The sequence below is a fragment of the Ranitomeya variabilis genome, chromosome 2 (genome assembly GCF_051348905.1).
Source record: "Ranitomeya variabilis isolate aRanVar5 chromosome 2, aRanVar5.hap1, whole genome shotgun sequence".
Lineage (NCBI taxonomy): Eukaryota > Metazoa > Chordata > Amphibia > Anura > Dendrobatidae > Ranitomeya > Ranitomeya variabilis.
The window spans coordinates 625285414-625404484 of NC_135233.1; the positions used below are offsets into that span (position 1 = coordinate 625285414).

The 119071-nt window shown below is 48.5% G+C and overlaps 1 protein-coding gene across 1 annotated transcript; it reads right to left on the reverse strand.

Moving 5' to 3' along the window:
- Window positions 1–976: 976 nt before the first annotated feature.
- DRC7 (dynein regulatory complex subunit 7) lies at window positions 977–90452 on the reverse strand. Its single transcript, XM_077288995.1, has 18 exons — window positions 90147–90452; window positions 85659–85719; window positions 85397–85568; window positions 81030–81155; window positions 80155–80349; window positions 79856–80014; window positions 20780–20998; window positions 18866–18985; window positions 18634–18694; window positions 18276–18404; window positions 18075–18203; window positions 17782–18008; window positions 15204–15419; window positions 14872–14982; window positions 14685–14795; window positions 14422–14616; window positions 3508–3647; window positions 977–3420 (listed from the first exon to the last, which is right to left on the reverse strand). The coding sequence occupies exons 1-18, from the start codon at window positions 90235–90237 to the stop codon at window positions 3330–3332; spliced, it is 2553 nt and encodes an 850-aa protein (XP_077145110.1). The 5' UTR covers window positions 90238–90452; the 3' UTR covers window positions 977–3329.
- Between the last annotated feature and the right edge of the window lie 28619 nt (window positions 90453–119071).

The window sequence follows — 119071 nt, forward strand, 5'->3', positions numbered from 1 at the left end:
CCTAATCCCAACCCTAATCTTAACCCTAATCCCAAACCTAACCCTACTCCCAAACGTAACCCTAATGCCAACCCTAATCCAATCCCTAATCCCAACCCTAGCCCTAACTTTAGCCGCAACCCTAGCCCTAACTTTAGCCCCAACCCTAACCCTAGCCCTAACTTTAGCCCTAACCCTAAATTTACCCTAACCCTAAATTTAGCCCCAACCCTAACCCTAAATTTAGCCCCAACCCTAACCCTAAATTTAGCCCTAACTCTAACTTTAGCCCCAACCCTAACCCTAATTTTAGCCCCAACTCCTCTAGCTGCATGCGACCGCTTTTTTCTTTACGGAGGAAGAAGCCGGCGGCCAGGAGAGGACACAGGAGGACCCAGGGACACCGGTAAGTATAACAGGGTCCCCGAATCCCCCTATTTCTCTGTCCTCTGATGTGCGATCACATCAGAGGACAGAGAATTACACATCGCTTTTTTTTTTTTTGCGGTCACCAGTAAACAGTTAATTACCGGCTATCGCAAAACAGGGGTCGGTAAAAACTGACCCCGATCATCTTCTTTGGGGTCTCGGCTACCCCCGGCAGCCGAGACCCCAAAGATCTTCCAGGTGCCGGCCGGCGGGCGCACCGCGCCCGCCATTTTTTGGCCGGAACAAGATGGCGGCACACATCGGGAGCCACGAGGAGCACCGGGGGAGACAGGTGAGGATCGGGGACCCCATTTCTCTGTCCTCTGATGTGCGATCACATCGGAGAACAGAGAAATTAAATGGGAAATCGCGTTGTTTTTTTTGTGACCGCCGGTAAACGGTTAATTACCGGCGATCGCAACCCGGGGGTCGGTAAAAAAACCCCGAATCATGTTCTTTGGGGTCTCGGCTACCCCCGGTAACCGAGACCCCAGAGAAAATCCGACTCTGGGGGGCGCTATTCACTTTTTCCACAGTGGTTTAAGTACCCTTAACTGCTGCCGTTAAAAGGTGTATCGGCGGTCGTTAAGGGGTTAAATCTCTCCCTATGATGTCATATAGGAGGGGAAGGAATTTGGGTGACAAATTGGTGAGATCAGATATTGGTACATCAAAAGTTTCATGTCAACAGACCTTGAGCGCGCCATGAAATGGGAATTTTCCATGTCTTGGTTGTGCCTGTTGCAATAACATGTTGAAAGGAGAATTTTTTTGTCATCCCCATACCGGGAAGAAGATTTATTTGAAGGAGAGATATACCTGTACATAGAGTTATGTTATCTACATGATCACCTGCCCTTGTGGTCTAACATATGTAGGGGAGACCACTATGGAAGTGAGGGCCCGTATCAGTAAACACAAAAGCACCATCAGGACGGGACTTACTGAATTGCCGATCCCCAAGCATTTCATAGAGAGTAAACATTCGGTAAACCAATTGAGATTTAGAGTTATAGACAGTGTTCCAACCTATTCGCTGTCTGCTGACGTCTCCCGGGTAACCGGTCTGAGTTGCGATCACATGGGACCGCTGCTGTGTGACGTCTGGGCGTGTCTCCATCGCGATCATGTGATGGGGCGCGGCTGGTACGTGGTGCGCCTGCGCCCTGATGCTGTGGTCTCTATGATGATCTGCGACGCAGTGGTGATACCGAAATATGGGCGCATAGCGATGATGCAGACATACTAAATATAGAAAGGTATGCCGGATTGGCTGTTTAAGAGGCATTAAGATATATGGGATAGATGGATAGGTTGCTTGTCTTTTTGGCGCCGCCATTCTCTATTCAATCCGATTGACCAGGAAGTTTATAATGGAAATGGATCCACTGGGTGAAGATCTCTATGGAAACGAGGATGCATCGAGAAGATTTGCTGGTCATAAGATAAACAAAGCATGGATGTGCATTTGTATATGGATTATTTGACTGATTTCTATGGTGGTTATATGTCTATTGGGGACTTGTTGTTACACATATGTCTGATGTCTGTTATGCGTTATATTTGTGTATAGTATTTTAATATGGGCTGTGACTTGATGGTGATTGGTGCCCTGCGTGGTATCCACACTATTTAAGCCAGCCTGTTGCACCATTTTGTATGCTTGAAAAAGACCGATTTGTGGTCGAAACGTCGCATTATCATGGCTGAATAAATACTTTTTCTACGATACTACTACACCCAGCTGGAGCGCTGTTCATTTGATTTGGATTACCTTGAATATCCAGGAAGGTTCCCTGGACATGGAACAGGCGCCCCAATGAGTGAGTGCTGTCAGCCATTTTTCTGTTGTCTACAGGAAGGGGGTTAATGGTGGAGACATCACCGGTCACACAGGAAGGGGTTAATATCGGAGACCTCACCGGTCACACAGGAAGGGGTTAATGGCGGAGACATCACCGGTCACACAGGAAGGGGTTAATGGCAGAGACATCACCGGTCACACAGGAAGGGGTTAATGGCGGAGACATCACCGGTCACACAGGAAGGGGTTAATGGCGCAGACATCACCAGACACACAGGAAGGGGTTAATGGCGCAGACATCACCGGACACACAGGAAGGGGTTAATGGGCTGGAAAGCTGTGATGTCACTGCTGTATAATATAACTGATATCTGGGGAGCGGTGATGTCACTGCTGTATAATATAACAAATCTGGGGAGCGGTCATGTCACTGCTGTATAATATAACTGGTATCTGGAGAGCTGTGATGTCACTGCTGTATAATATAACTGATATCTGGGGAGCGGTCATGTCACTGCTGTATAATATAACTGGTATCTGGAGAGCTGTGATGTCACTGCTGTATAATATAACTGAGATCTGGGGAGCGGTCATGTCACTGCTGTATAATATAACTGGTATCTGGAGAGCTGTGATGTCACTGCTGTATAATATAACTGAGATCTGGGGAGCGGTCATGTCACTGCTGTATAATATAACTGGTATCTGGAGAGCTGTGATGTCACTGCTGTATAATATAACTGAGATCTGGGGAGCGGTGATGTCGCTGCTGTATAATATAACTGATATCTGGGGAGCGGTCATGTCACTGCTGTATAATATAACAGATCTGGAGAGCGGTGATGTCACTGCTGTATAATATAACTGATATCTGGGGAACGGTGACGTCACTGCTGTATAATATAACTGAAATCTGGGGAGCGGTGATGTCACTGCTGTATAATATAACTGAGATCTGGGGAGCGGTCATGTCACTGCTGCATAATATAAGCATCGGTGTTTGCAGCTCTATCGGAGTTGTGTGTTTCTTTTATTTCATCTTTTTCAGTTTATTACATCTTATTTCTTGTTGTTACCGCAGTGTTGGTCACATTACTGCGGTCTCATTCCAGGATGACTATGGAGGGAGCAGCTGCTCGTTCAGACGTGGGTCCTTGTTGAGCCGATCCTCCAGAGCCAGGAACTTCTGAAGAGCCAATCGTTTGTGTCTAAGAGAACAGAGATGAGGATATTGGGGTGAGCTGCGCCATTATAGTGGTCATCACATAACCTGAAGCAGCGCTGTGACGTCCTACCTGTTGAGTCTGGTCTCCAGGATCTGGATCTGGACCATGGCCTCAGAGCAGAACTCCAGGTATGCCTCCTCATCCTCCCTCGTCATGGATGGCTGGTTCTGGTGGTACCACTGCTGCTTTTTTTGTAGCTCTTGTGTCTCCTTATATGGGTCAGATATGGAGGTGTAAACCGTTAGATCCAGAAATATTTGGACGGTGGTCACAAGGTTTGACATTTTACCCATTTACCAGAACATATTTCAGATTGAGTCCTGTCGCCATTATGGACGTAAAGGGACAACTTTCAGCTTTAATTTGAAGCGATTCCCATCCTGAGTGGAGGACGGGGTTAGGAATTACAGCCCTGTCATAATATGGAACTGCCTCTTATTAAAGGGACCAGAATTAATTTAACATTTATCTCAGATGCTCTTCAATGAGCTTCATGGGCGTTCCCCTCATTATTCTATTATCGATTAAGCAGGTAAAAGGTCTGGAGCTGATTCTAGGAGCAGAATTTGCATTTGGAAGCTCTTGCTGTGAACCCACAACATGCAGAATCAAGGAGAAACAGACCATCATTAGGCTGAAAAAAAACAGAGATCCATCAGAGAGAGCAGTGTGTGTGTGAAGAATTTTTATTGCACCTGCAAATAGCAGTCGCTGCGAAGGCTGCTCCTTTCTCCCTCCTCCCATCTAGTACTAGTTGAAACTGGTATAGTCTCTCAAAAGGAATGGATTTTTTTGTTCGATTAAAGTTATATATCGCGGCACCGATTTGGGCTAGAAATATACGAATTACATATTCCAGATGTCCATCGGTAGACCGATTACCCACTGAAAACGCATGCAGCTAGGCGCAATGAGTGCAAAGTGCGGATTTCTCCTGAACAGAGTGGAATAGTTAGTCAGAGTTTGGAATCATTAGAAAGTTAATTTCAATATAAGATGAGTGATGTGTGTGCCATTATTCTGCTAGGTTCTCAAGCCTAGTTATGAGTATTATAAGTTTTCTTACCAAAATGTGCACCCTGGCAGCTAGGGAAGGGTGCATGTAAACCAGCCGCTTTAGTGATGTCACAAGCCCAGAAGTATGTTACTGCACTCAGCCCAGCCTGCATTCTTACATGGGAAGCTGCTGCAACAAGACCCTCAATGCACTGTGACGTCTGGCTCCTCCCACCAGCATGGTTCGCCTGGAATGACCTAAGCAATATGTGAGTGTTCATTTCTGTTTTAATCCTTTTTATTTATAATCGCTTTGTACATACTTTGATTGTCTCATAGTGTAAAATCTTTTTATACCTTTTATTAACACTGCCTAACTTTTTTGGAGTAAAATATAAAATGTATTGGTCTCGTCTTCTCCATGCTCTATAGCGAATTTACAGTTGCCTGAAGTTAATTACACTACTAATTTGTGTTGGCTCCGGACCAGTTAATCCTTGTGAAAATTGGAGCTGGTGGCAGCGACTTTGTCCTGTGCGATTGGGCTTCTTTGCAGCGACCGGCGGCATTGATAATTATTGTTCCCACCTGTGTGGGAATAGTTATTTCGCCCTCGCTGTAGCGTGCCCAATAGCCAGTACATAGCAGGCAGCCTTTCTGGCGACTAATTACCCTAGGTACAGTACCTAACCTGACCTGTGGGTAAAGGGGGGCACCAGAGAGCTGCAAGTTCCGAAGCATAACTGGAAAGCGGGATATACATAAATCCCTGCAGTTTGTGACATATTGTAGCAGCAGCAGTGGGATATCTAAAATAAGCCCCTGCTGTAAATTGATAGGTCAATAGCCTTGTTTGTGTTTTCATCACATTGTTAGCAGCGGAGGGATAACTAACATAAGTCCCCTGCACATGTGATAGCCGTGCGCCGGCCAAAGGCAACCCCCCTTTGGTGGCAGAGCGATGAGATCATAGAGGATTAGTGATGTGGCTTGAGCAATCATTCACTAAAACTTGCACGGTTTTTCCAAGGACCCTGCAGCAATAGTTTGGAGAACGAACTCAGTGTTTACTAGTCTTGAGACAATTGTGTGTACTTGCACTTACCCCCTACCCTTCTCTTCGTTTTTCTGTCCTATCCTATCCTATCTTTTATTTGGCAACCATGGTTGTGCTGGGACAAACCTTTTATAAGAAGCAGACCAGAGACACCCATATTTCCTTGTGCAGGTCACAGCACATTGACTTTGCAGGCAAAAACAAAGAACAACTGGTCGCGGATCTGGTGCGATGGGAAGCTGCTCTGTACCACTCTCAGAGCACAGTGGCCGCAGAAGCCAGCACAAGCGAAAATGGTGCTGCAGCAGAGGTTCGACCACTGAATGCTGGCCCTACTAGCAATCAGGTCGTATTGGACCCAAATCTGCTGGCGGTCTTGGAACTACTCCCCGCTGACGACCGTGATGGACGTCTGCAGCTGATCCAGCAATATCGGCAGGAAGCCCAAGCTGAGACAGAGAGAGCCGAGCAGCAAGCAGAGTTGGAGTACCAGCTGCAGTTAGCCCGACTCCAGGTGCAGAGGTCATCCCAGTCCAGCGGCGAACCCAACAGCGTTCAGACTCCTAAACCCCGGCCAGAGCCCTTTCCTGTGATGGAAAAGGACGGGGACTTGGATACTTTTCTGTGGGCCTTTGAGAAAGCTTGCAGACAGTACGGGCTGCCTGGGGACCAATGGGCCCCATACCTGACCCCAGGGCTAAGAGGCAAAGCTCTGGAGGCATTTGCGGCTCTCCCTCAAGAGCAAGATGGTGACTGAGACCATCAAGCAGGCCATGATAGCCAAGTACCAGCTTACACCTGAGGTTTACCATAGAAAGTTCCGGAACCTCCAACGTGGCCCATACGACAGTTACAGCGATGTGGCATAGGGACTCGGGACCCACTTTGACCAGTGGATCCAAGGAATGTCAATGACCACTTTTGCACAGCTGCGAGACCTGATGATCAAAGACCAGTTCTTCCATCTTTGCCCAGCTGAGGTGCGACATTTTGTGATGGACAGAGAGCCTGAAGACGTGACGAAAGCAGCGCAGATTGCCAATGCCTATGAGGCCAACTGTAAATCAGCGGGAGTCACCGCAAGCTGGAGAGGGGGTAAGCCTGCAACCAATGCCAGTACCCCTGCCAGCCAAAACAACAGAGTCCCTGTCCTCGTTGCCAACAGCATCAGACCTACCACCGACCCTCGCCAGTGTTTTTCTTGCAAGCGGATGGGTCACATCAGCGCCCTGTGTCCAGAGAAGCAAAAGAACCCCCCAGCCAAGGCCCCAGGGCCTAATGCAGTAGTTCTGTTGGTGGGTGGGGCGGTTGGGAGGGTGTGTGACAATGTGCAGCACATCACCATGGGAGGCCATGTCGCTACAGGCCTTAAGGACACCGGGGCTGAACGAACCCTCATCTGACCCGAACCGGCGGCCCCTGAAGAGATTATTCCGGGGAAAACCCAGACTGTCATCGGGATTGGGGGCATCCGCTGTCCCCTGCCAATGGCCCGGGTGTATATAGATTGGGGTGCTGGGAGCGGGGTGAAGGAAGTGGGGCTGTCCGATAATTTGCCCACTGATGTTTTTATTGGGGACTGATTTGGGGAGGATGGTTGCATACTATGTCCCTGACTCCCCTCCCCGATCAAATGCTGATGATAGCAATGGGAAATTGCATGTGTTACCTGACAATGCTTTACCAGTTAATGATGTACTTGATGATCATTTTTCTTAAAATGCTGAGGGTAATACTGATGATGCTAATGATGAAAATTGGCATTTCACCTGATAAACATTTGTTTCCTAGGAATTGATGTGTTCACAGGTGCAGGAGTGCTCAGCCACCTCACTCCGTGGGGTGGGATGGCTGAGGAACCCCTAACAGGAGCAAGCGATGGTGCTCAGGGAAATGGGGAGATGCATGGGAACTGTGAGAAAGGTGATGCCTTGCAACTGATCAGTGCCACAGAGGAAAGTAAGGCTAGGTTCACATTGCGTTAACAGCAGCCCGTTCAACACATGTGTTAACAGGCTGCTGTTAACACAAGTGCCGATATGTCATATCACTAACCCAGATAGAGCTAGCAGATGCTCTACCTGCGCTAGCAGTGACGGACCCGGAAACGCTGCAGCACGCATCCCAGGGTCCGTCACTCATTGACGGCACATCGCTAGCGCACGCCCATTATGGGCGTGCGCTAGCGATGCACCCAAAATAGGGGATAATGGCAGCGTTAACTGACTGCGTTATGCCGCGGTGTAACGCAGTCCGTCTAACGGACTGCCAGAACGTAATGTGAACCTGGCCTAACTGCCCCATAAGTAGCACTGCTTCTGGAATGTTGGGGGTGGATGGGGGAGGTAGTACCCATAGCAGCGCCGGCTGATGGGTCTGTGGAAATCCCCGGGGAGACAGCCTATGTAGCTGCTGTCACCCGCAGTCAGAGTACCCGGAATGCAGATAACGTTCTGCTTTCTGGACCCTGCTCAGTCACAGACATGACTGAACCAGAGATGGACCCAGAGCAGGTCCCAGAGGGTTCCCGTTGGGAAGGGACCCTCACGTCATTTCTGGCTGCCCCTAGCTAGGAGTTCCAGGCTGCTCTGCACTCAGATGCGATCCTGGAGAATTTGAGACACCTTGCCAAAACGCCCACCTCCGTGACTGATAAGGAGAGGGTGTTTTAGGAACGAGGAAGGTTGTACCGGGAGACAGTACCAGGAAAATCGCAAAAGGAGTGGTTGAGGGAAAGACAGCTGGTTGTCCCATAGCAATTCCGGAGTGAGTTGTTGTGGATTGCCAATGAGATCCTGGACACTTGGGGATCAGCAAAACTAAGGCCCGGCCGTCTCAACACTATTGGCCCAAGATGGGGACAGATGTGTCAAACTACTGCCGCTTCTATATCACCTGTCAAAGAGTGGGGAAGGCAGGGCGTGCTCTTAAGGCTCCCCTGATCCCTTTGCGAGTGATAGAGGAGCCTTTCCACAGGATCGCGGTGGACATTGTGGGCCCGCTGGCCGTCCCCAGCAGCTCTGGAAAGCAATACATCCTCACTGTGGTAGACTACGGTACCCAGAGGCAGTGGCTCTGTCCTCAACTAGGGCAGATAAAGTGGCGGATGCACCGTTGGCTATCTTTTCACGTGTAGGATTTCCCAGGGAGATGCTTATCAAGGGACCCAATTCATGTCCCGCCTAATGGAGGCTCTCTGTAAGAAAATGCAGGTGAAGCGTCTGGTATCGAGTGCGTATCACCCACAAACCAATGGCTTGTGTGAGCTCTTCAATGGTACCCTCAAACAGATGCTATGCATGCTGGTTGAGACCCAAGGACGTGACTGGGAGCAGTACCTCCCACACCTGCTATTCGCTTACCGAGAGGTTCCGCAGGCCTCAACTAGGTTCTCCCCCTTCGAGCTCCTGTACGGCAGGCGAGTCCGGGGACCCCTTGGGTTGGTAAGGGAATCCTGGGAAGAGGAGCTGAACCCTTCTGAAGTGTCCATAGTGGAGTATGTCATGCATTTCCGTGACAAGATGCAGACCTTGACACAGTTGGTGCATGACAACATGACTCAGGCTGATCAGAAGCACTGGTACGACCAGAATGCCCGGGAGCGGACCTACCACATGGGACAAAAGGTGTGGGTGCTGGTCCCCGTACCAAAAGATAAGCTTCAGGAAGCCTGGGAACCCCGTTTGTCATCCACCAACAGCTCAATCCGGTCACCTACATTGTCACGCTTGACCACGCTCGGGGTAGGCGAAAGGCCTTTCACGTCAACATGATGAAGGCTCATCACGAACGTGAACCTTACATCCTACCAGTCTGCAGCCTGCCCAAAGACGGGGAAGAAGACCCCCCTCCTGGACATACTGGCCCAAGCCAAGGCCGGTGGGTCCATCGAGGACGTCGTGGAGGTAAGCGCCTTGCTAACCAAACCCCAGCGGTCGCAGTTGGGGACCAAGCTGGAACCCTTCTGGGCCGTGTTCTCCAACCGACCTGGAAGGACTGAGTTAGCGGTCCACGAGGTGGACACCAGGAATCATGCCCCACTACGGTGAACACCTTATCGGATCTCCGACGAGGTGCAGCAGGTTATGCGCCAGGAGATCGATGAGATGTTACAGCTGGGGGTGATTCAATGGTCAAAGAGTGCATGGGCCTCACCTGTGGTTCTCGTGCCAAAAAAGGATTGGACCACCCAGTTCTGTGTGGACTACAGGGAGCTCAGCACCATGACAGCCTCCTACGCGCACCCATTGCTGCGCATTGAGGAGCTGCTTGAGAGGTTAGCTGGCACAGAATATCTGACCATAATGGATCGGAGTCCAGGATACTGGCAGATTCCCCAGAGGCGCAGGAGAAGTCCGCCTTTATCACACCCTTCGGACTTTACGAGTCCACGGTCATGCCCTTCAGCATGAAGAATGCCCCTGCCACTTTCTAGCGGATGGTCAACCACCTGCTTCAGGGACTGGACAAGTACGCGGTTGCGTACCTGGATGACATTGCCATCTTCAGTTCCTTCTGGGACGAACACCTGCAGCATCTTGAGGAGGTGCTCAGGTGACATCACCGAGCCGGTCTGACCATCAAGCCCGGAAAGTGCCAGATGGGCATGAGAGAGGTCCACTACCTGGGGCTTCGGGTAGGTCGGAAGTCCATAAAGCCAGAGTCTGGGAAAGTGAACGTGATTGTGTCCTGGCCCACCCCCAGGACGAAGAAACAGGTGATGTCCTTCCTGGGCACTTCTGGGTACTATAGGTGCTTCGTACAGAACTATAGTAGCTCAACTGGACCGACAGCTGTGAGGGGGCTTTCCAGGCTTTGAAAACAGCCCTGTGCAATGCTCCTGTATTGAAAGCAGTCGACCGTTCTTGGTGCAGACCGACGCCAGCGAGTTTGGCCTTGGTGCTGTGCAAAGCCAGCTGGACTCGGGGAACCACGAGCACCCCGTGTTGAACCTGAGCCGGAAACTTCTGCCGAGGGAAGTGGCCTATTCCACCATCGAGAAGGAGTGCCTAGCCATAGTCTGGGCCATTCACCGTGGTGACCGACAACAACCCTCTGCGCTGGCTACAAGCCATATACGAAACCAACGGAAGGTTTCTACGCTGGAGCCTTGCCCTCCAGCAGTATGACTTCCATCGAACACAAAACGGGCAGGGAGCATGGCAATGCAGATGGGTTATCCTGCTGGGGTGAACCTGCTGAGGTGCGCATGGAGGAGTACCGAGAGGTTCTGCCTCTGTAGCTAAGTCCAAAAGGCGGAGGTGTCACGATAATATGAATATGCCATGTTTGAGTGTCTGCCTAGATTTACAAGACACGCTGCTGGCTATTTCAATCCCCCTCTTTTCTCTCTGCTGGCTGCCTGTGTGTGTGAAAAATAATTTTTATTTCCCCTGCAAATAGCAGTCTCTGTGAAGGCTGCTCATTTCTCCCTCCTCCCATCTAGTACTAGTTGAAACTGGTATAGTCTCTCAAAGGCATAGATTTCTTTGTTCGATTAAAGTTATATATTGCGGCACTGATTTGGGCTAGAAATATGCGAATTACATATTCCGGATGTCCATTGGTAGACCTATCACCCACTGAAAGCGCATGCAGCTAGGCACAATGAGTGCAAAGTGCGGATTTCTCCTGAACAGAGTGGAATAGTTAGTCTGAGTTTGGAATCATTAGAAAGCTAATTTCAATATTAATGGGATGCATTAAAAGAGGCATAGATGCTCATGAGGAGAACATAATTTTACCTCTATACAAGTCACTAGTGCGACCACACTTAGAATACTGTGCACAGTTCTGGTCTCCGGTGTATAAGAAAGACATAGCTGAACTGGAGCGGGTGCAGAGAAGAGCAACCAAGGTTATTAGAGGACTGGGGGGTCTGCCATACCAAGATAGGTTATTACACTTGGGGCTATTTAGTTTGGAAAAACGAAGACTAAGGGGTGATCTTATGTTAATGTATAAATATATGAGGGGACAGTACAAAGACCTTTCTGCTGATCTTTTTAATCATAGACCGGTGACAGGGACAAGGGGGCATTCTCTACGTCTGGAGGAAAAAAGGTTTAAGCATAATAACAGACGCGGATTCTTTACTGTAAGAGCAGTGAGACTATGGAACTCTCTGCCGTATGATGTTGTAATGAGTGACTCATTGCTTCAATTTAAGAGGGGACTGGATACCTTTCTGGAAAAGTATAATATTACAGGGTATATATATTAGATTCCTTGATAAGGCGTTGATCCAGGGAACTAGTCTGATTGCCGTATGTGGGGTCGGGAAGGAATTTTTTTCCTCATGATGGAGCTTACTCTTACCACATGGTTTTTTTTTGCCTTCCCCTGGATCAACATGTTAGGGCATGCTAGGCTATGGGTTGAACTAGATGGACTTAAAGTCTTCCTTCAACCTTAATAACTATGTAACTAATATAAGATCAGTGATGTGTGTGCCATTATTTTGCTAGGTTCTCAAGTCCAGTTATGATTATTATAAGTTTTCTTACCAAAATGTGCACCCTGGCAGCTAGGGGAGGGTGCAGGTAAACCAGCCCATTTAGTGATGTCACAAGCCTAGAAGAATAAGTTACTGCACTCAGCCCAGCCTTCATTCTTATCTGGGAAGCTGCTGCAACAAGACCCTCAATGCACTGTGACGTCTGGCTCCTCCCACCAGAATGGTTAGCCTGGAATGACCTAAGCAATATGTGAGTGTTCATTTCTGTTTTAATCCTTTTTATTTATAATCGCTTTGTACATACTTTGATTGTCTCATAGTCTAAAATCTTTTTATAGCTTTTGTAAACACTGCCTAACTTTTTTGGAGTAAAATATAAAATTTATTATTCTCGTCTTCTCCATGCTCTATAGCGAATGTACACGTGCCTGAAGTTAATTAAGCTACTAATTTGGGTTGGCTCTGGACCCGTTAATCCTTGTGAAAATTGGAGCTTGTGGCAGTGACTTTGTCCTGTGCGATTGGGCTTCTTTGCAGCGACCGGCGGCGTTGATAATTATTGTTTTGCCTGTGTGGGAGTAGTTGTATCGCCCTTGCTGTAGCGTGCCCAATAGCCAGTACATAGCAGGCAGCCTTTCTGGTAACTAACTACCCTAGGTACAGTACCTAACCTGACCTGAGGGTAAAGGGGGGGCACCAGAGAGCTGCGAGTTCCGAAGCGGAACTGGAAAGCGGGATATACATAAATCCTTGCAGTTTGTGACATATTATAGCAGCAGTGGGATATCTAAAATAAGCCCCTGCGATAAATTGATAGGTCAATAGCCTTGCTTGTGTTTTCATCACATTGTTAGCAACGGAGGGATAACTAAGATAAGCCCCCTGCACATGTGATAGCCGTGCGCTGGCCAAAGGTCACCCCCCTTTTTCGAGACACTCGGTATCTAAGACTACCATATACAGAGGAATTCACGAGAGCCAATATAGAGAGTTGACCACAAGGTGAAAACCATTAATCAGCAGGAAAATTGGCCAGATTAGACTTTGCCAAAAAAACATCTAAATAAGCCACCCGGATCTGGAAAAACAAAACTAAGATCAACCCGTACCAGAATGATGGGAAGAAGACAGTCTGCAGAAGGGTTGGAGCGGCACCGTATCCGCGGCACATCCTGCGTAACACATGGTGGAGGCGGTGGGATGGCGCGAGCATGCATGGTGGCCAATGCCACTGGGTCACTAGTGGTTATTGGTGATGTGACTGAGGACAGAAGAGGCCGGATGAATCCTATTTGTACAGGGTGAGACTTTCTGCTCAGATCCACCAAATGCAGCAAGGATGATTCGATGACGCTTCACAGGACAGATGGACAATGACCCAAAACATTCTGCGAAAGCAAAGAAGTGGAATATTCTGCAGTGGCCGAGTCCTCACCAGATCTTATCGAGCCCCATTTCACCGGCTGAAGACAAAACTGAAGGCAGAAAGAGCCGCAAACAAGATGGAACTGAAGTCACAGCAGGAAAGGCGGCAAAACCTTACACCGGAGACCAGCGATGGTGCCGTCCATGGCCTCCAGACATCAGGCCATCATTGCTGCAAAGCCTCACACTGGAGACCAGCGATGGTGCCGTCCATGGCCTCGAGACATCAGGCCGTCATTGCTGCAAAGCCTCACACCGGAGGAGTCCAGCGATGGTGACGTCCATGGCCTCGAGACATCAGGCCGTCATTGCTGCAAAGCCTCACACCGGAGGAGTCCAGCGATGGTGACGTCCATGGCCTCCAGACATCAGGCCGTCATTGCTGCAAAGCCTCACACAGGAGACCAGTGATGGTGACATCCATAGCCTCCACACATCATGCCATCATTGCTGCAAAGCCTCACACTGGAGGAGACCAGCCATGGTGATGTCCATGGCCTCCAGACATGAGGCCATCATTGCTGCAAGACTTCACCGCGGAGGAGACCAGTGATGGTGACGTCCATGGCCTCCAGACATCAGGCCATCATTGCTGCAAAGGATTCTCTAGAAAAAGTTATCAAACATGGACATTTTATTTGAGAAGATGAATTTGTCCAATTACTTCCGAGCCCCTGAAATGAGGATTTGTACAAAAATCGCTGTAATTCCTAAACGTTTAACAGGAGATTTCTGTTAAACTCCTTTAATTAAACCTGAAAGTATCCACTTTAAATCTCAAAATTTCGGCCTGCAGAGCTGAAATCATGAGGATTCATTACTAGACAAAGATTTCTGTATATGCAATACACAGTGCCCATATATACAGAATGGAAAACTCATTTGTCCGCAAGATGTCAGAGGATCTCCTGTGATGGCTGCGGTCGGTATGCAGCGACACTGGGGAGGCTGCTGCGGGAATGCATTCACACTGGGGACACTCGGCATTCCGATGACACATGTAGGTGTCAGATGTCCCGATCATGTGACCCCCCCCCCCCCCCGTTACCTTTTCGAAGCGCGCCTGGATGAGGTTGGCCTGCTGCACCAGCCTGTTCTTGAGGTCACGCAGGCAGTCATCCTTCACCTGCTGGGCCTGCAGCCTTGTCAGCTTCTCGGGGTCTCCCACAGGTGCCAGGTACGGAGCCAAATAATCCCGGCAGAGCTCGGCACGGCGCTCCTGTTCCTGCTGGGCAGCGCGTTGCTGAGATGAGATAGCGACACATTAGCCCTGTGACCCCAGGAGTCAGACACCCACACTGCACCACTCACCTGCGTCGCGCGCTGCTCTTGGCTACGTCTATTTCTCTCGGTGTCATAGATGGAAATGATCAGCTGCGGCCCTGCCTCCTCCTGAGCCCTCCGGTACAGGATCTCCAGCAGCTGCGGTGCAGAGTACCCCCATTATCCTGACCCTCCATGTATTCATGCGATCACTATGACAGGTGCTGTCTCGTACCTCGGCCTCGGCCCTGCGCACCGCCTCCTGTGCCCACTGCTCCCCCTGCTGGAGATGTACTAGAGTCTCGTAGACGTAGAGTTGTTTGGTGAATTCCTCTATTGGCTCCACCTGGTGGACAACAGAGCAGAGAGCGAGAATCATCAGCGGTCTTTACTGATCCACCCTCTAAATCGTGACTCTTTGTGCCGTCTCCAAGAACTGAGCCCATGGCTCCCGTCTTCTTCTGATCAAGGTGTCAAAATCCCTCCTTAAAGTGAGCAGATCCACAGAGCCCTTCACCCCTGAATGCCCCAAGTGGCAGGCAGCGCCCCTCCTAACATCTGTGGTACCTGGTAGGAGACGCAGGTCTCGGGACTCAGCACCACGTGTGCCCCCTTCTCCCCAAGGTTGGCCGGCTTCAAGAAATCCCAGGTGGAGGTGGTGATGTGGTCTTCCTGCCTGTGGCAGCGGACATGGATGCGATCCTCAGCTATCAGGAAGATCCGTTCCGCCACATCCTCATTGGCTGCCTTGCTGGAATTCCTATGGAAACGTTCTAGAATTTTCTGGAAATGAAAAAATGGAGGAAATTTCCAAATATAAAGAATCCACAATAAATGGCTGAAATATTTCACCAGAGAGCCTGTATTACCCTACGTTCACATTTGCGGTGTGCGCCGCAGCGTCGGTCGCCGCATGCGTCATGCGCCCCTATATTTAACATGGGGGCGCATGGACATGCGTCGCACTTGCGTTTTGCGCCGCATGCGTCCCGGCGGCGCCCGCGTCTGGGCGCAGAGGACGCAGCAAGTTGCATTTTTGCTGCGTCAAAAATCAATGAAAAAAAGGACGCATGCGGCGCAAAACGCAGCGTTGTGCATGCGTTTTGCTGCGTTTTGGTTTGCGTTGTGCGTTGCGGCGCCGACGCTGCGGCGCACAACGCAAATGTGAACGTACCATAACATGTGATATCCTCCCAGAGCGCCTGAATTACACGTAATATCCTCCCAGAGAGCCTGAATTACACGTGATATCCTCCCGGAGAGCCTATATTACATGTGATATCCTCCCAAAGATCCTATATTGCACGTGATATCCTCCCAGAGAGCCTGTATTACACGTGATATCCTCCCAAAGATCCTATATTGCACATGATATCCTCCCATATATCATATATTGCACGTAATATCCTCCCAGAGCACCTGTATTACACATGATATCCTCCGAAGCACCTATATTACATGTGATATCCTCCCAGTGCGCCTGTATTACACGTGATATCCTCCCAGTGCGCCTGTATTATACGTGATATCCTCCCAGTGCCCCTGTATTACACGTGATATCCTCCCAGAGAGCCTGTATTATACGTGATATCCTCCCAGTGCGCCTGTATTACACGTGATATCCTCCCAGAGAGCCTGTATTACACGTGCTATCCTCCCAGTGCGCCTGTATTACACGTGCTATCCTCCCAGTGCGCCTGTATTACACGTGATATCCTCCCAGTGCGCCTGTATTATACGTGATATCCTCCCAGTGCGCCTGTATTACACGTGATATCCTCCCAGTGCGCCTGTATTATACGTGATATCCTCCCAGTGCGCCTGTATTACACGTGATATCCTCCCAGAGAGCCTGTATTACACGTGCTATCCTCCCAGTGCGCCTGTATTACACGTGATATCCTCCCAGAGCACCTGTATAACACGTGATATCCTCCCAAAGAGCCTGTATTACACGTGATATCCTCCCAAAGATCCTATATTGCACGTGATATCCTCCCAGAACGCCTGAATTACACGTGATATCCTCCCAAAGATCCTATATTGCACATTATATCCTCCCAGAGCGCCTGTATTACATGTGATATCCTCCCAGTGCGCCTGTATTACACGTGATATCCTCCCAGTGCGCCTGCATTACACGTGATATCCTCCCAGAGCGCCTGTATAACACGTGATATCCTCCCAGAGCGCCTGTATAACATGTGATATCCTCCCAGAGAGCCTGTATTACACGTGCTATCCTCCCGGTGCACCTGTATTACACGTGATATCCTCCCAGAGCGCCTGTATTACACGTGATATCCTCCCAAAGATCCTATATTGCATGTGATATCCTCCCAGAACGCCTGAATTACACGTGATATCCTCCCAGAGCACCTGTATTACACGTGATATCCTCCCAGGGCGCCTATATTACATGTGATATCCTCCCAGGCAGCCTGTATTACACGTGATATCCTCCCAGGGAGCCTGTATTACACGTGATATCCTCCCAGGGAGCCTGTATTACACGTGATATCCTCCCAGGGAGCCTGTATTACACGTGATATCCTCCCAGGGAGCCTGTATTACACGTGATATCCTCCCAGGGAGCCTGTATTACACGTGATATCCTCCCAGGGAGCCTGTATTACACGTGATATCCTCCCAGGGAGCCTGTATTACACGTGATATCCTCCCAGGGAGCCTGTATTACACGTGATATCCTCCCAGAGAGCCTGTATTACACGTGATATCCTCCCAGAGCGCCTGTATTACACGTGATATCCTCCCAGATAGCCTGTATTACATGCGATATCCTCCCAGAGCGCCTGTATTACACGTGATATCCTCCCAGAGAGCATGTATTACACGTGATATCCTCCCAGAGAGCCTGTATTACACGTGATATCCTCCCAGAGCCCCTGAATTACATGATATAATGTATGGCAGGTTTCTCATTAGTGGGAGACATAGTGGATAGTGGGTTTTCACATTAGCGGGGGGGGACTCTGAGTACTGACAGCAGGTGAGCTGTCGATATATCTGTAGCACTGTTACTATTGAGTGTGAGATGTGAGTAGACCAGGGGTACTGTGCGCTTCTACTGGTGGTGCATGTATGTATTCCTGTCTTGTGTGTATGAGGGGTCATGGAGCCATACCAGGATCGGTCGGGGGTTGACCTCTGTTGGTCCTCCGGCAATGGACACTTTCTTTGCCCGTTTTCCATAGGTCGTGTGCCTATAGTAAAGGAGATCCTCTCTGTTGTGGAAGTTCTCCAGCATTTCCTTTGGTCGCTCCTCACGTCTCTGCAGTCCATCGAGACGAGCCTCGCTATAAAATACCATGGTGCGCTCAGTCTCTGGGGTCAGAGATCGGAAGGTGTGAGCTAGAAGAGAGAGCGGTTAGCAACGCAGTGTCGGAGCCTCCACACCTCCTCATAACCTCATATTACCCTTCAGTGCATCCTTGCGGCCTGGAGAGAAGTACTCGCTGCTGACTACGTCCAGTCGCTTCACCTGTCTCATGTCTAGCTTGTCCTTCCGGTTCTGAAACCAGTCCTGGACTTCCAGCTCTATAGTGGCTGAGAAGATTAGGTCCGGGGTGAGCATTTGATTGGTGACCCCATTCCTCATGGAAAGTATCAGAAACTTACATGCAGTGTCCTGGTAGAGCGTGAGACGAGACACCCGGCCATCATCGTGGAGGTAGGGCGCCCATTTCTCTAGCCTGGCCTTCTTGTATTGTAGAAGCTTCATTCCTTCAGGACATCGCATCTCGAACTCTGTTAGGAAGGATGAGCAGATTAACCTAATAATTCTGTGAAGGAGTGTCGGTGTCTGGAGTGGACACTGCCAAAATGACATAACGCAGCCAGTGAAAGAACGACAGGGACCTCCTAACTCAATTGCCGTCCCTGTACGGCTCCAAAAATCTGGGGACCACGGCCGCTCAGGCCTTTAACATTGAGTTACATAATGGCGCTACTTTGCAACGGCAGTATTATTGCTCACCTTCTGGTGTCACCACAATGGGCAGCACCCAGGACACCGGCACCTGGCTCATCACCTGGTCCTGGAGGAGAAGACAAGTGACGAGACAAAAAGTAAAGCTCAACCACCACAACTCATCATCTTCAGCTGTAATCCGCATGCAGTACATAGACAGGTGCAGACGTGCAGTATGTTCTGCTACAATCTGTGCGCTCCCCCGGTCTCTGTCCTCCACTACAATCTGAGCGCTCACCTGGTCTCCTTCCTCCTCCTCATCTTCCTCCTTCATGTTAGGAATGAGCAGCACAGGCTTTGCAGTGCTCAACAGCATGAACTCCCAGCACAAGAGGTCCCCCAGGTCAAAAGTTATATCCTATACAGTAAGAAAAGGTGGACTTCATCATGTATTGCCTTCCAAAGTGTCCAGCATGCCACTCGTCTTCATGGGACAAACTGCAGCATCAACGTCCCCCTCTGTTGCCGATCCTCTCCCACACACGACACACGCTGTGTCCTCCCCTCCGCTGCTGTGTCCCTCCCCTGTACTCGCTGTACTATCTCCTCTTCTGTTTGCACCCACTGGGCTGTCCACTCCTCTGCAACTATGGTGGCATCCCCTCCCCTGCGTCCACCCCGCACACGCTGCACTGTCCCCTCCACCCTGCACATGCTGTGCTGTCTCCTCCCCTGCCTCCACCCCGCACACGCTGCTCTATCCCCTCCCCTGCCTCCACCCCGCACACACTGCGCTGTCCCCTCCCCTGCCTCCACCCCTCACACACTGGTCTGTCCCCTCCCCTGTCTCCACCCTTCAACGGCTGTGCTGTCTCCTCCCCTGCCTCCACCCCGCACACGCTGCTCTATCCCCTCCCCTGCCTCCACCCCGCACACGCTGCTGTCCCCTCCCCTGCCTCCACCCCGCACACGCTGCTCTGTCCCCTCCCCTGCCTCCACCCCGCACACGCTGCTCTGTCCCCTCCCCTGCCTCCACCCCGCACACGCTGCTCTGTCCCCTCCCCTGTCTCCACCCCGCACACGCTGCTGTCTCCTCCCCTGCCTCCACCCCGCACACGCTGCTCTGTCCCCTGCCTCCACCCCGCACACGCTGCTGTCCCCTCCCCTGCCTCCACCCCGCACACGCTGCTCTGTCCCCTCCCCTGCCTCCACCCCACACACGCTGCTCCACCCCGCACACGCTGCTCTGTCCCCTGCCTCCACCCCGCACACGCTGCTCTGTCCCCTCCCCTGCCTCCACCCCGCACACGCTGCTCTGTCCCCTCCCCTGCCTCCACCCCGCACACGCTGCTCTGTCCCCTCCCCTGCCTCCACCCCGCACACGCTGCTCTGTCCCCTCCCCTGCCTCCACCCCGCACACGCTGCTCTGTCCCCTCCCCTGCCTCCACCCCGCACACGCTGCTCTGTCCCCTCCCCTGCCTCCACCCCGCACACGCTGCTCTGTCCCCTCCCCTGCCTCCACCCCGCACACGCTGCTCTGTCCCCTCCCCTGCCTCCACCCCGCACACGCTGCTCCGTCCCCTCCCCAGCCTCCACCCCGCACACGCTTTGTCCCCGTCCCCTCTTCGCTGTTCCTCACCTGCACATGCTACAGTCCCCTCTGCTGCCATCCCTCCCCTGCACCATCCCTTCCTATATCATCCATCCCCTCTACTGCTGTCCCTCCCCTACATGCTCTGCACTGTCACCCTGCTGCCGTCCCTCCCCTGCATAAGCTACGCCATCCCCTCCTCTACCGTTTCTCCCCTGCACACGTTGTGCCTTCCCCTCTGCGGCACCATCTCCTATGCTGTCCCTCCCCTGCACACGATGCGCCGTCCCCTCCTCTGTACACAAGGCGCCATCCCCTCCTCTGCATTTCCTCCTCTGCACATGCTGCGCCATACCCTCCACTGCTGTCCCTCCCTTGCACACGCTGTGCTATCCCCCCGTTGCTGTCCATTCCCTGCACATGCTGCGCAGTCTGCTACTTGGCCATCCCTCCCCTGCATGCACTGCACTGTCCCCTCCTCTGCACATGCTAAGCCATCCCCTCTACCTTTCCTCCCCTGCACATGCCACGCCGTCCCCTCAGCTGCCATCCCACTCCCTGAACATGCTGTGCTGTCCCCTTCACTGTCATATATCTGCTTTGTTTCTCTGACCCTGGTACCTTGCAGCCGTTACGGCAGTCCTGCATGTTCACCCAGTAGTTCTCATGATTCCACAGACTTTCGATGCCCAGGAAATGCGGGTCCTTGGTCTGGAACGAGCGGCCTGTCAGAGCATCGATGTAGAAATTGTCTGGAACTTCTCTCTTACTAGCTAGGACCAAAACCCAGCAGTGAACTCTGCAACCGTACAGAGGGTCCGGGCCTGGGTTCTCTGCTTCCTGTAGACACATAACATACTCATGGATGATAGGGACTTATGAAAAAGAATGGAATGAAGTGGAATCTCATTACCATTCAGTACAGCCTTCTCCTGTCTCCTGTAATGGTGCCCTCTGGATCTCCCGGTCGGCGTGTAACAAAGAACCCCAACATCCATTACTTTTTCCTTTAAAATTCCTTTAACCTTCTGGCTCTTAGTGAACCTTGAATCCAGCAGTTGGACACCATGGCTGCTGCTCTCTTGTATGGTGGGCTACAATTCTCACATACCCCCAGACCAGAGATCAGACTAGGTGGAGGCGTTGGTCTGCTCCTTTCATCACAACGTGCTTTCCAGGTGATTCCCCCTGTTCCCTCACTTGTCTACCATTCCTTTGAGATTCACACTGTCACTTTTCAAACCCTTCTCCCTGCAGGTGGCGGTTATGCATCACCCTCCGGGCTCCTCCAATCAGTTTCTAGATCACTTTGCCTCCCAACTTCCACACTTTGAATCCTGTCCATCCCCACTCTCCTCATGGGGGACTTTAACATCCCCACTGATAATCCACGCTCCTCATCAGCTGCTCTTCATCAGCTGCTATTCTTCTGTCTGTAACCTCCTTCGACCTTTAGCAGCTACTAAATCTCTGAACATGAGTACGGGAATATACTAGACCTTGTGTTCTGACTCTGCTCAGTGTACGACTTTACTGACTACCCCTCTCCCATCGTCTGACCATAATATTCTTTCTTTCGTTGCTAGTAGCAGTCGTCTGCTCAGGACACGCCTACTTAGCGCCCAGAGATGCACATCAATGCACAACAATACCCAGCAGCTTATGAACACTCTACGGTCATCTTTACCTCTAATGCAACATATAATATGCACGTTTCACTGCCCCACATCTCCTCTGTGTTCCACCTACCCGTCCTCTCCACAGTGCTGCACTGCCCTCGATCTCCTCATTATCTGTCTACCACCTACCCGTCTTCTCCTCAGTGCTGCACCTCCCTACATCTCCTCTGTCTACCACCTAATCATCCTCTCCACAGTGCTGTACCACCCTACGTTTCCTCCTTATCTGTCTTCCACTGACCTGTCCTCTCCACAGTGCTGCACCACCCTACATCTGACTACCACCTACCTTTCCTCTCCACAGTGCTGCATTGCCCAACATCTCCTAATTTGTTTGTTTTTGTGGAGGAAAAAGGGACATTTTATTGGGGCCAGTCCTTTGATGCCTAAGCAAAAGGAGACTTGTTTGTTTAACACTTGGTAGTCTAGAGTTTAATAAGCAAGGGGTGCATATATCATCAACCTGCAGTTCCCAGTTTGTCCTGACAGCAGAGGTGGTGCTGGAGAGAAAAACCGAGGAGATTTCTGTGTTTGTTGACAGTGGAGCTGGAGTCAGCATGGTTGATGTGGAGTTTGCTAGAACTCGTGTGCTTGCTGTAATTTAGTTAAGCCCATTCCCATCTTCCCCATTGGCTCAGCGCCACTTGCACAGAAACCTCTGACTCAGATTGTATATAATGTAAGACTGAGGGTTGGATCGACTCATTATGAGATAATTCCTTGCTATATCCTGGACGGTCTTCCCACCTCAATTGTATTAGGTCTTCCCTGGTTGGCGAAACATAAACCGTTGGTGGATTGGCAGCCAGGGAGATCATTGAGTGGGGAGATTACTGCCAGGAGAACTGTCTAAATGTTTCCCTTTCTACAGTCTCTACAGAAACCGTACCTGCATTTTTGTCTGGTTTTGACGACGTATTTTCTGAGAAGGTGTGTCAGGATTTGCGTCCCCATCGTGCATATGACTGTCCTATTAACCTGACTCCCGGAGCTAAACTACCCAAATCCAGACTGTACAATCTTTCTGGTCCTGGGAGACAAGCCATGAATGATTTAATTGCAGAACGTCTGGAGAAGGGACATATCCGACCCTCATCTTCACCCATGGCGGCAGAGTTCTTCTTCATGAAGAAAAAGATGCCGGTCTACGTCCCTGTTTATATTTCTGGAAATAAAATCAGATTACAATCCGAGATCCATACTCTCTTCCTCTGATTCCGGATCTGTTCAGCCAGGTGGTGGGAGCTAAGGTTTTCTCCAAGTTGGATTTAAGGGGGGCCTACAACCTGGTTAGAATCAGGGAAGGGGATGAATGGAAGACGGCGTTTAATACCCCTGAGGGACATTTCCTGAGTCTGGTTAGGCCTTTCGGCCTGGCCAACGCACCTGCAGTATTCCAGCATTTCATTAATGATATTTTCCATCATTTGGTGGGCAGGTTTGTGGTGGGCTATCTAGATGGTATTTTAGTTTACTCTTCTGATTTGGAGACACTGGGGGGGTGTCACCTTTCCTCCGCTCAGTGAATGATTGCTATGCCGATCTATGGAAACGGTCTTGCTGAGCTGTCTGTGTCTTGATTAACATCTTGGCTGTCCAATACTGTGATGGGCTTGCTGGGCTGTTAGTGCCTTGGTTGACAGCTTGGCTGTCCAATCTGTGACTGGGACGTGCGGGACTTTCTGCAGGTGTTCAGTGTTGTGGTGATTGCCAAGCTACTTAACCGAGCTGTCTGCCCCTGATCCCTGCCAGACTTAGTTTGTGCTTCTTGGTGAGTGTTAGCCTGATTCTGTTGCTCTGAGTTCTGATCTTCTGCTGCCTGACCCTTCGGACCGTGACTATCCCTTTGTCTTGTCCTTCGGCTTTTGAGCCACTATCTCATTATTGACCCTGGACTGTGACCCGACTTACGCTTTCGTCTTTTCTCTTGGTTATCTACGTACTCTCTTGGCATTGACCTCGGAACGTCTGACTCTTCTGCCTCACAGCCTGTCCGTGAGTAGTGACTAGCGTCAAAAGGGGCATGTTAAACAGGTGCTGTAAATATTAAGAGATATCAAATGATATGCCTGTCACGATAATGTAAAAATGTCATATTGTGAGTTTAGTTCCAGAAGGTTCCATGGCAGACACATGCTATGGGCCATTCCGACCCCCCCTCTTCTCACTCTACCTGCTGCCTGTGTGTGTGTGTGAATCCACAACCCCTAATTTCACCTCTCCCACAAGAATTTTATATGGTTCTATGCTGCGGGCAGACCAGTCTCCCTAAACTACTCATTCCCTCCGCCCGCATAATACTGGCCAAAACTAGTATAGAAAGCCTAAGATTCTTTGTTCTATTAAAGTGATATATATGGGCACCGATCCAGGCTAGAGATATAAGAATTATATCTTCTGGATTTCCATCGATAGTGTCAGGACTCTGAACATTTTTTACCTTTTGTGCATTACTGCCCTCTTCCAAGATGGCGTCTTTGGTCTCATGTGCACTGTGTCTTCCTTCTATAAAACTCCACCCCAGCCGTCAGTCTGTGCTAGAGTATTCTGCCTTGCATCCAGCTCCTGACCTCTGATTACTCCTTGCCTATACATCTGCTCCTGTGAACCTGTGTGGTGATCCTGCTACTCTGCTCTGAGTTCCTGCTGCATACACAAGTTTCCAGTAATCCTCCTTCATCTGCTGCTCGTGTTTACTTCCATCTGCATTTGCTGGACATGTAAGCTGCTGCTGCTTTGCAATAACCTGAGACTATTAACCAGGCCTCCCTGGTTGAGCTAAGATATGATTTGAACTGCCTATAAGCATATCTATCTGTGTCTGGACTAAGACAAAGATTTATTCGTGTCAAGTATCCTCAGGAATAACTGTGCTTCATAAACTTTCTGCTTGTTTGCATTTTTCTATAAAGACTGCTAAGCTGCGTTTATTATTTGCACCAAGTGTTGTGGACTTGAGTTTCTCTCTGCACCTGTTTGAATCACCGTGTGATAATATAGACTTTACCACTTATAAAACTGTGTCCTGTAGTTGTCTTGTTCCACGCAAAGAGTCTCCTGAGTTATCCCCTATAACTATTACAGGATACTTTAGCCTAAAAAAAAAAAAAAAGGAGACTGCTGGAACAATGACTGCAGAAAGCAGATTAGAGCAGATGTTTTCCTTAATTAGATCACTGCAGAAAGATGTGGAAGGTCTGCAAAAGAAGTTTGGAAGCTTTGAACTCAATCAACAAGTGTTTGGACAGACTTTGCAGGACTTGAGCAACCGCATGGCAGCCCAGAAAAACAACCTTGCTGGCATAGAGTCCCAGTATGGACGGGCTTTTCAGGACATAAGCACGCAAATAGCTGCACAAGTGACTTTACCCTCTGGGCAACCGCCACCAGCTAGCCCACCTAAGTTGCCCCCATTCAGATTTAATGGTGATCGCGACAAATTTCGTGGCTTTGTGAATCAATGTATGCTATATTTTGATGTGCATGCTGACCTTTTTCCTACTGATAGATCCAAGTATTGTGTGTAATAATGCTACTGACCTCACGAGTGCTCGCCTGGGCGAATCCGATGATTGAGTCTCGTGACCCACAGTTAAATGACTTGGATGATTTCTTGGCCGCTATGGCATTAATGTTTGATGACCCTAATCGCTGTGCAACCACTGAATCTGCTTTGTTGTCTTTACGCCAGGCTAAACGTTCTGTTATTGAGTATTCCACTGAATTCAGGAGATTGGCGGTAGATACCAATTGGGACAGTTATGCACAATTGCCCATTTTTAAAAGGGGTCTGTCTAGTTTTGTAAAAGATGAACTAGCCCGCTCTGAGTCACCACAAGAGCTAGACACATTTATACAGCATTGTGTGCGCATAGACATTCGCCTTACTGAGCGTAGGCAGGAGAAATTTGCTGCATATAACCGTGTTTCTAACTTTTCCCTTCCTTCCAAAGAGCCTGCAGGTAAAACCTCTCGGGAGGTGGAGGAGGTGCCCATGCAAATTGATTCCGTTCAGAGGCGTGAGATCAATGAGCGCCGGGAGCATTGCCTTCGTGAAAGTCTATGTTTCTACTGCGGCCAGTCTGACCACTTCTTGATCAATTGTCCTAAGTGTCCTAGACGGCCTAACAAGGTGCTAGCAGCAATAGGGGAGTATGACAACTGTGATGATGAATCTGACATCTCTGAATGTAGCCTGCCTTTAAACGCTGTATTCCATTCACTTTCTATGACTTCAACCCCAAGGAGCTGAAGGAAAAGAACTCTCACTGTTCTCTCCCTATTAAGATCCTGTGTTCAGGACAGTGGATTTCCAGTTCAGCTATGATTGACTCTGGTACAGGTGGCAATTTCATGGATATCGCATTTGCCAAGGAACATGGTATTAAAATTCAGCAAAGAGCCTCTCCAATTACCATGGAAACAGTGGATGGGTCACCGTTAATCTCTGGGCCTGTGGATCAGGAGACCGTACCCCTTGAAATTTTGTTGGAGCCTAATCATCAGGAGCAACTTTCTTTCTTGCTAATTTCTTCTCCTCATTTTCCTGTGATTTTAGGCATTCCTTGGTTGCGTTCTCAGAACCCAATTATCAACTGGGAGACCAAGGAGATTATCTTCCCAACAAGGAGCAACTCAGTGTTAACAGAAGCTGTCCTTGAGTCCACGACTACGGAACCACATGTACAGGTATTCTCTTTACCTCCAGCTTATAAAGAGTTCTCTGACATCTGTGACAAGAAAAATGCAGATCAGCTTCCTCCACACAGGCATTATGACTGTCCCATTGCGCTGCTTCCCGGGGCAGCCATTCCTTTTGGTAATGTATACCCTTTGGCAGCACCTGAGCTTCAAGCCTTAAAAGAGTATATTGATGAAAATCTGGCCAAAGGCTTCATATGTCCTTCTTCCTCTCCAGCAGGGGCACCTATATTTTTTGTAAAGAAGAAGGATGGGACCCTGAGACCCTGTATTGACTATCGAGAACTCAATAAGGTAACTGTACAAAACCGTTACCCTTTGCCTCTGATTCCCGAATTACTGGAAAGAGTCCGCCATGCTAAGGTGTTCTCTAAACTGGATCTTTGTGGGGCTTATAATTTGGTGCGTATTCGTCCAGGGGATGAGTGGAAGACAGCATTCAGATGCCGGTATGGACACTTTGAATCTCTTGTGATGCCCTTCGGGCTTTGTAACGCCCCTGCAACATTTCAACACCTTGCTAATGACATTTTCAGAGATTTGTTGGACCAGTTTGTAGTAATCTATTTGGACGATATACTAATCTTTTCTGACTCTCTACAGGAACATGAAGAACATGTCAAAACTGTTTTAAGACGTCTGAAAGAGAACCATCTGTCTATTAAGCCGGAGAAATGCGAGTTCCATTGTTCTGAGATACAGTTCTTAAGTTATATCATCTCTCCCCAGGGGCTGAACATGGAATCTGGTAAGATTCAGGCTATCCTTGACTGGCCGGTACCCAAGAACGTTAAGGAGGTCCAACGTTTTATTGGTTTTGCAAATTTCTACAGACGCTTCATTCGAAATTTTTCTGATATTGTCCGTCCCATTACTTCCTTGACAAAGAAGGAAAAGCCCTTTAAGTGGTCATCACAGGCTCAAGAAGCTTTTGATCGGCTTAAGATCTGTTTCACATCAGCACCACTGTTGAATTGATACACCCAGATCCAACACAACCTTTCATTGTGGAGGAGGACGCTTCTGATAATGCTTTGGGGGCTATTCTCTCCCAAAGAACTGGAGAGAAGGATCTGCTACATCCTTGTGCTTTCTTTTCCCGTAGACTAACCTCAGCAGAGAAGAATTACGACGTGGGAGACAAGGAATTGCTGGCTATTATTGCAGCTTTCAAAGAATGGAGGCATCATCTGCAAGGAGCTGCACAACAGATCATAGTACTAACTGACCATCGCAATTTAGAGTTCCTTAGATCCGCTAGATGTCTTTCTCCTTGTCAGGCTCGTTGGAACTTATTTTTAAATTAATTTAACTTTGTTATCTCGTACCGTCCAGGTTCTCGTAATGGGAAGGCTGATGCATTATCCCGAATCCATGCTGCGGATTCCGTACCTGGAGCCCCGTCCAAGACCATTCTATCTGATGCCAATTTCATCGGAGTTATCCATGATCAGGACTTGTGGAAGGAGTGCAGGGAGGCTGTTATGACCCCAATGGCGAGGGTCTCAGAGGAACGTGGAAGTCTGCAGAATACAAAAATCCAGCTCATAGGGCAGTGGTAACTGGGTTGACCATATATCTACTCCTAACGCCAACACTAGAAGTAGCCGGGGATCATTCCTACGTTGATTCTAGATGACACGCGCCAGCCGGAGAATCTAGCTACCCCTAGTAGAGGAAAACAAAGACCTTTCTTGCCTCCAGAGAAGGGGACCCCAAAGCTGGATAGAAGCCCCCCACAAATAATGACGGTGAGGTAAGAGGAAATGACAAACACAGAAATGAACCAGGTTTAGCACAGAGAGGCCCGCTTACTGATAGCAGAATAAAGAAAGGTAACTTATATGGTCAACAAAAACCCTATCAAAATCCACACTGGAAATTCAAGAACCCCCGAACCGTCTAACGGTCCGGGGGGAGAACACCAGCCCCCTAGAGCTTCCAGCAAAGGTCAGGATATAGATTTGGAACAAGCTGGACAAAAATACAAAACCAAAACAAATAGCAAAAAGCAAAAGGCAGACTTAGCTGATATAACTGGAACCAGGATCAGTAGACAAGAGCACAGCAGACTAGCTCTGATAACTACGTTGCCAGGCATTGAACTGAAGGTCCAGGGAGCTTATATAGCAACACCCCTAACTAACGACCCAGGTGCGGATAAAAGGAATGACAGAAAAACCAGAGTCAAAAAACTAGTAACCACTAGAGGGAGCAAAAAGCAAATTCACAACAGTACCCCCCCCTTAGTGAGGGGTCACCGAACCCTCACCACGACCACCAGGGCGATCAGGATGAGCGGCATGAAAGGCACGAACTAAATCGGCCGCATGAACATCAGAGGCGACCACCCAGGAATTATCCTCCTGACCATAGCCCTTCCACTTGACCAGGTACTGAAGCCTCCGCCTGGAGAGGCGAGAATCCAAGATCTTCTCCACCACGTACTCCAACTCGCCCTCAACCAACACCGGAGCAGGAGGCTCAGCAGAAGGAACTACAGGCACAATGTACCGCCGCAACAAGGACCTATGAAATACATTGTGAATAGCAAACGACACAGGAAGATCCAGACGAAAAGATACAGGATTAAGGATTTCCAATATCTTGTAAGGCCCAATAAAACGAGGTTTAAATTTGGGAGAGGAGACCTTCATAGGAACAAAGCGGGAAGAAAGCCATACCAAATCCCCAACGCGTAGTCGGGGACCCACACCGCGGCGGCGGTTGGCAAAGCGCTGAGCCTTCTCCTGTGACAACTTCAAGTTGTCCACCACATGATTCCAGATCTGCTGCAACCTATCCACCACAGAATCCACCCCAGGACAGTCAGAAGGCTCCACATGACCCGAAGAAAAGCGAGGATGGAAACCAGAGTTGCAGAAAATAGGCGAAACCAAGGTGGCGGAACTAGCCCGATTATTAAGGGCAAACTCAGCCAACGGCAAGAATGTCACCCAATCGTCCTGATCAGCAGAGACAAAACACCTCAAATAAGCCTCCAAAGTCTGATTGGTTCGCTCCGTCTGTCCATTAGTCTGAGGATGGAAAGCAGACGAAAACGACAAATCAATGCCCATCCTACTACAAAAGGATCGCCAGAACCTGGAAACGAACTGGGATCCTCTGTCTGATACAATATTCTCAGGGATGCCGTGCAAACGAACCACGTTCTGGAAAAACACAGGAACCAGATCGGAAGAGGAAGGCAGCTTAGGCAAGGGAACCAAATGGACCATCTTGGAGAAGCGATCACATATCACCCAGATAACGGACATGCCCTGAGATAGCGGAAGATCAGAAATGAAATCCATGGAGATATGTGTCCAAGGTCTCTTCGGGACAGGCAAGGGCAAGAGCAAACCGCTGGCACGAGAACAGCAAGGCTTAGCTCGAGCACAAGTCCCACAGGACTGCACAAATGACCGCACATCCCTTGACAAGGAAGGCCACCAAAAGGACCTGGCCACCAGATCTCTGGTGCCAAAAATTCCCGGGTGACCTGCCAACACCGAGGAATGAACCTCGGAAATGACTCTGCTGGTCCACTTATCCGGAACAAACAGTCTGTCAGGTGGACAAGACTCAGGCCTATCAGCCTGAAATCTCTGCAACACACGTCGCAGATCCGGAGAAATAGCTGACAAGATAACTCCATCTTAAGAATACCAACAGGATCAGCGACTCCAGGAGCATCAGGCACAAAGCTCCTAGAAAGAGCATCGGCCTTCACATTCTTTGAACCTGGTAAATACGAGACAACAAAATCAAAGCGGGAGAAAAACAATGACCAGCGGGCCTGTCTCGGATTAAGGCGTTTAGCAGACTCGAGATACATCAGATTTTTGTGATCAGTCAAGACCACCACACGATGCTTAGCACCCTCGAGCCAATGACGCCACTCCTCAAATGCCCATTTCATGGCCAACAACTCCCGATTGCCCACATCATAATTTCGCTCGGCAGGCGAAAACTTCCTAGAGAAAAAGGCACAAGGTTTCATAACAGAGCAACCAGGGCCTCTCTGCGACAAAACGGCCCCTGCCCCAATCTCCGAAGCATCCACCTCAACCTGAAAGGGAAGTGAGACGTCAGGCTGGCACAAAACAGGCGCCGAAGTAAACCGGCGTTTCAACTCCTGGAAAGCCTCCACGGCAGCAGGAGCCCAGTTAGCTACATCGGAGCCCTTCTTGGTCATATCCGTCAAAGGTTTCACAATGCTAGAAAAATTAGCGATAAAACGACGGTAGAAGTTAGCGAAGCCCAAGAACTTCTGAAGACTCTTAACTGACGAGGGCTGAGTCCAATCAAGAATAGCTCGGACCTTGACTGGGTCCATCTCCACAGCAAAATTTTAAAGACCAACCTGACCTGCTCCACATGCGAATCCCAATTATCAGAAAAAACCAAAATATCATCCAGATAAACAATCAAAAATTTATCCAGATACTTCCGGAAAATGTCATGCATAAAGGACTGAAAAACTGAAGGCGCATTGGAGAGCCCAAAAGGCATCACCAAGTACTCAAAATGACCTTCGGGCGTATTGAATGCGGTTTTCCATTCATCACCTTGCTTAATGCGCACAAGGTTGTACGCACCACGAAGGTCTATCTTGGTGAACCACTTGGCACCCTTAATCCGGGCAAACAAGTCAGACAACAGCGGTAAAGGATACTGAAATTTGACAGTGATCTTATTTAAAAGCCGATAATCAATACAAGGTCTCAAAGATCCGTCCTTTTTTGCCACAAAAAAGAATCCCGCACCAAGAGGGGAAGAAGACGGACGAATATGTCCCTTCTCCAGAGACTCCTTGATATATGAACGCATAGCGGTATGTTCAGGTACCGACAGATTAAACAGTCTTCCCTTAGGAAATTTACTGCCTGGGATCAAATCTATAGCACAGTCACAGTCCCTATGAGGAGGCAGTGCACTGGACTCAGACTCACTGAAGACATCCTGATAATCAGACAAATACTCCGGAACTTCCGAAGGCGTAGAAGAAGCAATAGACACAGGCGGGGAATCCCCATGAATACCACGACAGCCCCAACTTGAGACTGACATAGCCTTCCAGTCCAGGACTGGATTATGGGTCTGTAACCATGGCAGCCCTAAAACAACCAAATCATGCATTTTATGTAAAACCAGGAAACGTATCACCTCGCGGTGTTCAGGAGTCATGCACATGGTAACCTGTGTCCAATACTGCGGTTTATTTGCTGCCAATGGTGTAGCATCAATACCCCTAAGAGGAATAGGATTTTCTAATGGTTCAAGAGTAAAACCACAGCGCTTAGCAAATGAGAGATCCATGAGACTCAGGGCAGCACCTGAATCTACAAACGCCATGACAGGATAAGATGACAGTGAGCAAATCAAAGTTACAGACAGAATAAATTTAGGTTGCAAATTACCAACGGTGACAGGACTAACAACCTTAGCTATACGTTTAGAGCATGCTGAGATAACATGTGTAGAATCACCACAGTAGTAGCACAAGCCATTCCGGCATCTATGAATTTTCCGCTCATTTCTAGTCAGGATTCTATCACATTGCATTAAATCAGGTGTCTGTTCAGACAACACCATGAGGGAATTTGCGGTTTTTCTATCACATTGCACTGAATTAGGTGTCTGTTCAGACAACACCATGAGGGAATTTGTGGTTTTGCGCTCCCGCAACCGCCGGTCAATTTGAATAGCCAGTGCCATAGTATCATTCAGACCTGTGGGAATGGGAAAACCCACCATAACATTCTTAATGGCTTCAGAAAGGCCATTTCTAAAATTAGCGGCCAGTGCACACTCGTTCCAATGTGTCAGCACGGACCATTTCCGAAATTTTTGGCAATACACTTCAGCCTCGTCCTGCCCCTGAGACATAGCCAGCAAGGCCTTTTCTGCCTGAATCTCAAGATTGGGTTCCTCATAAAGTAAACCGAGCGCCAGAAAAAACGCATCAAGATCAGCCAATGCCGGATCTCCTGGCGCCAGCGAAAAAGCCCAATCCTGAGGGTCGCCCCGTAAGAACGAAATAACAATTTTTACTTGCTGAGCAGAATCTCCAGATGAACAGGGTCTCAGGGACAAAAACAATTTACAATTATTCACGAAATTCCTAAACTTAAACCTGTCTCCGGAAAACAGTTCAGGAATCGGTATTTTAGGTTCTGACCTAGGATTTCTGATAACATAGTCTTGTATGCCCTGCACACGAGTAGCCAGCTGGTCCACACTTGTAATCAAGGTCTGGACATTCATGTCTGCAGCAAGCATAGCCACTCTGAGGTAAAGGGGAAGAAGAAAAAAAAAAAAAACTCAGAATCTTCTTTCTTATAATCCCTCTTCTGCAATGCATTAAACATTTAATACTGGCCTGGCAAACTGTTATGACCCCAATGGCGAGGGTCTCAGAGGAACGTGGAAGTCTGCAGAATACAAAAATCCAGCTCATAGGGCAGTGGTAACTGGGTTGACCATATATCTACTCCTAACGCCAACACTAGAAGTAGCCGGGGATCATTCCTACGTTGATTCTAGATGACACGCGCCAGCCGGAGAATCTAGCTACCCCTAGTAGAGGAAAACAAAGACCTTTCTTGCCTCCAGAGAAGGGGACCCCAAAGCTGGATAGAAGCCCCCCACAAATAATGACGGTGAGGTAAGAGGAAATGACAAACACAGAAATGAACCAGGTTTAGCACAGAGAGGCCCGCTTACTGATAGCAGAATAAAGAAAGGTAACTTATATGGTCAACAAAAACCCTATCAAAATCCACACTGGAAATTCAAGAACCCCCGAACCGTCTAACGGTCCGGGGGGAGAACACCAGCCCCCTAGAGCTTCCAGCAAAGGTCAGGATATAGATTTGGAACAAGCTGGACAAAAATACAAAACCAAAACAAATAGCAAAAAGCAAAAGGCAGACTTAGCTGATATAACTGGAACCAGGATCAGTAGACAAGAGCACAGCAGACTAGCTCTGATAACTACGTTGCCAGGCATTGAACTGAAGGTCCAGGGAGCTTATATAGCAACACCCCTAACTAACGACCCAGGTGCGGATAAAAGGAATGACAGAAAAACCAGAGTCAAAAAACTAGTAACCACTAGAGGGAGCAAAAAGCAAATTCACAACAGGAGGCCTATGAAGGTGATGTATTTCTGGCCAACCCACCTGTGGATATTAATCTTGTTTTTAAGGGTGGCATGTGGTTCAGAGATCGACGTATCTACGTCCCGGAGGTCATCCGTCTGCAGATCCTCAAGTTGGTACATGACTCCAAGTTGGCTGGTCACAGGGGGGTACAGAAGACACAAGAGTTCCTAAGCCGATTCTTCTGGTGGCAAACTTGCCTGAAGGATACCAAGGACTATGTTCTCTCTTGCGAGGTATGTGCCCGTTACAAGACTCCTCATGTGGCACCTACGGGTCTTCTACAACCATTACCGGTTCCGTCCCGCCCTTGGGGGTCTATATCAATGGACTTTATTGTGGAGCTGCCTACATCAGGGGGCATGAATACAATCATGGTGGTAGTTGATCGCCTGACTAAAGCTGCTCATTTTGTTCCGTGCACCGGCCTCCCCTCAGCTAAAGATACAGTGAACTTGGTTATACAGAATGTCTTTCGGTTGCACGGGGTTCCGGATGAGATCATCTCTGACCGTGGAGTACAGTTCACTTCAAGATTCTGGAAGGGGTTTTGCTCTGCACTCAATATTAATGTCTGTCTCTCTTCTGCTTACCATCCCCAGACAAATGGTCAGACTGAGCGTACCAACCAGACGCTGGAACAATATCTAAGATGCTATGTCAGCCATCTCCAGGATGATTGGTTGGAGTTGTTGCCGTTAGCCGAATTTTCATTTAATAATTCTCAGAGCGCCTCCACTAAATTTACACCTTTCTTTGCCAATCTGGGTTATCATCCGTGTATTTTACCTAGGTCTCCAATTAATTCTCCGGTTCTGGCAGTGGAGGAAAGGCTGACTGCGATGAGACAAAATCTGGAGGTTCTGAAGGAATCCCTGACCACAGCTCAAGAACGTTATAAGAGATCGGCTGATAGATTTCGTAAACCTGCACCCATGTTCAAGGTAGGAAATTCCGTGTGCTTAGCAACTAAGAATCTGAAGTTAAACGTTCCTTCACAAAAACTTGGACAGAAATTCATTGGCCCTTTCAAGATCAACGGTATTGTGAGCTCTGTGGCCTGCCGGCTGAAGCTGCCTAGGACAATGAAGGTACACCCAGTTTTTCATGTATCTTTACTAAAACCTGTATCTCCTAATACCTTCCAGGGATGTGTTGTGCCACCTCCGCAGCCTGTGGTGATTGATGGGCAAGAACAATTTGTGGTGGAGGAAATTATTAATTCGAGGATTCGCAGGAATCGGCTCCAATATCTGATAAGATGGCAGGGATATCCCCCTGAGGAAGACTCTTGGGAACCTGTGGAAAACATCAATGCCCAACAGAAGATTTCTCATTTTCATCAGAGATTCCCTGAGAAACCAGGTCCAGGATCGTCCTGAGGCCGCTTCTAAGGAGGGAGTAATGTCAGGACTCTGAACATTTTTTACCTTTTGTGCATTACTGCCCTCTTCCAAGATGGTGTCTTTGGTCTCATGTGCACTGTGTCTTCCTGCTTTATAAAACTCCACCCCAGCCTTCAGTCTGTGCTAGAGTATTCTGCCTTGCATCCAGCTCCTGACCTCTGATTACTCCCTGGCTATACACTTGCTCATGTGAACCTGTGTGGTGATCCTGCTACTCTGCTCTGAGTTCCTGCTGCATACACAAGTTTCCAGTAATCCTCCTTCATCTGCTGCTCGTGTTTACTTCCATCTGCATTTGCTGGACATGTAAGCTGCTGCTGCTTTGCAATAACCTGAGACTATTAACCAGGCCTCCCTGGTTGAGCTAAGATATGATTTGAACTGCCTATAAGCATATCTATCTGTGTCTGGACTAAGACAAGGATTTATTAGTGTCAAGTATCCTCAAGAATAACTGTGCTTCAGAAACTTTCTGCTTGTTTGCATTTTTCTCTGAAGACCGCTAAGCTGCGTTTATTATTTGCACCAAGTGTTGTGGACTTGAGTTTCTCTCTGCACCTGTTTGAATCACCGTGTGATAATATAGACTTTACCACTTATAAAACTGTGTCCTGTAGTTGTCTTGTTCCACGCAAAGAGTCTCCTGAGTTATCCCCTATAATTATTACAGATAGATTTATGGCTCACTGAAACCTCTAGCAGCTAAACGCAACGAGTGCAAAGAGTGGATTTCTCCGTAAGCGGTTCATGTAATTACTCCGTGTTTACACTTAAAAGAATCCCCATGATGTGGGGCACATCCTGATCATTGTGACTTTTTTATACGAGGTTCATACAGCGAGATATGCGTAAAAATGGCATTTCATACCTCTAAGTAAAGGGAGGTTTCAGCCTCTAGTGAGGTCACCACAGGGGGAGTGCCTGGGTTTTAGGCTAGGGAATAAGTAGTGAAGCAAGCAGTCTTCACGTGTCTTTTGTCCAGGGTGTAGCTGCTATACAGATGTGATATACATCTTGATGTGTCTCCTGAGCACACGGCCAGCCATGATGATGCAATGACATAACGACCTATTAGTGTTCTTTTCAATTTTAATCCATTTTTTATTTGTAATGGTATTGTACATATGATTTGTCTTCCTTCATAATAACTTTTTATACTTTGTAAACACTGCCTACCTTTTTTGGAGTAAAATATAAAACTACTAGCTTGTCTCTCCATGCTCCATAATGAACTGTCGCGTCCTCTGAAGTGAATTACGCTACTGATTTGGGTTGGCTCTGGACCCGTTAATAATCATGAAATCGGAGCTGGTGGCAGCGGATTTGTCCTGTGCGTTGGGAGGCTTTGTAGCGACTGTGGCGTTGATAATTATTGATCCTGCCTGAGTGGGAGTAGTTATATCGCCCTCGCTGCACCGTGCCCAATAGCCAGTCCATAGCAGGCAGCCTTTCTGGCGACTAATTACCCTAGGTGCAGTACCCTGACTGACCTGAGGGTAAGGGGGCGCCAGAGAGCTGCAAGTTCCAAACCGGAACTGGGAAGTGGGATACAGATAAACCCCCTTCAGAAAGAACCAGGGGCAACCAAACAACCCCAGTTCATGACAAATTGGTGTGAGTGGTGGGGATGATAAAGGTATCCTCCCTGTGAACTATACCAGATTGGTGGGATCCCTGACATATACGGGGGGATCCGTGACAATGCCAAACTAAAAAAATGTGTTTTTGCCGTCCAGGAGGTGCAGTTTTTGGGGTACCTGTTGTTATCTTTAGGTTTTCGGATGGATCTGGAGAAGGTCCATGAGTGGGGCCGTCCTGAGAAACCCTACAACGTTTTCTGGGCTTTAATTCTGTATGAATTTCCAGTAAAAATTAGTATTCAGTAATTGTGAAACCCCTTACTGAGATGACAAGAAAGAGGTCTGACTTTTCCATATGGTCGGACAATGCCCTGCGGGCTTTTTCCTCCCTAAAGAACTGTTTTGCCATGGCCCCTATACTCAACCTGATGTTTCCCAACCCTTTGTTGTGGAGGTTGATGCGTCAGAGGTGAGGATTGTGGCTGTGTTGTCTCAGGGTCTGTCCCCTGGTAAATGGCGTCCATGCGCTTTTTTTTTTTTTTTTCTAAAAAATTATCTTCGGCTGAGAGAAGTTATGACTTGATTATTAGCGAACTTTGGGGGATTAAATTGGCATTTGAAGAATGGTGACATTGGTTGGAGGGGGCTGTCCATGCCATTACTGTTATGACTGACTATAAGAATCTCTAATATCTTCAATCGGCTAAATGTCTCAACCTTAGGCAAGCTAGATTGTCCCTGTTTTTTACTAGCTTCAATTTTGTGGTCAATTTCCGTCCAGGGGTCAAAAATGTCAAGGCTGATGTTTTGTCCCAGAGCTTCCCAGGTGGTGGTGACCATGTGAACCGTGCCCTGATTTTGCAGAAGGGGTAGTCATTTCTGCATTGTACCCTGAGCTGGAGGGTGAGATGTTGGGAGGTCCAGGGGGATGCCCCGGCCTCCTGCCCTCCAAGAAGGATATTTGTGCCACCAAATCTGTGCCACAAAGTGTCAGGAAATATGAAGAATTTCTTATTATTCACCGTGTCTGCGAATTGAGATACTGATTTGGCTTTTATTCTAAGTCATATTCCACGACTCGTTAAAGGGTTGATTGTGACTTGTAGGATCGCTACTTCCAACAGGTGGCGCTATAGAGTTAAGTCCTCTTTTTCTCAGAAGAGGCAATTTGCATTATTATTTCAATTACACATACAGTGCTCTCAGCTGCAGTTTCTCTGCCTGCATGTTCAAAGTAAAAGAAAAAGTAACACGGCACCACCGTACCCACATAACCAATGTACCCGCAGCTGTGTGCCGCTGCTTATGCCATATATGCCAAAGGAACGGACCCTCGGGTGCACCAAATCCAGCAGTATATAAATAGTCCAAGTAAGAAAAAATGAAAGTGCACTCACCGGTCCTGAAAAACAACGATCCTTTATTAGAACATGTGCAGAGTACAGCAGGGAGAATGTGGACAGAAAAGGACGACGGCCATTTCGCGCTACCGCACTTCCACGGGTCCTGATAACGAAAGGAAGTGGGAAGGCACCTTTTACCTGCTGGAATCATGGAAGCCTCCCACCTCCTGACGAAATGATGGTACAATATACCCACCTACCAGAATGTGCATAAACAAACAATTAAAGTATTATACAAACAAATATAAAAACGAATAAAGAAACCCATTACTGGAGCACAAACACCTGGAACACCAAGCACAGAGTTCATGAAAGAGATAATTACAAAAACGCTTCCATATCGATCTTTTCATTTAAAGAAGTTGTCCACAACTATAACCTTTTTTTTTCATAAATCTTGCTATTACGTGCCACTGAAAACATCTACTGTGTTTATTTTAGCAATATTACCTTTTATCATGCTGTAGCAGCACATCTTTAGTGCTGGATCCAGCTCTCATGGGGTTAATCGACAACTTCCTTTCTCCTGACTTACTGTGCTCTAATACTACAAGTTCCATGATGCATTGCACTCGCCTGTAACTCTGCACCTGGCACACCCACTCCAAAACACACCCCAACCCCTCCCTCCTCTATCTTCAAAAAGATTTGTGATGTCATTTCTGTCCAACCTCCTCTTTTACATTTGTCCAACCCACGCTCCATTACACACAGATAGATGGATGGATAGATAGATATGGGATAGATAGATAGATACATACATACAGATATATCTATATATCTATGTCTATTTCCATAGATATGTCCATATCCATGTTTCTAAACCCCTTCACCCCTGGAGCTTTTTTGTTTTCGTTTATCGCTCCCCTTCTATCCAGCGCCATAATTTTTCCGTCAATATGGCCATGTGGGGGCTTATCTTTTGCGGGACAAGTTCTACTTTTGAACGACATCATTGGTTTTACCATGTCGTGTAACAGAAAATGTGAAAAAAATTCAAAGTGCAATGAAATTGCAAAAAAAGTGCAATCCCACACTTGTTTTTTGCTTGGCTTTTTTGCTAGGTTCACTAAATGCTAAGGCTGTGTACACACATTGCGGATCTGATTGCAGATCCGCAGCGTTTTTTGCAGCACTGAATTGCATCAAATCCGCAGTGTAGTGCACAACCATGCTGCGGAAAAAGCCGCACCGAAACGCAGCTTTTTTTTCTCGCAGCATGTCACTTCTTTTGTGCTGAACTGCAGCGTTTCTGCACCTTTAGACTTTCATTGAGTTGGGCACATCCGCAGCAAAGCCGCAGATGTAAAAAAAGATCTGCAGTTTTGCTGCGGATGTGGGTCCGAGAAACGCTGCAGCTCAGGAGGATGGAAGTGTGTGGGCGGTGACGGTGTGCGTGTATGTGTGTGCGGGTGGGGTCTGCGGGCTGTTCGGATGTGTGCGGCGCTGTGCGGGACTGTTCAGGTGTGTGCGGGGTCTGCGGGCTGTTCGGATGTGTGCAGGACTGTTTAGATGTGTACAGCCCTGTGCGGGACTGTTCGTGTGTGTGCGGGACTGTTCGTGTGTGTGCGGGGCTGTTCGGGTGTGTGCGGGACTGTTCAGGTGTGTGCGGGGCTGTGCAGGGGGTCTTTTGGGGTGTGTGTGCAGGCATCATCCGATGGGACTACAAGTACGCAGCATCCAATCTGCAGCTCATTCGGATGTAATCTGGACAGTGGACACACACCCGACGCTATCCATACATCTATCAATAGATATATCTATCCAGACACATCTACAGATAGATATATGAATAGATAGATGTATGCATCTATAGATCTATCTATATGTAGATCTGTCTATCCATTTCATCTATCATCTATCTGCCTATCTGTGTGTTTAATGGAGTGTGGGTTGGACAAATGTAAAAGAGGAGGTTGGACAATAATGACATCACAAATCTTTTTCTTTTGTTCAATAATACATCTTTATTTAGCTTTCAAAAACGCACCAAAACGCCTAAAAACCGTGCAAAAACCGCACCAAAAGCAAATAAAAAAAATGCATCAAAACCGTGCAAAAAACTGCATAAAAAACGCATCACGACTGAAAAAAAAAACCGCATCAAAACCGCACCAAAATTGCATCAAAACTACGCCAAAACCGCACCAAAAACTGCATCAAAACCGCACCAAAACCACACCAAGAACTGCATCAAAACCGCACCAAGAACTGCATCAAAACCGCACCAAGAACTGCATCAAAACCGCACCAAGAACTGCATCAAAACCGCACCAAAACTGCACCAGGTTTTGATGCAGTTTTTGATGTAGTTTTGATGCAGTTTTTGGTGCAGTTTTGATGCTTTTTTTGGTGCGGTTTATGAGTGGTTTTAATGCCGTTTTTGGAAATAAGTAAATAAACGGAAAATGTGCATGATTTGAATGGAAACATGCATGAAAAAACGGATTCCAAGGCCGGATTCATCATTTCACAGCTCAGTTTCATACGTTTTTTTGCCGGATCCGTCGCTGTGCGTTTTTTCGCCGGACAGAAAAAACGTTCCTCTGTATGTGTTTTCCATCCGGCGGAAACAGCTTTTTTGACGGATCCGGCAAAAAAACGGATGAAACATGTGGCCATCAGGCGCAATCCGGCGCTAATACAACTCTATGAGAAAAAAATGGATCCGGCAGAAAAAAATGGATCCGTTTTTTTCAAAACTCGCCGGATTGTGCCTCACGGCAAAAACCTGATGTGTGAACGCAGCCAAATATATGGATAGATACATCTATGTATCTATAGATATATCTATCTATAAATATATCTACAGATAGATATATCCATAGATATATAATAGAAAGGCCGATGTTTCTAAGGCCTCTTTCACACTAGCGTCGTGCACTGCACGTCGCAATGCGTCGTTGTGGAGAAAAAACGCGTCCTGCAAAGTTGTCTGCAGGATGCATTTTTTCTCCATAGACTTTTATTAGCGATGCAGCGCGACGGCCCCTTACCGATGCTAGTGTAAAAGCAGCCTAAGGCTACTTTCACACTTGCGTTTTTAGCAATCCGTCTTTTTGGGAAAAAAACGGATCCTGCAAATGTGCTCGCAGGATGCGTTTTTAACCATAGACTTGTATTAGTGACGGATCGCGACGGATGGCCACACGTCGCGTCCGTCGTGCAACGGATGCGTCATGTTTTGGCGGACCGTTGGCACGAAAAAACATTAAAGTGAACGTTTTTTTGTCCGTCGCGTCCGCCATTTTCTACCGCGCATGTGCAGCCAAAACTCCGCCCCCTCCTCCCCGGACTTCAGAATGGGCAGTGGATGTGTTGAAAAACTGCATCCGCTGCCCACGACGTGCACAAATTTCACAACGTGCGTCAGTACGTAGGCCCGATGCATAGCGATGGACCCGTACCGACGCAAGTGTGAAAGAGGCCTTAATGAGCGTTTAATTTAATAAAAAAACAGAAAAAAAACGGCATGGGCTCCCGCGTAATTTTCTGCGCCAGAGGGGGAAAGCCGACGGCCGGGGGCCAATATTTGTAGACTGCTATGAATATCAGCCCGCAGCTGTCTGCGTAGCCTTTACTGGCTATTAAAATAGGGGGACCCCCCCAAAAAAATGACGTGGGGCCCCCTATATTTTATAGCCAGAAAGGCTACGCAGACAGCTGCGGGCTGATATTCATAGCCTAGAGAGGGGCCATGGATATTGGTCACCCCCGGCTACAAATACCAGTCCGCAGCCGCCCCAGAAATGGCGCATCTGTAAGATGCGCCAATTCCGGCACTTAGCCCCTCTCTTCCCACTCCCGTGTAGCGGTGGGATATGGGGTAATAAGGGGTTAATGTCACCTTGCTATTGTAAGGTGACATTAAGCCGGGTTAATAACGGAGAGGCGTCAATAAGACGCCTATCCATTATTAATCCAATAGTAATAAAGGGTTAATAAAACACACACACATTAGGAAAAATGTATTTTAATATTCTTAATTTTCTAATTTCTGCAGTATAGTATAGAGGGTGGCAGCTCTTTTTGTAGCACTGAAGCACCTTTTCTCCCATGCAAGCTAGTCCCCTGTTGTGGATTCTGTTTGTGGGCTCCCTCTGGTGGTTACTGCTGGTACTGGGTGACTTTGGTGGGTTGCGGCCTTTGGTTTCCACCTGTCCATCAGAGGCTGGGTGTTTCCTATTTTACCTGGCCTTTCTGTCATTTCCCTTGCCGGCTATCAATGTGTTCAGATGTGCTCTGTTTGGTTCCTGCCTACCTGCTCCCAGATCTTTCAGGATAAGCTAAGTGCTGATTTTCAGTTGTTTGGTTTTTGGTCCAGCTTGCTTAGAATGTCTCTATGCTAGCTGGTTGCTCTAGTGGACTGAGGTTCTCCCCATGTGCCATGAGTTGGCACATGGGTTCTTGTAATCTCAGGATGGTTTTTTTGATTAGGGATTTTTGCTGACCGCTCAGTCCCCTTTTGTATCATTCTGCTTTCTAGTTTTCAGCGGGCCTCTATTTGCTAAAGCTATATACATCATCTCTATGTGTGTGCCTTCCTCTCATTTCACCGTCAATACATGTGGGGGGCAACTATACCTTTTGGGGTTAATTCCTCTGGAGGCAAGTGAGGTCTTTGTTTTCTCTGCAGTACTAGTTAGCTCTTAGGCTGGTGCGTGGCGTCTAGAACCAACGTAGGCACGCTCCCTGGCTATCTCTAGTTGCGTTTGTCAGGCGTAGGGCAGCGGTCAGCCAAGGTTCCATCACCCTAGAGCTCGTCCGATATTTGTTATACTTTGCTTGTCCTGTGCTATCCCTAGCCATTGGGGATTCATGACAGTATAGCCGGCCCACAAAGTGTTAATTGTTTGGGCTGAAGCAGGAGAAAAAGAAGTGTTCAAGGGAAATTTTTTTTTTTTTTTTTTTTCCTTCAGAGTTTTGCTGCCTAGCCCTTAATTGCTGTCTAGCTGCTTCTTACCTCCTCTTAACCCTTGAATGGCTCTGATCTTAGCTGTTTATCATGGATGTCCAGAGTTTGGCTTCCAGCCTGAGTAATCTCGCGGCAAAAGTTCAAAACATACAAGATTTCATTGTTCACTGTTATGGTTCTCAATGGCAAGAGAACATAGCCCAGCAAACATAAGAACTAGCTCTTGGAAGGATGGAAACTAAACTGACCATGAACTAAACCTGCCGCACAACTAACAGTAGCCGGGTAGCGTAGCCTGCGTTTTATCCCTAGACGCCCAGCGCCGGCCGGAGGACTAACTAATCCTGGCAGAGGAAAATATAGTCCTGGCTCACCTCTAGAGAAATTTCCCCGAAAGGCAGACAGAGGCCCCCACATATATTGGCGGTGATTATAGATGAAATAACAAACGTAGTATGAAAATAGGTTTAGCAAAATTGAGGTCCGCTTACTAGATAGCAGGAAGACAGAAAGGACACTTTCATGGTCAGCTGAAAACCCTATCAAAATACCATCCTGAAATTACTTTAAGACTCTAGTATTAACTCATAACATCAGAGTGGCAATTTCAGATCACAAGAGCTTTCCAGACACAGAAACGAAACTACAGCTGTGAACTGGAACAAAATGCAAAAACAAACAAGGACTAAAGTCCAACTTAGCTGGAAGTTGTCTAGCAGCAGGAACATGCACAGAAAGGCTTCTGATTACTATGTTGACCGGCATGGAAGTGACAGAGGAGCAAGGCTAAATAGCGACTCCCACATCCTGATGGGAACAGGTGAACAGAGGGGATGATGCACACCAGTTCAATTCCACCAGTGGCCACCGGGGGAGCCCAAAATCCAATTTCACAACAGTACCCCCCCCTCAAGGAGGGGGCACCGAACCCTCACCAGAACCACCAGGGCGATCAGGATGAGCCCTATGAAAGGCACGGACCAGATCGGAGGCATGAACATCAGAGGCAGTCACCCAAGAATTATCCTCCTGACCGTATCCCTTCCATTTGACCAGATACTGGAGTTTCCGTCTGGAAACACGGGAGTCCAAGATTTTTTCCACAACGTACTCCAACTCACCCTCAACCAACACCGGAGCAGGAGGCTCAACGGAAGGCACAACCGGTACCTCATACCTGCGCAATAATGACCGATGAAAAACATTATGAATAGAAAAAGATGCAGGGAGGTCCAAACGGAAGGACACAGGGTAAAGAATCTCCAATATCTTGTACGGGCCGATGAACCGAGGCTTAAACTTGGGAGAAGAAACCCTCATAGGGACAAAACGAGAAGACAACCACACCAAGTCCCCAACACAAAGCCGAGGACCAACCCGACGCCGGCGGTTGGCAAAAAGCTGAGTCTTCTCCTGGGACAACTTCAAATTGTCCACTACCTGCCCCCAAATCTGATGCAACCTCTGCACCACAGCATCCACTCCAGGACAATCCGAAGATTCCACCTGACCAGAAGAAAATCGAGGATGAAACCCCGAATTACAGAAAAAGGGAGACACCAAGGTGGCAGAGCTGGCCCGATTATTGAGGGCAAACTCCGCTAAAGGCAAAAAAGCAACCCAATCATCCTGATCTGCAGACACAAAACACCTCAAATATGTCTCCAAGGTCTGATTCGTCCGCTCGGTCTGGCCATTAGTCTGAGGATGGAAAGCAGACGAGAAAGACAAATCTATGCCCATCCTAGCACAGAATGCTCGCCAAAATCTAGACACGAATTGGGTACCTCTGTCAGAAACGATATTCTCCGGAATACCATGCAAACGGACCACATTTTGAAAAAACAGAGGAACCAACTCGGAAGAAGAAGGTAACTTAGGCAGGGGAACCAAATGGACCATCTTAGAGAAACGATCACACACCACCCAAATGACAGACATCTTCTGAGAAACAGGAAGATCCGAAATAAAATCCATCGAGATGTGCGTCCAGGGCCTCTTCGGGATAGGCAAGGGCAACAACAATCCACTAGCCCGAGAACAACAAGGCTTGGCCCGAGCACAAACGTCACAAGACTGCACGAAGCCTCGCACATCTCGAGACAGGGAAGGCCACCAGAAGGACCTTGCCACCAAATCCCTAGTACCAAAGATTCCAGGATGACCTGCCAACGCAGAAGAATGAACCTCAGAAATGACTTTACTGGTCCAATCATCAGGAACAAACAGTCTACCAGGTGGGCAAAGATCAGGTCTATCCGCCTGAAACTCCTGCAAGGCCCGCCGCAGGTCTGGAGAAACGGCAGACAATATCACTCCATCCTTAAGGATACCTGTAGGTTCAGAATTACCAGGGGAGTCAGGCTCAAAACTCCTAGAAAGGGCATCCGCCTTAACATTCTTAGAACCCGGCAGGTAGGACACCACAAAATTAAACCGAGAGAAAAACAACGACCAGCGCGCCTGTCTAGGATTCAGGCGTCTGGCGGACTCAAGATAAATTAGATTTTTGTGGTCAGTCAATACCACCACCTGATGTCTAGCCCCCTCAAGCCAATGACGCCACTCCTCAAAAGCCCACTTCATGGCCAAAAGCTCCCGATTCCCAACATCATAATTCCGCTCGGCGGGCGAAAATTTACGCGAGAAAAAAGCACAAGGTCTCATCACGGAGCAATCGGAACTTCTCTGCGACAAAACCGCCCCAGCTCCGATTTCAGAAGCGTCGACCTCAACCTGAAAAGGAAGAGCAACATCAGGCTGACGCAACACAGGGGCGGAAGAAAAGCGGCGCTTAAGCTCCCGAAAGGCCTCCACAGCAGCAGGGGACCAATCAGCAACATCAGCACCCTTCTTAGTCAAATCAGTCAATGGTTTAACAACATCAGAAAAACCAGCAATAAATCGACGATAAAAGTTAGCAAAGCCCAAAAATTTCTGAAGACTCTTAAGAGAAGAGGGTTGCGTCCAATCACAAATAGCCTGAACCTTGACAGGATCCATCTCGATGGAAGAGGGGGAAAAAATATATCCCAAAAAGGAAATCTTTTGAACCCCAAAAACGCACTTAGAACCCTTCACACACAAGGAATTAGACCGCAAAACCTGAAAAACCCTCCTGACCTGCTGGACATGAGAGTCCCAGTCATCCGAAAAAATCAAAATATCATCCAGATACACAATCATAAATTTATCCAAATAATCACGGAAAATGTCATGCATAAAGGACTGAAAGACCGAAGGTGCATTAGAAAGACCAAAAGGCATCACCAAATACTCAAAGTGGCCCTCGGGCGTATTAAATGCGGTTTTCCACTCATCCCCCTGCTTAATTCGCACCAAATTATACGCCCCACGGAGATCTATCTTAGAGAACCACTTGGCCCCCTTTATGCGAGCAAACAAATCAGTCAGCAGTGGCAACGGATATTGATATTTAACCGTGATTTTATTCAAAAGCCGATAATCAATACACGGCCTCAAAGAGCCATCTTTCTTAGCCACAAAGAAAAAGCCGGCTCCTAAGGGAGATGACGAAGGACGAATATGTCCCTTTTCCAAGGACTCCTTTATATATTCTCGCATAGCAGCATGTTCAGGCACAGACAGATTAAATAAACGACCCTTAGGGTATTTACTACCCGGAATCAAATCTATGGCACAATCGCACTCCCGGTGCGGAGGTAATGAACCAAGCTTAGGTTCTTCAAAAACGTCACGATATTCAGTCAAGAATTCAGGAATCTCAGAGGGAATAGATGAAGAAATGGAAACCACAGGTACGTCCCCATGCGTCCCCTTACATCCCCAGCTTAACACAGACATAGCTTTCCAGTCAAGGACTGGGTTATGAGATTGCAGCCATGGCAATCCAAGCACCAACACATCATGTAGGTTATACAGCACAAGAAAGCGAATAATCTCCTGATGATCCGGATTAATCCGCATAGTTACTTGTGTCCAGTATTGTGGTTTATTGCTAGCCAATGGGGTGGAGTCAATCCCCTTCAGGGGTATAGGAGTTTCAAGAGGCTCCAAATCATACCCACAGCGTTTGGCAAAGGACCAATCCATAAGACTCAAAGCGGCGCCAGAGTCGACATAGGCATCCGCGGTAATAGATGATAAAGAACAAATCAGGGTCACAGATAGAATAAACTTAGACTGTAAAGTGCCAATTGAAACAGACTTATCAAGCTTCTTAGTACGCTTAGAGCATGCTGATATAACATGAGTTGAATCACCGCAATAGAAACACAACCCATTTTTCCGTCTAAAATTCTGCCGTTCACTTCTGGACAGAATTCTATCACATTGCATATTCTCTGGCGTCTTCTCAGTAGACACCGCCAAATGGTGCACAGGTTTGCGCTCCCGCAGACGCCTATCGATCTGGATAGCCATTGTCATGGACTCATTCAGACCCGCAGGCACGGGGAACCCCACCATAACATCCTTAATGGCGTCAGAGAGACCCTCTCTGAAATTCGCCGCCAGGGCGCACTCATTCCACTGAGTAAGCACAGCCCATTTACGAAATTTCTGGCAGTATATTTCAGCTTCGTCTTGCCCCTGAGATAGGGACATCAAGGCCTTTTCCGCCTGAAGTTCTAACTGGGGTTCCTCATAAAGCAACCCCAAGGCCAGAAAAAACGCATCCACATTGAGCAACGCAGGATCCCCTGGAGCCAATGCAAAAGCCCAATCCTGAGGGTCGCCCCGGAGCAAGGAAATCACAATCCTGACCTGCTGAGCAGGATCTCCAGCAGAGCGAGATTTCAGGGACAAAAACAACTTGCAATTATTTTTGAAATTTTGAAAGCAAGATCTATTCCCCGAGAAAAATTCAGGCAAAGGAATTCTAGGTTCAGATATAGGAACCTGAACAACAAAATCTTGTAAATTTTGAACTTTCGTGGTGAGATTATTCAAACCTGCAGCTAAACTCTGAAAATCCATTTTAAACAGGTGAACACAGAGCCATTCCAGGATTAGAAGGAGAGAGAGAGAGAGGAAGGCTGCAATATAGGCAGACTTGCAAGAGATTCAATTACAAGCACACTCAGAACTGAAGAGAAGAAAAAAAAAAAATCTTCAGCAGACTTCTCTTTTCTCTCCTTTCTCTGTCAATTAATTTAACCCTTTTGAGGCCGGTCAAACTGTTATGGTTCTCAATGGCAAGAGAACATAGCCCAGCAAACATAAGAACTAGCTCTTGGAAGGATGGAAACTAAACTGACCATGAACTAAACCTGCCGCACAACTAACAGTAGCCGGGTAGCGTAGCCTGCGTTTTATCCCTAGACGCCCAGCGCCGGCCGGAGGACTAACTAATCCTGGCAGAGGAAAATATAGTCCTGGCTCACCTCTAGAGAAATTTCTTTTTCCCTATGCTTGCTCCATAGTTGGATCAGTTGTATTTCAGCTCTAATTACTGCCTTTGCCTTTCTCTCCTTATAATCCTTGAATGGCTCTGAGCTCACCTGTTTAATGATGGATCCTCAGAGTTTGGCTGCAGGTTTAAATAATCTTGCTACGAAGGTTCAAAATTTACAAGATTTTGTTATGCATACTCCTATTTCTGAACCTAAAATCCCTACACCAGAGGTGTTTTCCGGAGATAGATCTCGGTTTCTGAATTTCAAATATAATTGTAAATTGTTCCTTTCTCTCAGACCTCACTCCTCAGGAGATCCTGTCCAGCAGGTTAAGATTGTAATTTCTTTGCTGCGAGGTGACCCTCAAAATTGGGCATTTTCATTGGCACCAGGGGATCCTGCGTTGCTCAATGTGGATGCGTTTTTCCTGGCTTTAGGGTTGCTTTATGAGGAACCTAATTTGGAGATTCAAGCTGAAAAAGCTTTGATAGCCCTATCTCAAGGGCAAGATGAAGCTGAGATATACTGCCAAAAATTTCGTAAATGGTCTGTGCTTACTCAGTGGAATGAGTGCGCCTTAGCGGCAAAATTCAGAGAGGGCCTTTCTGATGCCGTTAAAGATGTTATGGTCGGGTTCCCTGCGCCTACAGGTCTGAATGAGTCCATGACAATGGCAATTCAGATTGATCGGCGTTTGCGGGAGCGCAAACCCGTGCACCATTTGGCGGTATCTTCTGAAGAGACACCAGAGAAAATGCAATGTGACAGAATTATGTCCAGAAGCGAGAGGCAGAATTATAGGCGTAAAAATGGGTTATGCTTCTATTGTGGTGATTCTGCTCATGTTATATCAGCATGCTCTAAACGTACTAGGAAGGTTGACAAGTCTATTTCAATTGGCACTTTACAGTCCAAATTTATTTTGTCTGTAACCTTGATTTGTTCATTATCAGTTATTACCGTGGATGCCTATGTGGACTCTGGCGCCGCTCTGAGTCTTATAGACTGGTCCTTTGCCAGGCGCTGTGGGTTTGATTTAGAGCCTCTGGAAGTCCCTATACCTCTGAAGGGTATTGATTCTACACCTTTGGCTTGTAATAAACCACAGTTCTGGACGCAAGTGACTATGCGTATGACTCCAGACCATCAGGAGGTGATTCGCTTCCTTGTGTTGTACAATTTACATGATGTTTTGGTGCTTGGATTACCATGGTTACAGTCTCATAACCCAGTCCTTGACTGGAAAGCTATGTCTGTGTTAAGCTGGGGATGTCGGGGGGCTCATGGGGACACTCCTTTGGTGTCCATTTCGTCATCTATTCCATCTGAGATTCCGGCATTTTTGTCTGATTATCGTGATATTTTTGAAGAGCCTAAAATTGGTTTACTCCCTCCTCACAGGGATTGTGATTGCGCCATAGATCTGATTCCTGGCAGTAAATTTCCAAAGGGTCGTTTGTTTAACCTATCTGTACCTGAACATGCTGCTATGCGCGAGTATATTAAGGAGTCCCTGGAAAAGGGACATATTCGTCCTTCTTCATCACCTTTAGGAGCCGGTTTTTTCTTTGTCTCTAAAAAGGATGGCTCTCTGAGGCCTTGTATTGATTATCGACTCCTGAATAAAATTACAGTCAAATATCAGTATCCGTTGCCTTTGCTGACTGATTTGTTTGCTCGCGTAAGGGGGGCTAAGTGGTTCTCTAAGATTGATCTTCGTGGGGCGTATAATTTGGTGCGAATTAAGCAGGGGGATGAGTGGAAAACCGCATTTAATACGCCTGAGGGCCATTTTGAGTATTTGGTAATGCCTTTCGGCCTTTCTAATGCACCTTCTGTCTTTCAGTCCTTAATGCATGATATTTTCCGTGAATATTTGGATAAATTTATGATAGTGTACTTGGATGATATTTTGATTTTTTCTGATGACTGGGAGTCTCATGTTCAGCAGGTCAGGAAGGTTTTTCAGGTTTTGCGGGAGAATTCTTTGTGTGTAAAGGGTTCAAAGTGTGTTTTTGGGGTTCAAAAAATTTCCTTTTTGGGGTACATTTTTTCCCCTTCTTCTATTGAGATGGACCCTGTCAAGGTTCGGGCTATTTACGACTGGACGCAGCCTACTTCTCTGAAGAGTCTCCAGAAATTCTTGGGCTTTGCTAATTTTTATCGTTGATTTATAGCTGGTTTTTCTGGCGTTGCTTAACCTTTGACGGATTTGACTAAAAAGGGTGCTGATGTTGCCAATTGGTCCCCTGCTGCCGTGGAGGCCTTTCGGGAGCTTAAGCGCCGCTTTTTGTCTGCCCCTGTGTTGCGCCAGCCTGATGTTTCTCTTCCCTTTCAGGTTGAGGTCGATGCTTCCGAGATCGGAGCGGGGGCGGTTTTGTCGCAGAAAAGTTCCGACTGCTCAGTGATGAGACCTTGTGCGTTCTTTTCGCGAAAATTTTCGGCCGCCGAGCGAAACTATGATGTTGGTAATCGGGAGCTTTTGGCCATGAAGTGGGCATTTGAGGAGTGGCTTGAGGGTGCCAAACATCAGGTGGTAGTTTTGACTGATCACAAGAATTTAATTTATTTGGAGTCTGCCAGGCGCCTGAATCCTAGACAGGCACGTTGGTCGTTGTTCTTTTCCCGGTTTAATTTTGTGGTCTCGTACTTACCGGGTTCTAGGAATGTGAAGGCAGATGCTCTTTCTAGGAGTTTTGAGCCTGACTCTCCTGGGAATTCTGAACCTGCTGGTGTCCTTAAGGATGGAGTGGTTTTGTCTGCTGTCTCTCCAGATTTGCGACGTGCTTTGCAAGAATTTCAGGCGGATAGACCTGATCGTTGTCCGTCTGGTAGACTGTTTGTTCCTGACGAGTGGACCACTAGAGTCATCTCGGAAGTTCATTCTTCTACTCTGGCAGGTCATCCGGGAATTTTTGGCACCAGAGATTTGGTGGCTAGATCCTTCTGGTGGCCTTCCCTGTCTCGAGATGTGCGTGTTTTTGTGCAGTCTTGTGATGTGTGTGCTCGGGCCAAGCCTTGTTGTTCTAGGGCTAGTGGGTTGTTGTTGCCCTTGCCTATTCCGAAGAGGCCTTGGACGCACATCTCTATGGACTTTATCTCGGACCTCCCTGTTTCTCAGAAGATGTCTGTCATCTGGGTGGTGTGTGACCGTTTTTCTAAAATGGTTCATTTGGTGCCATTGCCTAAGTTGCCTTCCTCATCTGAGTTGGTCCCTCTGTTTTTTCAAAATGTGGTTCGCTTGCATGGTATTCCGGAAAACATCGTTTCTGACAGGGGTACCCAGTTCGTGTCTAGATTTTGGCGGGCAGTCTGTGCCAGGTTGGGCATTGATTTGTCTTTTTCGTCTGCATTCCATCCTCAGACCAATGGCCAGACGGAATGAACTAATCAAACTTTGGAGACTTATTTGAGGTGTTTTGTGTCTGCGGATCAGGATGATTGGGTTGCCTTTCTGCCGTTGGCGGAGTTTGCTCTTAATAATCGGGCTAGTTCTGCCACTTTGGTTTCTCCTTTCTTTTGCAATTCAGGGTTTCATCCGCGTTTTTCATCTGGTCAGGTTGAATCTTCGGATTGTCCTGGAGTGGATGCGGTAGTGGATCGGTTGCATCAGATTTGGGGACAAGTGGTGGATAATTTGGAATTGTCCCAGGAGAGGACTCAGCAGTTTGCTAACCGCCGTCGTCGTGTTGGCCCCCACCTTCGTGTTGGGGACTTGGTGTGGTTGTCTTCCCGTTTTGTCCCTATGAGGGTTTCTTCTCCTAAATTTAAGCCTCGGTTCATTGGTCCTTATAGGATTTTGGAGATTCTTAACCCTGTCTCCTTTCGTTTGGACCTCCCGGCATCTTTCGCTATCCATAATGTGTTCCATTGGTCGCTGTTGCGGAGATATGAGGTACCGGTGGTTCCTTCTACTGAACCTCCTGCTCCTGTGCTGGTGGAGGGTGAATTGGAATACGTGGTAGAAAAGATCTTGGACTCCCGTATTTACAGACGGAGACTTCAATATCTGGTTAAATGGAAGGGCTATGGTCAGGAAGATAATTCTTGGGTAACTGCCTCAGATGTTCATGCCTCGGATTTGGTTCGTGCCTTTCATAGGGTTCATCCAGATCGCCCTGGCGGTTCTTGTGAGGGTTCGGTGCCCCCTCCTTAAGGGGAGGGTACTGTTGTGTATCCGCTTTTTGGGCTCCCCTGGTGGTTGCTGGTGGTATTGGTGACTTGTTTGCACTTTGCTGCTTCTGTTCACCTGCTTCCATCAGCGTTTGGGAGTTTCCTATTTAGCCTTGCTCTCCAGTCATTTCCTTGCCGGTCATCATTGTAACCAGAGCCTTCGGTTGCATGTTCCTGCTACTAGTCTGCTGATCAGCTAAGTGGACTTTGTCCTTTTGTTTTGTATCTTTTGTCCAGTTTGCAGTTTTTGTAATTCTCTGTAGCTGGAAGCTCTTGCAGGCTGAAATTGCCACTCCTGTGTCATGAGTTGACACAGGAGTCTTAAAGTAATTTCAGGATGGTTTTTGAAAGGGTTTTCAGTTGACCGTGAAGTCCTCTTTTGTATCCTTCTGCTATCTAGTAAGTGGACCTCTCTTTGCTAAATCTACTTTCATACTGTGTATGTATTTTCCTCTTAATTCACCGTTATTACATGTGGGGGGCTGCTATCATCTTTTGGGGTATTTCCCTAGAGGTAAGCCAGGTCTGTTTCTTCCTCTACCAGACGTAGTTAGTCCTCCAGCTGGCGCGTGGCATTTAGGAAGCCGTAGGTATGCTCCCTGGCTACTATTAGTTGTGTGGTAGATTTAGCTCACTGTCAACTCGAGTTTCCATCACCCGAGAGCTCGTTCGTTATTTATACGTTTCTTACGTTCCCTTGCCATTGGGAACCATGACAGTTGTCCCTGGGTTGCAGTCCTGGTCAGGTGTGTCTGCTGATTGCAGTTCTGACTGGGGTATTTAGGTGTGCAGGATTCATTAGTCCTTGCCAGTTGTCAATTGTTGTTGGAAGGTGTAGGACCTCTGCCTGGTTCCTCCTGCCTTTCTGCCAAATCAGCAAAGATAAGTGTCTGGTTTTTTTTTCCTGTGGCACACATGCTGTGTGCTTCACGATTCAGTGCTATTCTTTGTGTTTTCTTGTACAGGTTAGATTGTGTCAGTATTTTCTCAGTCTTGTTGGATTCTCTGGAGTGGCAGATATACATTCCATGTCTTTAGTTAGATTGTGGAACTTTTTGTATTATCTGTTGTGGATATTTTTGGAAGGGTTTTAATACTGACCGCCTAGTAATCTGTCATATCCTTTCCTATTTAGCTAGAGTGGCCTCTTTTGCTAAATCCTGTTTTCTACCTGCGTATGTCTATTCTTCTCCTACTCACAGTCATTATTCGTGGGGGGCTGCCTATCCTTTGGGGGTCTGCTCTGAGGCAAGATAGCATTCCTATTTCCATCTATAGGGGTATTTAGTCCTCCGGCTGTGTCGAGGTGTCTAGGGTTTGTTAGGCACACCCCACGGCTACTTCTAGTTGCGGTGTTAGTTCAGGATTTGCGGTCAGTACAGGTTCCACCAACTCCAGAGAAAGTTTTCATGCGGCTCCAAGGTCACCAGATCATAACATATTACACCACATGAAGAAAAAAAGGCGACATAGTGTCACTCTGCAAAGTAACAGGACCGCCCCCCCATTTAAAACAATATACTCAAAATAAAGTAAATACATCACTGCAGTAATAATATCCCTTAATTAGCCCCTATGATAATAATATTTCCCATCCTGGCCCCGTGTGTCTCATTCCTGGCTCCAGCCATATGTTCTCGCATCCTGCCCTCATGAGTATCCATTCTACCCCATATGATCTCCCCATCCTGCCCCATCTGTCCCCATCGTATCCATCCTGACCCATGATCCTATCCTGCCCCATGTCTTTCATTCTGCCCCGTGTCTCCAATCATGCCCCATATCTACATTCTGCCCATGCATCCAGTCCTGCCCCCAGTGTCTCCAGCATACTGCCCCCAGTGTGTCCAGCATACTGCCCCCAGTGTGTCCAGCATACTGCCCCCAGTGTGTCCAGCATACTGCCCCAGTGTGTCCAGCATACTGCCCCCAGTGTGTCCAGCATACTGCCCCCAGTGTGTCCAGCATACTGCCCCCAGTGTGTCCAGCAATCTGCCCCAGTGTGTCCAATATTGCCCCCAATCTGTCCAGCAATATGCCCGAGTGTGTCCAGCATTCTGCCCCAGTGTCTCCAGCATATTGCCCTCAGTGTGTCCAGCATTCTGCCCCAGTGTGTCCAGCATTCTGCCCCCAGTGTGTCCAGCAATCTGCCCCAGTGTGTCCAGCAATCTGCCCCAGTGTGTCCAGCATATTGCCCCCAGTGTGTCCAGCATATTGCCCCCAGTGTGTACAGCATATTCCCCCCAGTGTGTCCAGCATATTGCCCCCAGTGTGTCCAGCAATCTGCCCCAGTGTGTCCAGCATATTGCCCCCAGTGTGTCCAGCAAATTGCCCCCAGTGTGTCCAGCAAATTGCCCCCATTGTGTCCAGCATATTGCCCCCAGTGTGTCCAGCATATTGCCCCCAGTGTGTCCAGCATATTGCCCCCAGTCTGTCCAGCATTCTACCCCAGTCTGTCCAGCATATTGCCCCCAGTGTGTCCAGCAATCTGCCCCAGTGTGTCCAGCAATCTGCCCCAGTATGTCCAGCAATCTGCCCCAGTGTGTCCAGCAATCTGCCCCCAGTTTGTCCAGCAATCTGCCCCCAGTGTGTCCAGCAATCTGCCCCCAGTGTGTCCAGCAATCTGCCCCCAGTGTGTCCAGCAATCTGCCCCCAGTGTGTCCAGCATATTGCCCCCAGTGTGTCCAGCATATTGCCCCAGTGTGTCCAGCAATCTGCCCCCAGTGTGTCCAGCATATTGCCCCCAGTGTGTCCAGCATATTGCCCCCAGTGTGTCCAGCATATTGCCCCCAGTGTGTCCAGCAATCTGCCCCAGTGTGTCCAGCAATCTGCCCCAGTGTGTCCAGCAATCTGCCCAGTGTGTCCAGCAATCTGCCCCAGTGTCTCCAGCAATCTGCCCCAGTGTCTCCAGCATATTGCCCCCAGTGTCTCCAGCATATTGCCCCCAGTGTCTCCAGCATATTGCCCCCAGTGTCTCCAGCAATCTGCCCCCAGTGTCTCCAGCAATCTGCCCCCAGTGTCTCCAGCAATCTGCCCCCAGTGTGTCCAGCAATCTGCCCCAGTGTGTCCAGCATATTGCCCCCAGTGTGTCCAGCAATCTGCCCCCAGTGTGTCCAGCAATCTGCCCCCAGTGTGTCCAGCATATTGCCCCCAGTGTGTCCAGCATATTGCCCCCAGTGTGTCCAGCAATCTGCCCCAGTGTGTCCAGCAATCTGCCCAGTGTGTCCAGCAATCTGCCCCAGTGTCTCCAGCAATCTGCCCCATTGTCGCCAGCATATTGCCCCCAGTGTCTCCAGCATATTGCCCCCAGTGTCTCCAGCATATTGCCCCCAGTGTCTCCAGTATATTGCCCCCAGTGTCTCCAGCAATCTGCCCCCAGTGTCTCCAGCAATCTGCCCCCAGTGTCTCCAGCAATCTGCCCCAGTGTCTCCAGCAATCTGCCCCCAGTGTGTCCAGCAATCTGCCCCAGTGTGTCCAGCATATTGCCCCAGTGTGTCCAGCATATTGCCCCCAGCGTGTCCAGCAATCTGCCCCCAGTGTGTCCAGCATATTGCCCCCAGTGTGTCCAGCATATTGCCCCCAGTGTGTCCAGCATATTGCCCCCAGTGTGTCCAGCATATTGCCCCCAGTGTCTCCAGCATATTGCCCCCAGTGTGTCCAGCATATTGCCCCCAGTGTGTCCAGCAATCTGCCCCAGTGTGTCCAGCATATTGCCCCCAGTGTGTCCAGCATATTGCCCCCAGTGTGTCCAGCAATCTGCCACCAGTGTGTCCAGCAATCTGCCACCAGTGTGTCCAGCAATCTGCCACCAGTGTGTCCAGCATATTGTCCCCAGTGTGTCCAGCATATTGCCCCCAGTGTGTCCAGCATATTGCCCCCAGTGTCTCCATCATATTGCCCCCAGTGTCTCCAGCATATTGCCCCCAGTGTCTCCAGCATATTGCCCCCAGTGTCTCCAGCAATCTGCCCCCAGTGTCTCCAGCAATCTGCCCTCAGTGTGTCCAGCAATCTGCCCCCAGTCTGTCCAGCATTCTGCCCCAGTCAGTGTCTCCAATCTGCCCCAGTGTCTTCTCTCCAGCATCCCCAGTGTGTCCAGCAATATGGCCGTTCGCAAAGAAAAAAATATATATATGAAGATTAATTTGTGGTAGTTTATGATGATCTAAAATTACGAAAATTATAATTAGTGAGTTTAAAATTGCGTCACGTACATAAGGGTAACAATTTAAGCAGCGAACCAGCGCTCGAGGTGAGTGCAGAAACAAAGTGAAAGTAACACTTCACCTGCCCAAGGACCAATGATAGATATATGTAACAAGAGACAATATAGCATTGCCAAGGGAGGGGAATGAATACACAGCACTCAGTGATCACAAAGAACAGCAGATGGGACGGCCGGCAGCAGAGTGAGGCCATGTGCACACGTTCAGTATTTTTCGCGTTTTTTTCGCGTTTTTTCGCTATAAAAACGTGATAAAAACGCGAAAAAAACGCTTACATATGACTCCTATTATTTTAAGTGTATTCCGCATTTTTTGTGCAAATGTAGCCTTTTTTTCCGTGAAAAAATCGCATCGCGGAAAAAAAAGCAACATGTTCATTAAAATGCGGAATTGCAGGGGATTCCGCACACCTAGGGGTCCATTGATCTGCTTACTTCCCGCACGGGGCTGTGCACACCATGCGGGAAGTAAGCAGATTATGTGCGGTTGGTACCCAGGGTGGAGGAGAGGAGACTCTCCTCCACGCACTGGGCACCATATAAGTGGTCAAAAAATAAGAATTAAAATAAAAAACAGTCCTATACTCACCCTCGATGTCTTCCCGCCTCCACTGCACGCTGCCGTTCGGTTCCTGTAGCTGGTGTGCGGCGAAAGACCTGCCGATGACGTCACTGTCCTGTGATTGGTCGTGAGCGGTCATGTGACCGCTCACGTGACCGTGACGTCACGGAAGGTCCTGTGCGCACAGACCAGCTATAGGAAGAGGAGCCGGACGCCGGTGAGGAGATGTCTGGGTGAGTATAAGCATTTTTTTATTTTTTTTATTATTTTTAAACATTCTATCTTTTACTATAGATGCGGCATAAGCTGCATCTATAGTAAAAAGTTGGTCACACTTGTCAAACGCTATGTTTGACAAGTGTGACCAACCTGTCAGTCAGTTTTCCAAGCGATGCTACAGATCGCTTGGAAAACTTTAGCATTCTGCAAGCTAATTACGCTTGCAGAATGCTAAAAAAACGCGAAAAAAAAGGGAAAAAAAACGCAAAAAAAAAAATGCGGATTTCTTGCAGAAAATTTCCGGTTTTCTTCAGGAAATTTCTGCAAGAAATCCTGAACGTGTGCACATACCCTAAAGGAGGAGCGAGTTACTCCTGTCGGGAGGGGTCATTACACCCTGTGAAGCTGCCACAATCAGCACTATCTCCCAGGATTTGATCCCAAGAGTAAATAAACCATTGTTCAGGACACAGTTGTAATGGAGGCAATTTGTAGGGATTAAAGGAGTAAAAGAACTCCTCTCCTGGGCAGACTCAGACTATGCAGACATGAGGAATTTGATCAATACAGGGCAGTGGAAGAAGAATTTTCTTGTAAAAAATATAAAAAAAGGAATTACATGGATTAAAGGCAGAAATTACAACTAAACATATCAATGAATGACTCCAAGATAATCCTAAACGTAAATGTATATTTAAATCTTAAATGGCTCAAAGCACAAAGGATTAAAAAATCAATCATAACTATACAAATAAAAATATAAATATAGAAATATCAAATTCATAAAAAAGGGGGGGGAGGGCTGCGCATTCAGATAAAACCTTGGTAGTTTCGGTGGTGCCATGTTACTTTTTCTTTTACTTTGAACATTGATTGGACTTTTTTCCACACTGAGCACGCTACCCTTTAGGCCGGAGACACAGTGGTGCGAGATACGGCCGAGTCTCGCTGGTTAAAAGCAAGCTGTGGCACCAGCACTCCGGAGCGGAGCGTGCAGCTCCATGTATTGCTATGCAGCTGCACGCTCCACTCCGGAGTGCCGGTGCCACAGCTTGCTTTTAACCAGCGAGACTCGGCCGTATCTCGCACCAGTGTGTCTCCGGCCTTAGTCCTGTCCTACAAGCTGACTATAGTTTGCTAAGTGGTGATTATTCACCAGCTGCTCACTCCCAAAATGGAGTCTGATGCCTTGCCTTTATCCCATGGACTGTTAGCAGGGCAGGAGAACGTGGATTCGTATTTTTCAGAATGTGAAACCCATGATGATATTTTTTCTTTGAGCACAAAAACATTGGAATATAAGTTGTTCAACACCGCTGAAAGAGAAGTTAATTTGCTTTGGACTAATAACTCTCTGAAGTCTTATATGGATTGCGGGAGAGTACCCCGTGGACTCCGAGTTTGGAAAGAAATGTCACAATTTAAAGATAACCCTCAATTTACCAAGGAATAGGAAAAAATGTTACTGAGATGTTCACAAGATTTATTGGCTCTAGTGCTCCAACAAAATGTAATTAATTATGAGGCTTCCAAAACAGAACTTGCCAAGACGAAAGATGAACTCAAAATAAGATTGTCAGAAAATCGGTGGTCAGTTTTGGAAAAAAGATTGGACAGCCGGTTGGTCAATTTTCAAGTGGAAATAAAACAAAGAACACGTGACAAATTTGTCAGGGACAAAGGTGACTTTGAGTCCGGAAAAATATTTTCATGGAATAAATCCAGTCAATCACAAGGCAATCGTAGGTATACGAGAAGGCATCAAAGGAACAAGAATTTTTTGAGAAAAAATAAAAAAACTACCTTACTACAGACTCTGATTCTAGCGCGAATGATGAGCGCTTTGGTGCGGCAGGTTCCTCTACATCCATTGGTCAGTCCTCATCAGCAGCTGTCCCTTTGGACACAGGACGCACCGCGGCGGCAGAAGGAACAGGATTTGGAAATCAACGGCAAAGGAAACAAGTCTCTTGGAGACCAACAATGCAATAGAGAAACAATCGAGCTCAGTCATCAACTTAACCTATCATGTCCTAAACATGGCACATTATTCTGTGCTATCAAAAGGACTTAATTATTGTTTGCCTGAAAATTTTGACTTAGTAGATTTCAAAATAGACCCCTATAAAGCAGTGAGGAAAATACATCTTTTTAAAAACTTTGCAACAAATAAAAAATTATGGCCAGTTCAACGTCCAGCTGAGGTCCCATGTGAAGTGGGCCCTTAGGGGTTTACTGTAACAAGGGATTCTGCGTCGGACATTAGTGAAGATGCTCAGTTGTTACTTAGTCTCACTGAACCGGCTGAGATTTCTACCAAAATTAATGTTACATCTAGTACATCTTTCATGGGGGGAGTTAAGTCCACCTTCATGCCTCCAGTGTCCCCAGGCAGCCCTATAGATATTTTTGAGTCTCAAATTAATAAAGATATGGAAGCATTAATTTATGATAAATTTCCTCCCAATTTAAAATCTACGAAGTTGTCCGCTCTTAAGGAAATACAGAGTTGGACAGATTCAATCATACGGGCTGCGGACAAAGGGGGCAATACTGTTATCTTGAGTAGAGAGGCAGGGCAGAGGCGCTAAGGGTACTGTCACACAGTCACACTTTGATCGCTACGACGGTACGATTCGTGACGTTCCAGCGATATCCATACGATATCGCTGTGTCTGACACGCAGCAGCGATCAGGGATCCTGCTGAGAATCGTACGTCGTAGCAGATCGTATGGAACTTTATTTCGTCGCTGGATCTCCCGCTGTCATCGCTGGATCGTTGTGTGTGACAGCGATCCAGCGATGTGTTCGCTTGTAACCAGGGTAAACATCGGGTAACTAAGCGCAGGGCCGCGCTTAGTAACCCGATGTTTACCCTGGTTACCAGCGTAAAAGTAAAAAAAAACAAACAGTACATACTCACATTCCGGTGTCTGTCCTCCGGCGTCTCAGCTTCTCTGCACTGTGAGCGCCGGCCAGCCAGAAAGCGAGCACAGCGGTGACGTCTGACGTCACCGCTGTGCTTTCCGGCTCTGCTGCTTACACAGTGGAGAGAAGCAGAACGCCGGGGGACAGACACCGGAATGTGAGTATGTACTGTTTGTTTTTTTTACGTTTACGCTGGTAACCAGGGTAAACATCGGGTTACTAAGCGCGGCCCTGCGCTTAGTAACCCGATGTTTACCCTGGTTACCCGGGGACTTCAGCATCGCTCCAGCGCCGTGATTGCAACGTGTGACCGCAGTCTACGACGCTGGAGCGATACTCATACGACGCTGCGACGTCACGGATCGTGCCGTCGTAGCGTCCAAAGTGTGACTGTGTGACAGTACCCTTAGGCAACTTTCAGATAAAAATACTTATATTGTATTGAAAAAAGATCCCACGATTAAATTTAAAAAATGTTTACGTTCTTTTCTAAGAAGACATACTGAAATAGGCATCATGTCAGAAAAGCAGGCAGAAAAACTTTTCCCAGAGTTCCCTCTGAAACCGTATTGATATCATATACCCAAGATACACAAGTCGTCTATTTGTCCTCCGGGTCGCCCTATTGTAACGGGGATAGGCTCTGTCACGAAGCCTTTATCCCGATACTTGGACTGGTTACTACGACTGTTGTTGTGTGATGTTCCATCCTATGTAAAGGACACTAAAGACTTTCTGCGGGTTCTTAGGGACTTTGTATGGCAGGAGAACTTTAATTTGACCTCTATTGATATAGTCTGTATACGAGGATTCCACATGACATGGGGGTGGAGGCCATTAGAGAAATTCTCATCAATACTCCAACAGACGCGAATACCATCTTACCTTTATCTTGAAACATAATGCGTTTAAATTTGATAAAACCTGGTATGCACAAATAGAGGGGACAGCAATGGGTACGCCTGTGGCATGTACCCTAGCTAATCTTTTTTTAGCAGTGTTTGAGGATAAATTTATTTATTCCATGAGTAATCCCTTTCTCAAGCATTTAAAGCTGTACCTCAGGTACGTGGACGACATCTTTGTGGTGTGGGACGGTTCCCAGGAGGTCTTCACACAGTTTGTTGAGTTCCTGGACCGTTCCAACACCATGAACATGAAGTTCACGTCCAAATTTGGGGGTGATGCCTTGGAGTTTTTGGATGTTAAATTAACAGTACAGGAGGGTGAAATCCATACAGAGGTCTTTCGGAAACCATCAGCGTCAAATTCGCTATTACATTTTAATAGTGCCCATCTGCATTATACAAAACAGGCCTTACCGTACAGCCAGTTTCTAAGAGTGAAGAGAACTAACAGCAGGGCTAGTCGGTTTGTAAGACAATCACAAGAATTATATGAAGTTTAAGGAACGGGGTTATCCTTGCCCACTACTAGATACAGCGTTGAAAAGGGCTGATGATAGCAAAGGTGACACTTTCTCTACAGATAGCAAGAAGGGTAAAGATAAAAAGTTCGTATTTTCTTTTAAATTTGGCCCCATGGACGGATACATCAGATCCATTATTAGGAAAAATTGGTATATTTTGGGCAAGGACGCAGATTTGGCAGAGATGATTGAAAATAATCCTCTGTTTGCATGCCGTTGCGGTAAAAATATAAGAGATTTTTTAGTCCGCAATCGCTTTGTGAATGACCAAGAAAATTGGTTGGAAGCTGTAGCCCTAAAAGGGAATTATAAATGTGGCCACTGCAATTTCTGCTCCTTTCACATAACAGGTAATAGTTTACAAGTTGGGGCGTTTTTCCATCAGGTACGGCATTTATTTCCTGCAGGACTACACATGTAGTGTATATGATTACCTGCCCGTGCGGCTTTTCTTATATCGGCAAGACTTTTCGCCAATTGTTATAAGAGTGAGGGAGCATTTTAACTCTATCCGCACAGGGAAAGGAGCCCCTCGGCTCATTAATCATGTTAGGCAATTTCATGCAGGTAATAACGAATACACTTCGTTTTGCGGGGTTAGAACAGGTGAGCCTACCGCAGCGAGGTGGAGATCTTCATAGATTGCTCTTGAGGAGTGAAGGTAAATGGATTTTACGCACAGATGCAACGGGCCCATTAGGCTTAAATGAAAAGAGCGATATGGCAGCGTTTTTGTAATTATCTCTTTCATGAACTCTGTGCTTGGTGTTCCAGGTGTTTGTGCTCCAGTAATGGATTTTCTTTATTCGTTTTTATATTTGTTTGTATAATACTTTAATTGTTTGTTTATGCACATTCTGGTAGGTGGGTATATTGTACCATCATTTCGTCAGGAGGTGGGAGTTTCCCATGATTCCAGCAGGTAAAAAGTACCTTCCCACTTCCTTTCGTTATCCGGACCTGTGGAAGTGCGGTAGCGCGAAATGGCCGTCGTCCTTTTCTGTCCACGTTCTCCCTGCTGTACTCTGCACATGTTGTAATAAAGGATCGTTGTTTCTCAGGACCGGTGCGTGCACCTCCATTTTTTTTCTTACTTGGACTGTCTCTGCCTGCATGTGCCTGTGTGTGATTTCACTACCCCCTCCCTCTCCCCTGCTATACAGCTGTAATGTAAGACCAGCGTGCCAGCAGCCCTCCCTGAGTAATTTATGGCCCTAAACTGAAAGTACAAAGTAGAAGCACATGGAAAAACCATGATTTCCTTGTTCTTGCAAACGTAAATATCTTAGCACCGAGTAATGATAGAAGTGGGACAAATACATCTTTGGCATGTGCCTTTTTAAAACTACCAGCCAGTGAGTTTACTAAGATCCAGAACCAGCACAATCACAGAAATTGATTTCTGCTTAATCGGGCCATACTTACACACCTGTTGTGTATCCGCTTTTTGGGCTCCCCTGGTGGTTGCTGGTGGTACTGGTGACTTGTTTGCACTTTGCTTCTTCTGTTCACCTGCTTCCATCAGTGTTTGGGAGTTTCCTATTTAGCCTTGCTCTCCTGTTGTGAATTCTGTTTGTGGGCTCCCCCGGTGGTGTTTTATGGTAGTGCCACTTATTTGCCTTCTTCTATCCTTGATCACCTGTTGACACCCATTAGGGGAGTTTCCTATTTAAGGCTGCTTGGCTGCTGGTCTGATGCCGGCCAACAATGTATCAGTAGCATTCTGTTGCATTCTCCTGCCTCAAGATCCTGTTCAGCTAAGTTGAATTTTGTTTCTAGTTTATGCTATTTTTGTCCAGCTATTTGCAATGTGACTCTCTGTAGCTGGAAGCTCTCGTGGACTGGAATTGCCACTCCAGTGGCATGAGTTGTCACTGGAGTTTTAAAGTAATTTCAGGATGGTGTTTTTGAGTAGTGTTTTGAAGTTGACCGTGAAGTGACTCTTTCCTGTACTTCTGCTATCTAGTAAGCGGACCTCACTGTGCTAAATCTGCTGTTCATCCTACGTATGTCTTTTCCTCTTGACTCACCGTCAATATCTGTGGGGGGCTGCTATCTCCTTTTGGGGTTCATCTCTGGAGGTAAGGCAGGCCTGTATATTCCTCTGATAGGGGTAGTTAGATCTCCGGCTGGCGCGTGGTGTCTAGGGCATCGTAGGAAACACTCCCCGGCTACTTCCAGTGTCGTGTCAGGTTCAGGTCACGGTCACTTTAGTTCCCATCACCCGAGAGCTAGTCCGCTGTTATTTTGATTTCCCTGCCATTGGGAAAATCATTACAGTTTGGCCGGCCCAATGTGTTAAAATTATGCACTAAAGCAGGAAAGGATATGAAAAGGTTTTTTTTCCTTCTGTGTTTGGAAAGTGCACCTTAGTGCTTATTTGTATTCCTTGCTTAAACTGCAGTCTTCAGCCTTTTTTTTTTTTTCCTTTCCTCTTAATCTCTGAATGGCTTTGGTTACACCTGTTTGAATCATGGATCCACAGAGTTTGGTTGCAGGTCTGAATAACCTGGCTACAAAGGTCCAGAACTTACAAGATTTTGTTATTCGTGCTCCAATGTCTGAACCTAAGATCCCTATGCCTGAATTTTTTACCGGAGACAGATCCCGTTTTTTGAATTTCAGAGAGAATTGTAAATTGTTTTTGTCTCTGAAATCTCACTCTGCTGGTGATCCTGCGCAACAGGTTAAAATTGTTATTTCTCTATTGCGGGGTGACCCACAAAGTTGGGCATTTGCATTGTCGCCAGGGGATCCTGCGTTATTAAATGTAGATGCGTTTTTTCTGGCTTTGGGGTTGCTTTATGAAGAACCTAATTTAGAGATTTTGGCTGAGAAAGCCTTGATAGCTCTTTCCCAAGGGCAAGATGAAGCTGAGATATACTGCCAAAAATTTCGTAAATGGTCGGTGCTTACTAAATGGAATGAGTGCGCTCTAGCAGCTAATTTCAGAGAAGGTCTCTCTGATGCCGTGAAGGATGTCATGGTGGGGTTCCCTGTGCCTACAGGTCTGAATGATGCCATGAAATTGGCTATCCAGATTGATCGGCGTTTACGGGAGCGCAAATCTGTGCACCATATGGCGGTATCTTCTGAGCAAAAACCTGTGCACCATATGGCGGTATCTTCTGAGCAAAAACCTGTGCATCATTTGGCGGTGACCTCTGAAAAGGCACCAGAGCATATGCAATGCGATAGTGTATTGTCTAGAGGCGAACGACAGAATTACAGGCGCAAAAATGGGTTGTGCTTCTATTGTGGAGATCCAGCTCATGTTATATCAGCATGCTCTAAACGCATAAAGAAGGTTGATAAAAAGGTTGATAAATCTTTTTCTATGGGTACCTTGCAGTCTAAATTTCTTTTGTCCGTGACATTGATTTGTACTTTATCATCTGTTACTGTGGATGCTTATGTGGATTCTGGCGCCGCTCTGAGTCTCATGGATTGGTCCTTTGCCAAGCGTTGTGGGTTTGATTTAGAGCCTCTGGAGGTTTCTATTCCCTTAAAGGGTATTGATTCTACACCTTTGGCTAGCAATAAACCACAATATTGGACACAAGTGACTATGCATCTTTCCCCAGACCATCAGGAGATTATTCGTTTCCTTGTGTTATATAATCTACATGACGTATTAGTACTTGGATTACCATGGTTACAAATTCATAATCCAGTCTTGAACTGGAGATCAATGTCTGTGCTGAGCTGGGGATGTCAGGGGATTCATGGGGATGCACCTTTGGTTCCCATTTCTTCATCTACTCCCTCTGAGATCCCAGCATTTCTGTCAGATTTTTATGATGTCTTTCAGGAGCCTAAAACTGATTCTCTCCCCCCTCACAGAGAGTGTGACTGCGCTATTGAGTTGATTCCCGGTAGTAAATTTCCTAAGGGTCGCTTGTTTAATTTGTCTGTACCTGAACATACTGCTATGCGGGAGTATATCAGAGAATCTTTGGAAAAGGGTCATATTCGCCCCTCTTTGTCTCCACTGGGGGCAGGGTTTTTCTTTGTGGGTAAAAAGGATGGTTCATTGAGACCTTGTATCGACTATCGACTTCTGAATAAGATTACAGTTAAATACCAGTACCCGTTACCTTTACTGACTGATCTTTTTGCTCGCATAAAGGGGGCGAAGTGGTTCACTAAGATCGATCTACGTGGTGCGTATAATTTGGTGCGGATTAAGCAGGGGGATGAGTGGAAGACCGCATTTAATACGCCTGAAGGCCATTTTGAGTATTTGGTAATGCCTTTCGGTCTCGCGAATGCCCCTTCCGTTTTTCAGTCCTTTATGCACGATATTTTCCGTGAATATCTGGATAAATTTATGATTGTGTATTTGGATGATATTTTGATTTTTTCGGAGGACTGGGAATCTCATGTTCAACAGGTCAGGAGAGTTTTTCAGGTTTTACGAGCTAATTCTCTATTTGTGAAGGGCTCAAAGTGTATTTTTGGGGTTCAGAGAATTTCCTTTTTGGGATATATTTTTTCCCCTTCATCTATGGAGATGGACCCTGTTAAGGTTCAGGCTATTTGTGATTGGGTACAACCTACTTCTCTAAAGAGTCTTCAGAAATTCTTGGGATTTGCTAATTTCTATCGCCGATTCATAGCGGGTTTTTCTGCCATTGCTAAACCTTTGACTGATTTGACCAAGAAGGGTGCTGATGTTGCTAATTGGTCCTCTGTGGCTGTGGAGGCCTTTCGGGAGCTTAAGCGCCGCTTTTCTTCTGCTCCTGTGTTGCGCCAGCCTGATGTTTCGCTCCCGTTCCAGGTTGAAGTAGATGCTTCCGAGATCGGAGCAGGTGCAGTTTTGTCGCAGAAAGGTCCTGACTGCTCAGTGATGAGACCATGTGCGTTTTTCTCTCGAAAGTTTTCGCCCGCTGAGCGAAATTATGATGTTGGAAATCGGGAGCTCTTGGCCATGAAGTGGGCATTTGAGGAGTGGCGTCATTGGCTTGAGGGTGCTAGACACCAGGTGGTGGTCTTGACTGACCACAAAAATCTAATTTATCTTGAGTCAGCCAGGCGTCTGAATCCTAGACAGGCGCGCTGGTCGTTGTTTTTCTCTCGATTTAACTTTGTGGTTTCATATCTGCCTGGGTCTAAGAATGTGAGGGCGGATGCCCTCTCTAGGAGTTTTGAGCCTGACTCGCCTGGTGATTCCGAACCTACTGGCATCCTGAAGGATGGGGTGATATTGTCAGCTGTCTCCCCAGACCTGCGGCGCTCTTTGCAGGAGTTTCAGGTGGATAGGCCTGATCGCTGTCCGCCTGGTAGACTGTTTGTCCCTGATGACTGGACCAGTAGAGTTATTTTGGAGGTTCACTCTTCCGCGTTGGCAGGTCATCCTGGAATTTTTGGCACCAGGGATCTGGTGTCTAGGTCCTTCTGGTGGCCTTCCTTGTCTCGAGATGTACGTATTTTTGTGCAGTCTTGTGATGTTTGTGCTCGGGCTAAGCCCTGCTGTTCCCGGGCCAGCGGGTTGTTGTTGCCCTTGCCTATTCCTAAGAGGCCTTGGACGCACATCTCTATGGACTTTATTTCTGACCTTCCTGTTTCTCGTAGGATGTCCGTCATCTGGGTGGTGTGTGACCATTTTTCCAAGATGGTTCACTTGGTACCTTTGCCCAAATTGCCCTCCTCCTCTGAGCTGGTCCCTCTATTTTTTCAGAATGTTGTGCGTTTGCATGGTATTCCTGAGAATATAGTGTCTGACAGGGGTACTCAGTTTGTGTCTAGATTTTGGCGGGCGTTCTGTGCCAGGATGGGCATCGACTTGTCGTTTTCATCTGCATTCCATCCTCAGACTAATGGCCAGACTGAGCGTACTAATCAGACCTTGGAGACTTACTTGAGGTGTTTTGTGTCCGCTGATCAGGACGATTGGCTTGATTTTTTGCCATTGGCAGAGTTTGCCCTTAACAATCGGGCCAGTTCTGCCACTTTGGTTTCTCCATTTTTTTGTAATTCAGGGTTTCACCCTCGCTTTTCGTCCGGTCAATTGGAGTCTTCGGATTGTCCTGGAGTAGATGCTGTGGTTGATAGAATGCATCAGATTTGGGGACAGGTTGTGGACAATCTGAAGTTGTCCCAGGAGAAGACTCAACAGTTCACTAATCGTCATCGGCGTGTCGGTCCTCGTCTTTGTGTTGGGGACCTGGTTTGGTTGTCTTCTCGATTTGTTCCTATGAAGGTCTCGTCTCCTAAGTTTAAGCCTCGGTTTATCGGCCCTTATAGGATTCTGGAGGTTCTCAATCCTGTGTCCTTTCGTTTGGACCTCCCAGCATCTTTTACTATTCATAATGTTTTTCATCGGTCATTGTTGCGGAGGTATGAGGTGCCGGTTGTTCCGTCTGCTGATCCTCCTGCTCCTGTGCTGGTTGAGGGTGAGTTGGAGTATGTGGTGGAAAAGATCTTGGACTCCCGTGTTTCCAGACGGAAACTTCAGTATCTGGTTAAGTGGAAAGGCTATGGTCAGGAGGATAATTCTTGGGTGACAGCATCTGATGTTCATGCTCCTGATTTGGTTCGTGCATTTCATAGTGCTCATCCAGATCGCCCTGGTGGTTCTGGTGAGGGTTCGGTGCCCCCTCCTTAAGGGGGGGGTACTGTTGTGAATTCTGTTTGTGGGCTCCCCCGGTGGTGTTTTATGGTAGTGCCACTTATTTGCCTTCTTCTATCCTTGATCACCTGTTGACACCCATTAGGGGAGTTTCCTATTTAAGGCTGCTTGGCTGCTGGTCTGATGCCGGCCAACAATGTATCAGTAGCATTCTGTTGCATTCTCCTGCCTCAAGATCCTGTTCAGCTAAGTTGAATTTTGTTTCTAGTTTATGCTATTTTTGTCCAGCTATTTGCAATGTGACTCTCTGTAGCTGGAAGCTCTCGTGGACTGGAATTGCCACTCCAGTGGCATGAGTTGTCACTGGAGTTTTAAAGTAATTTCAGGATGGTGTTTTTGAGTAGTGTTTTGAAGTTGACCGTGAAGTGACTCTTTCCTGTACTTCTGCTATCTAGTAAGCGGACCTCACTGTGCTAAATCTGCTGTTCATCCTACGTATGTCTTTTCCTCTTGACTCACCGTCAATATCTGTGGGGGGCTGCTATCTCCTTTTGGGGTTCATCTCTGGAGGTAAGGCAGGCCTGTATATTCCTCTGATAGGGGTAGTTAGATCTCCGGCTGGCGCGTGGTGTCTAGGGCATCGTAGGAAACACTCCCCGGCTACTTCCAGTGTCGTGTCAGGTTCAGGTCACGGTCACTTTAGTTCCCATCACCCGAGAGCTAGTCCGCTGTTATTTTGATTTCCCTGCCATTGGGAAAATCATTACACTCTCCAGTCATTTCCTTGCCGGTCATCATTGTAACCAGAGCCTTCGGTTGCATGTTCCTGCTACTAGTCTGCTGATCAGCTAAGTGGACTTTGTCCTTTTGTTTTGTACCTTTTGTCCAGTTTGCAGTTTTTGTAATTCTCTGTAGCTGGAAGCTCTTGCGGGCTGAAATTGCCACTCCTGTGTCATGAGTTGACACAGGAGTCTTAAAGTAATTTCAGGATGGTTTTTGAAAGGGTTTTCAGTTGACCGTGAAGTCCTCTTTTGTATCCTTCTGCTATCTAGTAAGTGGACCTCTCTTTGCTAAATCTACTTTCATACTGTGTATGTCTTTTCCTCTTAATTCACCGTTATTACATGTGGGGGGCTGCTATCATCTTTTGGGGTATTTCCCTAGAGGTAAGCCAGGTCTGTTTCTTCCTCTACCAGGCGTAGTTAGTCCTCCGGCTGGCGCGTGGCATATAGGAAGCCATAGGTATGCTCCCTGGCTACTGTTAGTTGTGTGGTAGATTTAGCTCACGGTCAACTCGAGTTTCCATCACCCGAGAGCTTGTTCGTTACTTATATGTTTCTTACGTTCCCTTGCCATTGGGAACCATGACAGTATGACCGGCCAGTGTTAAACTTATTGGCAGAAGAAAGGAGAGAAAAAAGAAGTCTGTAATTTTTTTTTTTTTTTCCCTTTTTCCTCTATGCTTGCTCCATAGTTGGATCTGTTGTATTTCAGCTTTAATTACAGCCTTTGCCTTTCTCTCCTTATAATCCTTGAATGGCTCTGAGCTCACCTGTTTAAAGATGGATCCTCAGAGTTTGGCTGCAGGTTTAAATAATCTTGCTACGAAGGTTCAAAATTTACAAGATTTTGTTATACATGCTCCTATTTCTGAACCTAAAATCCCTACACCAGAGGTGTTTTCCGGAGATAGATCTCGGTTTTTGAATTTCAAATATAATTGTAAATTATTCCTTTCTCTCAGACCTCACTCCTCAGGAGATCCTGTCCAGCAGGTTAAGATTGTAATCTCTTTGCTGCGAGGTGACCCTCAAAATTGGGCATTTTCATTGGCACCAGGGGATCCTGCGTTGCTCAAGGTGGATGCGTTTTTCCTGGCTTTAGGGTTGCTTTATGAGGAACCTAATTTGGAGATTCAAGCTGAAAAAGCTTTGATAGCCCTATCTCAAGGGCAAGATGAAGCGGAGATATACTGCCAAAAATTTCGTAGGTGGTCTGTGCTTACTCAGTGGAATGAGTGCGCTTTAGCGGCAAATTTCAGAGAGGGCCTTTCTGATGCCGTTAAAGATGTTATGGTCGGGTTCCCTGCGCCTACAGGTCTGAATGAGTCCATGACAATGGCAATTCAGATTGATCGGCGTTTGCGGGAGCGCAAACCCGTGCACCATTTGGCGGTATCTTCTGAAGAGACGCCAGAGAAAATGCAATGTGACAGAGTTATGTCCAGAAGCGAGCGGCAGAATTATAGGCGTAAAAATGGGTTATGCTTCTATTGTGGGGATTCTGCTCATGTTATATCGGCATGCTCTAAGCGTACTAGGAAGGTTGACAAGTCCATTTCAATTGGCACTTTACAGTCCAAATTTATTTTGTCTGTAACCTTGATTTGTTCATTATCAGTTATTACCGTGGATGCCTATGTGGACTCTGGCGCCGCTCTGAGTCTTATGGACTGGTCCTTTGCCAGGCGCTGTGGGTTTGATTTGGAGCCTCTGGAAGTCCCTATACCTCTGAAGGGTATTGATTCTACACCTTTGGCTTGTAATAAACCACAGTTCTGGACGCAAGTGACTATGCGTATGACTCCAGACCATCAGGAGGTGATTCGCTTCCTTGTGTTGTACAATTTACATGATGTTTTGGTGCTTGGATTACCATGGTTACAGTCTCATAACCCAGTCCTTGACTGGAAGGCTATGTCTGTATTAAGCTGGGGATGTCGGGGGGCTCATGGGGACACTCCTATGGTGTCCATTTCGTCATCTATTCCATCTGAGATTCCGGCATTTTTGTCTGATTATCGTGATATTTTTGAAGAGCCTAAGATTGGTTCACTCCCTCCTCACAGGGATTGTGATTGCGCCATAGATCTGATTCCTGGCAGTAAATTTCCAAAGGGTCGTTTGTTTAACCTATCTGTACCTGAACATGCTGCTATGCGCGAGTATATTAAGGAGTCCCTGGAAAAGGGACATATTCGTCCTTCTTCATCACCTTTAGGAGCCGGTTTTTTCTTTGTCTCTAAAAAGGATGGCTCTCTGAGGCCTTGTATTGATTATCGTCTCCTGAATAAAATTACAGTCAAATATCAGTATCCGTTGCCTTTGCTGACTGATTTGTTTGCTCGCATAAGGGGGGCTAAGTGGTTCTCTAAGATTGATCTTCGTGGGGCGTATAATTTGGTGCGAATTAAGCAGGGGGATGAGTGGAAGACCGCATTTAATACGCCTGAGGGCCATTTTGAGTATTTGGTAATGCCTTTCGGCCTTTCTAATGCACCTTCTGTCTTTCAGTCCTTAATGCATGATATTTTCCGTGAATATTTGGATAAATTTATGATTGTGTACTTGGATGATATTTTGATTTTTTCTGATGACTGGGAGTCTCATGTTCAGCAGGTCAGGAGGGTTTTTCAGGTTTTGCGGGAGAATTCTTTGTGTGTAAAGGGTTCAAAGTGTGTTTTTGGGGTTCAAAAAATTTCATTTTTGGGGTATATTTTTTCCCCTTCTTCTATTGAGATGGACCCTGTCAAGGTTCGGGCTATTTACGACTGGACGCAGCCTACTTCTCTGAAGAGTCTCCAGAAATTCTTGGGCTTTGCTAATTTTTATCGTCGATTTATAGCTGGTTTTTCTGGCGTTGCTAAACCTCTGACGGATTTGACTAAAAAGGGTGCTGATGTTGCCAATTGGTCCCCTGCTGCCGTGGAGGCCTTTCGGGAGCTTAAGCGCCGCTTTTTGTCTGCCCCTGTGTTGCGCCAGCCTGATGTTTTTCTTCCCTTTCAGGTTGAGGTCGATGCTTCCGAGATCGGAGCGGGGGCGGTTTTGTCGCAGAAAAGTTCCGACTGCTCAGTGATGAGACCTTGTGCGTTCTTTTCACGAACATTTTCGGCCGCCGAGCGAAACTATGATGTTGGTAATCGGGAGCTTTTGGCCATGAAGTGGGCATTTGAGGAGTGGCGTCATTGGCTTGAGGGTGCCAGACATCAGGTGGTAGTTTTGACTGATCACAAGAATTTAATTTATTTGGAGTCTGCCAGGCGCCTGAATCCTAGACAGGCACGTTGGTCGTTGTTCTTTTCCCGGTTTAATTTTGTGGTCTCGTACTTACCGGGTTCTAGGAATGTGAAAGCAGATGCTCTTTCTAGGAGTTTTGAGCCTGACTCTCCTGGGAATTCTGAACCTGCTGGTGTCCTTAAGGATGGAGTGGTTTTGTCTGCTGTCTCTCCAGATTTGCGACGTGCTTTGCAAGAATTTCAGGCGGATAGACCTGATCGTTGTCCGTCTGGTAGACTGTTTGTTCCTGACGAGTGGACCACTAGAGTCATCTCGGAAGTTCATTCTTCTACTCTGGCAGGTCATCCGGGAATTTTTGGCACCAGAGATTTGGTGGCTAGATCCTTCTGGTGGCCTTCCCTGTCTCGAGATGTGCGTGTTTTTGTGCAGTCTTGCGATGTGTGTGCTCGGGCCAAGCCTTGTTGTTCTAGGGCTAGTGGGTTGTTGTTGCCCTTGCCTATTCCGAAGAGGCCTTGGACGCACATCTCTATGGACTTTATCTCGGATCTCCCTGTTTCTCAGAAGATGTCTGTCATCTGGGTGGTGTGTGACCGTTTTTCTAAAATGGTTCATTTGGTGCCATTGCCTAAGTTGCCTTCCTCATCTGAGTTGGTCCCTCTGTTTTTTCAAAATGTGGTTCGCTTGCATGGTATTCCGGAAAACATCGTTTCTGACAGGGGTACCCAGTTCGTGTCTAGATTTTGGCGGGCAGTCTGTGCCAGGTTGGGCATTGATTTGTCCTTTTCGTCTGCATTCCATCCTCAGACCAATGGCCAGACGGAGCGAACTAATCAAACTTTGGAGACTTATTTGAGGTGTTTTGTGTCTGCGGATCAGGATGATTGGGTTGCCTTTCTGCCGTTGGCGGAGTTTGCTCTTAATAATCGGGCTAGTTCTGCCACTTTGGTTTCTCCTTTCTTTTGCAATTCAGGGTTTCATCTGCGTTTTTCATCTGGTCAGGTTGAATCTTCGGATTGTCCTGGAGTGGATGCTGTGGTGGATCGGTTGCATCGGATTTGGGGACAAGTGGTGGATAATTTGGAATTGTCCCAGGAGAGGACTCAGCAGTTTGCTAACCGTCGTCGTCGTGTTGGTCCCCACCTTCACGTTGGGGACTTGGTGTGGTTGTCTTCCCGTTTTGTCCCTATGAGGGTTTCTTCTCCCAAATTTAAGCCTCGGTTCATCGGTCCTTATAGGATTTTGGAGATTCTTAACCCTGTTTCCTTTCGTTTGGACCTCCCGGCATCTTTCGCTATCCATAATGTGTTCCATCGGTCGTTGTTGCGGAGATATGAGGTACCGGTGGTTCCTTCTACTGAACCTCCTGCTCCTGTGCTGGTGGAGGGTGAATTGGAGTACGTCGTAGAGAAGATCTTGGACTCCCGTATTTCCAGACGGAGACTTCAATATCTGGTTAAATGGAAAGGCTATGGTCAGGAAGATAATTCTTGGGTAACTGCCTCTGATGTTCATGCCTCGGATTTGGTTCGTGCCTTTCATAGGGCTCATCCAGATCGCCCTGGCGGTTCTTGTGAGGGTTCGGTGCCCCCTCCTTAAGGGGAGGGTACTGTTGTGTATCCGCTTTTTGGGCTCCCCTGGTGGTTGCTGGTGGTACTGGTGACTTGTTTGCACTTTGCTTCTTCTGTTCACCTGCTTCCATCAGTGTTTGGGAGTTTCCTATTTAGCCTTGCTCTCCAGTCATTTCCTTGCCGGTCATCATTGTAACCAGAGCCTTCGGTTGCATGTTCCTGCTACTAGTCTGCTGATCAGCTAAGTGGACTTTGTCCTTTTGTTTTGTACCTTTTGTCCAGTTTGCAGTTTTTGTAATTCTCTGTAGCTGGAAGCTCTTGCAGGCTGAAATTGCCACTCCTGTGTCATGAGTTGACACAGGAGTCTTAAAGTAATTTCAGGATGGTTTTTGAAAGGGTTTTCAGTTGACCGTGAAGTCCTCTTTTGTATCCTTCTGCTATCTAGTAAGTGGACCTCTCTTTGCTAAATCTACTTTCATACTGTGTATGTCTTTTCCTCTTAATTCACCGTTATTACATGTGGGGGGCTGCTATCATCTTTTGGGGTATTTCCCTAGAGGTAAGCCAGGTCTGTTTCTTCCTCTACCAGGTGTAGTTAGTCCTCCGGCTGGCGCGTGGCATATAGGAAGCCGTAGGTATGCTCCCTGGCTACTGTTAGTTGTGTGGTAGATTTAGCTCACGGTCAACTCGAGTTTCCATCACCCGAGAGCTCGTTCGTTACTTATATGTTTCTTACGTTCCCTTGCCATTGGGAACCATGACACACACCATATTTAGACTTATTAGAAAACGAATTTCAAAACCAGAATAATGGTCCCGCCGTCGCTCAACGAGATTTCCACCCCGAGCTATGGAATTAATAAGGTTTCTGTCCTTGGGAAAAGGGGAGTGCATTCCATAGTTCTGCCCACCCCATGAGGTCATCCGGGGGGGGAGACCCTTAGTTTTGGGCAAAGGTATAAAACTCAGAGGCCCAGACAAGGGGGGGTCTTTTGCCAGGGGATTCAGCTACGACAGGCTGTGCAATCTGACCTGATGATTTTGGGGAGGTCCCCTCCCCCCTCCACGACATGGCGTACCATTGAATGATATGAAAGAACTGTAAGTTGAATTTCACCTTTAATCCCTGTTTTTTTTTGTAATTGTACATACAATACTTGTCTTCTTTTGTAATATCTTTTTACCCTTTTGTAAACGCTGCCTACCTTTTGGAGTAAAATATATAAAATTACTAGCTTTGTTTCTCCTTGCTCTATAACGTACTGTCACGTCCTCTGAAGTAAATTATGCTACTAATTGGGTTGGCTCCTGACCCATTACCAATTCCGGAATAGGAGCTGGTGGCAGCGGAAAGTGTCCTGAGCCGTTGGGAAAACTGGTAGCGACGGACGGCGTTGATAATTATTATTCCCCCCTGAGTGGGAGTAGTTATGTCGCCCTCGCTGCAGTGTGCCCATTAGCCAGGACATAGTAAAAGACAGCCTTTCAGGCGACTAATTATCCTAGGTGCAGTACCCTGTCTGACTTGGGGGGGTAAGGGGGGAGCCAGAGAGCTGCAATATCCAAACCGGAACTGGAAAGTGGGATATAGATAAATCCCCTTCAGAAAAGAACCGAGGCCAACAAAACAACCCCGGTTCATGACATATTGGTGTCCACGGTGGGGATGATAAAAATATCCCCCTGTGATTCGTGACATTTTGGTGGCAGCAGTGGGATGATAAAAATATCCCCCTGTGATTCGTGACACAAAGTAATTGGGGAACATCACAACTCTGTGCTTCCTGGTCATCCAGGTGGTAAGGCAACCGCGGACCTCCTTTCTCGTCGGTTTTGGTGGCCGGGATTGCAGCGGGATGTGGCTGAACAGGTGTCTGCTTGTAGTATCTGCACGTGTTTGCTTGTAGTATCTACGTCTGTCTGGTATTCTTCTTCTGCTACCTATTCCTAGCAGGCCATGGACTCACTTGGCCATGGATTTTATTACCTACCTACCGGTATCTGCAGGCAAGACTGTGGTTTTAGTGGTTGTAGATAGGTTCAGTAAGATGGTTCACTTCGTCACATTACCGGCACTTCCGAATGCCAAGACTCTTGCTCAGATGTTTATAAATGGGATTGTGAAGCTTCACGGGTTCCCTCCTATGCGGTGTCAGATCGGGGGCCCCAGTTTGTTTGTAAGTTCTGGAGGGCGTGCCATTCTCGACTGGGTTTTAGCTGTCCTTTTCCTCTGCTTTCCATCCTCAGTCGATTGGACAGACCAAGTGTGACGCTAGTCACTTCTCACGGCCAACCCGTGAGTCAGAGTGGTCAAGGTGTCCAAGGTTAGGCTACTTTCACATTTCCGTCGGTAGTCGCCCATCACAAAGCGTCGGCGCGACATACCGACGGAAGATTGTTCTTTCACATTTCCGTCTGTATTCTGGGTGAGGAAAGAGAGTGAGTGTGAGATTTCCTGCTGGGCATGCGCAGTCTGAAACACTGGAAACAACGTACAGAAAAACCTTCCCTTGAACGTTTTTTGCAAGAGACGGTCCGTCACATTCCACAGGATCCAGTGCACGACGGAAGAAACGTGTGTCCATCCGTCGCGATACGTCGTTAATACAAGTCTATGGGAAAATGCAGGATCCTGCATTTTAAAAAATCGACGTATTGCGACGGCAGAGGAAAGACGGAAATGTGAAAGTAGCCTTAGAAGCCAAGAGGGTACGTCATAAACAGAAGGAAGAGACAAAAGTGTAGTCAGGTAACGTTTCAAGTTCAGAGTACCAGAAGGATAACGTATCAGAACTGAAGAGGTTAAACAGGCAGATGGTCAGAACGAAGTCCAAGGTCAGGTAACATATCAAGCATACAGAACTCAAGGCACAGAGAGCACAAACCTCACAAGATGAATGTATGTCTGGCAGTGTTCTGGGAAACTCAGCTCAGTTAAGAAGCATGGCCATTAAGTGGAATAATGAACACACGCAACAGCAGATGCCTCACAGTCTCAGATTGGATAGTCGAGCTCTCAATCAACACACTGACTGCTCAGCACGCCCCTGTACCAGATTGGATGGCCAAGCTGTCAGTAACCGCATCCCAGACACACTGAGGGGTGGAACCGTGACACCGAGCGCATTAAACATAATTTGGAGACATCTCAGGTGTCTTGTCTCCAACAATCAGGAGGATTGGGAATCCTACTTACCGTTGGCTAAGTTTGTTATTAATAATCACAGTCAAAAATCTACCAACAGGTCACCGTTCTTTGGTGCAACGGTTACCATAAACAGTTTGGTACCTTTTAGCGGTGAGGGGCTTCAGGAGTTCCAGAGGAGGAACATTTTGCTTTGTAGCTCTCCTCAGTGTGGTGGGGGGTTCTGAGTAATTTGAAGATCATGGGAGACAGGTACAAACGTATGGCTGACAGAAAACGCTCGCCAGGTCGGACCTGAATGTGAATGGCTTTGTTTGGTTGTATAACAGGAATTTCAGGTTCAGGGTTCCTTCCTGGAAGTTAGGACCTAGGTTTATTGGTCCCTATAAAATAACCGCTGTCATTAACCCAGCAATATTTCATCATGAGCTAACTCAGGCCCTTAAGACCCACAGTGTCCATCACAGGCCTTTTCTCAAGAAATATGTGGAACATCTTGAGCCCTCACTCCTACCGCCACCCCCAATAATGGTTGATGGTAATCTAGAGTTAGAGGTTTCAAGGATTGTAGATTTTCACCTCCAACGCCGTTCCCTACAACAATTGGTGCACTGAAAGGAGGGTTACGGTCCAGAGGAAAGGATGTGGGTCTTGGCATCAGAGGTGAATGCCCTAGGTTGGTTTGTTCATTCCACACCTCTTATCCTGAGAAACTTATTCCTGAGTGGCTGGAGGCCACTCGTAGAGGCTGGGGTACTGTCACTGGTATGTCAGATTCTTTTGACTCACTCTGCATTTGGCTTCAGAAGGTCGTTTAGCATTGCAGATCCTTTCTTAATCCTTCTGACTTTTGGACCCAGCGGCAACCTCCCTCCGGCTCTAATTGACACACCTGGACCTTGGTGTTTATGACCCCCCAGTCTGCTTCAAGGAGTTGCCAGTGATACTCACATTTTCCATTTTGAAGGCTTGGAGCTAATGCAGTCGGCTATCTTGGTCTCTGGTGCTGTTGGAGGACGTTTGGGGTTACTCTGAGTCTACTCAAGATAAGTTTCTTCGACCTTGTTTGACTCCCTTCTGTACACTTCCCCAGTGTACAGTGGGGAATAGCCTGTGTTCATCACCCCCCCTTCCCTATCCAGGGCCTAGTTGTAGGGATATACATGGCTTAGGTTCCTGCTCAGCGATTGGTATGGAACCAATTTAGGGACAGTAGGTGAGGCAGAGTTTTATTAGATCTGCCTAGAGGTCTCCACACCCCTTTACCAAGTGTTTGGTCTTCCTTCCCCTCGTGTTGCACTTGGTCTTTTCACACTGTGCGTGACACCTACATCTTTTCCTCACCTCTGTCTACCACCTACCCGTTTTCTCTAGAGTGCAGCACCGTACTACATCTCCTTCTCATCTGTCTACCACCTATTCGTACTCTCCACAGTGCTGCACGACCCTACATTATCTCCTTATCTCTGTCTACCATCTACCTGTCATCTCCAGTGTTGCACCACCCTACATTACATCCTCATCTCTGTCTACCACCCTACTCGTCCTCTCCACAGTGCTGCACTACCCTACATGTCCTCATCTGTGTATCACCTACCTGTCCTCTCCACAGTGCTGCACCACCCTACATCTCCTCATCTCTGTGTACCACCCTACTCGTCCTCTCCACAGTTCTGCACTGCCCTACATCTCATCTGTCTACCACCTACCTGTCCTCTCCACAGTGCTGCAACACCCTACATCTGTCTACCACCTACCTTTCCACAGTGCTGCACCACCCTACATCACCTCCTCATCTGTCTACCACCTACCTGTCTTCTCCACAGTGCTGCACTACCCTACATCTCCTCATCTAACACCTACCCGTCCTCTCCACAGTTCTGCACCGCCATACATCTCCTTATCTGTCTACCACCCTACCAGTCCTCTCCACAACGCTGCACCACCCTACATCTCCTCATCTGTCTACTACCTACCTGTCCTCTCCACAGTGCTGCACCGCACTACATCTCATCTTCATCTGTCTACCACCTACCCGTTTTCTCCAGTGCTGCACTGCCCTATGTCTCCTCCTCATCTCTGTTTACCTACCTGTCCTCTCCACAGTGCTGTCACTGCCATACATCTCCTCATCTGTCTACCACCTACCCGTCCTCTCCACAGTGCTGCACCGCCCTACGTCTCCTCATTTCTGTCTACTACCTACCTGTCCTCTCCACAGTCATGCACCGCTCTACATCTCATCTCTGTCTATCACCTACTCGTGCTGAATCATCATATATGGAGATATATACAGGTCCTGGCTGGTGATGGATCATGCATGAACATGGATAGACCATATATAGCCGCACATTATGCCCCCCCATCTCCTAGTAGATTGTAGCAGGACCCTTGCTCCTTTTGTAACTGGTGATATGTATTACTTTGTGATATTTTTATTGTCTGTCCATTCCGTTTCCTATCGTACAGCACTGCAGAATATGTTGGCGCTATAGAAATAACATTCTTATTATTGTTATGGGGGCTGTGGTAGTAGAAGACTCTGCACCACGTCAATCAGTAGGGATCACAGCATTTGCCAGCTGCTCTGTAGGGATCATTGCCTCGGTATGGGGAGTACAGTATGAAAACTTACCGCCAGGCGTCGATCCTCCTCTTCTTGCTGCCTCTGGATGGCGGCCTGCTCCTTCGCTTCCTTCTTGACTTCCTGCTGGAACTCATACTTGCTGAATAATTGTCTGGGGGGTCGCACACTATACTTCTGGGGACTTTTCAGGGGTGATGATCCACAGCTCTGAAATGGAGTAATAGTGCGGATATGAAGACCACGGGGGCCACGAGAGCAACAAATATGGGAGAAGTGGGAGACACCGTGCCGCCTGGGTGCTCACAGTATTAGCCCTCCATACCCTCTACACCTGGTTTTGTTCTCACCTCTTGCGGTGTGTTCAGCAGGGGGCAGGCTTCTTCACGCTCATCCATAAGGCACATTTTGCGAGTTGCATATCCGCTAACACAGTAGGCATCGTATCCAGCGCCCAGCAGCAAAGAGCAGAGCAACACACTGAAATCAAAGCAACTTCCTCTCTGCTCCCGCAGAACAGAGAACGAGGAGGAGAGGCAGTGCGGCTGTGAGCAAGAAGAACCGGGAGAAAATCCTCAATGAGAGACCTCTAACATACAGGAAAGAGGGGAGAGAGGACAGAGGGAGAGGAGGCAGAGAAAGAGAGAGGCAAGGGGACAGAGGGAGGGAGGACAGAGGGAGAGAGGGGATGGGCGGAGAGGGCAAGAGGAGAGAGGGGACAGAGGGGAAGGGGGGAGAAAGAGAGAGGCAAGGGGACAGAGGGAGAGAGGCGAGGGCACAGTGTAAGAGAGGGGATAGAGGGAGAGGGGCGAGGGGACTGAGAGAGATGGGAGATGGGACCAAGGGGGAGAGAGGGGACAAAGGGGAGAGAGGCGAGGAGGGAGAGATGCAAGGGGACAGAGAGGGAGAGGACAAAGAACGAGAGAGGAGAGATTATAGGACAGAGGGCGAGAAGCAAGGGTACAAAAAGGGAGAGAGGCGAAGAGACAAGGGTAGAGAAAAGCAAGGGGACATAGAGGGAGAGAGGGGACAGAAAGGGAGACGAGAGGAGACCTAGGTGAGAGGAGAGGGAACAAAGAGGGAAATAGAGGAGAGGGAATGGGGTGCACAGAAAATAGGGTACAGAAAGAAGGGTTAGAGAGGGAGAGGTGAGAGGGGACACAGAGAAGAGAAGACAGAATAGGGAGTGAGGGTCAGACGGCACAGATGAATTATGGATCGTTACCAGCTCAGTCGCGGAGTTCAGTGGTCTCATAGTTATAAATTCGGACACAAAGTGTGCACATTCCTCCCACTGGTAGAGCAACGGGTACGGAAGGAGAGTGGGGCGCAGCGTGGAGCACACAAACTTCTGTGGATCGAGAAAGGGTGTAGGCCATGAGAAGAGCGTTAACACTTAATGAGCCCGCACACCCTCATCTTCCACAGCACAAGATCGCGCGTCCCCATCTTCCACAGCACAAGACCGCGTGTCCCCATCTCGCACAGCACAAGACCCCGCCTCCCCACCTCGCGCAGCACAAGACACTGCGTCCCCATCTCGCACAGCACAAGACACCGCGTCCCTATCTCGCACAGCACAAGACACCGTGTTCCCATCTCGCACAGCACAAGACACCGAGTTCCCATCTCGCACAGCAGAAGACCGCGTGTCCCCATCTCGCACAGCACAAGACACCGCGTCCCCATCTCGCACAGCACAAGACCGCGCGTTCCCATCTCGCACAGCACAAGACACCGCGTCCCCATCTCGCACAGCACAAGACACCGCGTCCCCATCTCGCACAGCACAAGACCACGCGTCCCCATCTCGCACAGCACAAGACACCGCTGTGAAGAAACCAGATTGTATCTTAATTTCCCAGACAACCATGTTTTTGCAGAGCCAAAAGGGCTGGCTTTTTGTCTGTATATTGGCTTGTGAATTTGGGTGTTTATGTCTGGTGGGTCAAGAGGACAGACTTGCCAACTGATATACTGTCTAGCATACTGTGTGGGTCTGTAAAGGTACCGTTACACTAAACGTCTTACCAACGATCACGACCAGCGATGCGATCGTTGGTAAGTCGTTGTGTGGTCGCTGGGGAGCTGTCACACAGACAGCTCTCTCCAGCGACCAACGATCAGGGGAACGACTTCGGCATCGTTGAAACTGTCTTCAACTATGCCGAAGTCCCCCTGCAGCACCCGGGTAACCAGGGTAAACATCGGGTTACTAAGCGCAGGGCCGCGCTTAGTAACCCGATATTTACCCTGGTTACCATTGTAAAAGTTAAAAAAAACACTACATACTCACCTTCTGATGTCTGTCACGTCCCCTGCCGGCGGCTTCCCTGCACTAAATGTGTCAGCGCCAGCCGGCCGTAAAGCAGAGCACAGCGGTGACATCACCGCTGTGCTCTGCTTTACGGCCGGCCAGCGCTGACACATTCAGTGCAGGTTAGCAGTCGCTTAGTGTGAAGGTACCTTAAGGGTATGTGCAAACGTCCGGATTTCTTGCAGAAATTTCCTGAAGAAAACCGGAAATTTTCGCAAGAAATCCGCATTTTTTTTTTGCGTTTTTTTTCCGTTTTTTTTGCGTTTTTTTAGCATTCTGCAAGCGTAATTAGCTTGCAGAATGCTAAAGTTTTCCAAGCGATCTGTAGCATCGCTTGGAAAACTGACTGACAGGTTGGTCACACTTGTCAAACATAGCGTTTGACAAGTGTGACCATCTTTTTACTATAGATGCTGCCTATGCAGCATCTATAGTAAAAGATAGAATGTTTAAAAATAATAAAAAAAATAAAAAAAATGGTTATACTAACCTGCAGGCGTCCGTTCCTATAGATGCCGGTGTGGTTCAGGACCTTCCATGACGTCGCGGTCACATGAGCGGTCACATGACCGGTCTCGACCAATCACAAGACCGCGACGTCATCGCAGGTCCTTCACCGCACACCAGCTATAGAAACCGAAGCGGCAGCATGCAGCGGAGAGGCGGGAAGACATCGAAGGTGAGTATATGACTATTTTTTATTTTAATTATTTTTTTTTGACCAATTATATGGTGCCCAGTCCGTGGAGGAGAGTCTCCTCTCCTCCACCCTGGGTACCAACCGCACATAATCTGCTTACTTCCCGCATGGTGTGCACAGCCCCGTGCGGGAAGTAAGCAGATCAATGCACTCCTAGGTGTGCGGAATCCCCTGCAATTCCGCATTTTAATGAACATGTTGCTTTTTTTTCCGCGATGCGATTTTTTCGCGGAAAAAAAGGCTACATTTGCACAAAAAATGCGGAATACACTGAAAATAATGGGAGGCATATGTTAGCGTTTTTTTCGCGTTTTTATCACGTTTTTATAGCGAAAAAACGCGAAAAAAAGCGAAAAATACTGAACGTGTGCACATGGCCTAATAGTGACTGTACATTGAGTGTGTTAAGCTTTGTTTGTTGATGTGTGCTTATGTGCTAATGGTGCTACTTAATCCCATCACCATTGTTTACCTTATCTTGATGTTGGACTGAAAGACCCTGGGTAATTCTAAAGCTGGAGTTACACTAAATGACTTACCAACGATCACGACCAGCGATACGACCTAGCCGTGATCGTTGGTAAGTCGTTGTGTGGTCGCTGGGGAGCTGTCACACAGACAGCTCTCTCCAGCGACCAACGATCAGGGGAATGACTTCGGCATCGTTGAAACTGTCTTCAACGATGCCGAAGTCCCCCTGCAGCACCCGGGTAACCAGGGTAAACATCGGATTACTAAGTGCAGGGCCGCGCTTAGTAACCCGATATTTACCCTGGTTACCATTGTAAAAGTAAAAAAAAAAAACACTACATACTCACATTCTGATGTCTGTCACGTCCCCCGCCGGCGTCCACATGGTTAAAACTGCTTTCGGCAGGAGCGCTGCTAATGCACGCGCTGCTGCCAAGAGCTTCCCTGCACTGAATGTGTCAGCGCCGGCAGTAACAGCGGTGACGTCACCGCTGTGCTCTGCTTTAGGGCCGGCGCTGACACAGTCAGTGCAGGGAAGCTCTCGGCAGCAGCGCGTGCATTAGCAGCGCTCCTGCCGAAAGCAGTTTTAACCCTGTGGACGCTGGGGGACGTGACAGACATCAGAATGTGAGTATGTACTGTTTTTTTTTTTAACTTTTACAATGGTAACCAGGGTAAATATCGGGTTACTAAGTGCGGCCCTGCGCTTAGTAACCCGATATTTACCCTGGTTACAAGTGAACACATCGCTGGATCGGCGTCACACACGCCGATCCAGCGATGACAGCGGGTGATCAGTGACCAAAAAATGGTCCTGATCATTCCCCAACGACCAACGATCTCCCAGCAAAGGCCTGATCGTTGGTCGCTGTCACACATAACGAGATCGTTAGCGGGATCGTTGCTACGTCACCAAAAACGTGACGTTGCAACGATATCGTTAATGATATCGTTATGTGTGACTCAGCCTTAAGAATAGCTTGCATGCCTTGGGTATATAAAGGACTCAGACATCACATTCTGGGAGTCTGAAGTAATACAGAGCTACCAGCCAGAGGTTCTGAAAACCACCCAACAGACAAGAGAAAGGACTGAAGCCAATTCATCATTCACCATCACGAGGGACACTGATCTAGGATTCTATAGTATACAACCTAGGGGTTTTCGGCTCCGGTTCGGTTGGAAGGACACAGATCTGATCCAGTGACCATCTCTGCACCATGGATATGTTTGGTTAAAGCCAGGGTTGGGACCCGCTGGTCGCCTGGTTCCATGGAGATGGTCAGATAAGCCAGGTGGTGACTCTCGTGTCAATTGGCTTTGGACCTTGTATGGACTCTATGGACAGTTCTTGGTCATCTCTCTATGCTTGTCGTTACCCCTTCTCTGTGCGTTCATCCACAGATGGAGTAGCGACCCTGGGAGCTCTGACATCATGTCATACTGGAAATACGTGGAGACGCAGTGATATGTTATATGCGCCCATGTACCCTGGTTCCATAGAGATGGTCAGATAAGCCAGGTGGTGACTCTCGTGTCAACTGGCTTTGGACTTTGTATGGACTCTATGGACAGTTCTTGGTCATCTCCCTATGCTTGTCGTTACCCCTTCTCTGTGCGTTCATCCACAGATGGAGTAGCGACCCTGGGAGCTCTGACATCATGTCATACTGGAAATACGTGGAGACGCAGTGATATGTTATATGCGCCCATGTAACCAAACAATTCCTGCCATGGTGGGATTGTTCTGTTTGCTATGGTGTGTTGTGGTTCAATAAAGTATTGCCACACTGTTTTACCTTAACCCTGTGTTGTCTGTGTAGTGTATTGCCCACGGGGAGATAGAGCGGGCGTTCAGTGGTATGAGCCGTGGTCCATGCAGTCTTGCTAAAGACAGCCGGGCCAGCGGACGAGAGCACCCACTGACCTCGTTTCTCCACAACTGTGTTCCCATCTCACACAGCACAAGACACCGCGTCCCCATCTTTGCACAGCACAAGACACCGCGTCCCCATCTTCCCACAGCACCAGACCGCGCGTTCCCATCTTCCACACCAAGACACTGCACCCATCCATCATTTTCGTGGGGGTCACGCGCACTCACCTGCACACCGCACTCGTTCTGTGGGGATATGAAGAGCGGCTTCCGGTGGGGATAGAGGAGCGAGTACTGTCGACAGAAGTTTTCTGCCAGGTCCAGTAGCATCTGCTCCTCAGGAGAGTTGTGGGTGTAGGAAGATGGAAATGATGAGATGTCTACGGAAGGGTCCAACCCTCTGCAATAAATGGGAGACAAGATAAGGATGCACCCCCATCAGTGCACGGTCCTCCCCTGTATCCCGCATCAGTGCACGGTCCTGACTCACCTGCAGATATCAGCACCCTCCTGTCTGTGCTCATGCACCTCCTCCACAGCCTCCATGACACCTGTAGGAGGACAACACCAGTTTATTATGGTGGGGGTGATAGTGATGTGGGGGTGACAGTGATGTGGGGGTGACAGTGATGTGGGGATGACAGTGATGTGGGGTCGCAGTGATGTGGAGGTGACAGTGATGTGGAGGTGACAGTGATGTGGGGGTGACAGTGATGTGGGAGTAACAGTGGTGGGGGTGACAGTGATGGGGGATGACAGTGATGGGGGATGACAGTTATGGGGATGACAGTGATGGGGGATGACAGTGATGGGGATGACAGTGATGGGGGTGACAGTGATGGGGATGACAGTGATGTGGGGTCGCAGTGATGTGGAGGTGACAGTGATGGGGGATGACAGTGATGTGGGATGACAGTGATTTGGAGGTGACAGTGATGGGGGTGACAGTGATGGAGATGACAGTAATGTGAAGGTGACAGTGATGTGGGGGTAACAGTGGTGGGGGGTGACTGATATGGTGGTGACAGTGATGTGGGGGTAACAGTGGTGGGGGTGACAGTGATGGGGGATGACCGTGATGGGGATGACAGTGATGTGCGGTCGCAGTGATGTGGAGGTGATAGTGATGTGGGGGTAACAGTGATGGGGGATGACAGTGATGGGGGATGACAGTGGTGGGGGTGACAGTGATGGGGATGACTGATGTGGGGTCGCAGTGATGTGGAGGTGACAGTGATGTGGGATGAAAGTGATGTGGGGATGACAGTGATGGGGATGACAGTAATGGGGGTGACAGTGATGTGGAGGTGACAGTGATGGGGGTGACAGTGATGTGGAGGTGACAGTGATGGGGGTGACAGTGATGGGGGGTGACAGTGATGTGGGGTCGCAGTGATGTGGAGGTGACAGTGATGGGGGTGGCAGTGATATGGGGTGACAGTGATGGGGTGACAGTGATGGGGGTGACAGTGATGGGGATGACAGTGATGTGGGGGTGACAGTGATGGGGGATGACAGTGATGTGGGGGTGACAGTGATGGGGGATGACAGTAATGTGGGGGTGACAGTGATGTGGAGGTGACAGTGATGTGGAGGTGACAGTGATGTGGGGTGACAGTGATGTGGAGGTGGCAGTGATGTGGAGGTGACAGTGATGTGGGGTGACAATGATGTGGAGGTGACAGTGATGGGGGTGACAGTGATGTGGAGGTGACGGTGATGTGGAGGTGAAGGTGATGGGGGTGACAGTGTTGTGGAGGTGACAGTGATGGGGTGACAGTGATGTGGGGGTAACAATCATGGGGGTGACAGTGATGTGGAGTGAAAGTGATGGGGGTGACAGTGATGTGGAGGTGACAGTGGGGTGACAGTGATGTGGAGGTGACAGTGATGTGGTGACAGTGATGTGGGGGTGACAGTAATGTGGGGGTGACAGTGATGTGGGGGTGACAGTGATGTGGAGGTGACAGTGATGTGGGGTGACAGTGATGTGGAGGTGACAGTGATGTGGAGGTGACAGTGCTGGGGGTGACTGATGTGGAGGTGAAAGTGATGTGGGGTGATAGTGATGGGGGGGTGACAGTGATGGGGTGACAGTGATGGGGGGTGACAGTGGTGGTGACAGTGATGGGGGTGACAGTGATAGTGATGGGGGGTGACAGTGATGGCGGTGATAGTGATGGGGGGTGACAGTGATGGCGGTGATAGTGATGGGGGTGACAGTGATGGGGGTGACAGTGATGGGCGTGACAGTGATGGGGGAGGTGACAGTGATGGGGTGACAGTGATCGGGGGTGACAGTGATGGGGAATGACAGTGATGGGGGTGACAGTGATGGGGGGAGGTGACAGTGATGGGGGGAGGTGACAGTGATGGGGGGTGACAGTGATGGGGGTGAAAGTGATGTGGTGACAGTGATGGGGGGTGACAGTGATGTGGAGGTGACAGTGATGGGGGTGACAGTGATGGGGGTGACAGTGATGGGGGGAGGTGACAGTGATGGGGGAGGTGACAGTGATGGGGGAAGGTGACAGTAATGGGGGAGGTGACAGTGATGGGGGTGACAGTGATGGGTGGTGATAGTGATGGGGGGTGACAGTGATTGTAAGGTGACAGTGATGGGGGAGGTGACAGTGATGTGGGGTGACAGTGATGTGGGGTGACAGTGATGGGGGGTGACAGTGATGGGGGTGACAGTGATGTGGGGTGACAGTGATGTGGAGGTGACAATGATGTGGAGGTGACAGTGCTGGGGGTGACTGATGTGGAGGTGAAAGTGATGTGGGGTGATAGTGATGGGGGGTGACAGTGATGTGGAGGTGACAGTGATGGGGGTGACAGTGATGGGGGTGACAGTGATGGGGGGAGGTGACAGTGATGGGGGAGGTGACAGTGATGGGGGAAGGTGACAGTAATGGGGGAGGTGACAGTGATGGGTGGTGATAGTGATGGGGGGTGACAGTGATTGTAAGGTGACAGTGATGGGGGAGGTGACAGTGATGTGGGGTGACAGTGATGTGGGGTGACTGATGGGGGGTGACAGTGATGGGGGGTGACAGTGATGTGGGGTGACAGTGATGTGGGGTGACAGTGATGTGGAGGTGACAGTGATGTGGAATGACAGTGATGTGGAGGTGACAATGATGTGGAGGTGACAGTGCTGGGGGTGACTGATGTGGAGGTGAAAGTGATGTGGGGTGATAGTGATGGGGGGGTGACAGTGATGGGGGTGACAGTGGTGGTGACAGTGATGGGGGTGACAGTGATAGTGATGGGGGGTGACAGTGATGGGGGGTGACAGTGATGGCGGTGATAGTGATGGGGGGTGACAGTGATGGCGGTGATAGTGATGGGGGGTGACAGTGATGGGGGTGACAGTGATGGGCGTGACAGTGATGGGGGTGACAGTGATGGGGGAGGTGACAGTGATCGGGGGTGACAGTGATGGGGAATGACAGTGATGGGGGTGACAGTGATGGGGGTGACAGTGATGGGGGTGACAGTGATGGGGGTGACAGTGATGGGGGGTGACAGTGATGGGGGTGAAAGTGATGTGGTGACAGTGATGGGGGTGACAGTGATGTGGAGGTGACAGTGATGGGGGTGACAGTGATGGGGGTGACAGTGATGGGGGGTGACAGTGATGGGGGTGACAGTGATGGGGATGACAGTGATGGGGGGAGGTGACAGTGATGGGGGAGGTGACAGTGATGGGGGAAGGTGACAGTAATGGGGGAGGTGACAGTGATGGGGGTGACAGTGATGGGTGGTGATAGTGATTGTAAGGTGACAGTGATGGGGGAGGTGACAGTGATGTGGGGTGACAGTGATGGGGGGTGACAGTGATGGTGGGTGACAGTGATGGGGGTGACAGTGATGTGGAGGTAACAGTGATGGGGGTGACAGTGATGTGGAGGTGAAAGTGATGGGGGTGACAGTGATGGGGGGTGACAGTGATGGGGGTGACAGTGATGTGGAGGTGACAGTGATGGGGAGTGACAGTGATGGGGGTGACAGTAATGGTGGTGACAGTGATGGGGGGTGACAGTGATGAGGGTGACAGCGATGAGGGTGACAGTGATGAGGGTGACAGTGATGGGGGGGTGACAGTGATGGGGGTGACAGTGATGGGGGTGACAGTGATGGGGGAGGTGACAGTGATGGGGGAGGTGACAGTGATGGGGGTGACAGTGATGGGGGGTGACAGTAATGGTGGTGACAGTGATGGGGGGTGACAGTAATGGTGGTGACAGTGATGGGGGGTGACAGTGATGTGGAGGTGACAGTGATGGGGGTGACAGTGATGGGGGAGGTGACAGTGATGGGGGTGACAGTGATGGGGGGTGACAGTGATGGGGGTGACAGTGATGGGGAGGTGACAGTGATGGGGGGAGGTGACAGTGATGGGGGGAGGTGACAGTTATGGGGGGTGACAGTGATGGGGGGTGACAGTGATGGGGGTGACTGTGATGGGGGGTAACAGTGATGGGGGTGACAGTGATGGGGGGAGGTGACAGTGATGGGGGAGGTGACAGTGATGGGGGAAGGTGACAGTAATGGGGGAGGTGACAGTGATGGGGGTGACAGTGATGGGTGGTGACAGTGATGGGGAGGTGACAGTGATGGGGGGAGGTGACAGTGATGGGGGGAGGTGACAGTTATGGGGGGTGACAGTGATGGGGGGTGACAGTGATGGTGGTGACTGTGATGGGGGGTAACAGTGATGGGGGTGACAGTGATGTGGAGGTGACAATGATGTGGAGGTGACAGTGATGGGGGTGACAGTGATGTAGAGGTGAAAGTGATGGGGGGTGACTGATGGGGGTGACTGATGTGGGGTGACAGTGATGGGGGGTGACAGTAGTGGTGATAGTGATGGGGGTGACTGTGATGGTGGTGACTGTGATGGGGGGTGAATGTGATGGGGGGTGACAGTGATGGGGGATAACAGTGAAGGAGGGTCGTGCTTTCTGACTACCTGTTATTGCGGCTCCTGTGCGTTCCCTCAACGCGTCTGGTTTCCAAGCAACAGACCGGAATTGACGACATGAGTCCCGCCCCCGTATCATGGGATTAGATGTCACAGGAGAGGGCGGGGCTGCTTCTTCCAGCGCAGAGCTCGCGCCTCTAGCCAGTGCCGGTTCGCAGTGCTGAATGTGGCACCGAGGAGATGACGCAGAGGGGACGGAAGAGCTGAGGAGACGGAGGGGGCAGAAGAGCTGAGGGGACGGAGGGGGCAGAAGAGCTGAGGGGACGGAGGGGGCAGAAGAGCTGAGGGGACGGAGGGGGCAGAAGAGCTGAGGGGACGGAGCGGGCGGAAGAGCTGAGGGGGCAGAAGAGCTGAGGAGACTGCGCGGGCAGAAGAGCTGAGGGGGCAGAAGAGCTGAGGAGACTGAGCGGGCAGAAGAGCTGAGGGGGCGGAAGAGCTGAGGAGATGGAGCGGGCAGAAGAGCTGAGGGAATGGAGGGGGCAGTGTTAGGCTACGTTCACATTTGCGTTGTGCGCCGCAGCGTCGGCGCCGCAACGCACAACGCAAATAAAAACGCAGCAAAACGCATGCACAACGCTGCGTTTTGCGCCGCATGCGTCGTTTTTTTCATTGAATTTGGACGCAGCAAAAATGCAACTTGCTGCGTCCTCTGCGCACCGACGCGGGCGCCGCAGCGACGCATGCGGCGCAAAACGCAAGTGCGCCGCATGTCCATGCGCCCCCATGTTAAATATAGGGGCGCATGACGCATGCGGCGCCGCTGCGGCGCCCGACGCTGCGGCGAGGACCGCAAATGTGAACGTAGCCTGCTACGTTCACATTTGCGTTGTGCGCCGCAGCGTCGGCGACGCAACGCACAACGCAAACAAAAACGCATGCACAACGCTGCGTTTTTGCGACGCATGCGTCCTTTTTTTGGTTGAGTTTGGACGCAGCAAAAATGCAACTTGCTGCGTGCGCCGCAGTGACGCATGCGTCGCAAAACGCAAGTGCAACGCATGTCCATGCGCCCCCATGTTAAATATAGGGGCGCATGACGCATGCGGCGACGCTGCGGCGCAGACCGCAAATGTGAACGTAGACTTAGAATCTGTTTTGTTTTTGACCATCCGCCATTTTGTGTGTTTCTGGCTGCTGGGCTTTTTTCCCTGGTGCTGCTGGGTTGTCTTGGTCAGGTGATTGTATCACCCTTTATTACCCAGCACCTGCCTACCATTCCTTGGACAACAGTGTTAATCCTCTGGAGTTCTGGCTTGGTGCTTTGATAGCTTTCTGTGTTTGACATTGTGCAGTTCTGGGACCTCTGGTTCTGCTATCTTTAGTTTCTGTTTTCAGTTGGTTTCTGCAGCCAATCTCTGTGTTTTCTATTAGGAGGTGACCTGTTTTTATGCCCAGTCCTTAGATCTTTCAGGGACCTCCTTCCCCCTATCTATAGGTCTTCGCTGAGATTAATTTAGGATCTTCGGTGGGTCTATTCGCAAGGAATGGGTCGCCCACTCCATCGTAGGGTATCAGCCTAGTATCAGTGCAGGGTCAGTTTTCCCCCTTCTATCCTAGTTCTTTGTTGCAGTTCCGTAACAGACAAAAGAGCAGCGGGGGCAGAAGATCTGAGGCGATGGAGGGGGCTAGTGATGGGCAGTCCGGCTCTTTTTGGTGATCCGGCTCTCATGGCTCCGCTCACCAAAAAGAGCCGGCTCTTTTGGCTCACGAACCGGCTCTTTTTAGATCCTAAAAGGATCCCTATTCAATAGCTATTCAGGCGTCCGAAACTCCGCCCACTTCTTAGAGCCAATTAAATTGAAGCGTGGGCGGGGTTTGCTCAGGTGGGCGGAGTTACGCCTCCTGAAGTCCGGGATTTTACGCCCAGTGAGAGCCATTCAGGAATTTTAGTGGCTCTCACTGGTGTGCCGGCTCCCGTCGTTCACAGCAGGGAGCCGGCTCTTTGTGTCGGCTCGTTCATGAACGACACATCACTAGAGGGGGCAGAAGAACTGAGGGGACGGAGCAGGCAGAAGAGCTGAGGCGACGGAGCGGGCAGAAGAGCTGAGGGGATGGAGGGGGCAGAAGAGCTGAGGGGATGGAGGAGGCAGAAGAGCTGAGGGGATGGAGCGGGCAAAAGAGCGGAGGGGGCAGAAGAGCTGAGTGAACGGAGGGGGCTGAAGAGCTGAGGGGACGGAGGGGGCTGAAGAGCTGAGGGAACTGAGCGGGCAGAAGCGCTGAGGGGATGGAACGGGCAGAAGAGCTGAGGGGACGGAGGGGGTAGAAGAGCTGAGGGGACGGAGCGGGCAGAAGCGCTGAGGGGATGGAACGGGCAGAAGAGCTGAGGGGACGGAGGGGGTAGAAGAGCTGAGGGGGCAGAAGAGTTGTGGGGACTGAGGGGGCAGAAGAGCTGAGGGGACGGAGCGGGCAGAAGAGCTGAGGGGATGGAGGGGGCTGAGGAGACTGAGCGGGCAGAAGAGCTGAGGGGACGGAGGGGGCTCAAGAGCTGAGGGGACGGAGGAGGTAGAAGAGCTGAGGGGACGGAGGAGGTAGAAGAGCTGAGGGGACGGAGCGGGCAGAAGAGCGGAGGGGGCTGAGGGAACGGAGCGGGCAGAAGCGCTGAGGGGATGGAACGGGCAGAAGAGCTGAGGGGACGGAGCGGGCAAAAGAGCGGAGGGGACGGAGGGGGCTGAAGAGCTGAGGAGACTGAGCGGGCTGAAGAGCTGAGGGGACGGAGGGGGCTGAAGAGCTGAGGGGACGGAGGGGGCTCAAGAGCTGAGGGGACGGAGGAGGTAGAAGAGCTGAGGGGACGGAGGAGGTAGAAGAGCTGAGGGGACGGAGCGGGCAGAAGAGCGGAGGGGGCTGAGGGAACGGAGCGGGCAGAAGCGCTGAGGATGGAACGGGCAGAAGAGCTGAGGGGACGGAGGGGGCAGATGAGCTGAGGGGACGGAGCGGGCAAAAGAGCGGAGGGGGCTGAAGAGCTGAGGGAACGGAGCGGGCAGAAGCGCTGAGGGGATGGAGGGGGCAGAAGAGCTGAGGGGACGGAGCGGGCAGAAGAGCTGAGGGGGTAGAAGAGCGCAGGGGGCAGAAGAGCTGAGGGGACGGAGGAGGCAGAAGAGCTGAGGGGATGGAGGGGGCTGAGGAGACTGAGCGGGCAGAAGAGCTGGGGGGCTGAATAGCTGAGGGGGCAGAAGAGGTGAGGGGACGGAGGGGGCTGAAGACCTGAGGGGACAAAGCGGGCAGAAGAGCTGAGGAAATGGAGGGGGCAGTGTTAGAATCTGTTTTGTTTTTGACCATCCGCCATCTTGTGTGGTTCTGGCTGCTGGGCTTTTTCCCCTGGTGCTGGGTTGTCTTGGTCAGGTGATTGTATCACCCTTTATTACCCAGCACCTGCCTACCATTCCTTGCTGGACAACAGTGTTAATCCTCTGGAGTTCTGGCTTGGTGGTTTGATAGCTTTCTGTGTTTGACATTGTGCAGTTCTGAGACCTCTGGTTCTGCTATCTTTAGTTTCTGTTTTCCGTTGGTTTCTGCAGCCAATCTCTGTGTTTTCTATTAGGAGATGACCTGTTTTTATACCCAGTCCTTAGATCTTTCAGGAACCTCCTTCCCCCTATCTATAGGTCTTCGCTGAGATTAATTTAGGATCTTCGGTGGGTCTATTCGCAAGGAATGGGTCGCCCACTGCATCGTAGGGTATCAGCCTAGTCTCAGTGCAGGGTCAGTTTTCCCCCTTCTATCCTAGTTCTTTGTTGCAGTTCCGTAACAGACAGAACAGCGGAGGGGGCTGAAGATCTGAGGCGATGGAGGAGGCAGAAGAGTGGAGGGTGCGAAAAGAGCAGAGGTGACGGAGTGGGCGGAAGAGCTGACGGGATGGAGGGGGCAGAAGAGCTGAGGAGATGGAGGGGGTGGAAGAGCTGAGGGGATGGAGGGGGCGGAAGAGCTGAGGGGATGGAGGGGGCAGTAGAGTTGAGGGGTCGGAGGAGGTGGGTGGGGCTTAGGGGGCCGAAGATCTGGGGACTATAATATAAATATGCCATATTTTGAGTATACACCTAGCAGGTTCCATGGCTTTTCAGACACGCGCTGTGGGCTTTCTGACCCCCCTCTTCACACTGAGTACAAATCTCTTCTTTTCAATGCTCCCTCCCCCTGTTGAGGGCTTCACACCCCCTGCATACAGCGATAATGTGAATCCAGTGTGCTGTGAGCAGGCCTACTCAGCTTTGTGCAAAGAAGCATGGTCTGGGGGGCATTCCCTTTGTTCTCATAAACTGGTATATAATCGTGCAGCTTAGGTCTGGAAGCAGGACAAATAAATTTTTGGCCTCTGCATCGGCCAGGCCATCGCCTCGTGCGTTTTCTAATTTCCTGAACCATTGGTATCTGAGAAACGAATTACTGCTTACCTGCGTTGCATAGCCAGGTCATGTTTGGTCTTAATAGAATGCTAATCTCAAAACAAGATCAATGGTAATTCCGTTGTCGCTATACAAGGTTGCATCCTGGAGCTATGGTGGATATGAGTGTTCTGTAACTCTTGAGTCCCTCTGAGAAAGTAGGAGTGGAGTCCATAGCTCTGCCCACTCAGTGATGTCACGACCAGGGGGTATAAGTAATTGGGAGCTCATTTTTCACTAGCTTTTGTCCAAGGAACTAGTTGAGACACATCTCTGATGTATTGGGAGATATGCTCCCCTCCTCCCAGCCGCATGGTCAGCCATGATATGAGAGAACTGTCAGTCTATTTTCTTCCTTTATTCCTTTTTATTTTGTAATTGTATGTGCGATACTTGTCTCCTTTTATAATATCTTTTTACCCTTTTGTAAACACTGCCTACCTTTTGGAGTAAAGTATATAAAATTACTAGCTTCGTTTCTCCTTGCTCTATAACGTACTTTCACGTCCTCTTAAGTTAATTAAGCTAATTGGGTTGGCTCCTGACCCATTATTAATTAAGGAACAGGAGCTGGTGGCAGCGGCATTGTCCTGCGCTGGTGGGTAACGCTGGCAGTGACTGAACGGGGTTTTTATAGTGTATTGCCCAGCTGCGGCTGGGAATAATTATATCGCCCTCACTGCAGTGTGTGCCCCTCAGCCAATACATATCAGGCCAGCCTTTCTGGCGACTATCCTAGGTGCATTTCCCTGACTGACTTAAGGGTAAGGGGGGGGGCGCCAGAGAGCTGAGAGTTCCAAACCACAACTGGGAAGTGGGCTATAAATCCCCTTCAGGAAAGAACCAGGGCCAATCAAACAACCCTGGTTCATAAAAAAAACACCATTGGAGGAAAAACCTCCACTATACTAAACAAGAAAAAACCCTGGCTCATGACATATTGGTGGCAGCAGTGGGATGATAAAAATCTTCCCCCCTGTGATTCATGACATTGGTGGCAGCGTGGTGGGATAACAGAGCATTAGTGATCTGGTTTGAGCAATCATTCCTTTCACTAAAAACTTGCACAGTGCTTGCGAGGACTTTGCGCAAACAATTTTGGAGAACGAGCTCAGTGTTTACTAGTCCTGTGACGATATCGTGTGTACTTCGATTACCCCCTCCCTTTCTCTTTGTTTTTCTATGCTATCTTTTATTTGGCAACCAAAGACTGGTATAAGCAGCATAACAAAAGACACTCTTATTGCCCTTTGTGGGTTGAGACGGATTGACGCCACATGCAAAAACAAAAGCGAACTGGTTGCGGCCCTGGTGCAATTGGAAATTGCTCAGAGCCCAGTGGACGTAGAAGCCATCCCAAGCGCAAATGGTGCCGCTGCAGAGGTCCAAGCACTGAATGCTAGCCCTATTTACAACCAGGGCAGATTGCACCCCCACCTGCAGGCAGCTTTGGAACAACTTCCCGCCGCCGACCGTGATGGACTTCTGAAGCTGATCCAGCAATACCAAGAGAAATCGGGAGGCGGAGAGAGCCAAGCAGGTGGCTCAAGCTCAGAGGGACCATGAACTGTGGATGGCCCAACTCACGGCAGTACCGTCTACCACTCAGAACCGTGAGTCCAGCAACGCTCCATCCCCTAAACCCTGGCCAGAGCACTTTCCTGTGATGGAAAAGGATGGTGACTTGGACACTTTTTTGATGGCCTTTGAGAAGGCCTGCAGACAGTGTGATAGAAATATATATATATCATGTAGATCTCACTTGCATGTATACTGCTCTATAATCATATATACTCACAGCTAATATATACATTATAATAAATGGCTGACAATGAACTGATATAAGCCAGACAGATTGTATTTGGGTTTTCCATCTCAAAAGCGGAACTTGGGTCAGATGTCTGAAATAATGCCTAGAATATAGCTGAATCTTGCTGAAACGGCAGACCAACAGTGTCAGATGTCTCAACTCTGTCCTACATGCAGAGAGCTCAATTCTAGTAGCTTAATCAGCAGTCATATGAGCATTAATCACAATATTCCATATATGTTTAGATAACCAATGACAGAGGAGCTAGACAATATGGTGATTAACTAACCACCCCTAACCACTCCTTTCTATATGCTATCATAAAAACTATGTATGTACAATAAAGTATCAGTATTGATGGAATGTTATTGACACAATAATGTTGTGCAGTCTCATTCTTCCTTGAGCGCTCAAAATACTCAGTCTTATTGGGAGTGGCCACAGCACACACAGAGGGATAAATTTATCCAACCCAAATATTTCCTTATCATTAATGGCGCCCAACAGCGAGGCATGGATGAAACACACGGGGACCCACTACTGACCGGAGAGATGGAGGTGTTGCCACGGCCTTGGTTCACGGGACGGAGACTGCGCAGCTCCATAAGTAAGGTAAAAAAATGTTATCTTACCTGAAAGTCCCATGTGCCCAGTCCGGGTCTATACCTCTTGCCGGTCAGGTGTGGTCACCAATTCCCAGGTAGTGTAAAAAGTCCGAAGCCTGAATCCAAACCCTGGGAGGTGTCTGTTGTGTGCCGTGTATGTGTTCTGTGTTTGTGAAAAATCCGGGAGAGGAAGGAAAAGTGACTTTTGTTTGTGGTGGCTGGGTAACAGACCGCAGGAGGTCAAATCGCTCGATAAGTTATTGCAGGATTCCCGTGCATAGGAGGAACAGGTAGTCCCATGTTCCAGGCACGGGTAGTGATAACTTAGAGGGCTACTGCAGATTCCCGTAGTGCCGGCGATCCAGTTAGGACGACCGGACCGGGGTGGTAGATTTCCCGCTTGTTGTGCTTCTCACTCAGGCGGCCCGGGCGCAGGTGCGCCCAGTGCAATTGGCAGTAGTCTGTTCCCAGCGCAACCTGCACGTGTCACAGAATTTGAAAGGGCATCTCCTGGATTGTCTGTTTCTGTTTGGTTCGATTCATGTATCGCTGCTTTTACAGTTGTAAAAGAAAGTTTTTTTTTCTTCTCTCTCTCCCCTGAACTTCCTCTTTTTCAGCTGCGAGCAGAGATGCATTGTAAATCACACTGTCACATCTGTTTTTTTTCCTGACTGTTTTCAGCTGCAATGCCGGCTATGTGCTTTTTGTGAAGAAGTGAAACAAATTGTATCATTTTTGGTGCGACATACGTGTTTTCAGATATGTGATTTTTTTTTTTTTTTGTTTCAATAATTTTTATTTGAAAAATTTCACAATAATCTCCCAACGTGGGAATGTTGAAAATACAAAAATTACATAAATATCAACAAACATTGTAATGTATGGGGGAAGTATTTATGTTGATTATTTAAAGACAAGACAAAAACAAGACAGAAACAAAAGGGGATGAGCTCAAGACCGAAGACAGTATAGAACCACTCTACAATTTTACAATAAATTTCTCACATATCAACAAGTATCAATCGGTTATCAACATTGTCCAGCTCAGGAACCCCACTCCACCGAAGAGAAAAAGAAAAAGCAACATCTCAGGGAGACAGGGTGAGAGCCAACTTCATTTGACCATCCGGATGTAGTTCCAGCCATGGCGACCAGGTTTGGAAAAAGGAGTTCCAGCTATCGGTTCTCGTCGCTTGAATGCGCTCATATATCATGATAGTATTCATTCTATCTTTGACAAGAGATATTGAAAGTGAAGGAGACCTCCATTTTGACGCTATGTGTATTTTGGTCGCCATTCCCAATAAAACCACCAGTCTGTGTAATTTTTTTAGACAATCCCTGCAGGTTTTAATCCCAGAAGGAGGGTCAGTGGGTTCATTGGTGTCACTCTTCCAAGCATCCCATCTATTAGGAGCTTTACCTCCCGCCACAGATCAGTCACCACCGGGCAGGACCACCATATGTGACCCATATCTCCTGGTGCGTCACAACCTCTAAAGCATTTGTCAGAAACCTGTGGATATATGGTATGCAGCCTCGTAGGGACTAGGTATGTTCTATGTAAGACTCTAAGGGAAGACTCAACCAGAGACACCTGATGGGAGCCTCTTGACAAGGTATCACAACAGCCCTGCCACTCCCTCAGCGAGATTTCTAACCCCAAGTCCTCCCACTGCTGCATAAATGTAAGCTTTTTCTCCACTTGTATACTAGCAAAGGAAGAGTATAAAGAAGAGATAATCCCCCCACCCAGTGGATCATCTATACATTTCTGTTCAAATCCAGTGATTCGAAAAGGCCTCCCACCCGGTATATTCTTTCTGCCAAAATCAAAGATTTGGTTAATACGGAATATTTCTCGTGCTGGCGGATCATACTTTTGAATAAACTCTTGTTTAGACAGGACTATGTTAAACGGGGAACAGAGATGTTTTATTGTAGTTATTCCTCTGAGTATCCACCAGGAAAAGGGTTGTGGGTCAAGACCCGGAGGGAAGACCGGATTGCAAAATAGTGAATTTAGTGGCGTATTCTTGGTTTGCAGCTCATTCTTAAACCTCTCCTTCCTCCAAAGGAGCAAAGACTGAGCTGCGAAAGGTGAGATATTAGTGATATGTTTAGGGAGCTTAGCTTCAGACCACAGCAGGCCCATCAGAGAGCAAGGTTTCAATTGAAATGACTCCAGTTGTACCCATCTAGGTTTATCAACTGTTGAGCATATTCTAGATAGCTGGGCGATTTGGGCAGCTTTAAAATAATTTATAAAGTTAGGTAAGGAGAATCCTCCCTTCTTCCGGTGGATAAACATGATCTGTTGCTTGATCCTAGGTTTTTTCCCCTGCCAAATAAATTTGGAAACCATAGAATGTATATCTTGTAATATTTTCGAGGGAACTGGAATGGGGAGGGAGCGGAACAGGTATAGAAACCTTGGGAGAGAGACCATTTTTATGGCGTTTATTCTGCCTAGCCATGAAAGTGTCAGTGACGACCATTTAGCCAGATCTCGTTGAAAATTCTTTATAAAGGGGGTATAGTTCCATTTATACAGGGTGGACCTGTCAGACGTCAAGTTAATCCCCAAATAGGTTAGAAAGTGTTCTTTTTTTTCAAACCCAAACTGCGACACCAAATATGCTTGGTCTTTTTCAGGTATGTTCAGGAAGAGGGCCTCTGATTTATCTGTTTATTTTAAGCCCTGATACCGACTCAAAATCACGAAGTAGTGAGAATAAATTTGGAAGGGTGGTGTCTGGCGAAAGAGGGCAGCCCTGTCTAGTTCCTCTCATGTTTATTGGGGTGGGCTGCAGCGACGGGAGCTTAAGATACGCAGTTGGTTTATCATATAGTAGAGTTAGGCAATTGACTAGTTTGCGGGGTAGGCCGAACAAAGATAGTACTTTAAAGAGGTATGGCCATGACACAGAGTCAAAAGCCTTTTCAATGTCTAAGGCTAGAAGCATAGTAGGCCGCTGAGAATTAGTTGCTGAGTGTATTATATTTAGATTACGTCTTATATTATCTGGCCCCTGTCTCCATGGTATGAAGCCCACCTGGTCTCTGTGTACCAGGGAGGGAAGTACTTTGTTAATTCTGTATGTAATAATGGATGTGAATATCTTTAAATCAACATTAAGTAACGAGATCGGTCTGTAATTTTTAGTTAATAGGTGATCTTTTTTGGGCTTGGGAACAACTGCTACATGCGCTATATAGAATTCTGGGGGCATTTGAGTACCATTTAATAGTGCATTGCAGAACTTTGTAATGTGTGGTGTGAGAGTTTCTTTGAATTTTTTTATAGTATGGTGCTGTAAGGCCATCAGGCCCAGGGGCTTTATCAGTTTTCAGTTTTTGGATTATTAGCTCCACATCTTCGTCTGTTATCTCAGCCTGCAACAGATGGGAGGAGGATTCGTTAAGCTTGGGGAGTGTCAGATGCTGCAGGAAAGTTTGCAGAGAATGCGGGGGTGGGGGCTTAGGTGAAGAGTATAAATTTTGATAAATATTATGGAACTCAGTATAAATATCTTCAGGGTGAGCAGAGACATTTCCGTCGCTTTTTTTAATTGAGTGGATAGTGTTTAAAGATTCTTTTTGGCGTAATTGTCGTGCTAATAATTTGCTTGGTTTGTTTGCCATTCTATAAAAAGAGGCCCTCGTCCATGTTAGGGCACGTTCTGTTCTATGTGTGAGAACGGTATTTAACTGAAGTTTGACGTCTTGTATCTGTTTGATTAGATACCGTGAAGAGGATTGCTGATTTGCTTGTTCAAGATTAAGTAATTTGTTTTCTAGTTTAGTTTGCAATTCTGATCTGTTTTTTTTCTTAGTCTACGTTCACATTTGCGGTCTGTGCCGCAGCGTCGCCGCATGCGTCATGCGCCCCTATATTTAACATGGGGGCGCATGGACATGCGTCGCACTTGCGTTTTGTGCCGCATGCGTCCCTGCGGCGCCCGCGTCCGGGCGCAGAGGACGCAGCAAGTTGCATTTTTGCTGCGTCCAAAATCAATGAAAAAAAGGACGCATGCGGCGCAAACGCAGCATTGTGCATGCGTTTTGCTGCGTTTTTGTTTGCGTTGTGCGTTGCGGCGCCGATGCTGCGGCGCACAACGCAAATGTGAACGTAGCCTTAGCTGTTGCCAACTTAATTATAGTGCCCGTGATAAATTTCTTATGTGCTAACCATATGTTTCCCGGGGATGTCTCTTCATTAACGTTCGTTTGAAAGTAGAGTTTAAGATCTTTGCTGATGGTCGCTGCTATTTCTGGATCTGTCAATAGGGAGTTATTTAGTCGCCACCTGAACAATTTAGATGTGCTAGTGGTAAATTTATACGTGATTTTAGTGATATTGATTGCAATAGCATACGGAACGGAAAGGGGAAGTGTGTGTCTCTAACTGCGTTGAGCGCAGAGAGAGGGGAGAAGGAAAATATATATATGGCTTTTTTTATTGTTTTTTTTTTCATATATTTTTTATTAAAGTTTTCCAAAGTTTTTTTGCATCAAAATTTTGAGTTTTTGATTATTTTGGTTCTTTTTTTGGAGTTTTATATACTCATTTTTAGAAGTTTTTTTTAGTACTGTTTTTTTTCATTTTTGTGTGTTTTTCATTTTTTTTTGCTTTTGCCATGGGGAATAAAGTGGCCGAGCAACAGGAGGGTCTTTTATTTCCTGATGAGAAAACGGCCCCCCATATAGTGATAGTGGCAGAACACGAAGGTGTTAAGTATGTGAATAATTTTGGAAGGTATAAAGTACGTGAAATTCATAAGAATGGCAGACTTCAAGCTGCAGAGTGGCATGACGTAGAAAGGAAAATAAGGGAAGTTAGCTGATGTTAGATTGCTGAATGCCAATACATGGTATGAAGTAGCAGCAGAGCTTACATCGTTTAGGTGGTACAGAAAGTTATGTGAGCAAACCGGGAAGTGATTTTTGTGGGTATGAGACGGGAGAATCTGCGCAGTCTGCTTTTAGCAGAATCCATGGTATACGTAGTTATTTTTGCACAGTATGTGGTGCACCTCGTCCCTCCCTACAGGGAGAAGGCATCATTGCTCCACTCTATTGGTCTCGTTCTTCTCTATCCTCCTTTTTTTCTCTGTCACTTTCTTTCCTCATTCTTCTCTCTCACTCTCCTTTCCTCTCCTCTTTCTCCCCACTTTTCTCTTCTCTCTCCCTCTCTCTATCTCTCCCCTCCACACCACACCTATCTCCTCCCTCTTCTCCTCACCCACCTCCACTCCTCAACCCGTCCACTCCTCTCTTCTCCTCTCTCTTCCTTTGTCTCACTCATCAACCCCTCCTTCTTCTTCCTCTTTTTTCCTCTTCGTTGCCGGCTGGCCCAATTCAAACAATATGGTGCTTACAGCACAAGGTTCCCCTTCCATGTCCCTGACACAGTCCAGCCACTGCCAGTGAAAATCCCACTACACACAATGCAGTAGGCAACCCCCAGACATATCAGGCAGCAGACAGCTCAGCCCTGGGTGCAGAGGGGGGAGTACTGATCATCTACAATCTGCTGATAATGTACAACTTCAGCACCGGTCAGAGCTGCCTACATTCACACCAACACAGAACTATAAGCCTAATCCATCACAGCTTCAGCAAGGGGGAGACATCCTCACATAAAGAAAAGCAACTTCTAAGTCCAAAATTAGTCAGTGTATGACCCCAGTACAAGCTATCCCAACTATTCCTCTGATGAAGATGAAGAGGGAACATCATACATGCTGTCCAGTACTAGAAAAGAAACCCACAGGCACCAAGAATGCAGGGGCAGATACAGGCACCACCATTACACTATGTGCACTGCACTTCAAGTCAGGTGACAATCTTCCAGACCCAGGGATGCATCCCATGCCATTTTACCGAAGAAAGTAGCAGAAGCAGCAAACATATGCAGCCACCTGGAATGATCTCTGGGCCATGAATGGAAATAGAAGCAGGTGATGCACTCTGGCCAATCATGAAGGAACAATTCAAACTTCCAGCAGAATTAGAGGTACACGCTTGGGAGTCAGGGCCACAGCTAATTGAACAGCTCAGAGAGTGGGCCAAAGGCAGATTGGCAGGACGAGCCATGACATGAGCCAAGACAAGACAGAGTCTGTAAAGAAGTTTCATGGCAGAGTAATGCAAGTATTCCAAGACTTGGGCTTCACCATTCATGACCAGATACGCAGGCAAATGTTGGCACAGGTCTTTGTGCATGGACTGAGACAGCCAATCAGGAAACCACTGATAGTGGCTAGGCCTGAGAACAGGTCAATAGCAGTGGACTGACCCAGCAAAATGGTTCATGTGCGCCTGGGAGACTGTTTATTGCTAATTGTTGCCAAAACTGCCGCCATTATAGCACCACAAAGAGCGCAAAGAAGGAAATGGGTGCTGTGCTGCTGAGAACGCCAGAAGGGGAGCCAGAGGTGAAGACGCTGCAAAGTGCCGATCAACACACCGGAAGAACCGCTGCAGACTCCAGAGAGGAGACACCGACCTCAATAAGGTTAGCAAAGGAGAGAAGCTATGTCGGAGCAGGGGGAAGAAGCGATGGCAGATGCAGCCACAGCCCCTGTAATGCCCAAAGACCTTGGGTTGGATGCAGCCGCCGGTCTCATGGCACCCCCGGGCCTTGCCACGAATGCACCTGCAGGCCCCATCTTACCACCGCAGCTTCAAACAGCAGGCCGGACCCCGCTGCCGCTACAGTAGCCATCATGTTGTCCACAGTAGCCAAATGGATTGAGTCCCAACCAGGGGTGCAGAAGACAGCCCCTCTCATGGTGACCACTGACCTGGAAGCGCAACCATCCTACGAAGACAGAAGAAGTGTCAAGTGTTACATCTGTGGCGAGTTTGGCCATTTCCAGAACCAGGGCAAAGCACCCACGCCCCCGAAGGGACTGGAGCCATGCAATCCAAGAGTTGGTCCAGAGAAACAGGTCAAGGAAGAAGTGCAGAAAGCAGTGAAGTACCCCGTCCATAGGACAGAGGCAAGCAAGCCAGGTCCGCAAGACACTACGCTCCTGACATGTAAAACTTCATCTGCAAGACCAATACCTCAAATTATCCTTAAAGTGGATGGCGTTGTCAGATCCAACGTGGTGCAGCCAGAAGTGTGATGATACCTGTGGAACTCGCTGATCCCACCTGCTTATCAGAATCCTGTGTCTCGCATGGGCATTGATGGTCAGGTCAGACATTCTCAGCTTATGAAGTCACTGAGCGTGTGCACTCAGCCAGGACACTCTATCCTGTCCCAGTTTGTGGTGTCAAGGACCTTCCACTCAACCTGCTGGGAGTGAACCTACTGCAGAAGCTGAAGGCAACCACAGTGTTCCAGGAAGATGGGACAGTGACACTTTCTTCATCCCTGACCCAAGAAGAGTCATGCTGGGGGCCCTACAAGAACATTAAACAATCGATGAGGCCTACCCAAGGAGGTACTGGATGTAGTACCAGAAAGTCTATGGTCTAAGGGACCCCAGCACGTGAGAAAACATCAAGTTGCCCCAGTACGGGTGTCACTCAAGCCATGTACCCCGTACCCTCGTAAGGCCCAGGCCAGGCCTAGAGTCAAGCTGCCTCTGACCAACTGAAGGTCTACCTGGAAATAGGAATCATTGTTCCTTGGACATCGCCTTGCAATCCTCTGCTTTCCCTGTCAAGAAAAAGACTGTAAAAGGAGAGCCAGCCAAGTTCAGAATGGTACATGACCGGAGAGCTGTGAATGACACCACGGTGTTTGAAACTCCAATTGTGCTGAAACCGCACACTCTGCTCTCAAATGTGCCTGCCACAGCAAAAGTGTTCACAGTGACCGACCTGGCTAATGTTTTCTCCAGTGTTCCCCTTCATCCAGGAGACCAGTTCCTGTTTGCCTTAACACACCAGGGGGGACACCACACATGGACAGTGATGCCACAGTGGGCCCAGAACAGCCCTTCACAGTTCACCAAAGCAATGTCCACAGTCCTCACCAACTGGGTCGCAGAACATGCAGAAGTAACCCTACTACAATACATGGACAATCTACTCCTTTGTGCAGTTGACTTTGACACGTGTAAAGCCCATTCCTTGTATCTCCTACTCTACCTGGCGGAGCAGCACTGCAAGATCTCAAAGAACAAAGTCCAGTGGTGTCTGAAGCGAGTTACGTTCCAGAGACACTGTATTGCTCACCAGGCGAAACACCTGACAGATGACCGGAAGACCACAGTGGAGAAGATGGTTCCTCCAACAACTCAAAAGGTGCTACAGGCCTTCCTTGGTCTAGTTTCGTATTGCAGAGCCTGGATCCCTGATACCTCAGTCCTAATGCAGCCTCTGTGTGAATATGTCAGCGTGACCCCGTTCCTCCTGACTGATGCAGCCTTCAGCTCGTTCAAGAAGTTAAAAGGCGCAGTAGTCTCAGCGCCAGCACTAGGCCCATCTGACTACGAGAAGCCATTCCGTCTCTATTTGATGAGAAAAGAAGGCCTTGCTACTGGAGTCCTGACGCAGCTTCAGGGGGGAAGCAGAGACTTTTGCACTACTTTTCAGCTCGCCTGGATCCAGTTGCAAGGGGAGCCTCTTCCTCCCGCATGAGAGCAGCAGTTGCAGCACACGCCCTCCTGGACAGGACTACTGACATCATTGGAAAAACCATTGGAAATCCTGGCTCTGCATGACATCTCAGCAATCCTCAACCAAACCCAGCCAAAACATCTCTCCACCGCCAGGCATCTTCGCCTCCAGTGCTCTCTACTCCTGCCCGACAATGTCACCATCTCCAGATGCACTGTCCTCAACCCGTCCACTCTACTCCCACTCCCAAGGGAGGATACAGATATGGACCCTCAGATAAAAAGTCTGATCAAAATCTGCATGATACCTTCTGCAGGGATCTGAATTTGCTCCGGACAGATGACCATGATTGCTTTAGCATCATGCAACAGGAAACAGCAGGACTACCCAAGGTGGCAGAAGAGCCACTGACCAACCCAGAGTTGATCCTCTATGTCGATGGCTCCAGATTTGCAGATGATGAAGGAAGATTCCACATGGGATGTGCAGCGACCAGCAATCAAGAGATCCTGTGGTCCAGAAGTCTGCCGCCCAGTCTGTCAGCCCAGGAAGCAGAACTGATAGCGCTGATGTAGGCCTACCAGATGGCAGAAGACAAGACTGAGAAAATGTATACCGATTCAAGGTACTCGCATGGCATAGCACACGACTTCGGACCCATCTGGGCTGCAAGGGACTTCATCACAGCAAGCGGAACAACCGTGAGGCATCATGGAGCCATTAAGGACCTGCTGAACGCACTTCAACTTCCAAAAGTGGTGGCAGTACTAAAAGTCAAAGCGCATGGAAAACTAAGCACAGTAGAGGCACGAGGCAACAACATGGCGGATATGGCAGCCAAAGAAGCAGTCAAGGGAAGACAATATGGAAAAGTGGAAGAGGTCGTAGAGCCGGACGGCTACTACATGACGACTGAAGACAAGAGACCCGACCAAATGACGTCCTGTGATCTGCTCAAAAAGCTGCAAGAGCAAGCCCTAAAGGACAAGAAGGAATGCTGGATGCAGAAGAGAGCAACACATGAAGAAGGAAGGGTATACTCAATGGACTACAAACCCTGTTTACCCCGAAGCATGTACCCTATGGTGGTCCAGTGGGCACATGGGCCCACACACAGATTAAAGACATAAATGAGTGATCCGATTGGTGCTTACTGGTTCGCTCCAGAAATCTCCACCCTAACAGCCAAGTTCATAAACAGCTGTCTGACCTGTGGCAAATGCAACCCTGGAAGAATGAAGAAAGTTCCCACACATCATCTTGCCAGACCACTGTACCCCTTCCAGAGGATCCAGATAGACCACATCCAAATTCCGCCAAGTGGAGGTTTCAAATATGCCCTTGTGGCCGTGGACATGTTCTCAGGATGGCAGCCAGAAGCTTTCCCAGTGAGGAACCAGTCAGCAAAGACTACTGCAAAGAAGCTACTCTCAGAGACGAGATATGCAGCTATGGGGGCCCAGAAATGATAGAGAGTGACCAGGGACCCGCATTCACAGCAAACCTCACACGAGAGATCTAGTCAGCAGTAGGGTCAGACTTAGGCCTACACACTCCCAATCACACTACTCAGTGTTAGGCACACTCCCAGAGGCCCAGAAAAGCTGTTACCATATGAAATTTTGTTTGGGTCTAGTCCCAGGTTAGGGGTATCCTTTCCCTCAGCAGCTGATTATGCAATATGATACTTTGTCTGCTTATGTAAATTGAACTCACCAAGAAACTTGCTAACATCCATTCTCGAGTTTTTTTCTTCATTGCCAGATCCAGATTCAGTATCCGGTACGCACTCCTAGAAGCCAGGAGACTGGGTGTTGGTGAAAAAGTTTGTAAGGAGAACACCACTCGATCCCAGATTTGATGGTCCTGTTCAAGTGCTGCTGATGACACCAAACTCTGTGAAACTGGAGGGAAGACCCACTTGGAGCCACTCATCGCATTGCAAGAAAGCTCCCCTACCAGAAGATGACACCCAAGCCAGAATGATGTTGTGGATGCCCTGCCTGACCGAACAGATGACCTACCTGATAAAGACTACACATCGCTCACTACACATGCTATTGACTAAGAGACTGATTGCAACGAACCCCCGTTAGGGACAGATCTCCTGACCGCCCATTTGCGAAAAGTCTGTACGGAGTGGGGCACAGGCGTTAGGCTTGTGTCAGTTCACCGACAGCACAAAAGAGTTGCAGCGCTTTGGGACAGGAGGCTAGGATTAGGGCAAGTGATATCTAAGGGGGGCTTGTGATAGAAATATATATATCATGTAGATCTCACTTGCATGTATACTGCTCTATAATCATATATACTCATATACTCACAGCTAATATATACATTTTAATCAATGGCTTAAAATGGCTGACAGTGAACTGATATAAGCCAGACAGATTGTATGGGGGTTTTCCATCTCAAAAGCGGAACTTGGGTCAGATGTCTGAAATAATGCCTACAATATAGCTGAATCTTGCTGAAACGGCAGACCAACAGTGCCAGATGTCTCAACTCTGTCCTACATGCAGAGAGCTCAATTCTAGTAGCTTAATCAGCAGTCATATGAGCATTAATCACAATATTCCATATATGTTTAGATAACCAATGACAGAGGAGCTAGACAATATGGTAATTAACAAACCACCCCTAACAACCCCTAACCACTCCTTTCTATATGCTATCATAAAAACTATGTATGTACAATAAAGTATCAGTATTGATGGAATGTTATTGACACAATAATGTTGTGCAGTCTCATTCTTCCTTGAGCGCTCAAAATACTCTGTCTTATTGGGAGCGGCCACAGCACACACAGGGATAAATTTATCCAACCCAAATATTTCCTTATCAACAGTATAGGCTGCCTGATGACAAATGGGCCCAATATCTAACCCCAGGGATCAGAGGCTAAGCTCTGGAGGCGTTTGCTGCTCTCCCACAAGAGCAAGATGGTGATTATGAGGCCATCGAGCAGGCCCTGATAAAGAAGTACCAGCTAACTGCTGAGGTTTACCGTAAAAAGTTCCAGAACCTCCAACATGGCCCACACGAAAGTTATAGCGATCTGGTGCATGGGGTCAGGACCCACTCTGACCAGTGGATCCATGGACTGTCAGCGACCACCTTTGCACAGCTGCGAGACCTGATGATCAAAGACCAGTTCCTACTTCTTTGCCCAGCTGAGGTGCGGCAGTTCTTGATGGACAGAGAGCCCAAAGACGTGGATAAAGCAGCCCAGATTGCCGACGCCTATGAGGCCAACCGTAAATTTGAAGTGCGTAAGCCCCTCACTGCCTGCTGGAGAGGGGGTAAGCCTGCAACTGATGCCAGTACCCCTGCCAGCCATCTCACCAGAGGCACTGTCCCCTTTGCCAACAGCACCAGACCTACCACCTACCTTCGCAAGTGTTTTGCCTGCAATAGGACTGGTCATATCAGCGCCAACTGTCCAGAGAAGCAGAAGAACCCCAGGGCCTAATGCAGCAGTTCTTTTGGTGGGTGGGGCGGTTGGGAGGGTCTATGACAACGTGCAGCACGTCACCGTGGGGGGCCATGTCACTACAGGCCTCAAGGACATCGGGGCTGAACGAACCCTCATCCGACTCAAACTGGCGACACCTGAAGAGATTATTGTGAGGAACATGAGGTATTTGATTGTGTATTATCACGCACATTGAGCTCTTTTTCGTCCCTTAAAGCTGAGTAGACACGCAGCGGGCCATTCCGACCCCCCTCTTCTCACTCTGCCTGTATATGTGTGTGTGTGTGAATCCTAAACCCCTCAGTTCCCCCTCCCAGAAGAATTTTTATTGGGGGTCCGTGCAAATACCAGGCTTTGCGAAAACTACTCATCCCTCCTTCCATCTAGTACTAGTTGGAACTGGTGTAAGGCCGGAGTTTCTTTGTTCTATTAAAGGTATATATTGCGGCACCGATTTGGACTAGACAGATAAGAATTATATATTGCGTATGTCCATCGGTAGACCTATTGCCCACTGAAGGAGCGAGCAGCTAAACGCAATGAGTGCAAAGTGCGGATTTCTCAGTAAGCGGTTCAGGTAATTGCTCCGTATTTACACTTAAAAGAACGCCCCTGATCTGGGGAACATCATGAGCATCGTGTCTTACTTAGCGAGATATGCGTAAAAAATGTTTTTCACGTTCTGAGAAAAAAGGAGTGCATGTCTTAACTCAGCCCACTTAGTGATGTCACAACAAGAAGGCATATCTTACGCCTGCGGAGTTGTGAGTTAGTCTTGGCCCAAGGAAGCAAGCTGTTCTAATGCACCTGGATGTATCTCCTGAGCACACGGCCGCCATGATGATTATGAAATGATCTGGACGACGTGTAAGTGTTCTCTTTTCAATGTTAATCCTATTTTATCTGTAATGTATACATGATTTTGTCTTCTTTTATAATATCTAATATATTTTATACTTTGAAAACACTGCCTACCTTTTTTATGGAGTAAAATATATTTACTAGCTTGTCTCTCACCGCTCTAAAACGAACTGTCGCTTCCCCTGAAGTGAATTACACCACTAATTTGGGTTGGCTGCAGACCCATTAACCCGTGTGGAATCGGAGTTGGTAGCGGCATACTTCTGTGCAATTGGGAATCTTTGTAGTGATGGCGGCGTTGATAATTATTGTTTCCGCGTGTGTGGGAGTAGTTATATTGCCCTCGCTGCAGCGTGCCCAATAGCCAGTACATAGCAGGCAGCCTTTCTGGCGACTAATTACCCTAGGTGTAGTACCTAATCTGACTTGAGGGTAAGGGGGGCGCCAGAGAGCTGCAAGTTCCAAACCGGAAGTGGGATATAGATAAATCCTCTTCAGAACGAACCAGGGGCAACTCTAACAACCCTGGTTCGTGACAAATTGGTGTGAGTAGTGGGGACGATGAAGATATCTTCCCTGGGATCCCTCACATATTGTTGGGATCCGTGACATATTGTTGGCAGCACGGTGTGAACCGTGAGAATTATTCCGGGTAAAATCCCTGACTGTCACAGGGATTGGGGCATCCGCTGTCCCCTGCCAATGGCCTGGGTGTATATAGATTGGGGTGCCAGGAGCGGAGTGAAGGAAGTGAGGCTGTCCAATAACTTTCCCACTGATGTTTTATTGGGGACTGATTTGCGGTGGATGGTTGCATATTATGTCCCTGACCCCCCTCCCCAATCTAATGCTGATGATAATGATGGGAAATTGCATGTGTTACCCAACAATGCTTTACCATGTAATGATTTACCTTACAATGATTTTTCTTAAAATGCCAAGGGTGATGCTGATGATGTTAATGATGAAAATGTGCATGTTTTACCTGCTAACCATTTATGTCCTAATGATGATGTGTCTACAGGTACAGGAGTGATCAGCCACGTCACTCTCAGGGGGAAATGGCTGAGGAACCCCTAACAGGAGCAAGTGATGGTGCTTGGGGAGATGCATGGGAAACGTGAGGAAGGTGATGCCGTGCAATTGACCAGTGCCACAGAGGAAGGTAACTTCTTCATAGGTAGCACTGCTCCTGAGGTGATGGGGGGTGGATGGGGAGGTAGTACCCATAGCAGCACCGGTTTATGGGTCTGTGGAAATCCCTGGGGAGACAGTCTATGTAGCTGTTGTCACCCGCAGTCAGAGTGGCCAAAACGCAGATAACATTCTGCCTTCTGGACCCTCCTCGGTCACAGGCGTGACTGAACCAGAGATGGACCCAGAGCAGGTCCCAGAGGATTCCCGTGGGGAAGGGACCCTGACGTCGCTTCTGGCTGCCCCTAGCTAGGAGTTCCAGGCTGCTCTGCACTCAGATGCGAGCCTGGAGAATTTGAGACACCTTACCGAGACCACCTCCGTGACTGATAAGGAGAGGGTGTTCTGGGAACAAGGGAGGTTGTACTGGGAGACAGTACTCAGAAAATCGCAAAAGGAGTGCTTGAGGGAAACACAGCTGGTCAACCCGTACCAATTCAGGGGTGAGTTGCTGATTGCCCATGAGATCCCACTCGCTGCACACTTGGGGATCAGCAAAGCTTAGGCCCGGCTGTCTCAACACTTCTATTGGCCCAAGATGGGGACAGATGTGACAAACTACTGCCGCTTCTGTATGCCCTGCCAAATAGTGGGGAAGGCGGAGCCTGCTCTTAAGGCTCTCCTGATCCCTTTGCCAGTGATAGAGCAGCCTTTCCAGAGGATTGCGGTGGACATTGTGGGCCTGCTGGCCGTCTCCAGCAGTTCTGGAGAGCAATACATCCTCACTGTGGTAGACTACGCTACCCGGTACCCAGAGGCAGTGGCTCTGTCCTCAACTAGGCCAGTTAAGTTGGCGGATGCACTGTTGGCCATTGATTCAAGGACACGACTGGGAGCTGTACCTCATACACCTGCTATTCGCTTACCGAGAGGTTCCGCAGGCCTCAACGGGGTTCTCCCCCTTCGAGCTCCTGTACGGCAGGCAAGTCCGGGAACCCCTTGCGTTGGAAAGGGAATCTTGGAAGAAGAGCCGAATCCTTCTGAAGTGTCTATAGTGGAGTATGTCATGCGCTTCCGTGAAAAAATGCAGACGTTGATGCAGTTAGTGCATGACAAAATAACGCAGTCTCAGGCTGATCAGAAGCGAATGCCCGGGAGCGGACCTACCAGGTGGGTCAAAAGGTGTGGGTGCTGGTCCCCGTACCAAAGGATAAGCTTCAGGCAGCCTGGGAAGGCTCGTACGTCGTCCACCAACAGCTCAACCCAGTCACCTACGTGGTCACACTTGACCATTCCCGGGGTAGGCACAAAGCTTTTCACATCAATATGATGAACGTGAAGCCTACGTCCTACCGGTCTGCAACCTGCTATAAGACTGGGAGGAAGACCCCCTCCTGTACATGTTGGCCCAAGGCCAGTGGGTCCATCGAGGACGTGGAGGGAAGCGCCTTGCTATCCGAACCCCAGCGGTCGCAGTTGCGAACCACACTGGAACCCTTCCGGGTCGTGTTCTCTAACCGACCTGGAAGGACTGAGCTGTCCATGAGATAGACACCCGGAATCATGCCCCACTACGGCGAACACCCTATCGGAACTCCGACGAGGTGCAGCAGGTTATGTGCCAGGAGATCGATGACATGTTACAACTAGGGGTGATTCAACGGTCCAAAAGCGCGTGGGCCTCACCTGTAGTCCTCGTGCCAAAAAAGGATCAGACCAACTGGTTATGCGTGGAGTACAGGGAGCTCAACGCCATCACAGCCTCTAACGCGCACCCAATGCCGCGCATCGAGGAGTTGCCTGTGCGGTTAGCTGGCGCAAAATATCTGTCCATTACAGATTTGAGTCGGGGATACAGGCAGATTCCCCTGAGCCCGAGGCGCAGGAGAAGTCAACCGTTATCACCCCCTTCGGACTGTACGAGTCCACGGTCATGCCCTTAGGCATGAAGAATGCCCCTGCCACTTCCCAGCGGATGGTCAACCATGATAGGAGAGAACTGTAAGTATTTTCTTTAATCCCTTTTTTATTTTGTAATTGTATATACGATACTTGTCTCATTTTATAATATCTTTTTACCCTTTTGAAAACACTGCCTACCTTTTGGAGTAAAGTATATAAAATTTCTAGCTTCATTTCTCCTTCCTCTGTAACATACTTTAACGTCTTCTGAAGTAAATTAGGCTACTAATTGGGTTGGCTCCTGACTCATTATTAATTAAGGAACAGGAGCTGGTGGCAGCAGAATTGACCTGTTCTGGTGGGTAACGCTGGCAGTGACTGAACGAGATTTTTAGTTTATTTCCTGGCTGCAGCTGGGAATAATTATATCACCCTCACTGCAGTGTTTAGGGGTTTGTACAGGGAAGGAGGCAAAGCTGAGGGGTGGGGTGTGGTGGGGGCTGTACAGGGGTAAGGGGCGATGCTGGAGGTCTGTGTGTGGTGGAGGCCGTACAGGGAAGGGGATGATGCTCGGGGTCTGTGTGATGGGGGACTGTTCGGAAAGGGGTGTTGCTGGGGGTCTGTGTGGTGGGGCTGTACAGGCAAGGGGCGATGCTGGGGGTCTGTGGTGGGGGCTGTACAGGGAAGGGGCAATGCTGGGGGGCTGTACAGGGAAGGGGGGAAAGCTGCGGTTCTGTGTGTAGTAGGGCTGTATAGGGGAAGGGAAGATGCTGGGGGTCTGTGGTGGGGTACTGTACAGGGAAGGGGTGATGCTGGAGGTCTGTTTGTGGTGGGAGTCGTACAGGGAAGGGGCGATGCTGGGGGTCTGTTTGTGGTGGGGGCTGTACAGGGAATGGGGTGATGTTGGGGGGCTGTACAGGGAAGGGGTGATGCTGGGGAGCTGTGTGTGGTGGGGGCTGTACAGGGAAGGGGCGATGATGGGGGTCTGTGGTGAGGGGCTGTACAGGGAAGGGGGCAATGCTTGGGGTCTGTGTGGTGTGGGCTGTACAGGAAAGGGGGCGGTGCTGGGGGGCTGTACAGGGAAGGGGCGATGCTGGGGGTCTGTGTTTGGGGGGCTGTCCAGGGAAGGGGGCGATTCTGGGGGTCTGTGTGTAGTGGGGGCACTACAGGGAAGGGGGCGATGCTGTGGGTCTGTGTGTGGTAGGGGGTCTATACTGAATCTGTGCAGCTTGCCCGTCCTTATACCGCATCTTTCTTGTCTATACTGGATCTGTGCAGCGTGCCCTTCCGTATACCGCATCTTTCTTGTCTATACTGGATCTGTGCAGCGTGCCCGTCCGTATACCACATCTTTCTTGTCTATATTAGATCTGTGCAGCTTTCCCTTACGTATACTGCATCTTCCATATGCGTAATTGAACAAAATAGAAAAACTTTATTTCCAGGACGTCCCTCCTGACAGCACCCTGGAGGACGTCCTTCTCCTCCTTGCTGGGACAGGAAACACATGAGAGTTCAAATATCCGGTACCTCCCACCAATCCTCAGTGTTTTTCCTGTCCCTGCATGGAGGGACACACGTAGAGATGCAGCGCATGCTTACCGAGCTCAGGGGGATCAGGCGGTCCTCCAATCCTTAGCCCTGTCAAACGGCTCAGGGTCGAAACTTCCCAGAGGGGAGTCCCTCTACCCCAGAGGCCCAGAGTGGGATGATGCTCCGGGATTGAACCGCTCCTCCCGTTGGGGGGCTCTCGGTTCAGGAGGCGGCGAAGATCCAGCCTCCATTCTGCAGAGCGTGCAGTCCCGGAGACGTTACAGCCGGCCGGCACTTCCGGGTTTAAGGTAGCCGCATCACTTCCAGTATCGTCAGAGCCGGCAAGACGTCCCTTCCGGTGGCGTTCTTTTGAGCGGGGAGGCAGACACTCCACTTAGGAGTACGCTGAACAGAGCGGTCGCTACGGCTTTAGCGTCCTGCACCTGCAGTGGGTCACATTGTCTGCCAGGATCGGCGATGGAAGACAGAATCGACGAGGAAGGGGTAAGCCTGCCCGGGGCAGTCCATCCTAAACCCTGTAACTACCTCGCACATCCTAGCCTATTACTCCCTATCTTATGTCGTTTAGGATAAGGGAATCCCCGCTGCTCCCCCAGTCACGGTTAAAAAATATGGGAAGGCCACGACGAAGAGCGTCAGATGTCCTGTATGCCATACTAAGCTCCCAGACGCTCACGGCAGGACCCACTGCGCTTCATGCACTCCTAAAGTCATGAAAGACGAGCAGACAACCCTGCTTTCTGAAATGAGATCCCTAATACGGGAAGAGGTGCAGGCTTCTATGTCCAGCCTTTCGCAGTCCCGGCCTGCCAGTCCCATAGCTGGTCGCAAGCATCCCAGGCGGGAGGAAACTCTGGAGCCTGAGTAGTCTTCGGATGAAGATTCTGAGCTCAGGGATTCACTTTCAGAGGAAGAAGGTGAAATACCTGTGGAGAATCAGGATAGAGCTAGGAAGTATCTATTCCAGTCCGAAGAGACAAATGAACTTGTCCAGGCTGTTAGAAATACGATGCAGGTTGAAGATACTTCCAAACCACAGTCCAGGCAGGACTTGATGTTCGGGGGACGTGTGGCACGAAACCTGACCGTGTTTCCCATAAGTGATTACATCAAAGCTATGATCCTAGAGGAATGGAAGGAGGCCGAACGCAGATTGGTGCTATCCCGCGACTTTAAAATTCGCCTACCCTTTGACTCTGAGGAGGTCAAGTTATGGGAGGAGGTCCCTAAGATTGACGTTCCCGTGGCAAAAGTCACTAAAAAGACGGCTATAGCTTTCGAAGACTCCTCTAGTCTTCGTGACCCTATGGATAGGAAGGCCGACATCCTCCTTAAGGGTACCGTTACACAAAACGATTTACCAACGATCACGACCAGCGATACGACCTGGCCGTGATCGTTGGTAAGTCATTGTGTGGTCGCTGGGGAGCTGTCACACAGACAGCTCTCCAGCGACCAACGATGCCGAGGTCCCCGGGTAACCAGGGTAAACATCGGGTTACTAAGCGCAGGGCCGCGCTTAGTAACCCGATGTTTACCCTGGTTACCAGTGTAAACGTAAAATAAAAAAAACACATACTCACATTCCGGTGCCCGGCGTCCGCTTCCCTGCACTCCTCCTGCATCCTGTGTAAGCGCCGGCCAAAGCAGAGCGGTGACGTCACTGCTGTGCTCTGCTTTCACTTTACGGCCGGCGCTCACAGTCAGTGCAGGAAAGCAGACGACCAGGGACCTGACGGACACCGGAATGTAAGTATGTACTGTTTTTTTTTTTTTACATTTACGATGGTAACCAGGGTAAACATCGGGTTACTAAGCGTGGCCCTGCGCTTAGTAACCCGATGTTTACCCTGGTTACAAGCGAACGCATCGCTGCATCGGTGTCACACACACCGATGCAGCGATGACAGCGGGAGATCCAGCGACGAAATAAAGTTTCAAACGATCTGCTACGACGTACGATTCTCAGCGGGGTCCCTGATCGCCGCTGCGTGTCAGACACAGCGATATCGTATGGATATCGCTGGAACGTCACGGATCGTACCGTCGTAGCGATCAAAGTGCCAATGTGAGACGGTACCCTAAGAGGGCTTGGGTAACTTCTGCAGCCCTGATTAGAACAAACATTGCAGCCACTTCAGTGGCCAGGTCTACGTACTTATGGATGGGGCAGTGGGAAGAGCAGTTATCCAATAAGACCCCTAGATCAGATATTCTACACTCCCTTCCTATAATGAAGTCAGCAATGGCTTTCTTGTCGGATATGACTGCTGAATCTGTCAGGTTTTCAGCACGTAATAGTTCTCTATCTAACGTGGCTAGGAGAGCGGTGTGGTTGAGGTCATGGTCTGGTGACAACGCCTCTAAATCCAAACTCTGCTCTATTCCATTCTCGGGGCGGAGGGTGTTTGGACTTGCTTTGGACTCTATCCTTGAGTCAGCCAGCGATAAAAAGAAGGGATTTCCCGAGGATAGGCCTAAACGTTCCCAGTCCTTTCGGAGAGGTTACTTCTCCAGAAAGCAGTTCGATCCTAAAGGTCAGGGCCGGTCCAGCAGAGGATCCTACAGAGGCTCCCGTGGACAGGGTAACAGGAACAGAGGTTCCTTCTTTAGCCCTTCCTACAAAAATAAATCACTATGACGCCACCGGCATCGGGGGGAGGCTTCGGAGGTTCGCACGGAACTGGGCTCAGATTACTCAGAGCCAGTGGGTTCTCAGCACTGTTTCCGAGGGATACAGCATAGAACTCTACGCTCCTCCCCCAGAAAGGTACATTACACCAACTATCGTCACAGCAGATTCAGCTATACTAAAGGATTTACGAGACATGCTCAGGACCGAGGTAATAATTCCGGTTCCTCACTCAGAGATAGGAAAGGGTCACTATTCCTCCCTATTCACTATCACTCGGCCATCGGGCGACACTCGCACAATCAAATCTAAAGCCTTTAACGCCTGGGTGAGATACAAAAGGTTCTGCATGGAATCTATCCGTTCAGCAATTCAGCTAATAAATCAAAACGCTGTCATGTGTACTATCGATCTAAAGAGGGCCTACTACCAGGTTCCAACACACCCCTTGTCTCAGAACCTGTTGAGGTTCGCTGTAGCTCTGCCAACCCGGACCTGCCACTATCAATTTCAGGGCCTTCCCTTTGGGCTGGCTTCTGCTCCTCGTATTTTTACAAAGCTTGTATCCGAGATGGTGGCCTTTCTGAGAAAACAGGGCTTCATAATAATTCCGTACCTGGACGATTTCCTTCTGGTGGCAGATTCAGTGAAACTCCTGGAAGATCACAGAAATCAAACAATCGCAGTGATGGAACATCTCGGTTGGGTACTAAACCGGCAGAAATCCAACCTTCTACCAGAACAAAAGAAGATCTTCCTGGGAGTGCACCTGGACTCCAGTCACAGAATATCCTGCTTACCGGAGGTCAAGCGAAGGATAATTCAAACTCGAGTCAGGTATCTACTGGAGCATCGAGTTACCATAAGGATGGCTATGAAGGTTCTCGGCCTAATAACGGCCTGCATACCATGCGTCAGGTGGGCAAAATCGCACTCAAGACGTCTACAACAGCAGATCCTGTCGGTATGGGACCGCCGCCAGTCGTCTCTAGAGGCTCCTTTGAGACTATCAGGTCCAACGCGGAGATCTCTCCTTTGGTGGACTCGCACAGAAAACCTAAAGGTGGGCGTTCTATGGATCACCTCCCCCTACGTAGTTATCACTACAGACGCCAGTGCATGGGGCTGGGGAGCTCATTTACAAGGCAGAATCTTGCAGGGCAAGTGGCTAGAAAGCATAAGAAACAGATCATCCAACTTCAAAGAGCTCTACGCCATATGGCAAGCGTTGAGACACAATCGGCCCGTCTTCTTAAACCGCCATGTAAAAATTTTCTCCGACAATATAACGACAGTTTCATTCCTGAACCATCAGGGAGGACCAAGATATCAACCTCGAAGACATCAAGATTCTTCTCCCTGAACCCCTCGGATCTTCCAGAAGGGGTAGACGCTCTGAGCCAGGAATGGAATCAACCCCTCTCATACGCCTTCCCACCGTTGGCACTAATTCCAGTTGTTCTTCGGAAGATCAAGGAGGATCAGGCAACAGTCATCCTAGTCGTCCCGTACTGGCCAAGAAGAAGCTGGTTTCCTGTGCTGGGGACTCTAGCAATCGACAGTCCAGTCATACTGCCTATCAGAGGGAGAGTCATTCACCAGGGTCCAGTGTTTCATCCAGATCCAGGCAGACTCCGTCTTTCAGCCTGGATCCTGAAAGGGTCATCCTGAAGTCTAAAGGCCTGTCAGGCCAGGTCATATCTACTATCCAATGTAGTAGAAAACCCGTTACGTCTGCTATTTACCAGAAGATTTGGAAGCGCTTTTGTCTGGTGAGTGGCAGGTCCGACGTTGTATCAGGCTCGCTGAACATCCCCGGTATCTTGGACTTTCTGCAGAAAGGGTTTAACATGGGTCTTCGACCTAGCACATTAAAGGTCCAGGTGTCAGCGCTAAGCTCTTTTTCCTATCGCCACGACAGCACCCCAACGAGAGAGGGGATCCGCCCACCATCCGGACAGGAACCTACAGGATTTAAAGG

Excerpts from the sequence above, each read along its gene's own strand:
- DRC7 (XM_077288995.1), bottom strand. The coding sequence starts at position 90,237 with ATGATACGGGGGCGGGACTCATGTCGTCAATTCCGGTCTGTTGCTTGG. Across the intron at positions 18,405-18,633 it reads CATTGTGGTGACACCAGAAG|AGTTCGAGATGCGATGTCCT; the intron begins GTGAGCAATAAT and ends CCTTCCTAACAG. Across the intron at positions 14,983-15,203 it reads AGACCTGCGTCTCCTACCAG|GTGGAGCCAATAGAGGAATT; the intron begins GTACCACAGATG and ends GTTGTCCACCAG.